The sequence below is a fragment of the Sciurus vulgaris genome (assembly GCF_902686455.1).
Source record: "Sciurus vulgaris genome assembly, chromosome: 7".
NCBI classification, from domain to species: Eukaryota; Metazoa; Chordata; class Mammalia; order Rodentia; family Sciuridae; genus Sciurus; species Sciurus vulgaris.
Window position 1 is genome coordinate 120,862,108 of NC_136467.1, and position 118,923 is coordinate 120,981,030.

At 39.7% G+C, this 118,923-nt stretch overlaps 2 protein-coding genes, 1 long non-coding RNA gene and 1 pseudogene across 11 annotated transcripts; 1 reads left to right on the plus strand and 3 right to left on the minus strand.

Moving 5' to 3' along the window:
* Window positions 1-20,610: 20,610 nt before the first annotated feature.
* Window positions 20,611-21,726, minus strand: LOC306666602 (activated RNA polymerase II transcriptional coactivator p15-like; annotated as a pseudogene). The gene has a single exon. The product of its transcript is annotated as an activated RNA polymerase II transcriptional coactivator p15-like (transcript).
* Window positions 21,727-25,910: 4,184 nt separating this feature from the next.
* On the minus strand, window positions 25,911-31,249 carry LOC306666603. Of its 3 annotated transcripts, XR_013765349.1 has the most exons (5): window positions 31,195-31,249; window positions 30,974-31,089; window positions 30,647-30,821; window positions 29,770-29,836; window positions 25,911-29,167 (listed from the first exon to the last, which is right to left on the minus strand). It is a non-coding gene; the product is annotated as an uncharacterized lncRNA (long non-coding RNA). The 3 variants fall into 3 exon arrangements; XR_013765350.1 differs by lacking the exon at window positions 31,195-31,249 and having other exon boundaries at window positions 30,974-31,179; XR_013765351.1 differs by lacking the exon at window positions 31,195-31,249 and having other exon boundaries at window positions 30,924-31,179.
* A 79-nt stretch (window positions 31,250-31,328) lies between these two features.
* STK38 (serine/threonine kinase 38) lies at window positions 31,329-80,812 on the plus strand. Of its 4 annotated transcripts, none has more exons than XM_079148774.1 (14): window positions 31,329-31,611; window positions 36,071-36,206; window positions 47,314-47,365; window positions 48,444-48,566; window positions 50,495-50,578; window positions 55,152-55,275; window positions 57,602-57,756; window positions 61,377-61,479; window positions 62,336-62,397; window positions 69,841-69,958; window positions 71,060-71,183; window positions 71,384-71,479; window positions 72,643-72,737; window positions 73,216-80,812. In XM_079148774.1, the coding sequence occupies exons 2-14, from the start codon at window positions 36,076-36,078 to the stop codon at window positions 73,344-73,346; spliced, it is 1,398 nt and encodes a 465-aa protein (XP_079004900.1). In that variant the 5' UTR covers window positions 31,329-31,611; window positions 36,071-36,075; the 3' UTR covers window positions 73,347-80,812. The 4 variants fall into 4 exon arrangements, with proteins under 4 accessions (XP_079004900.1, XP_079004901.1, XP_079004902.1 ...); XM_079148775.1 differs by having other exon boundaries at window positions 36,074-36,206; XM_079148776.1 differs by lacking the exon at window positions 31,329-31,611 and adding an exon at window positions 34,323-34,697.
* A 565-nt stretch (window positions 80,813-81,377) lies between these two features.
* Window positions 81,378-107,512, minus strand: KCTD20 (potassium channel tetramerization domain containing 20). 3 transcript variants are annotated; one of them, XM_079148779.1, is made up of 8 exons: window positions 107,358-107,512; window positions 94,316-94,521; window positions 90,361-90,565; window positions 87,489-87,591; window positions 86,860-86,980; window positions 85,269-85,466; window positions 83,550-83,660; window positions 81,378-82,309 (listed from the first exon to the last, which is right to left on the minus strand). In XM_079148779.1, the coding sequence occupies exons 2-8, from the start codon at window positions 94,473-94,475 to the stop codon at window positions 82,017-82,019; spliced, it is 1,191 nt and encodes a 396-aa protein (XP_079004905.1). In that variant the 5' UTR covers window positions 94,476-94,521; window positions 107,358-107,512; the 3' UTR covers window positions 81,378-82,016. The 3 variants fall into 3 exon arrangements, with proteins under 3 accessions (XP_079004905.1, XP_079004904.1, XP_079004906.1); XM_079148778.1 differs by having other exon boundaries at window positions 90,361-90,634; XM_079148780.1 differs by lacking the exons at window positions 90,361-90,565; window positions 107,358-107,512 and having other exon boundaries at window positions 94,316-94,455.
* Window positions 107,513-118,923: the final 11,411 nt, after the last annotated feature.

The window sequence follows — 118,923 nt, forward strand, 5'->3', positions numbered from 1 at the left end:
TATTAAAGTAAGGGTTACTTGGGCACAAGCACAGCTATAATCTTGACAGTCAATCTGATAACCTTAATGTCTGCTGAGTTATTAACAGGCCTGTGTGGTACACACGGTAGTATTTATGGACTGCAGTTGACCATGGTCAACGAAAACTGCAGAAAGTGAAAGTGTAGATAAGGGGGACTAATGTGCTGAATGAGCAAAACCTCTGCCATAGGCCCAGGTGCTCTGTGCTTATGACTTTTTTAGTGCATACGTGTGTGTGTGTGTGTGTGTTTGTGTGTGTGTGTGTTTAAATCACTATTTAAACCCCCATTATTTTTTTTTCAAGATATACTTTGCTATACTTACAGTGAAATGATATGATGATCTGGATTTGCTTCAAAATAATATAGTGTGGAATAAGTGGATTGAAGGTACAGATAAAACACAATTGATTGGCCTATTAATTGTTAATGCTGGAAAGCTGGGCACGACAGAACATGCCTGTAATCAGAGAAACTGAAGAAGCTGAGGCAGGAGGATCTTAAGTTCTAGGCCAGCCTCAGCAACTTAGTGAGGCCCTAAGCAACTTAGTGAGACCCTGTCTCAAATTAAAAATGCAAAGGGTTGGGAATATAGCTCAGTTTTAAAGCACCCCTGAGTTCAATCCCCAGTACCAAAAAGAAAAAATGTCTAGGCAGTGTAGCTCAGTAGTAAATTGCCCCTAGTTCAACCCCTAGTACAAAAGAAAATTGTTGAAGCTGGGTAATGGGTACATAAGGTAAATAATACTCTCTAGTCTACTTTTGCATATATTTGAAATTTTCAATAATGAAAAAGTTAAAAAAAAAAAAAAAAAAAAAACAGAAAGGAAAGAAAAAAAAGAGAAGCCAAAAGAGGACAGCAGAGAGAGATGGCAGGAAAGAATAATTTGTCACTGCTGATGCTGATGTCAGTTTGGCATTTGATAGATTGTTGAACATTTAATTCAGTGATTCAGAAGAGGGAGGCTCGGCTAGCTCCCAGCTTCTTCCCAAACTCCTTCCGTACCAGCCGTAAGATCCCCGCCTGCCTTGAGACCCCAGCCAGCCTGGCACATAGAGGACATTCAACCCATGTTCATCAAAAATGAGTAAATGAGGGCTGGGGATATAGCTCAGTTGGTAGAGTGCTTGAAGCACAGGCCCTGGGTTCAATCTCCAGCACCGAAAAAAAAAAAAAAAAAAAAAAAAAAGAGAGAGAGAGAGAGTAAATAAGCAGTGGTACACACCTGTACTCCCAGGGACCCAGGAGGCTGAGACAAGAGGATTGCAAGTTTTAGGCCAGCCTCAGCAATTAAGCCAGGCCGTAAGCAACTCGGTGAGACCCTGTCTCAAAATAAAAAACGAATACATAAAAAAGGCTAGGGACATGTCTCAGTGTTAAGGTAACTTTGGGTTTAACCACTAGTACAAAAAAAAAAAAAGAGTAAATGAAGCCAGACATGGGGGTGGGGGGGGCTCCCATAATCTCAACTACTCCAGAGGCTGAAGCAGGAGAATCATAAATTAGAGGCCAAGGCCAACTTGGGTAATTTAGCAAGACACTGTCTTAAATTAAAAATAAGAGGGCTGGGGAGATAGCTCAGTCGGTAGAGTGCTTGCCTTGCAAGCACAAGGCCCTGGGTTCGAACCCCAGCACCGCAAAAAAAAAAAAAAAAAAAAAAAGGTAAAAATAAGAAAGGGCTGGAGGTCTGGGGTTGTGGTTCAGTGGTAGAGCACTTGCCTAGCAATGTGAGACACTGGGTCTGATTCTCAGCACCACATATAAATAAATGAAAAAATAAAGGTCCATCAACATCTAAAAAAAAAAGAGCAGGGGTCCAGCTCAGTCATGGAGTGCTCACCTGCCCAGCTTACATGAAGCCTGGGGCTCGATCCCCAGTACAAATATATGCAATAAATAAATGAAAGCTACTCATAGCCCTCCCCCTGCCTTTCCTAGAGGCTCTGCCACAATCCTTTCAGCCTTCATTTTAGAGAAGAGACAGTGAGGCAGGGATTCCTACCAATGGAACCCTTGCCCTCCCCACTCTACCCAATCAGATTACTTCTAATTGCTTGCCCCATATTTTAGAATTTAAATTACAAATTTACCCAGATTCGCTTTATTCCCTAACCAAAAACCTATGCCTTGCTTCATGACTTTGTCTCCTGGTTTTATGTTTTGTTTTGACATTTAAGGGATAGGCCAGCAGATGAGGACTGTTCATTTCAGATTGTAGATGATGGTTCTATTCAAATTACACTTCCTCTCATTTACCATGTTGTGTCCTGGGAAGGCTTAGTCCTCTCAAAGAGTGTCATGTAATCAAAAGGTTTGGGACACACTGAATCAACAAAGAGGATTTCTGCATGTGAGGAACTGGCAAGGCTGGATCCACTGCTATTCTTACCATCGCCCCTACAAGGTTGCAAAAGATGCGGGCACGATCCATTTTCCAAATATGGGAAGTATTTCTAGTATATGTGGGTATGTATTTGTATATAGACGCAGAGAAAAAAGTAGGAGAGGTTATATTCTGAAATGATAACATTTACTTCGAGATGGAAGACAGTTGAAGATTCGTTTTAAATTGTTTCAGCTATTTGTCTCTCTGGTCTAATTTTTTTTTTTTAATTTATTTATTTATTTTTTTTTTGCAGTGCTGGGGATTAAACCCAGGGCCTTGTGCTTGCAAGACAAGCACTCTACCAACTGAGCCATATCCCCAGCTCCTCTCTGGTCTAATTTTCTATCATTCAACATTTCTATAATTTTTTAATTGTTTGGTTTGGTTTGGTTCTGGGGCTCAAACCCAGGGCCTCATGCATGCTAAGCACTTGTTTTACCACTGGGCCACACCCCAGCTCCTCTATCATTATATATATATATATATTTTTTTATCTATTATTAAATTTACATATGTGGATACATATATTTTTTGTGGGGGGAGGTGTACTGGGGATTGAACCCAGAGACATTTTACCACTGAGCTACATTCCCAGATCTTTGTAATTTTTTATTTAGAGACAGGGTCTCACTAAGTTTTGTAGGGCCTCCCTAAGTTACTGAAACTGACCTGGAATTTGCAATCCTCCTCCCTCAGCCTGCTAAGTCACTGGGACTACCGGTGTGTGCCACTGCACCCAGCTCTGTCATTATATTTTAATGAAAATTAGTGAGCTCTTTCTACTCAAGTAGAGAGTCAAAATATCTGAAATAAGAATTAACTTTAAATTGGTCCCCAGTTAGTCTTTAGTCATCTTTGGTTAATTATCCGATTTTTTTCTAATCCTACAATCACTGAGGTTTGTGAGTTTTTTTTAGGTTATTTGATCCCCTTAGTACATTTCTCCACATATGACAGCTCCCCTACCCTTACACACTAATTTTCACCCTGTTTTGCTTCTTTTTTCTGGAGTTTACCTGATTTATAAAACACAATTGTTTCATTTTGAAACAAATGGAAACTAGGATTGGAAAAAGTTAAGTAACGTGCCTAAGGTCATACTACTTATAAAGGATGAGGATGGGATTCAGAACCTGTCTGGGGCTAAGGCTGTAGCTCAGTGGTAGAGCGTTTGCCTACTGTGTGCGAAGCCCTGGGTTTGATCCTCAGTGCGGCAAAAAGAAGGGAAAAAAAAAAAAAAAAAAAGGCCCAAGTCTGGTCCCAAGCCAGCAATCACTTGAGGAGTAGAAAGCAGCAGTGTTTATAAATTGCCTGCCTTTGGACTCTGTGTGTGTGTGTGTGTGTGTTTTCAACATCCCTTCCAGCTCCCACTCCCCTTCCCTGGCCCCATTCTTCCAAGGAACCTGCAGGAACAAATCACGTGGACAGACGCCCTTCCTTGCTCCGCTTGGCACTCTGAGGCTGCTCAGTTCCGGAGCCTCCCAAGACTTTTGTCCCTTTTGATTTCAGCTCCACCTTCCATCCCCCCGGGGTGGCGCCTGATCTTCACTGCCAGCCTGGTGTGTAACCTTATTTGGTTTTCAGACCTTACAAAGCCGTCTGGAAAAGGATCCAAGAATAAGAGGATTGCTTCTGCAGCTGCATGATGAGGAATCTTTGTTTCAGTGACCCCTGCTTGTGCTCTGTGAATCACAAACACAGGGGAACGTTTGACCTCTAAAGCAACTACAAGAAACAACTGAAGAGGTCAGGGTGGAGATGTCACAGTATTCAGTGTGTGCTTAATTCTGTGTTTTGAAAGATATGTGCCTTTATTCCGTTCCAGTATGGCTGACCTTTTCTGAGCATCTTGCAATCTCTAGTTTATAGCCAGGGAAACTCAGACTCAGACAGTCAATAGCACATGCTTATTTATTAGCATATACAATGTTCTGTGGTGTTTTTTTTTTGGGGGGGGGGGGGCCGGTGCTGGGGATTGAACCCTGGGTCTTGTGCTTGTCAAGGCAAGCACTCTACCAACTGAGCTATTCCCCCAGCCCAGCATATACAATGTTTAAAACCTGGTTTAAGTCAGGCATACTGGCGGGTACTGTAGTTACTGTTACTCAGGAGACAGGAAAATCAAGATCACTTGAGGCCGGAGTTCAAGACCAGCCTGGGCAATATAGTGAGACCCTTTCTTAAAAACAAAAGTGATTCAGAGTATCTCTCTCTCTCTCTCTCTTTCTCCCTCTCTCTCTCTCTCTCTCTCTCTCTCTCTCCCTCTCTCTCTCTCTCCCCCCCCCTCCTCTTTCTCTACTGCTCCCCACTCCCCCACCCAGTTATTTAATGCCTGAAACTCTCTGAGGTAGATGTTCTTCTTATTTCCATTTCATGGATGAAAAATCTACGGCACAAATCAATCAAGGGCACAGAGCTCAGAATTACCAGAGCCAGGTTTGACCCCTGCAGTCAGATGCCTAACCACAGGCCCACACTGCCTCTGAGGTCTCTCGACTATAGCATCTCACACTGTAGGTCCCTTCCTCTTGCATGTTCGCATTCTCCCTCCCAGTTTTGCAGGTTAACTTCTGTCCTGCCCTCTTTCTCAGTGCTCTTTACTGCCCTTTGCCTCACTGCCCGTGATACAGGGAGCCCCTGGGGTTCCCTCCTGGGCCTCTTCCTGGCTCCTCCGAGGCCTCTGCTTTTCAGACCTCAGTTCTTTGCTTTATCTTTGGTGGCATGCTTTCCTCCGTGCCTGAGCCATGCATCCAAATACACACACTTGTTTGTTATGTCCCCAGAAGCTTCAGATCCCAAGTCAACATCTTTCTATTCTATGCCCCACATCTGCCTCACTACCTCCAGGCCACTTTTTTTTTAATGATTGTTTTTTGGGGGTTGGGTACCAGGGATTGAACTCAGGGGCACTCGACCACTGTGCCACATCCCTAGCCCTATATTGTATTTTATTTAGAGGCAGGATCTCCCTGAGTTGCTTAGTGCCTCTTTGCTGAGGCTGGCTTTGAACTGGCCATCCTCCTTCCTCAGCCTCCAGATTGGTTTCTTTCTTTTCTAAAAATGGGTCTCTCCATGTTGTTTCCCAGGTTGGCTTCAAATCTGTGGACCCAAGCCAGTCCTCCTGTCTCAGCCTCCCAAGTTGCTAGAACTGTAGGTGCACACCACTGTACCCAGCTTTATTTTCTTCTTTCCTTTGCAGTTTTTTTTTTTTTTAATTTTACATTTTTTAGGGGGTTCTGGGGCTTGAACTCGGGGGCACTCCACCACTGAGTCACATCCCCAGCCCTGCTTTTTTTTTTTTTTTTTTTTTTTAATTATTTATTTTTTTTGTGGTGCTGGGGATTGAACCCAGGGCCTTGTGCTTGTGAGGCAAGCACTCTACCAACTGAGCCATATCCCCAGTCCCCCAGCCCTGTTTTGTATTTTATTTGGAGACAGGGTCTCACTGAGTTGCTTAGTGCCTGGCTGTTGCTGAGGCTGGCTTTGAATTCAGGATCCTCCTGCCTCAACCGCTTGAGCCACTGGGATCACAGGTGTGCGCCACTGCGCCTGGCTAAGTGATTTCTTTTAAACTTTTATTCCATTTATTTGTTTTTCTGTGATGCTGAGGATCGAACCCAATCTCTCTGCCACTGGCCAAAACCTCAGCCCTCCAGGCCACTCTTGATGGCCAGGAGCCTCATGCCTTTCATATCGGGCCCCTGCCTACCTCCTAGTTACTTTGTCCTTTCCGGAAACAAACTGCATACCTCTGCATTCTGCCCAGTCTGCCTACAATGCTAGAGTCTAAGTTTTCAAACTTTTGACCCCAATAGTAAGAAATACGTGACATCATAACCCAGAACCTAAAAGTGTGCTATCTAGGGTGAGCAGAGTCCATGCTGTCTCTGTAGTCTCAGACAGTGGTTGGTTACACTGTATTCAAGTTAAGATAGGGTTACCAAGTCATGCTCGTCAGACTGTAATCCGGTTTGTGTTCATACCCAAAGGGATTAGTTACCATAGGTTAACTTGGACCCTAACTAATCAAAACAGGTATGGAAGGGTAGGGAGAGAAAGACTCCGGGCTGCAGGAGGAGAGGAGGGTGGAGTATAGGCACAGGGGCAGGGGAGCGGGGAGCGGAGGGTTCTCACAGAATAGCTGTCTACCAACAGATACAGAAGTATGACTATCCCCCCCGCCCCCCATAATACTGGGGATTGAACCAAGGGTTGCTATTGCTGAGCTATAACCCCAGTCTTTATTTATTTATTTTTATTTTTTATATTTTGGTACTGAGGATTAAACCCAGGGGTGCTTTACCACTGAGCCACATTCCCAGCTCTTTTTATTTTTTTATTTTTAAGTTTCTTTGGGCCTTGCTAAATTGCTGAGGTTGGTTTTGAACTTGTGATCCTCCTGCCGCAGCCTCCTGAGAGGCTGGGGTTACAGGCCTGCACCACGGTGCCCAGCAGTCCTTTTTATTTTATTTTGAAATGGTCTGGTTAAGTTGCCAAGGCTGGTCTGGAACTTGTGATCCTCCTGCCTCAACCTCCTGAGGCTCTGGGATTACTGGTGTGCTTGGTTCTGCCTGTCTGTATTTGACCATTTTAACTGTTACCTCTGTCCCAGGTCCTCTCAGCAGAACATCATCCCTGTCTTTGTCTTAGTTTCTGAGTTCTTGACTCCACCATCTAAAACTACTTTCAGATTCCTGGTTTTTCTGCCACATGCTACTTTCTTCTTCTGTTCTCACTTGGAAAAGAGCCCAGGAAGTTACCCTTAATTCTGATTTCTGAAAAAGAAGCAGTCAGAAGTCAATGAAGGGCGGGTTTGTGGTAAAGGCCTGTTGGGCCTCAGTGCTCAGTTTCCGCTTGGCACCAGTAGGTGCTGGGAGAGTGTAGCACAACAGCCTGAGAGACCCAGAACGGCCATGACCTTGCTGAGATCGAGACAGTGAGTGCAGCGGAGAGATGCCTCTCACTAGACTCTGACCTTGTTACTTAGAGGAGACACCTAGGAACAGGCGTTACTGTGGCAAATCTTCAAAGTACCTTGACAATGGAGGGCTTCTATTTTAGAAGTCAGCCCTGATCACGATTCTTTGTTGGCTGTTGGCTGGGATTGAGACCTTGAGCAACTTCCTTAAACTCTTTTGAGTCTCATCGTGTATGTTTCATATTGCAAAATGGGAAAGCAAGAGTGACCTACCTGAATCAAAAAGGTGTGTGAGGATTAAAAGAATTCTGTTTTGAAAATTGGCAATTAAGAAGGAATAATTAGCCTACCTTTCCAGTGGGAACTATATTCAGTGTAACTAATCTTCATTGGTGGAAGAAAACCATTTTATTGAAGAATGGCAGCTAATCATTGTAGAAGTAATTATAGAACTGGCATTTTGCAAGCTATAATGAAATTAATTCAAGCAAGGATGTTCAACCGGCATTAAAATCATTAGGTGATCCATCTATTAGAATAGATAAAATTTAAAGGCTGTACCATACTAAACATTGATGAGGATGTGGGGGCAATTGGAACCCTCATGCATTGCTTGTGGGAATGTAATTGATGCAACCTCTTTGGAAAATAGTTTGGCAGTTTCTTAAAAAGTTAAACATAATCTACCTTAGTCATTACACTCCTTGGTATTTGCCCAAGAGAAATGAAAGCATATCACTACACAAAGACTTGTACTTGAATGTTCATATTAGCTATCTTTATATGATAGCTCAAAACTGGAATCAACCCAGTTGATTTAGTCAATAGATAAACACATAATTCAGTATATTCAGACAATGCAATACGATTTAGCAATAAAAATGGGGCTCGGGTTGTGGCTCAGGGGTAGAACACTTGCCTAGCATGCATGAGACACTGGGTTCAATTTTCAGCACCGCATATAAATAAATAAAATAAAGGTCCATTGACAACTAAAAAAATATTTTAAAAAATAAATGAACAGAGCTGGGGTTGTGGCTCAGTGGTAGAGTGTTTGCTTAGCTCTGGGTTCGATTCTTAGCACCACATATAAATAAATGATTAAAATACGGGTCTATCAACATCTAAAAAATATATTTTTTTAAATGAATATATGCAACAACAAGGATGAATCTCAAAATAATTATGCTGAGTGAAAGGAGTCAGACAAAAATGTACATGATTCCATTTATATAAAACTCTAGGAATGCAAACAATCTATAGTGGTGATAGGAAGTAGATCAGGGTTGCCTGGGGTTGTGGAGTGGGGAGAGGCAGCAGCAGGGGATCATTAAGGGACTGAGATAACTATTGACAATGGTGGAATACATACCCACACCCCACACCCCGCCACACACAAGTCAAAACGTAACACTACTGGGAAGGCTGGGGCAGGAAGATTAAGAGTTCAAGGCCAAAACCAGGCGCCATGGCGCATGCCTGTAATCCTAACAGCTTGGGAAGCTGAGGCAAGAGGATCTCAAGTTCAAAGCCAGCCTCAGCAATTTAGTGAGGCCCTAAGCAACTCAGAAAGACCCTGTCTCCACATAAAATATAAAAAAGGGTTGAGGATGTGGCTCAGTGGTTGAGCACCCCTGGGTTCAATTCCCAGCACAAAAAAAAAAAAAAAAAAAAAAAATCCCAATGACTTGGGAGGCTCAGGCAGGAGAATCAAAAAAATTGAAGCTAGCCTCAGCAACCTAGTGAGATCCTCTCAAAATAAAGAATAAAAAGGGCTGGGGATGTAGCTCAAGGTAGAGGTCCACAGATTCAAATTCCTAGTACCACACCCACACACAAAAAAATTATCAAATTGCACCTATGATAGCCCCCACCCCACCCCCAGTACTAGGGATAGAACCCAGGGTCTCCTGCATGGTAGGCAAGTACTCTATCATGAAACTATATCCCTAGCCCTTTGTATTTTTGTGAGACCCAGGTCTTGCTAAATTGGTCTCCAACTTTTTTTTTTGTCTCTACCTTTTTTTTGGTCTCTCTTTTTTGGTCCTCCTACTTTAGCCTCCCTAGATACTGGGAAGATAGGTATGTGCCATTGCCATGTCAGGCATAATTTTTTTCTTTTTTAATGCAAGGATTGAACCCAGGGGCACTTTACTACTCAGCTACATCCTAGCCCTTTTTATTTTTTATTTTGAGACAAGGTCTCACTAAGTTGCCAAGGCTAACTTCAAACTCGGAATCCTCCTGCTTCCTCCTCCCATGTTGCTGTAATGTGTGTCACAGTGTCTGGCTCCTAGCATAAATTTTAATTTATAGTAAATGCAAGGTGCTAGATAACTGTTTGCACAAAGAAGCAGAAAAGCAAATCCAGATGGGGGAACACATCTGATCAGATCTCTTTGAAAGTTGATGTCATGCCTAGAGTGGTGGAGCATTCCTGTAATCCCAGCTATTCTGGAGACTGAGGCAGGAGGATCACAAATTCCAGACTGGCCTCCACAATTTTTTGAGACTGACCCTGTCTTAAAATAAAAAGGACTGGGGATGGAGCTCATTGGCAGAGCCCTTGTGTAGCATGGTGAAACCCTGGGTTCAATTCCCAACGCCTGGCTTTGGAGCTGGCTGCATGGGTTAGAACTGTGATTCTCCTACTTGGTCCTTAGCTGTGTATGCTTAGCCAAGTTATTTAACCTCTCTGTCTGAGAATTTCCTCTTCTGAAAAATGGGTACAATAATAGTCCTAACTCATATGGGTTTGTTTCTGTCTGTATTTTTCTTTTTTTAAAGAAAGTCAATGTTATGACAAAAGGATTAGAAAAGAAGGGGCTGGGGCTGTAGCCCAATGGTAGAGCGCTTGCCTAGCATGTATGAGGCCCTGGGTTCAGTCCTCAGCACTGCATAAAAATAAATACATAAAGGTATTGTGTCCATTCACAACTAAAAAAAATTAAAGAAGTCTTAGAGTCATAACAATCGGATCAATGCCTAGTCCTGCACCAATATTAATTTCAACAGATTTGCTCTCTGGGAATTTTTTTGAGACATTTGAATGTGGTATGAATATTAGATAAAATGAAAAAACTTTTTTTTTTTTTTTTGACACTGGGGATTAAACTCAGGGGCACTCATACCTTAGCCACATCCCCACCCTAGTTTGTATTTTATTTAGAGACAGGGTCTCACTGAGTTGCTTAGCGCCTTGCTTTTGCAGAGGCTGGCCTTCAACTCTTGTAACACCTCCTGCCTCAGCCTCCCAAGCCACTGGGATTACAGGTGTGTGCCACAATGCCCAGCACAAGCCAGTTTTTAAGTAAGGTTTTGAAATAAGAACATGATACAGAGAAAAAATTATTTTGTCAGTTAATTTAAGCCTCAGCTCTCCCTGGAGTCCAATTATTTTGGTTTCTCTGAAGCCATCTCTCCAGAAAGAAATCCGAGTGAGAAAAAGAAAGCAGAGCATCCAAAACTAAAGATAGATAGGGTGTCACCTGCAGGGACCTCCAACAACCAGATTTCCAATAGGGGATGACAATAAGAAGAGAAGCTTCTAAACCAGCCAAGGGCCGCAGATCTCAAGGCGAATCTTGGCAGCTGAATCAAGGCGCTGATGGCATCTGGGCAGTGTCAAATTCCTCATGACGTGCAGATAACTGTGCTTGTTCTGCCACCTCTCTGATATATATAAAAGCAAGAGGCCCTGGAGTGGGTCTCCTGCCCCTGGAGAACCAGCAGCGGCTATGGCATGAGTCACTTCACCTTCTGCTTGCATCTTACCTTCCCCACACTCCAGGGTTTGAGATTCTAAAAACGGAGGTATCTTAATATAGATTTACAAGAAAACATGATAGGAGTCTCTCTCAGATGCACAGCTTCCCGGGTTGTCTGTGGGCTTCTGTTTAGGGTGACTATGCTGCTTTATTTAGATAACAAATAGTAAACATGGATATAGATGGGATAGAAAGGTCAAATATGGTAGGAGGCAATTAGACTAATTAGGTGGTTCAGGGGAGATATGGGGGTGGTATTAAGTTCATTGCTAGCTACAGTTAGGCACAAACATATGCCTTCTTTTTGTTAATATTTACAAATGACTCATACCCTTTGCTCTTCAACTATCACAGAATCTTCCCATTTCCCCCAGACATCTCTCTAGGTGGTGCTGAAGATGGCAGTCCTTCTTTTTCTACTCTGACAAATGAGTTTTCCTTCTTCCTGTTATACCTGTTTGTCTGCCTCATAAGGACATCTGGTCATTTTGAATTTATTTATGATCTCCATACCTAGGTTCCCCTGGATCCTCAACATCCACAGGACTGAGTCAGGATGCTACTTTGGAATATTAACCAATGGTTTTTATCCCCAGGATTTTCTTTTCTCCATGACCCTTGCCTCATATTCAATGAACTAAATCTCTGCTATCTCAACTCAGGGAAAGGTAGACTCAGCTGAAAAGGGAGGGAGTTTCTTCCTGGCTCTGTGTGTGTGTGTGTGTGTGTGTGTGTGTGTGTGTGTGTGTGTGTCTGAGTGTGTGTCTATGTGTGTGTGAAATGAGATACTGGGAATTGACCTGGGTTATTCTACCACTGAGCTACATTCCATTCCCAGACCATTTTTTATAATGAGACAGGGTATCACTAAGTTGCTGGGTCTGTCCTCAAACTAGCCATCCTCCTGCCTCAGCCATCCAAGTAGCTGACTAGTTGGGATTATAGGCAGTGTGGCCAACTCTTTCTAGTTTTTGAGCTGTGACCCCATGAGAAGCAGAAAGGACTGGTGTAAAGACAGTACACAAGGCTTGACCGAATTTCCTTTCTCTCCAGATGAGACCAGGGTCCTCCTTCTGAGGGGAAAGTGAGTTGAGACTTCAGAAGCTTGTGTTTTCCAGGTTCTGTGCTTTGCCCCTTTGTGGGTGGGTTTTTTGTTTTGTTTTGTTTTGTTTTTTTTGTATCACATCACTAGCCCTTTGTATATTTTACTTTTGAGTCAGGGTCTCCCTCAGTTACTTAGGGCCTCACTACATTGCTGAGGCTGGTTTTGGATTCAGGATCCTCCTGCTTAAGCCTCCCAAGTCATTGGAATTACAGGTGTGTCCCACTGTGCCCAGCTTGTGCTGTGCCCCCTTAACAGGACCAAGGCTTCTGGAGTGGGAGTTAGGGACAGGGACAAAGGTATTCCCTGATAACTGTTTTAGTGTCTTCAGTGGTTGCCGAGTGAAATTTTATACAAATAACGTGGCCACTGTCAGGCTACTCTCAGGGGTTGCTGCATTTTGTTTTGCTTTTGAGTGCTGGGGTTTAAACCCAGCTCCTCGTTCATCCAAGTAAATACTCTACCACTGAGCTACGCTCCCACCTCAGGATTGCTGCCTTGATAATTTTCAGTGATCACATTGGGCATTATCTGGAAAGACATTAGGGAGAAGTACCACCCCTGTGGAGGGGAGCACTCGGATCACTTTAAGCCAGCATGACATAGTACATTCCATCCTTGTAGGCAGAACAGATGACATTCAGGAGTGGAAAGCCACCCTCCCTGTGTATTACCCTGTGTATGACAGAAGTCCCTAGGAATTAAGCACAAACCAGGGGGAAATCTGGAGGTGTAGAATGACCCCAGCACTTCTAATTGCGATCTGTGATAATTGCTACTTGGGTAACGCACAGGAAGCCATGCAGACTGGTCTTCAGGGACAGGGAATGGCTCCCTGAGATCAGTCCTGAAGGGTGAATTAGAGATAACTAGGTGTTTGTGAAGGTAGAAGGAAAATCTAGTCCCTGGGCTGGCAATTACCCAGTGAACCACCCTGAACTATTTACAAAATATTATCTTGAGCAAGGTGGCAAGGAAACAGAGTACCTCAAAGAAAAAGGACCAATGAGGGCAAATGCTGCAGAGAGGCCAAGCAAAATAAGACCGAGGTGAACTATTTGATTAAATAATATGGAGGATACTGACCCTGTCAAGAACAGTTGGGCAGGTTATGTGAAGAAAGCAGAATTATAGCAGGTGGAGACAATGGCGGTGTAGAACTAGAGACAGGAAATGGAGACGACTCTTTCAAGAACTTTGTCTGTGAAGAGAATGGGAAAGGGCCGTAGCCAAAGCTGGACACAGATCAAAAGAGAAGACTTTTAAGATGGGGATGTGTGTAAATGTTGGCTGGAAGCAGGGAGGAGAGGGAGTAGGTGAAAGAGAGAAGATGGGGCTCCCCGAAAAGCCAGGAAGTGACATTAGCCAAAGCCTGGCAGGAAATTGTCCTAAATGGGAGGAGAAAAGAATGAGAGGAGCAGATGTCTATGGACCTGGTGGCAGGCGAGAGAACTCTCTGTGGCCTGTTTTCTCTGTGAAGCAGGAGGTGACAAGATCAGCTAATTGGGTATGGGACAGAGCAATGTAGATGTCTGGGAAGGGCTGGCAAAATCAAATTAACTGAAGAAAGTGGAAACGACTTGAAATAGCCATTAGAGTGGGTATAAATTCCAGCTGTGCCAGAAAGCCTGTATCTGTACCATTATTTCTATCTTAAGCTCCCATTCCTGTAGGTGGCAAACGTTTCATCTCAACCTCTTCATGAAAAAATGTCAGGGAAGCAATTGGGGACAGGGTCTGAAGCTCAAAGCAATGGTCTAGGCTGAAAACGTCAGAGACTCTGGAGTCCTGGGAAGTACTGACTCGACTCAGGGAGACAAACGAAGCTGAAGAGCCAGACTTGAAAAAGCCCCAGCATTTAAAGTCCTGGTAGAAGAGGAGTCAGAACCTGGCGCGTGGTACCCACCTGTAATCCCAGTGGTTTGGGAGACTGAGGCAGGAGGATCACAGGTTCACAGCCAGGCTCAGCAATTTAGGGAGACTGTAAGCAACCCAGTGAGACCCTATCTCAAAATAAAAAATAAAAATAGAAGGGCTGGGGATGTGGCTCAGCGGTTGAGGGCCCTTCTGGGTTCAATTCCTAGTACCAAAAACCAGAACCAAAACCAAAATAAAACCTGCTAGTGGTCCTCAGCAGAGGGGCAAAAAGGGTACTTTGGAAAATAAGGCAGGTTTTAAAAGTTTGCTGCTTAATAAAAATAAAGACAAACAAGAAAACTGACATTAAACTGTTCAGCTTTCAGTAATGAGGAGAGAGGGAGAAAGAGAGAAGCTTATTCTAAGGATCAGGAAAGGGAAAAAAAGTTACTCTGAAAATTAGGATTATACTGAGGATCTTGAAGTAGCCTGAAATTCAACCCTGAAATTTAGGAGGTGAAAACGCACGTTTTACTTTGGCGCATGTTCATCTGTAGGTTCTGGTGGCTTCTCTCATAGAGTACTGCACAAAGGGACGCACCCTGAGAGAATCACATTTCTTACAGTAAAGAACGACTGTAAAGAGGACTGCAGGGATGAAATCAGATTGTCAAGGGATGAAATCAGATTGTCAAGGGAAGAATGAGTTCACTATGAAAAGAACCCCCTTTTAAGTCAGATTCATTTTATCATATCCATCAATGGAAAATTATGCAGCCCTTACAAAAACAGTGAGGCAACTCTATTAATTCTTATATGGAAGGCTTATCCAAGATATATCTTCCAGCAAAAGTAAAAGGTAGAAAACACTATATTTAGGGTGCTATTTTCAAAAAAGATTACAGAATGATGTGTCCCTATATGCAAAGAATATGGAAGGGTACACAAGAAACTGGCCACAGCTGGGCACAGTGGTGGATACCAGTAACCCCAGCAATTTGGGAGGTTGAGGCAGGAAGATCACAAGATAGAAGCCAACTTAACCAGACTGTGTCAAAATAAATAAATAAAAAGGACTGGGGATGTGGTCAATGGTGAAGCATCGCTGCGTTCAATTTCTAGGAAGGAGGACGGGAGGAGGAAGAAAGAAACTCGCAACCCAAGTGGCTCATGGGAGGGGAGCTCCAGGGCTGGGGAATAAGGCAAAGGTTTTCATTGTCTATTCTTTTGAATTTTGTACTGCATATAAGTACTATTTAATAAATAAATGTATGTAAATACATTTTAAAGGCTTTAAGTGAATCGGTTTTTTGCAAGGTTCATTTGTAATGCAAACAACCACTCCTTAATTTGCTTTGGAAATGTTGACATTTGTGTACTGGATTTTCTTAAAGCATGAAATACCAGTGTGCAGACTACACCCTGAGTGCTTGAATTTAAGGTCACCGACAAAACCAGCCAAGCAAGTGTGACTTTCAAAATTAAAAAAAAAAAAAGACCAAACCAAGAGAGGCCAAGCAAGCAGCAGGGGCCTGCAGGATTCCTAGCACCTGAGAACACCAGGGAGAAGGGATTGTGGAGGAGTTAGTGGTTGGTGTAATCTTTCTTTATAAATCAGGTGACTACAGCCAAAAGGGAAACTGTGGCTAATGAAGAGATCGTACTATTTTGTATTTAAAAGGGAGAAAACTAAGTCTCTATATTCATATTTGCTTCCATTTGCATGAAGAATTCCAAATGATACACAGAACAGTAACTCAATAGCTAATTATGTGGAGAGGAAAGCTAATTATATGGAAAGAATGGACAACAGAGGTAGAATGAGATTTTCACTTTGAATCTATTATAATCCTTGATCTATTCTTTAAACAATGCAAAAATTTAAAACAGAAAGATAGACCATGCCATCTACACGACCTACAATTTAGTTTCCAAGGGAGACATCACGGGACTGTGTGTTCACAGACAAGTTAAGAATCCAGTGCTGAAATCACAGATCAAATCTGCTGCTCGAAATGCCAATGACTCAACTATTTTATCATATTGAGATTTGAGATAAAATGGGCCATCAGCTAAGCTGAGATCTCATTTTTTATTATAAACACATGTGTCAAAATTGTGCAATAACAGCACTTTGCCGGTCCGTGGGTTTAGTCATATGGGGAGGTACCACAGGGCAGGAGAAAAATCAGAGGACAGGAAGGGAGGACACCTAATTCTAACTGAGTGCCACAATTTAATTATCTTGGTGACTTAGGCAACTTAATTCCTCTCTTTAGGCTAGTTTTTGCATCTGTGAAATGAAAGGATTAGCTGAAGTGGTCTCCAGGTTTTCCTCTTAATACTAGATTTTCAAGTATTTATTAGCAATTTAGAATGAAAGGGGAGAATTAAAACACAGCAAAATAGAATAAAAGGGAAACCGGGCACAAATAGCCCATGACTTATTTCCAGTTACTTGGGAGGTTAAGGTAGGAGAATCACAAGGTCAAGGCCAGCCTGAGCAACTAAGTGGAAACCTGTCTCAAAATAAAAAATAAAAAGGTCTGGGGATGTGGCTCAGTGGTAAAGCACTTGCCTGGCATGCACAAGGACCTGGGTTTAATTCCTAGTATTGCCAAAAAAAAAGCAAATTTATGAGATCATTTTTCAGAGGCAGGAAATGGTAATGGGCTCCCTTTTGTTCCTTTGATCTAAAACCACACAAGAACTAACAGGTGATGCTTTTGGCCCCATTCACCTAAGTCTACACCCCAAGGGTGACCATCTAGATCTGTTTGACCACCCAGAACATACGTTTAGGGAAACGTTAGTCAGTGTTCCACAAAACCTCCGAAGTGAATCTGAAAATCCTGTATAATAAATTATTCTTGATGGAGAGTCATAATGCTATTAAAGGCCCTGAGAAGTCCTATCATAAAGAAACTCACATAAATTAACCCAAGTTTTACTTAATTTATGCAAATAGAACATACTTTAAGGTGTGTGTGTGTTTGTATGTGTGTGTCATTACCTCTCTTGGGAACAAATGGAGTCCAAACATTTCTATTTTCAGGGAATTTATGAGATCATTTATCAGTTGGCAGTTAAGATAGTTCTAAGGCCTCTGCAAACATGGGAAGATTTAGCCCATTCCTGAGAGAGCCTGTGAGTCTTATGAGTCACTTAGCTTCCCACCCCTCCATTTGGAAGAAAACCTTTAAACGGTGGGAGCCGAGAAACTCCCTTGTTTTACAGGGAGGTTCCCATGTAAGAACAATAAGGTCAGTGGACATCTTATCCCATTCATTTCTGACTCTCAGATTTATTTTTGCTTTTGGGAACTTGTCTTCTTTCTTTTCCCTTTCTTCCTTCTCCTTTTTTAGATATTTTAAAAATTTTAAATTTTTGGTATTAAGAATTTAACCCAGGGGCCCTTTACCACTGAGCTACATTCTCAGCTCCCCCCCACCCCTCTTTTTTTTTTGAGACAGGGTCTAAGTTGCTGAGGCTGGCCTTGAATTTGCAATCCTCCTGTCTCAGCCTCCCAAGCCCCTGGGATTACAGGTGTGCCTCTGTGCCAAGGCTTTTTCTTTTTGGTTTTGCATTGAGGATTGAACCCAGGGCCACTTTTTTTTTTTTTTTTTGGTCCAGGGATTAAACCCAGAGGGGCTAAACCACTGAGCCACATCCCCAGCCTTTTAATATTTTATTTAGAGACAGGATCTTGCTGAGTTGCTTAGGGCCTCACTAAGTTGCTGAGGCTGACTTTGAACTTGTGATCCTCCTGCCTCAGGCTCTCAAGCCCCTGGGATTACAGGCATGCACTTTTTATTTTTTATTTTGGGATAGGAGCTCTCACTAAATTAATTGCCAAGATGCCCTCCAACTTTTGTGTGTGTGTGTGTGTGTGTGTGTGTGTGTGTATGTTGCTAGAGATTGAGCCCAGGGCCTTGTGCATGTGAGGCAAGCACTCTTCCAACTGAGTTACATCCCTAGCCTGCCCTCCAACTTTTGATCCTCCTGCCTCTCCTCTCTAGTAGTGGGGATTACAGGTGTGTGCATGCCACTGTGCCTGGCTGGGAACTTGTTTTATTACAGTATTTGTTCAGAAATTAGAGTTCTCATTCTCTTCTGCATCCGTAAGGCCTTCAGGCTACATATGCTTGCATACTTCCCTGCCTCCTAATATTTTCACTCCCAAATAGGTAGGTAGGAAAAGTTGACATGTCATTTGGATTGTGGCAGCTCTTACTTCACATCTTTCATTAGTTTTCGAGCGTTTTCACCCTTACTTCCCAAGAAATATTAACTCATCACAACACACACACATAGCCATTTGGAAAACATTGATTAATTAATTTTTTAAATTCTTTTTAAAAAGAAAAATTTAATTGTTCTATTCAATAATACATGATAGCAAAATGCATTTTGATTCATCATACACAAATGGGGTACAACTTTTCATTTCTCTGGATGTACACGATATAGTCACACCATTCGTGTAATCATGCATGTACCCAGGGTAATGACGTCTGTCTCATTCCACCATCTTTCCTCCCCACCCCTTCATTTCCCTCTACACAATTCAACATTCCTCCCTTCTTCACTTACGTACCCCACTTTCTGTTATGTATCTGATAAACGGTTGCTTATCAGAGAAAACATTCGGCCGTTGGTTTTTTGGGATTGGCCTATTTCACTTAGCATGATATTCTCCAACTCCCTCCATTCACCTGCAAATGCCAGGTAAATATTAATTAATGGAATATTAATTCCATTGGGTATATATACTACATTTTCTTTATCCAGTCATCTGTTGAAGGGCAACTAGGTTGGTTTCATACTTTTGCTATTTTGAATTGAGCTGCTATGAACATTGATGTGACTGCATCAATATAGTATACTGATTTTAAGTCCTTTGGGTATAATCTGAGGAGTGGGATACCTGGGTCAAATGGTGGGTACTGTTAGGTCGGGATTTAAGCGGCTGCATGGGAGGGAGCAGAACAACTAAGGCACCGGGCAGTGTGCCAAAGAGCGACCAATCAAACCCGACAGATAAACCCCACTCACCCTTACATCCCCCTATCACTCAGCAGGACCCCTGCCTATTCCAGCCTGTAAAGACCCTGCGTAGCCAGGGCCACAAGCGATTTTCTACGGCTCTCCACTCTGACCTGTACCCTGGTGGGCTGGGAATTTCCACCGAAAGCCAAATTCCAATAAAGCTTGCTTCCGTCATTTTTGTCCACTTTTGTTTGGCTACCAGCCCTGGTCCTTGAGTTTACAGGTCCATTCCAAGTTTTCTTAGGAATCTCCATATGGCTTAGAAAACATTAATTAAAAATCTGTATTTCTTAAGATTTCTCAATTATTTTGGCTTCACCATTAAGCATGTAGTTTGAAGAAAATTTTAAAATTTCTAGGGGCTGGAGTTGTGACTCAGTAGTACAGCACTTGCCTAGCACTTTGAGGCACTGGTTTCAATCAGCACCACATAAAAGTAAGTAAATAAATAAAGTTATTATGTCCATCTACAACTAGAAAAAAATATTTTAAAAAATTGTTTTAAAGTTCTAAGCTGAGCCAGGCATGGTGGTGCATGCTTGTAATCCCAGCGGCTTGGGAGGCAGAGGCAGGAGGATCAAGAGTTCAAAGCCAGCCTCAGCAAAAGCAAGGAGCTAAAGCAACTCAGTGAGACCCTGTCTCTGAATAAACTACAAAATAGGGCTAGGGATGTGGTTCAGTGGTTGAGTCCCCTGAGTTCAATCCCTGGTATCCACCCCCCCCCCAACCCCATAAAGTTCTAAACTGGCAGAAATATATGATCAAAGCTTATATGAAATACATGATCATGCATTTTGTTGGCATGTCTGTAAGTCTGAAACCAAGAAGTAGTGTGAAAAACTTTTTTTTTTTTTTTTTGCATTTAGTGCTTTAAAGAAAGCACTTTGAAGTTTTCAGGTTTGTAATCTAAACATTAGGCTAAAAATGACAAGTCAGACAGTTGTTGCAGGCCCAGCTAATTCTACTGATGCTTCCCAGAAGGACTGGCACTGCAGACAAGTTCTCCCTCCTGGCCAGGCTTGGTTACTGGCAGTTACCACGGAGTAATGGTGTCTCCCCTTCTCCTAAGGCAGTGGGAAAGAAACGGAGATGAGAAGGTCACTGGTACAGGAGATGCCCATTGACTCTCTCATCCACCCTGTAGTTTTTTTTTTTTTTTTTTTTTTTAATTTTTTAAAATTGTAGATGGACACAATACATTTGTTTATTTATTTTTATGTGGTGCTGAGGACTGAACCTAGTACCTCCTACATGGTAGGCAAGCACTCTACCACTGAGAACCACAACCCCAGCCCAACCCTGTAGGCTTTACTTTTACATTTTGTCTATTCTAGCACCCTTCCTGATTGATCGTTTTAATACATTGGGAAAATATTTATTGAAAATTGGGCTGAGGTTGTAACTCAGTGAGTGGTAGAGCGCTTGCCTAGCATGTGTGAGGCACTGGGTTCGATCCTCAGTACCACATAAAAATAAATAAATAAAATAAAGGTATTGTGTCCATCTACAACTAAAAAAAAAAAAAAAGCAATGGGCCTTTATATATATATATATCAACTATAACTTTCAGTCAACATTTTTTTAAATACCTTTATTTTACGTGGTGCTGAGGATCAAACCCAGTGCCTCACACATGCTAGGCAAGTGCTCAGCCACTGAGCTACAACCCCAGTCCTATAGTTGATATTTAAAGGGAAGACCACAAGATTTAGTAAGGGGGACACTAAGAAGCGGGGAAGGATTATTTAGGAAGATGAATTGTGTGATGGTTAACGTTGTTTTCAACTTGACTAGGCTATAGTGCCTGGTCAAACATTAGTCCAGATGTTGTTCTGTTATGAAGATAAATTTTTATTCATTTATTTACTTGCAATACTGGGTATTGAGCCCAGGGGTGCTATTCATTCAGCTATATCCACAGTCCTTTTTATTTTTTATCTTGAGACAGGGTCTCACTAAGTGGCCCAGGTTGGCCTCTAACTTGGGATCCTTCTGCCTCAGCCTCCTGCGTTGCTGCAACTACAGGTGTGCACATTTATTTATTTTTTGTAATTACTTGATTTAATTTTACACTAGGTGGTGGGCACAAAGCAATCCTCCTTAATAAAGTTGACCATTTGCTTCACTCAGAACATTTTTAATAATGCACATTAAAAATAGTATTCATCTTACAAATTGCTCTGCAATCCAAATATACAATAGCTTGGTAAACCACATTTAGAAAACAAAAGCCAATGTAAAAAGACAGATTAAAACGACCAGAACAGTACAGGTTTTATATGGCTCAAATTTTACAGTTTTCTTACTGCATCATCAATGTCAGAAATCTGTTCCTTCAGCTGGTTCCATTGCTCAGGATTTAAAGAAATGCCTTTTCTTGCCTTTACCTCTGGATCCATCCAATACTCTCTCCCTTTAGAATCCCAACACTGATGTACCTCAATCCCGATATGAAGCATGTTGTCACCTCTGCTGCTACTGCTCTGCTTGGAAGATGACAGTCTTTTGCTTCTTTACAGGTTTTTCTGGAGCGACTTGCTTTTTCCTCTTTAGCTTTTTCTCAACTTCACTGTCAGAATCACTGCCCGATGAGCTTGAGGAAAACAGGTTCCTTTGATTTAGGCATTGCTCTCGTTGACAGCCTTCTGCTTGCTGACTCCCAACTCCTCTATTTATTTATTTATTTTAAAATACATTTTTAGTTGTGGATGGATACATTTATTTATTTTCATGTGGTGCTGAGGATCAAACCTAGTGCCTCACATGTGCTAGGCTCTGCCACTGGGTTACAACCCCAGCCCCTCTATTTATTTTTGATTGGTACTTTCTACATAAAGGTGAAACTCCCTTTGGTATCCATTTATATACGTATAACATGATTTTATTAAATTTAATCATATTTCCTCTCTTTTTCCATCCTTCCTCTCTACCTCTCTACTCCACTGATCTTCCCCTACGTATTTATGATATCCAATCCCCCACTGCCTTCTGTCCTTCTTTTTGATCTAGTTTCCACATTTGAGCCAGGTGTGCTGGCACATACCTGTAATCCTAGGGTTTGGGAGGTGGAGGCAGGCTCGCAGGTTTGAAGCCAGCCTCAGCAACTGTAAGTAATCTAGTGAGACTGTGTCTCAAAAAAAAAAGGCGGGGGGGGGTGCTGGAGATATGGCTCAGTGGTCAAGCGCCCTTCAGTACAATCCCTGGTACTAAAAAAAAAAAAAATTGACCCTTGATTTTCTGAGTCTGGTTTATTTCTCTTAGCATGATGTTCTCCATTTCCATCCACTTCTGGGCAAATGCCATTATTTCACTGTTATTTAGGGCTGAACAAAATGCCTTTATATAAATTTACCACATTTTCCCGATCCATTCATCTGTTTTTTAAAATGTTTTTTAGTTCTAGATGGACATAATACCTTTTATTTATTTTTGTGGTGCTGAGGATCGAACCCGGTGCCTCACACGTGCTAGGCAAGAGCTCTATTACTGAGTCACAACCCTGGCCCCCATTCATCTATTGATGGACATCTGGGCTGATTCCATAATTTGGCTACTGTGAATTGTGCTGCTATAAATATTGAAGCATCTGTATTGCTATAGTCATGTTGATTTTAGTTCTTCTGGATAAGTACCAAGGAGTGGGATGGCTGGGCCACATGGTGGTTCCATTCCTAGTTTTTGGAGGAATCTCCACACTGCTTTCCAGAGTGGCTGTGCTAATCTGCAGTCCCACCAATGTATGAGTGCACCTTTTCCTCACATCCTCGCCAGTTTTTATTATTGTTTGTGTTCTCAATAACTGCCATTCTGACTGGAGATGAAATCTTAGTGCAGTGTAATTTGCATTTCCCTGATTGTGAGAGATGTTGAACATATTTTCATATATTTGTTGGCCATTTGTGTCTGAGAAGAGAGAACTGTACCTTAAGAGGGCAATGTAAGCCAGTCTTGGTAGAGGATACCTGTAATTCCAGTGACTCAAGAGGCGGAAGCAGGAGGATCACAAATTTGAGGACAGACTAGCAAAACCCTGTCTCAAGAAAAAAATAGGGCTGGGGAGATAGCTCAGTTGTAGAGTGCTTGCCTTGCAAGCACAATGCCCTGGGTTCAATCCCTAGCACTGCAAAAAAAATAAATAAATAAAAAATAAAAAGGACTGGATATGTAGCTCAGTGGCTCATTGGTAAATCAAAGTATCCCTGGGTTCAATCCCCAAAACCAAAAAAAAAAAAAAAAAGGCCAGGCCAACAGAAATCTGACTGAGTGTCCAGCTGACTGGCCTATCCTGTGGATTTCAGACTTCAAACTGCAAGTTCAACTCTTGTCTGCTTTTCCAGTCTGCCCTCCATATTTTTAAATATACTTTATATCATCTCTATATAGAAGTCCCCTTTTATCCTCCATTTCACTTTTGGTGGTTTCACTTATCCACAGTCAATGCCAGTTAGAAAATATTAAATTGAAAATTCCATATTCTGAGGGAAAAAGAACATAGTCACATTTTTTTTTTTCGGTGCTGGGGATTGAACCCAGGGCCTTGTGCTTGCAAGGCAAGCACTCTACTAACTGAGCTATATCCCCAGCTCATAATCACATATTTTTAATATATTATTATAATTATTCAATTTTATTATTTTTGTCAATCTCTCTGTGTGTCTGTGTGTGTGTGTCTGTGTGTGTGGACCAAGGGTCTCACACATGCTAGACGAGCACTCTATCTCTGAGCAACAGCCCCAGTCCCTTTTTGAAATATCATTTTGAGGCCAAGTCTCACTAAATCGCCCAAGCTAGCTTCAAACTCTCCATCCTCCTGTCTCAGCCTCTTGAGACAGGATTACAGGTGTGTACCGCCATGCCTGGCTTGTTGTTAGTCTCTTACTGTTCCTAATTTATAAATTAAACTGTCATAGGTATATATGTGTATGAAAAAACATTGAATGAAGCATTCCATACTATCCCTGGTTTGGGGCATCTGTGGGGGTTCTCTGGAGAATCCTAATACAAGGGGGTTCCTAGAAGGATGACCCTAGAGAGAAAAAATGGAGCTAACAGATTGTGAGTTTGACCATAATCTGAGACATTTCAGTTTTTGCAGAGAGCTTGCAGATTAATCAGTGATAGACATTCAGAAACAAAACTAGGGCCAGGCACAGTGGCACCCATCTATAATCCCAGAGATTTGGGAGGCTGAGGCAGGAGGATTACAAATTCAAGGCCATTCTCAGCAGTTCAGTGAGGCCCTAAGCAACTTAGTGAGACCCCTGTGTCAAAATAAAAAAGGACTAGGGATATAAACTTAGTAAAGCATTCCTGGGTTCAATCCCCAGTACTTAAATAAAAAATAAAAACAAACCTCAAAAAGCTAGGCAAGGGGGAAAAAATGAGGCAATTGTTAATTCCAGGAGAAACAAAAAATGGTACAAGATAGTAAGTTGGTTCCATTATAAAAACTGAACATCGATTTAAGGGGGATGGCAGTAGTGGAAGAAGTTGTATGGAACTTACGGTGTGAATTAAATCCTCAACTCCATCAAGGAAATTTAGAAAGATCTAAAATAAAAATTTAAGATATAGCTGTCTAGTGTTATTTAGAAACAAGGAGGTAAAAAGCAGAAGAAATAACTAAAAGCGTTGAAAACAGCAGAGTCTGCTGAGTAAATCTGATGGGAGCCAGTAGGGCAGGAAAGTGCTGTTCACCATAAGTTTTGAAGATCACTTGATTTCTTCAAGTCTGTACATGTGTTACTCTGATAAAAATAAAAACTAAATAAAAAGTTATATGGAACCAATGTGGAAAACCTAGAGAGTGCAGAAAAGTATAAGGAAGAATGTTATGGGGCGCAACTTAAGAACAGAGAAGTCCAAATTTGAGAGTCTTTATTAAGCTGGCCAGCTGACTGTCTCACATAATGCCCCAAAAAATGGCTATTAGGAGAACAGCCCCAACCACAGGGTTGTAGGGGTTCTTATACCAAAAATCACATCAATCATAAGTTCTGTTGCTATGATTTGAAATTATAAACTAACATCATGAGATCATCAACAGAGGGAGAAGTGGGTCAAAATGACCCTTACCTAGGTACAAACCAAAGAATGGTTACTAACATCCACACAATCACTGTTCACATGGTACATTGTTTAGGAGCAATAGGAATCGAGAGCAATTTTTCTTTACATAGGAATTATCATTCTGTATTGTTAAACATGTCACACTAAGTAACTGAAGATGGGTACAGAGGTGGGGTGTTCCCATGGGAGAAGCTTATTTCCTACATAACATCGAGTCTCAGAGCAACATGGAGCCTGTTTAGTCATTTCCCTTAGAGTCTGGGCTATGACATTCTCATGGAGTCAGATCTGTCAGCCCATCACAAAGAAAATAGTAACTTTTCATAATTTCTATACTCAGAGAAAGTGAATATGCATTATTTTTGAGGAACAGAATTATTAAAATAGTTTGTGTTATTAAATGATCAAAGTTTAAGGACTTAAAACATCACAATTACATGTAAGTGAACAAGTAAGAATAATATAGTACTGTAACCATACAGTCTGATCCCATGTGTGAAGTGTGTATTTGAAAGCAGTCTGGAGCCAAGCACAGTGCCGCCCGCCTCTACTCCCAGCTACTTTAGAGACTGAAGCAGGAGGTATGTAAATTTGAGGCCAGCATCAGCAATTTAGCAAGCCCCTGTCTTTTTTTTTTTTTTTTTTTTTTTTTTTTTTTTGGGGTGCTGGGGATCGAACCCAGGGCCTTGTGCTTACAAGGCAAGTACTCTACCAACTGAGCTATCTCCCCAGCCCCAAGCCCCTGCCTTAAAATAAAAAATAAAAAGGTCTGGGCAAGGATGTGGCTCAGTGGTAGAGTGCCCCTGGGTTCAATCCCCAGTACCAAAACGAACCAAACCAAACAAAAACACAGTAGTACTTGGAATGTAGTTCAGTGGGAAAGCATGTGCTTTGCAAGCATGAGGCCCTGAGTTCAATCCCCAGGACCAGTGGACAAACCCACCAAAATGTAACTACTTGATGGGTATGTTCCCAGGGTTGGGGTGAGGGTGAGGTGAATAAGGGTCCCAGGATGTTCAATGTAAGGATTCCCTCACTCTCAGGGCTGTATCTGAGTGCAGGGGTGGCCCTTACTAAGAGTGAATGTTTCCTTAAATGTGCCCTATCTATCTCATAGCATAACCCTACAGGATCATGGGCACCTTCCCCTTTCTATTTTTCACTGAAATGCATGTTCAAGTTCCTTGCTACTCCGAGCATGGAATGTGCGCCAGCAGCATTAGCATCACTTGGGGCCTTGTTTGGAAGGCAGAAACTTGGCTCTACCCCGGATCATGTGAACTCAAGTCTGCATTTGTTGTTGTGGTGGTGGTAGTGGTACTGGGGGATCAAACCCAAGACCTCCTGCTTGTGGGCTAAGCTGCACTCCTAGCCCTAGAATCTACATTTTAACCAAATTCCAGGGGACTGTGTGCACATCAAGTTTAAAAAGCACTGGGCTAGCGTGTATCAAGCCCATTTTCTGTCCTTCTACGGGAGGAACATTCATAGTCAATTGCTGCCATTTCCACCAGTGGGTGGGGCACACACCGCCATGGGGTAAAACAGCTTGTCCTTATGAGGGCTGTGGTTCTCGCCAAGAGGCTGAGTTATAGCTGGTGATGCACCCATAAGTGATTCCCTTAGGCAAAGAATGATTTGGACAAAGTTTAAAGAAAAAGGAAAGGCTAGTGGGTCAGAAACTGAGGAAAACAGCAAGATGAAAAATGCTAACTGAATAACTGAAGTCCCATATGTGAAGAATAATTTCGTATGCTAGAGCACTGTATTTTTTTCCCCCAAGAGTTTCTGAGAAACCTGTTATAAAACTGAGAAGACTGGCTGGGCGCGGTGGTGCAGGCCTGTAATCCCAGTCACTTGGGAGGCTGAGGCAGGAGGATGACAAGTTCAAATCCAGCCTCAGCAATTTAGTGAGACCCTGTCTCTAAATAAAATACAAAATAGGGCTAGGGATGTGGCTCAGTGGTTAAGCGCCCCTGGGTTCAATCCCCAGTACAAACAACAACAAAACAACAAAACAAAAAACAAAAATATATCCCCAAAACAAAACAAAAAATGAGAAGCCTGGATCAGGTGAATGATATTGAGGGCAGAGACAATATATAATAATAATATATAGGTATTGTCTCTGGTCAGTGTTCTCATTAACCAGAAGACAGTAAGGGTTCTGCTATATGTCAGTTCTTCAAATAAATAAGTTATATTAAAAGAGATGAGCAGGACCGGGGATATAGATATAGCTCAGTTGGTTGAGTGCTTGCCTTGCAAGCACAAGGCCCTGAGTTCAATCCCCAGCACCACAAAAAAAAAAAAAAGAGAGATGAGCAAAGTAATATATACTATCATAGCAGAAATTATTGGCCAGATAATTGAATATTTATTCCCAATCCCTGTCTTCCTGCCTGATTCCATTGCAGAGAACAAAAAACACTTTCTGTGAAGTTCTTACTCTCTTAGTTAAAGTGAAAGGTTCAATTGTAAAGATACAAGTTGTGTATCTTGAATGAAGACACGATGCCTGGAGCTGGGGCTGCCAACTTGTGTCAAGTAGGCAAAAAGCAAGAGAATTATAGAGAAGACAACCCGGACATCACTGAGCTATATACCTCCAGAATTCTTGTATGCACAACAAATGAAGCCTTATTTGTTTAAGCCACTGTAAATCCAGTTACCTGTTACTCACAAGGAGATGCATTTTAAAATGACAAAACTTCTGATGAGTACCAGTCCTTTTTGTTCAAATAATATCAAGGTTTTCTCTGGTATTTTGTGGCAATGGTTTTGCGGTACTGGGGATTGAACCCAGGGGGTACTCCATCACTGAGCTACATCCCTAACACTTTTTAAAATTTTTATTTTGAGACAGGGTCTCACCAAATTATCCAGGTTGGTCTCAAACTTGTGATCCTCCTGCCTCAGCCTCCTGAGTCACTGGTGTTACAGGCATGTGTGAATGCATCAGACTTTTGTTTTGTAGTACTGGGGATTCAATTCAGGGCCTTATACATGCTAGCCAGTGCTCTACCACTGAGCTACATCTTCACCTCTTTTGTGGCAATTATATTGATCGGTTGATTGTAATATTGGGGATTGGTCCAGGGGTGCTCTACCAGTGAGCTACATCTCCATTCCTTTTTATTTCTTATTTTAAGGCAGGGTCTTATTATGTTACCTAGACTGGCCTCAAACTTGCTATCCTCCTGCTTCAGCCTCCTGAGTTAAAGGTTTTGCCACTGTACCTGGCCTTTGCAGCAAATTTAAAGTGGTAAGATTCTATCCATAGTCTTTTGGGTCTATGGCTTTAACTCCTCGTGATTAAAATGATGTCATGAAGTGCCAGTGACTTTACCACATAACCTATACAATGAATAAAATTACAGCAATGTTATACATTTTTATATTCAGAAGCCCTTGGACAAGGATAACAAGAGACTATTGCACTGGTTAGAGTTATTAAGTGCAAATTATACAAACTAACTCTGACCAATTTATGCAGAAAAGGACTTTTAAACAAAGATATTGAAGCCAGGTGCATGCCTATAATCCCAGCTACTCAGGGGGCTGAGGCAGGACAACAAGTTAGTGGGCATGCTAGGCAACTTAGGGAGACCATCTAAAAAATAAAAAGGGGAGGGAATAGTTCAGTGGTGGAGTACCCCTTGTTTCCATTTCCAGTACTGATTTTTTTTTTAATAAAGGAAGAAATTGAAAAGAGAAAAAATAAAGGATACAGGGTTGTGTACCAAATTCCATGAGCAACCAGAGAGCCAGGCGCAGTGTTAAAAGGATGCAAGAACAAGGCCTAAAAATCACATTGATGATTTAGTCTGATGAAGAAACTGCTGTCCCCACTCCTGGGCCCAGATCTTGAAGGTGATGTGGCTGATAACACTGTTGACAACAGTTGACATGTTGAGTGCCATGGCCACATCAACTTTGAAATCTATACGAAGCATCCACCACCCTCACCAGAATGAACTGAGTGATCTTTCCAGGGCCTGGGCAGGGATGAGATGAACAGGTAAGCAAAACTAACTCTGTATCTTAGTTATAAGATTTAAGACAAGGGGGAGAAAAAAGCTCAGTGTAATCAAGATAAGTAATATTTCAATGCAAGATTTAAAAAAAATAAAAATGCAAAAATTTATGATGAACAAAACATCAAAATTTAAAATAAAGGCAAGATCTCACAATACCAGGATGAGAGTGAGACAAGCACAGGTTAGATCATCCAAGTTTCCAACTCACAGTCTAAGGTAGGTTAAGCGATGAGTAGCACCTAGATTTTGTGCCCTCTCCCTATCTGCCAGGAAGTCTAGGAGAGAGGATATATGTAATTTTCAGTTCTGATGATGAGAAGAGGGATATTCTACCATTGAGCTACACCCCAACTCCTTTGATAATAAGAAAGGGGTTCAGTTGCTTGGGTGGCAAAAAGAATAATGATTCCTAGCAACTTGGGAGGCTGAGAAGATTGCAAGTTCAGCTCTAGCCTCTGCAATTTATCTGAGACCCTATCTCAAAAAATGGCTGAGGATGTAGCTCAGTGGTTGAGTAACCCTGGATTTAATTCCCAGTACTGAAAACAATAACACCCCACTGTAATTTTTGGAGCCTTGACAAAATTTCATCTCTTGGGATCATGCAAGGAGATCAGCATATTCTTGCTATTTGGGGGAAAAATTAATATTTATTAGAGTTGGGGTACAGACAAATCGATATAAGATAATTGAGGACAGAAAGTGAAATTCCTCTTCTGAATCTGGGAAGGTTTCTAAGGAGAGGCAAGGTTTGAGCTGGGTTTTAGAGAAAGGAAAACAGGGGAAGAAGAGCATTGGATCTGCAGTAAAGAAATAGATTCCCTGCTTGGCTACTAGTCTTAACTAACAGTGAGAGTTCAAGCAGATAACTTAGTTGCTCTGAGTGTTAGTTTATCTGTAAAACCTAACCCTATGGGACCTGCTTAAGAATTGTGATGATCGGGTGAGATTGAATGAGTGGAAGCTGTTCCTAAACTGTAAAGCACTATGTAAACATTTTGACTGTTAAGTGGCTAAGGATGGATAAGATTTTGAAAGGTGGCTTTGAGGAAGAGATACTTCTGGGCAGAGAATGAAAGGTAAAGTGATTTTTTCCTGAGGCCACCCAAAAGGAAACTGGGTTTTGACAATGACAGCAATCAACTCAAGGTCTGTCTTTTTCACACCTTTAAGAAAAGGAAGCCTGGGATCCCTACATCCACGAAGGAGAAAACCAAGTCCTAGGGTCTCATCACAGTTATAGGACAGTGGGGCACTATAGCACCACAAAATGTGGGTGAATGACGGAGCAGATACTTCTATCACTCCCTAAATTGTCCCCTTAAGGTAGACAGGGAAGAGATCTAACTCATCTTTGCTTCCAGAAGCTGACACTTCCGAGTTAAGGACTCTGTGCTCAATCCACAAGGACTGCGGGCTGGTGAACTTTGGACTTACCTTGGTATAGACAAGCAGTCGGGTAAAATTGAAAAGCAGGTTCTTCTGTGCACAGTGGGACACTCTCGCAGCAGCCATTGCCCAAACCTACGAAGCTCACCTGATCCCAGGTACAGCACGTTAATTCTTATGTAAGGAAGAGTAGGTGGGGTCAAGAGTTCCGGCCAACTTACTGCTACAAAGATGGGAAATCATGGAGGGTGGGGAAAACTATATTATTATTAGTTTGATTATATTTCATAGAATTACATACACACACACCCGCACGCATACATACCAAACTGGCTATATACGAGTAAGGTTTGTCAAACAGTTAATTGTATTTACCAATGTCAATTTCCTGGTTTTGATAATGATGTATCTTATGTAAGATGTTGAGAGAGGATGGGTGGGTGATGGGTATACGGAACTTCTCTGTATTAATTTTGCAATTTCCTGTGCGCCTGCAATTATTTCAAAACAAAAAGCAAAAATCCAAAACAAAACCAGGGTAACTTCCCCAGTCCAGCCCAGCCCAGTCTAGCTCACCCCAGCCTAGCCCAGCCCACCTCGAGACCGCCCCAAGCCTCACACCCGAGCCTCGCCAGAGAGAACAACCTGGTAAAGGATGAGGAGCGATGGGCGGGGCGGAGCCGCGCACGCGCAGTTCGGCAACCCGGCCCCGTCGCCCGCGAATCGCGCACGCGCAGTCTCAGTCCCGAGCCGCCGCGGCAGCTCCTTTCAGCGGCCGGGGACCGGTTGCCTTGGCCCCTCTGTGCCGCCGTCTTTTCCGGCAGTTGGGGCGCTTCCTGTTGTCCTTCTCCCGAAACCGCTCCACGGCGCCTACCTCAGAGCCCCTCGCGCGTCCCCTCCCTTCCTCTGGCTGGCTGACTGCTGCCACTGAGGCTTCTGTTTGCGCGTCGAGACCGCTGACCGGGCGGGTGCCTGCGGCTGTCCGCCGCCAGCCCTGCCTCCCCGGGGCTCTGGTGAGTGTTGGCTGCCGCCGTCTCCACGCCATCCCGGGCTTTTCCTTCATCTCCCTTCTTCTTGACTCCTCTGGGCTCTCCCCTCCCTGCTGGCGCCCTCTTTACAGCCCTGTCCTTTTAGCCCCCCGGCCCCGCTCCTCAGCCCCTGTCTGTCTGCCGAGACTCCTGTGGTCCTCTCCACATTTTCCCAGCCTCAGGCTCCCCACCCTGGCCTTTCTCTTTCTTGTGTGCAGTTGGGGCGGGGAGCCAGGCTCTCCTTTCCATGTTGCCAGCTTTGTCTGCTCGCTGCCAACTATCAGTTCCCCCTGGGTTCTCGGTCATCACCACTTTTCATCTCCTTTTCCTTCTTCTGGGGTTTAAGAACCCAGGAACCGTTGTTCCAGGTCGAGAAGTCGAAAGCCCACTTTGGAGTGGTTTGGTTAGTTTTAGGATACTGCGATTCCGATAGTTTTAAAATCACTGAAAATGTAGGGAAAGCACTTAAGGAAGAGGTGGAAAAGGAACAGAGCCTAAGGAAAGGAAAAAGTCGATAAGAAGTTAGAGGAAATTCTGTGTCGGAAAATGTGCATAATGGCTAATAGACCAGATTTCCCATTGCATTCTGAGATACCTAAGACACGAGAAGAAACTGTTCTTTCTGTAAAACATACAAAGGAAGGTTGGAGTAAAGTAGACCTAATGCTGCCTCTTCCTTTCAACTCACTTGGCCCACTGATACATATTGTTTCCCTAAACACAAAACCACCACCACCACAAGAACAGGTTCCCCTCTGCACCCCAAACATTAGATAGCAGCTCCCTCACATGGGGACAACTCCAGCCTCCCAATTCTGCATACCAAACCAACTCTATCCCAACCCTCTCTCATCATACATACAAACTCTCATCTCCTAGGAATGGACATCAGAAATAAATATTTTTCCTAGTTAATATTTTTTAAAGGTGCTTATTAAGTGCACAGCATGTGTGTGAGATGGGGCAAGAATATTAAAACAAGTATAGGACATGGTGTTTGCTTTCCAATGGCTTAGGTTTCAAGAGAGATCAGACATATAAGTGACTTAAAGAAGTCTTAGCCTCAAGGTTGATTAGCCATTGAGAGATAATGTATTGTTAGTCACAAAGAAGTAAAGTATTGGTGAGAAGTAAAGTATTGACATTTATAGAGGTAATAGTATTGTAAAATCAGCCAGCCAAACTATCTAGATTGAATAAAATAAGGTGGTTTTTATTTGACCAACTTTTGAGTTTGCAGCCCTTGCTCCTGAATTTTATGAGGATCACATGCTTTCAAGGATTTTTAAAAACTGAAGGATTTCTCACCTACCTACTACTCACTAATTCTTCAGGGTTGAAGGAAAATGGAATAACTAGGGCAAGGACTCCAGTGGCTTGTGGCTATTGGGCAATATTAATTGATTTTATTACAAATTATTAAAATTAGGCTAAATCTGTTGTGTGGAAGAAGAGAAGAAAGAGGAGGATTTGAAGACAGGTGAAAGGGAAGTACAACTTTCACCTTTACATTAGAGACTTTATGTAAAGGTTTTCAACCTAAAGAATTTGTTGGCCTGATGTATGCGCATCTTTGAGTACACTTAATATCCTGTTGACCCTTTTGTTTTTCTTTTTCTTCTTCTTCTTTTTTTTTTAGTGGTCCTGGGGATTGACACCAGAGGTGCTTTACAACTGAGCTACATCCCCAGCCATTTTTGTTTTTTATTTTGGAAAGGGCCTTGCTAAATTGCTGAGACTGGCCTCAAACTTGCAGTCCTCCTGCTTCAGCCTCCAGAGTTGCTGGGATTGCAGGTGTGAGCCATCAAGCCTGACTCCTGTTGATCTTTTTAAAATGCCAGTAACTTAAGTGAGTCAAAACATTTTTTTTCCAGTTTTTTTTTAATACTCATTAAAGTAAATATACTCTTTTTTTTAGCTTTATTGTCAACTAAAAATAATTAACATGCTCATTTCACATTTATTAATTGCATTGTTTGTCTTAGACTTAAATACTCTGAGGATATCATATTTTTATGTTGAAATCATTTCAGTTGTTAAAATGTAACTACGTTTATGTGAGGTGTCTGCAGAAATTTTCGAACAAGGGAGAAGTACACAGCTCTCACTTGCTTTTGACTTAGTTTTTAGATCTGGTTTTAACTTTCTTTACCAAACACACTTTAGAGTGCATGTGGTTTTCATTGTGGGTGGAGGGGGCACAGACTGACAAATAAGGAACCACACCCAACCTTCATAAACCAGAGGTTTTAAAAAATTCCTCTACTGATACTCAAAAAGCATTTGAATTTGCTCTGGTATTAGTAGAAACTTTCTCATTTAAAAAAAAAAGGTAGCTCTGAATATTAAATCTTTTAAAAATATTAGTGCATTTTAAATATACAGAATAATGAGTTTCATTGTGGCATATTACACACAAATAACTTCCTTAGATCATATCCAACCTCCATTCCCTTCCTTACTCTTCCCTCTCTCTAATATGTGATTTTTTTTGTTTTGTTTTTAGTACTAGGGAATTGAACCCAGGGGCACTCTACCACTGAACTATACTCCTAGTCCTTTTTATTTTTAATTTTGAGATGGGGTTCTTCCTAAGTTACTGAGGGTTTCTTGCTGAGACTGGCCCCAAACATTGCTGTCTTCCTGATGCAGCCTCCCAAGTTGCTGGAATTAAAGGACTGCACCACCATGCCTGGCTTATTTATTGTTTTTGCACCTCAAAATGAATCAAAATGTTTGACACTGCCAGGCATGGTGGTCCACACCTGTAACCAGTGACTCCAGAGACTAAGGCAGGAGGATCACAAGTTCAAGGTTAGTCTCAGCAACTTAGCAAGACCCCATCTTAAAATAAAAATGAGACAACTGGGGATTTAGTTCAATGGTAAGGCACCCTGTGTTTAATCCCAGTACCAAGAAGAAGGGGGGAAAAAAAAAAAGACAAACTACATTCCTAGCCTACCCCCACTATTTATTTTTTAGTTTTTATTCGAGAGAAGGTCTTATTGAGTTACCTAGACTGGCCTTGGATTTGTGATCATCTTGCTTCAGTCTTCCAAGTTGCTTGAAAGGTATGTTTCACTGTGATTGGTGGGATTTTTAAAAAATACGATTTCGCCTTAGTATCTTGTTTAAGAACTGCTAATGTTAAGCCTTTTTTCTTAGCAATAGCAAGTGTTTGTACAGTCCTTATAATCCTTAATTTAATCCACGAAACAATTTAAAAATCCGCTAAGTGTTAAGGGGGGAAACCTTGAGTCCTTCTACTCATTGGCTCCTGCTTATAATCCCAGCTACTGGGGAGGCTGAGGCAGGAGGATGGACGTTCAAGGCCAGCCTTCTCAATTTAGAGAAAACCCTGTCTCAAAATAAGATTTAAGTGGGAAAAAAAAAGATGGGGTTTAGCTTAGAGGCAGAATTCTCCTGGATTCAATCCCTTGTACCACAAAATAGAATATATTTTAATAGTCTTATTATTTCATTTTAGGCTTTTTCATAGCTTTCAGTCAGTTCTGTTGTATATTCACATTATTTCTGGTTTTTCTTTGTCATTGTTATGCTGCATTGAACACCCTTGTTTCTGAATCTTTATGGGTCTATCTTAATTTCTTCAAGATTTTCAATTTCTACTGATAAAACTGTGACTAAAATACTGCTCTATAGGTATTTGTGTGCTCTGACACAGCCTTAAGGTATTTGATAAATGTTTGCTGATTATTTGAATTTACAAGTTAAATAAAGTTTTCCTATAAAGGAAACAATATTACAAAGAATATTGCAAGTATACTTTATGTTCTTTTTTTCTTTTGTGGTTCTAGGGATTAAACTCAGACCTTTTACCACTGAGCCACACCCCAACCCTTTTTATTTTATTTTGGGACAGAGTCTCACTAGGTTTCCCAGGTTAGTCGTGTCCTTTCCATCCTCCTACCTCAGCATCCTGAGAGAGTCACTGACATTACAGGAATGTGCCACCACACCTGGTTTACTCTATGTTCTTAATTTATGTACATGGTATTGTTATCTTCTCTTTCTGAAAATGTAATACTATGTTATAAAGATATATTCATGTGGTTTGTAAGTAAATAGAGTTGCTTCTGGGTTGCATATTTCCTAGTATGCATTCATTGCATTTTATTTACTTATTTCCTTACTGAATTGCTTCCAACCTCCCTTAACAAATGATGGCCTAATGAACACCCTATTTGGAAAGCACATCCTGTGCTTGTCCCCTCAAGAACCCGTGTGATCGTTTCTCTGGTTCTTATACCTAGAGGTGGAGTTTTTGGGTCATAGAATCTTAATATATACTTATTTTCATCAAATATTCTGTTTGTCTGACTTGTTACATGTTACCAGTTTGTCCTCTGGAAAACTTATACCATTTTACATTTTTGCCAGTGAGGTAGGAGAGTGAATTCTAAAACCTCTTCTTTGTTTCTAGAAGCCATGGCAATGACAGGCTCAACACCTTGCTCGTCCATGAGTAATCACACAAAGGAAAGGGTGACGATGACCAAGGTGACACTGGAAAATTTTTATAGCAACCTTATTGCGCAACATGAAGAACGAGAAATGAGGTAAAGAATTCAGTTTGAAAGAATTGTGTCATGGTTGTGGCATTCATGTCTAGTATCATAAAATACACTTGATATTGTTGAAAGGAGACCAGATGAGCACAGCCATGGTATAGCCTCTCTCACTATAGTGGAATGACAGTGTAAAGGATTTCCAGAGTATTTGCCATTAACCCATTTATTTCTACATGTCAATAGCATACTATTCTACTGCCTTATAAAAAAAATAACAATTAGGACAAATCATTGGAGTACATGTTAGGGTAGTGTGATATAATAGATAGAGCAGCCTCTTTGGAGTCAGACCCAAGCTAAGAGTCCTATCTATATCATTTAGTAGCTGTATGAGGCTGCAGCTAGTTCCTTAATCTTTATGTTAGTTCTCCCATCAGGAAATGGGAATAATACTGCTTGTCTTGTAGGATTGCTGTGGGGTTAGATAGAACTTATGAGTAACCACCATAGTAATCATTAGTGGTAACAGTTGCAACTAGTGTTGATTAATCTGGCGTACACTATCCATGTGATAACTCATAATTAAAAACATTTTCTGCAACTTTTTATTATGAAAGTATTCAGAAGTACAGAAAGATTGAAAGAGTTCTATAATGAATACATATATGCATATCAATCATCTGGAGTCCATAATCATCATTAATTATATTTACTTTATCACATATCCATCTTTCTATCCCTCTATCCATTCATTATCCATATTAAGTTTTTGCCAAACTTGAAAGTATGTGTAAATATCAATATTTTTTACTTCTGAATATTTCTGTTTCTATACCATTAACTAGAGTTTAATATTTACAGGTATATATGTGGGGGGTATAAAATTGACGTACAATGAAAGGCACAAGTTGAAGGGTACCACACCATAAGTTTTTACAACTGTATTCACCTGTAAAACTTAAAATCCCTACCAAGATATAGAATGTTACCATCCTCCCAGAAAGTTCTTTTGTGCTTTTTGCTCCTCAGGCAGCCACTGTTGTGATTTTGTTTCTACTGTATATTAGTTTTATTTATTCCATACAAATGAAACATGTAAATCGACTCATATAGAAAGTACTCATCTAAGTAAGGCATCTTTCATTCAGCATAATTTTTGTGTGTGTGTATGTGTAACTGGGGATTGAACCTGGGGGTGCTCTACTGAGCTGCATTCCCACCTCCTTTTTTTTTTTTTTTTTTAATATTTTTAGTTGTAGATGGACACATAATACCTTGATTTCATTTATTTATTTTTATGTGATGCTGAGAATTGAACCCATGCCTCATGCATGATAGGCAAGCACTTTACCACTGAGCCACAACCCCAGATCCCAACCCCTTTTTATTTTTTACTTTGAGACAGGATCTCACTAAGTTGCTGACACTGACCTTGAACTTGTGATCCTCCTGCCTCAACCTCTGTAGTTGCTGGAATTTATAGGCATGAGCCGCCACATCTGGCTTTCACTGTAATTTTAATTTGCATTTCCTTGATAATTAATGATGTTAAAAATTTTGTTTTTTTAATCATTTGTGTATCTTCCTTTGTGAAGTGTTTGTTGATTTTTTTTTTTTAACCATTTAAAAAATTGTTGGATGAATCGCCATGTGTGTTGGTGCATACCTGTAATCTCTGCAACTCAGGTGGCTGAGGCAGGAGGATTGATGTTCAAGGCCATCCTCAGCAATTTAGTGAGGCTAGTCTCCTGTCTCAGACTCCTGAGTTGCTGGGGTTATAGGCATGTACCACCATGCCTGACTATATTCAAACTTTCTTCTTTTTTTTTTTTTGGTAGTGGGGATTAAACTCAGGGGTACTCAAACACTGAGCCACATCCCTAACCCTGTTTTGTATTTTATTTAGAGACAGAGTCTCACTGAGTTGCTTAGTGTCTTGCCATTACTAAGACTAGTTTTGAACTTGTGATCCTCCTGTCTCAGCCTCCCAAGCTACTGGGATTATAGGCATGTGCCGTCGCAGCCGGCTACATTTAGACTTTTGATAAAATCAAATTTGGCTTTTTTTTTTTTTTTCTTTTTTCTTTTATGGTAATTGTATTCTGTGATCCTTTAAGAAACTTTTGCCTGTCCCCAAGTCATAAAGATGTTCTATGTTTTCTTCTGGAACTTTTGTAGGTTTAGGTTTTACATTTAGTTCTGTGATTCATCTTGAATGAATGTGTGTGGAGTTGAGGTTTAACTTTTTTCCTAATGTGTATCCTATTTAGCATGTTTGTAGAAAAACTTCTTCCCCTTAGATTACTTTGACACTTTTCTTGAAAATCAAATGACCATATATAAGGGTGAATCTCTTTCTTGGTTTCTCCATTGATCTTGTTTGTCCTTACACCAGTATCATACCATTTTGATTACGGTAGCTGATTTCCTTGGACATTCTAGGTTCTTCACATTTCCATGTATATTTTAGAATCAGCTTGTCAATTTATACAGAAAAGCTTAATGAAGGGCTGGGAATATAGCTCAGTTGGTAGAATGCTTGCCTTGCAAGCACAAGGTCCTGGGTTCAATCCCCAGCACCGTAAAAAAAAAAAAAAAAAAAAAAAAGCTTAATAGACTTGTGATTGGAGTTGTATAGAATCTGTAGATCATTTTGGAGAATTGACACAACAATATTGAGGCTCCTGATTCATGGACAAGGTATGTTTCCATTGTTTAGTTCTCCCTTAATTTTTCTCAGCAGTATTTTGTAATTTTAGTGTGTAGGTATTACATATTGCTTGTTTACCTATTCCTAGTATTTCTTTTTTTTTTTCAAAATTTTTTTAGTTGTTGGTAGACTTTTTAAAAATTTATTTATATGTGATGCTGAGAATTGAACCTAGTGCTAGGTAAGTGCTCTACCACTGAGCCACAACTCCAGCTCTAGTATTTCTTTTTTGTCTTTCTTTTTTTTTAATTTTTTTTAGTTGTAGATGTACACATATATTTTATTTATTTATTTTTAGGTGGTGCTGAGGATCAAACCCAGTGCCTCATGTGTACTAGGCAAGTGCTCTACCACTGAGGTGTAACCTCAGCACCCCCTAGTATTTCTTATGCTATTGTAAATAGATATTTGAAATTTCATTGTTCAGTTGTTTGCTGCTAGTATATAAAAATATGTTTTGTGTATTGACCATGTATCCAGCAGGTTGCTAATTTACTTATTCTAATTTTTATTTTTATTTTTTGAAGATTTCGTAGGATTTTGTATGTAAACAATCAAGTCATATTCAAGTGTAGCAGTTTTACTGTTTTCAATCTATTCACTTATTCTTGCCTTATTGTACTGGCTGGCACTTCCAGTGCAATCAGTCTTAAATAGAAACGGTGGGAGTGGACATCTCTGTTCTATCAGTTTAAGAAGTAATATACTGTTTTACTGTTAGTTATATTTGGCTGTGAGTGTTGGATTTTTGTCAAATGTCTTTTCTGTATCTTTGAAATGATCATACTGTTTTTCTCCTTTCTTCTTCTTTTTTTTTTTTTTTAAACAGGGTCTCACTAAATTGTAAGACTGTCCTCAAATTTGTAATCCTCCTCCCTTGGCCTCTTGAGTTGCTGGGATTACAGGCATGCATCATTGTGCCCAGAACTCTTATTCTTTTAATATGGAGAATTACATTTACATTGCTGATTACAGACAAATCAGCACAGTATGTCTTCAAGCATGTGAAAATTGTTGGAGATACTTGTTTTCAAATACAACACTTTTTTTTTCCGTTTGAGCGGCTGGGGATTTGAACTGCGGTCCTTGCGTATGCTAGGCGAGCGTTCTCCAAAAGGAGCTATTTCTTCAGCTCTTCAAATACAACACTCTTGAAACCAATTTTAGTGATTATAATTATAAAGCAAATGCTGATGAATTCTGATTTAGTTACTTGTTTATTTGATTATAGTCAGCTGGTTTTTAATCCTGTTGGCTTTACTTTAGCTATGGTTCATCTTGTATACATCTCATTCTCCTGGAACAAGATGATGTTTGGTTTTTTTACATTATTAATAAATGTTCTATTGTGATTTATACTAAGAATACTCCCCAAAATGTGCTGTCATTAGTGATTTAGTTTTTTTTTTTTTTCCTTCTTTTTGGGAGTCCTAAGATGAAAAGACTGGTCAAAAGCTTTGGTGGTTTTGCGTCTTTTTTTTTTTTTTCTTTAGACCAGATTAATCAAAAGGATGGTGGTGAGCTTTTGATGGTACATTCCTATAATCCCAGCTACTTGAGAGGCTGCAGCAAGAGAATTGTAAGTTTGAGGACAGCCTGGGCAAATTAGCAAGATCTTGTCTCAAAATTCAAAGTAAAAAAAGCTGGGGATGTAGCTCAGTAGTAGAGCACTCCTGAGTTTAATTCCTAGTATTAGGAAGTTCAATTCCTTGTAAGTAAAAAAAAAAAAAAAAAAAAAAGAGAGAGAAATGCTAAGAAAAAAATGTTAGCCATTTAAGAGAGTTAGAAAATGTAAAAATTTTTGTAGAAAAAGTTTTTTTCATTAAAAAAAAAAGCAAAGCAGTAAATGCTTTCTTTCTTTTTTGCTTGGCACTGCTAGGGATTGAACTCAGGGACTGGTACATGTTAGGCAGTTTTTTTTTTTTTTTTTTTAATTTAACCACTGAACCACATCCTCAGTCACCAATATTTTGAGTCTTTTTAAAAATCAATACTTTTCATTTGGTATGGTGACTCACACCTGTAATCACCACAGCTCAGGAGGCTGAGGCAGGAGGATCTCAAGTTCAGAGCCAGCCTTAGCAATGGCGAGGCACTAAGCAACTCAGTGAGATGCTGTCTCTAATAAAAATACAAAATAGGGCTGGGGATGTGGCTCAGTGGTTGAGTGCCCCTGATTTGAAAAAAAAAAAAGAGTATATGGCTGATATATGATGAAGGTTTAAAATTAGTATTGGGCTAGTAAATTCTAAAAACATATTTAGTTTTGGTAGAACTTTATTTCCAAAAAATGGAACTTAACTTGTATCTTCATTTTAAAAAAACTCAATGTAGAATTAACTGGGTTACAGCATTCAATGATAAACTCTAATAACAGAAAAAGATTTATATGTAACAATTCCTTTTCAAACAAAAGTTCACATACTACAAACAGAAGACATTGTGTGATTTTAACCCTAGTGAAGAGGAAGTCTTTTATATGGTAGGCACTCAATATTTGTTCAGCCAGACCTAAAATTTACATGATTTCTTGAATATTTAAATAAAGTAGAACTCATAATCTGAATAAAAAAAGGTTTGCAAATACTTTTATGTACTCAAAGTGCCATGTTTATAATCTGAGAACACTGAGATAAACCCACTCACCCAAATCCTTTTTCAAGAATACATCTAATATTTTTATTTTATCCATCAAAGAGCATGCATATCTAAGTGAGACTAGTTCACCTCTTTAAGTATACATGGCTATAAGCAAAGCTGTCGAGTTGAATTTTCACAAAACTTAACTTACTGAAGAAAGTTCCTTGCTGTGTTTTAGCAACAATGGGTAGGTATCCATGATCCAAACTCTTGTTTCATTTTTGGCAGTGGTGGGGATTGAACCCAGGGCTCAGACATGCTAATAAGCACCATAGCACTGAGCTATACCCAGCCCTTTTCCTCAATTTTATAAAGAATTCTGCTTAGATTTTAAGTGTATGCACAAAATAATTCATGGATAAATTAATAATTATACTTTTGGCAGTTTAAGTTCTCAGGTTTAGCTTAAAAATAATAATGTTCATGACTTTTTAAGAGATCTTTGTTAATATTTTAAAACAATTATAATTGATGTCCTAAAAAGGCACTCTTTTCACATTTCATCATGTAGCAAATTGGACCCATTTTTGAGAATTAGAATTTCTTCTGTCAAATCAGTTGTCCCCCCAAATAAAGCACACTTTATTGAAATATTCAACTCACCTGAATTTGGACATCTAACAATCCTGTTTTCAGAAATTTACCCTTTTGAGCATAATTCACACAATTGGGCTTGTACATTTTAAGATCAGGCTATAATACTAATTTTCTTGTGCCTTGTCTGGATGCTTTTTAGAACTCTTTAAGTTTTGCCAAAATGCTACCTTTGCACTGTTTCGTATTAGTAGAGCACTAGGTTATATTTTAAATAAATAACTTTTGCACGGGGTGATGTGCAAAGTCTAGAGATAGAAGAAAGAATAAAATTCATTTGGGAATTATTTCCTGTATATGAGTAAAATATGAGAACTTGGAGCAGTTTCACAGAAACACTGTGGCAAGTTAAACCCCCTGAATGTAGTGTCCTTCACACAGTGGTGTGGAATGCTGCTTGATATCCTGTTAATGCCATTGGTACACTGTAAACATTCAATAGTACAAGATTCACTCTATTTCTTCAGTTTGTGTTTTGCCTTTGACAGCAGCCTCTATTGTCATTTTCTCAAGTAACAGCTACTCTTCTTGCTGGTATGTGATCCTATGTGCCAAATGGGTGTTGATAATTGCCTAGTTTTTCATGAAAAATAATGACTTAGATATAATATATAGCAGTCTGTAATTGAAACTGAGGGAACAGGCATTTCTTCTGACAAAATATTCTGTATTATTTCTTCATGAAGACCCTTTTGGTGGATTAATTTAAAAATCACAAAAACATAAACCTAACTTAACAGACAATAATGGTATGCTTCCCCTACCCCCCAGTCAAATAAAGACTTTTGTGCATTTTACTCTCTGAGAACTCGCATAGTCTGTAACTTCTCTTAGATATTCTTACTCAGGGGTTGGGGATGTAGCTCGGTGATAGAGTGCCTGCCTAGCATGTACCAGGCTCTGGGTTCAGTCCCTAGCTCTGAAAAAGTAAAGAAAAGAAAAAAAGGTATTCTCACTCAAGTTTTCTTAACTATGCCTGTGTTTGGAATGATCTGATACTGAGTAGTAATATGTGATTAATATTAGTGAACCAGTATCAGTTTTATTAAGCCTCAAAGATGGGTAAATCCAGATCTTTTTTATTTTTTATTTATTTTTTGCAGTGCTGGGGATTGAAGTAGGGCCTCATATATGCTAGGCAAGTACCCTGTCACTGAGCTACATCCCCAATCTCAAATCCAGATCTTCTAATGATCTTCATGGACCAGATATCAGTAAAACCAGAGTTAAAGTGCTGTAACTTGTTGAGATTTTAAAAATCTGTATGGTTAGTTTGAAGTGTCTTATCAATAGAAATTAGAATAAATTAGGTTTAGAAAAGGGAGCTCATAAGTAGTAGTAGGAATGTTTCTACGCATTTTGACACATTCTGATCTTTATTTAAAACAAAACAAAACAAAACAAAAACCTTAGCTGGTTGCAGTGGCACATGCCTGTAATCCCAGCAATTTGAGAGGATGAGACAGAAAGGATGGCAAATTTGAGAACCGGCTGGGCAATTTAGGAGACCTCATCTCAAAATAAAAAGGGCTGGGACTATACCTCAGTGGTAGAGTCCTCCTGGGTTCAACTCCAGTACCACAAAAATCAATAAATCAGTAATAAAATAAAATAAAAAATAAAAATTAGCAACATATGTTTAAAAAAGTAGCTGTGTACAAAGCACTATTCATGTGGAAATCAGGGATTCAAATGTGGTCCTACCCTTCATATAAAACCTAACCATCTCATATGGAAAATGAGCACACATGCAAATAAATGGGGCACATAGAAGGCATAGCCTGGGTGAGGTTGGATGTGACTTCTCCCTGTGAAAGTGACCTGGGGTCTCTTCCAAGGTTCTGGTTTGGAATGTTGAAGATGAGTAGCCCAGTGGCTCCACCAAAGGCCAGAGTGTTAGCTAGCCAGTGCTGCCCCAGCCTGTAGAGGGGCCTACTTTTTTTTTTTTTTTTTTTTTCATTATGAACAATTTTAAAACAAACAGAAAGAATAATATAGTCAACTTTTTCCCAATATATTCACCCCTCAGGTTCAATAATTAATACTTTTCTATATTTGTGTCAGTTATCTCAGTTTTCCTTGCTAATTGTTTCTTTGTGGATTTTTTCTTTTTTTTTTTTGTGGTACTAGGGATTGAACCCAGGGCCTTGTGCTTGCAAGGCAGGCACTCTATCAACTGAGCTATATCTCTAGCCCTGTTTGTGTTTTGTTTTGCTACCAGGGATTGAACCCAGGGACACTTAACCACAAAGCCACATCTGCAGCCCTTTTTATTTTTTTATTTTCAAATAGGGTCTTTCTAAGTTGCTTAAGTCCTTGCTAAATTGCTGAGGCTGGCTTTGAACTTGGGATCCTCCTGCGCTGCAGTCTCCCAAGTCACTGGGAGTAGCATGTGCTACTGCGCCTGGCTCTTGCTAATTGTGTTTTATAGTAAATTCCAAATATCATTTCTCTTCAATGTATATCTTCAAAAAATATGTTCATTGTCTTACATAATCATGAATCTAACCATGTTAACAATAGTTCCTTAGTATCCTCCTACAGAAGATGCCATTTTTAAGTCTCATTTTAGAATGTGCTTGCTGTTTTTGGTGTTGTCAAGGTCTTTGTGGCTCAGGAACCAATGAATTGTTGTCATGATACTTTTTTTTTCCTGGATACTTTCGCTAATGAAATAATCTCATTGTGTTCAAGTAATGAGTTCTGATATATTAGAACACCCAGGCAGGTGTTCTATTGAAATCAGTTATACTTGAAGTAAAACTGTGGAAACCTCCAAAATTGTATTAATATTTTAAATATAGTCAAAAGGAACCAGTTCTGTGACATAGTGGATAATGCATGAGATTATGGTTCAACCTGGTTTGGTTATTTAACAAAAATGTAGTCAGGAGGAGGTATGACAGTGTTTGATATTCCAAGCACCAAAAGAACTGGCCATAATTAAGTTATTATTTAAGTTTGTGTCTTACACTTCCTTATTTTAACTATTTAGCCACAGAAATGGTATTAATTTATACTCCCAAAATTATTAGAATTATAGCCTTTTCCATTGAATACATATGCATACAGAGATGCATATCCCAAAATATTTTGGGATCTGTGTGAAGAAAGTGGTGAGACTGGGAGCCATATACTGGAATCTTTTTTTCCATCAGGATCAGAGTAGATCTTTTCACTTCTTGAGTTTGGTGACAAATTCTTACTCATTGTTTGAGCCCGTAGATTTGTAATATGAATTTTAATAAAATATTTTAATAAAATATTTAATAAAATATTAATAAAATATTTAATAAAATTTAAATAAAATATTTAAATACAATTGTCGTAATAAGTAGTCTTTGACCAAAATGAGACTCGTTTTCTTTCCATATTCTTCTCTCTTTTTCCTATTTTGGTTGGGGGCATCATTATCTCCCAGACAAGAGATTTTTAAGACTTTTCCTATGATTCCTACTGCAGTTGATCTTTATAATAGAACCTTTCACGTCATTCTAGTTTTCCAGCCCCAGTACCAGAACTTCAATGCATATTTGAATTAGTTAGCCTTACATCTTTCTCAATTGCTTGCTTTTCCTGCCTGCCAGTCCATCAGATCCTTATTACTGCTAATTAGTATTCGAAAATAGAAATCTTATCACATTTTGCATACAACCTGTTAACTCTTGTCTTCAGAGTAAGTGCCAACACTGACATGGTATTGGAAGTGCAGTGCGCATCAGCCACGCTAGGCTATATGCTTTTGTTTCACCTCCTCTACACTTTTGTTCGGCCCCACCCTCATATTGCCCATTTATCTGGGATGCTGATAAGTGGTGAGGAAAGATTCCAGCCGGTGTACTTTTTTTTTTTTTTAATTATGCTGAATAAATGAAGTTTGGATCTGTAGAATTGGTTGTAAGGAAGTTTTGTGTATGTGTGTGCATGTGCTTATTTAAGTTTTATCAAATCACTGTGAAACTGTAGATCAAAAATATTCTCAAGGGCTTGGAATGTAACTCAGTGGTAAACTCCTTGTGTAGTATGCACAAGGCCCTAGGTTCAATCCTCAGTACCACAAAGAAAAACAAAATTCTCATATGAGACTAGGGGTATATAAGAGACCCGGCATTCAATTTTTTGCACTCCCCCTCCACCCCCATCATTTAGGACTCCAAGAATTTGGAATCTTAAGTTTGGATAGTGGTGTCAATCACCATTTTTGATCAGTCCCCCCGCCCTTGTATCTTTAAAATTGACCTTTACATTTGTACATTTGTTATTTATTACGCTTTGCTCATGTCAGGAAGGGGGAAGAAGGTGTGAAATAAAGGAAGTAGATTTCAGTCACAGAGAGAGAAAAAGAAGCACCCTGATATAAGCAGTTATCAAATAACAGCTGTTTTGTGGTTTGGTAAGGAGGAAATAACTGGAGAGAAAAAAAAAAACAACAACATTTGGTTTCAAAAAAAAATTCTGTGTTTCATTAACATTATACTTTTTCCGTCAACCCAGTCCTGTTAAACTATATCTCCAGCCCTTTATTAATTAATTAATTAATTTATTTTTTGGTACTAGAGATTGAACCCAGGGATGCTTTACCCATGAGCTACATCCCCAGCCCTTTTTATTTTTAGTATTAAGATTGGGTCTTTCTAGGTTGCTGAGGCTGGCCTTGGACTTTCAATCTTCCTGCCTCATTCTCCCAAGTCACTGGAATTACAGGCATGAACCACTGAGCCTGGCCCTTTTTATTTCTTATTTTGAGACAGGGTCGAGTTAGTTTGTCAGACTGGCCTGGTACTTGACATGTTCCTGCCTTGACCTTCTGAGTAACTGGGGTTAAAGTCATGTACCACCGCACTTGGCTAAAGAATCTTTTTCAAAATATATATCTAACAAAAGATGGGTAGCTTTTCACTTGTCTTACTAATTATAATTTTTTTGTTTTTAATTTTTTAAATTCTTTTTAGTTATAGATGGACACAATGCCTTTATTTAATTAATTAATTTATTTTTATGTGGTGCTGAAGATGGAACCCAGTGCCTCACACGTGCTAGGCAAGTGCTCTACCACTGAGCTACATACCCAGCCCTCATGTTTTTGTTTTTAATAGGAATTTTAGGTTTACCTGATTTTGTCATTTTTCAAAAACCAGTTATTATTTTTGTATAGAATTTTCAGAAAGTATTCAAATGTTATTTTGTATATCTTGTTATTTTTTGTTTTAGACAAAAGAAGTTAGAAAAAGTGATGGAAGAGGAAGGCCTAAAAGATGAAGAGGTAATTAGTATTGGAAAAATCTTCCTTGAAATCCAGCACAGAAGGTTGTCTCATGTCCATCAAGTTAGCCTTGGTGCCAAGGGGAAGAAGGATTTGGGCTCAGTCACAAAGGAACTCGAGGGGTGGCATGCTTCTGGATTTGGGTATGCATAAAGAAGGAGAAGTTAATTATTAGATACCCAGGAAAGGAAGACTTCTGTAGGAATGTATGTGCCTAGATGAGAATTCCAAGAAAAAGGGTGGGGTCAATGAGATCAAATTAAAATTTAAAAGAGTAAGACATAGCAATCTTACGAGTTTAGTGAAACACTACTTGGAAGTGAAGCAAGTTACCTATCTCAAATTAGCCCTCTGCCCACTGCCTACAGATGTGGCAGGAAAAATACAGTTAATGAAGGATCATGCAAGTAACTAAATGGCAGTAGAAATGCCTTCAGAAATTTAGAATCCAGGATGGTGGTGAAAAATATGCATTATTTATAAGAATGATAGAAAGTTCAAGCACACAATGAACTATATGTAGCATGTATGAAGACCCAGAGGAGCTGGGCACAGTATCGCACACTTGTAATCCCAGCACCTCAGGAGGCTGAGGTAGGATTGAAAGTTCAAGGCCAGCCTCAGTGACTTAGTGGTGAGATCCTGTCTCAAAAAGGGCAGGAGTGGTACTTGGGAAGTCCCCCCTGGGTTCCATCCTCAGAACCATAAAACAACAACTGCAGCAAAACAAACAAATCAAACAATAGCAACAAAACCCAAGGAAAATAGAAAAATAATTTTATTCTATATAAAAAGGATTAAAAGAAAATGTTCATCCTCCTTCATTAGAAATGTTAGAGTAATGGATTGCTGAAGTAGATTAGTCAGAGCTCCCAGAGAAGGCACCTGCTTCTTGGGTCTGCAGGCCAGGGAAAGGACAAATGACCTCTTAAGAATCCTTTTGTTGTACTGTTGTGTGAGATTGTCTAGTTTAGCGTGGTCCTGTTCTCCACCTGGGCAAGACAAGACACACATAAGACTTAGTCGTACAGTTTCATAATTTCAACTCCTTACTTTTCCTCTTTTTTTTAAATACTAGAAAAGACTCAGGAGATCAGCACATGCTCGGAAGGAGACAGAGTTTCTTCGTTTGAAGAGAACAAGACTTGGTTTGGAAGATTTTGAGTCCTTAAAAGTCATAGGCAGAGGAGCATTTGGTGAGGTAAAAACTAAAGCTGCTTGTAAAGTACAAAAAACCCCGCAGTACTTCAAACTTTCCAACATACCATCATTGATATAAATGAAATATGTGGGGGTTGGTGGACAGGCACACAAGACCACATCCTAACTGCTCTATCTGGCTTCTTTCTCTCATTCTTCCCTTTTTCACTGTCCCAGATCTCTGTTCTTTTCTATTTTGCCAGGGATGAGGTTGGTACTTTAAATATTGATCTAGAGGGAGAGTTGAAAGGTAGAAGGAAATCAATATTTATTATTTACTCAGTGCTTTTCTCCTGTAATCATGACAAAAACCCATTTTATAGATGTTGAAGTTAATACTCTGAGGTTATATATAAAAACCCAGTGTCATATAGCATTTGTGCACCAGGACCAGACATCAGGTCCAAGTCTGACCCTAAGGCTTTTGTTTTTCCCAATACCACACTACTTCTCCAGGAGCAAACTAGTAGCTATCTCCACCCTTTATTCATATATCTCTGAAAAGATGACCTAGGAGAGAATTTACAGAAAGGAGTTACATAGGTAGGGGTAGAGAACTGGAAGCATTTGCAACTTTGGTGCATGTCCTTTTTTTTTTTTTTTTTTTATTTTTTTAAAACAGTCCTGGGGATTAAACCCAGGCCCTCATGGTAGGCAAATTTTCAGCCACTGAGTTATGTCCCCAGACCCTTGCCCAGATACTTTTTTTTTTTTGGTGGTGCTGGGAATTGAACTCAGGCCCTTACACGTTAGGCAAGTGCTTTACCACTGAGCTACATTTCTAGCCCCCTCGCCCAGCTATGCTTATAAGTGTATTCTGCTCAGTTACCAGAGCAAGCTGTTGGGGGTGTTTGAAGGAGTCCATGAAAGATAATTCTCATTAATGGAAAAACCCAAAGTGAATGACCTGCTCATATATTAGTTAAATTATATTTGTATAGAAGGAGTAGCATATTAATGAAAACCAGTACCCAGGGGAAATGTGATATTTCAAAGGCACAAGTGAAAGATAAAATTGATCCGTTGGTATACAGAATCACTGTTGATACCCTTTGAGAGAGGGAAAGCAATCTTAGACTGGTTTTCTGTTCAGGGAGAAAGGGACATGGGACACGGGAAAAACGTGAAGCAAGATGCAGAGAAAAATAACTTTATCTTGGAAGAGAAGGGAAGGATGTGCAGGAACGTGCCAAGAGGTTTTTCTTTGTTTTGTGGACTGTTAATTTTCTTTTCATCATAGAAGTATCTGTTCTCTCTCTCCTTGTTTAAATACGTTTGTAGTTGCCTTTGGGCCTTTATTTTATTTAGTTATTTATATGTAATGCTGAGAATCCAACCCAGTGCCTCATACATGCTTGGCAAGTGCTCTACCACTGAACCACACCCCCAGCCCCATCTGTTCTCTTTTGAAACCTTGGAAAATATACAAAAGAAAGTAAAACTGCATGAAACCTTAACATTTTACTTCCAGACATTTTTCCTGTGCATGAGTTTTTACTTTTATTGTAAATGTTGTTATAATCATTTGCTTAGGTTTCCAGAGATGATTAGATAACATATGCCAGGTATTTAACTCATCCTTAAGTTTGAAATTGAGGCTTTTAAATTAGATTGGTTTGTTCAACTGTGGAGCCAAAGCTGTTCAGATATAGAGATGTTTGAGAATGTTACCAGTAGTGACATTACTATGTGTAATGTATTCATTTTGAGACACTGAAAAGCATTTTCTTCTGCTTTGTTAACTACTAGTTGTTCATGTTCAAATTCTGACACTTTTTCAGTTTAACTTGTTAGGCCCTAGGTTCTATCCCCAAGTCTGCCAAAACCAAAAACCAACCAAACAAAAGACCTTTGTCTTTGTTATAACACATAAAAACATTAACTTGGTGACGTGGACTTTTGACTTGGCATTTCTTTTGACTTTTTAAGGTGCGGCTTGTTCAGAAGAAAGATACAGGGCACGTATATGCAATGAAAATCCTCCGTAAAGCAGATATGCTCGAAAAAGAGCAGGTAAAGCACAGTTGGAGCAGGGTTTTTGGTCAGCCTCTGAATTTTTTGTCTCGAAAACTATTTGCTTAGTTGCAATGTATATTTTATTATTGTTTTCTTTAGCTCTGTTATTTATGACTATAATATGATAACTACTTTTTACTCTTACAAAGAAGCAGTTACATATTTAAAAGTACAAATAATGCTTGTGGGTAGTCATTTTAACATTGAAAACCTGTTACAGAAGTAGCTGCTGTGTGAAGCTCCCACTCGATTACAAGATAGCCTTATCATGAGGACCTCTTTTTAAGGTCATACTTGGTATGGATGCTTACCAAATGCTGAGAATAGGAATTGTTTATATACCTTGGAACTGAGGACTAGGAGTTAGAATTTAGAACTGACATTGTAAGGTGTGTCTCAATATGCTTCATTCTGTAAGTTCATTCATTCACACCTAAACCAAAATTAGGTCTTCTGAATAGGTTCTGAATTACCTTAGAGAGGCTGATCTTCCAATATCTGAATTAATTTGAAAAATATAATGCAAATGGGAGAGCATTGCAGTTTCTTCTTTAATGATTAAGAATGCTTTCACAGGACTGGTGATGTAGCTCAGTGGTAGAGTGCTTACCTAACATGACTGAGGCCCTAGCATGTCATCCCGTCAAAGAACCTCAATGCTTTCTAAAACCTGAACCCACTTTGCAAATAGGTGTATGAGATATGTAAGTTCCTTATGCAAAATAAGTAAGGTACAAATATTGAAATGTATATTTTTAAAAAGTGAGAAGGCAGACTTTCTGTAAATCCAGTTTAATTTAGCTGGTTTCTTAATTGTTGTGAGTGATTACCACAAGTGTCCTGTAAAAGGTCCAGTGTTACAGGAGTGTAAAGAGAGACCTTTTGGCAGAGAGAGCTTCTCTAAAGAGCCCAAGGTTAAGGATGGAGACGGGCCCTACATCCAGTCCTGTCTACCTCTTGAGAGGAGTGTAATCATGGAGTCTTCTCTGCCTTCATTGAAGTGCCACCTCCAAAATTTGGAAGTTTTATTTTCTCTTTAATTTTCATTGTTACCCAGAAACTTTAGACTCTTAGGAATTTTGGTTGACAGTGTCAAATTCTCAGGCCGTAAATCTTCAGATGCTGTATTTTAAGCTGACAGGAATCTTATGCAAAAAGCAGTGTAAGCCAGGCACAGTGGCACATGCCTATAATCCCAGTGACTCAAAGGTTGAGACAGGATCACAAGTTCCAGGCTGACCTTGCCAACTTAGGCAGACTCTATCTCAAAAATAAAAAGGGCTAGAATATAGCTCAGTGGTAGAATGCCCCTGGGGTCAATTGTAGTACTGAAAAAAATAAAAATGAAACTGCAGTGTAGCCCTATTTATATATTACCTAGAAGTTAGTGTATGGTATGAATGTGTAGGTACTGAAAGTATGCAGTTAATCTTGAGAAGGAAAATATCATTTCTGTTATTGACTAGTCAGTATACTTGCATTTCATAAGTAAGATTTATTATTATAAGATTTATTTTTGGGCCTGGGGATGTGATTCAGTAGCAGAGTCCTTGCCTAGCATCTGTGAGGTGCTGGGTTCGATCCTCAGCACCACATTAAAAAAAAAAAAATTAAAAAGATTTATTTTTATAAGACATACTTTCTATAGTTTTAATGAAGGCTTGAAACTTTTATCAAATAATTAGCAGTCAGAAGAAAATTGTGAAATACAGTACATACTGTGACTTTCAGAATTTTATTAATTCCAAAAAGCATGTGCCAGGTGCCCAACAGGGTATCTAATATTTTATCAAATATTCTGCCTTTTTAAAAATCAATTTCTAAGATTTTTCTCCATGAAAATAAACATATCTATTAGAATTAGGATTTTAAACATTGCATTAATTTATGCATTAAATGGGACATTAACTTAATTGTTTAGCTCACCTTAAGTAATGTACCAGTTACCTAGGTTTGATCTTGGTATAGTCCAGGTAAAGTCTGTAACCATAGATTCTATCTGGGTCAAACATCTTGAAGGAGCATAAGTGAAAGTTAGTAGTCCAATGCAAATCCAGTCATCATTTTTGGGTAGAACTGACAAAGTCTAGATTCAGAGCCTAACTTTTTATAGTTACAGGTGCCTTATCTAGAGGAAAAAAAATTTTTTTTGTTGTTATTGGTGACTTTATTGAACTGAGCATGAATGAAGGCTACCACTGAAAGTTTGGCTTGTTATTTTGCTCTACATGGTGGAAATTTCTTCTACTTGGAAAAATTTTAAAGGATAAGACACCAGTATTTAGTTAGTGTCAGATATTTCTAGTGAAAAGGGCAATTTTACTTGTGATGCCAGTGTACTATTATGGTAGGACAAAGCCTAACTTTCATCTCTGCTTTCTTAGTGCCCCAGAGAGCAGTTAGCACCCCACCCTATTAAATATTTACAGAATGGAGGAAAGAGAACCTTTTGGCTCTTCCCTTTTCCATCTTCAACTGACTCCACCTGTAGATCTTGAGACTCCTTGCTGTCATATCAGCCTCAGGAGAGAAGGGCAAGGTGTGCTTGCAATGATTAGCTTTCCCCTGGACAAACAGATGCTGCAGTCACCATTTTGACCTCCGAGGTGAGTGTAGTAATAGTAGTGCCCCACTTTTTCTTGCTCCTTGCAGTAGATAGGGGCCTTAATGTAAGCAGGCACATGAAGGCCACCTTGAACAGTTTTTAATTTCTGAATGGGGTCATAGCTATGGCTGCAGGACTACAGGTCAGCAAGCAGCATTAGTTTTGCAAAAACTTTACTTTTATATTTAGGTTGAATAAAGGCAGATGCTTTACTTAACTTTTTTGTGGTTTTATAGCATTATTCCTTATCACCCTTACTGTACATTTTTTTCACCCACACCTTAAAAACAGAAAAATGTAGTTTTATGCACATTGAAGCTGTTGTCTCCCAAAGAACAATTTTAGTAGAGACTGAAAACTTAATATGTAATTAAAATGCTTCCATGGCCCTGAGAATTAACCTGGACAAATGAAGCAGGTTATATGTAAATCTAGGATATATGTAAGATAGGAGAGAGTGGGCTCTGTGTCCAAGTGGAAGAGTAGTGCAAAGAGTACCAATAAAGCAAGTGTGTAAAGCATCATATTAATCAAAACAACCACCATTGGGCTGAATTTGCCAACAAAAGTATCAGTTTATGATTCTTGGTAAATCTTTTACTTTGGAACATATTATAAAAACTTAAGACTAGTAACAAGCTGGTTGCAGCCTCTCAGGAAGCTGAGGCAGGAGGATGGCAAGTTCAAAATCAGGCTTAGCAGCAACTTCTTGAGGCCCTAAACAACTTAGAGAGGGCCTCTCTCAAAAAATTACATAAAAAGGGCTAAGGATGTGGCTCAGTGGTTAAGTGTCCCTGGGTTCAATTCCTGGTACCAAAAAAAAAAAAAAAAAGAAGAAGACTGATAGCATAAATTAAGACCAGAATCTCTATTAAAGGCTTGGACTGGGTCTAAATAAAACTTAAACTTGATGCAACCCAACTTTGGATCTTCTGACACTTTTAAAGAGAGGAGGCTGAGGCAGAAGAATTTCAAGCTTGAGGCCAGGCTCCACAATATAGCAAGACCCTAGCACAAAAAAAAAAAAAAAGGAAAAGAAAAAAGGAAGGATGGGATTTCATAATAGGTAGCAATGTTTTGATTGCTCTTATATATTTAAAGTAAATATGACAAATTTGATATTATAAAGCATTATTTTAGCAAAATAATTCTACCAGTTTGCCTTATCCTTTTGCAACTTGCTCTCCTTTAGTTAGCTATTTTAGTAAAATAAGAAAACTGAAAATGTCATTAATTTTAATCTATAACTTTTCTTAGTTGGTCTCTCTGTCTCTTTTTTTTCTTACAGTATTGGGCATTAAATGCAGGGGCACTCTACCACTGAGCTTTTGTTTTTACCCAACCCTTTTTTAACTTTTTAATTTTGAGACAGGGTCTCACTAAGTTGTCCAGGCTGACCTCAAACTTTCCTTCTTTCTGCCTTAGCCTCTAGAGAAGCTGGGATTACAGATGTGTGCCACCGTGCCCAGCAGATGTTCTCATATTTTAATGCAGTGAGAAATGACTGAGCACATATTCTTTGCTCCACAGTGAACTAAATACTGTGGCATCATAGTATTCTAGAATTGTCACTGTCATTTTATATGTCATTGTAGACTTGAGGGAGGACTTGTTTGGAGAGTCTTATTTTAGGGACTTATTTTTATCATAAGGGATTATTAGAACAGAAATATGTACAAAAGAGTGGTAATTTTAACTGATCAGAGGTTTAATTTATAGCATGTTGAAGTTGCCATTTGTATTATAGCTATTCATTTTGCCATTTTTAAAGCCTTTTATCACTCAAGTTTTCATCACCAAGTATTTTCAAATCAAATGTCAATTTTGAGTTAGTAGGTTTGTGTAAGTAGATCTTTTGCATCATCACAGTTAAATACTCAAAACAATATTTAAATTGTTTAAGCAAATATGCAGTCTAATAAAGTAGAGCAAGGCTTGTCATTAATCAAATGCGTATACCTCCAGGTTGGCCACATTCGTGCGGAGCGTGACATTCTAGTGGAGGCAGACAGTTTGTGGGTTGTGAAAATGTTCTATAGTTTTCAGGATAAGCTAAACCTCTACCTAATCATGGAGTTCCTGCCTGGAGGTAATTACTTAACGATGAAAGGTCATTTTTCCTTTTTGTTCTGTGGTTTCTCTTTCTCACATCAACAATTAACCCTCCTTTCTACTTTAATTGTGCTCACAAAGTTCTTTCTTTATCTTCTTTTAGGTCTATATAGGAGGTCAGTAGCCTGTCTTGTGCTGGGGTGCCTTTCTATAATCTTAGTAACCTTTTCATTCATTCTTATAATTTCAGATGGACAGTTCTTTTTCCTTTTCCTTTTAAAATGTGTAGGAATAAATTAGGCAGTTCTGCTTGCTTTCCTCCTGTCAATGGGAATCATGTATAAGGTATCCAAGTGACAAAATTGAAGCTATAACATTCTTTGCTTCAACTTTTTAAATTTCATTTTCTTTTACTTATTATAAGGAGTGACTTTCTCATAACCTATATTAGTAGCCAGAATCAGTTTCTCATTTCTGAGATTTCCAGTTTGACATACCTCGGCATGTGCCTCTTCTAAGGCCTCTCAAAGTAAATTCAGAACAGAACACACCATCTGTTTTGGGGAACACAATCTGTTTCTCAGTGATTAGATGAATTCTGAGCAAACTGGTGGAGAAAAACCAAAGATAACTGTTTGCTTTTTGGTTCTTGGCAAAGCAAATACAGTTGTGGCATAATAATGATCTTGTGACAACCCTTAGTTTAGATCCAGGGTCATCAATACTTTTTATTAACAATTGGTCAAGGTTACAAAAGAGTCTGTCCAGCAGAATGAGGAGAAACTTTAAAATATTTACGTGCTAGTACTTAAATAGAACTGAGACCCAGCTTAGTCACCAACTCCTCTTTTTTTTTTTTTTTTGCAGTGCTGGGGATTGAACCCAGGGCTTTGTGCTTGTAAGGCAAGCACTCTACCAACTGAGCTATCTCCCCAGCCCAGTCACCAATTCCTTGATGTATATCTCCTCAGACCTTACTGCACCATCTTCCATAGCTTCTCATGTCTCCTGCACTTGGTGAAGCTGGCCTTCAGCAGCATAGACTATCTGGCCTGAGCTCTCTGGTCATCTGGGCAGGCTCACAAAGGTGCTGTGTGAAGCCATTGACTGCTGTCCTGTGCCGAGAGTGGAGGCCTCTTAATGTTGGTCTGAGTGCACACCCCCAGTCTTTGGTGTGCCTCCTGATTGAATGCTTCCAAGAGTAATTAGGAGTATATTTTTAAAGTCTTGGGCCAAAAAGAGGATTTAATTTTTGCCTGAGTGAAAAATATCTACTTTTCTCCCAAGAATACAAACAGTAAAATTTATGATTGAAATGAAATTTTAAAAGCATGATGCTATATTAAAATAGAGGCTTCTCTCTCTTTTCCTTGTTTTTCTAACATATATAGCTTTATATAAGGTTTAAACTGAACCTTTCCTATTTTTCTTAACTTTAAACTACTTATACATATTTTCTTTGTTTTTGTCTGTTGAATTTTAGGATCTGAATCTTTTTTCTGCTATTTTATGTTGCTCATATTAAGCAGAAATAATTAAATTTTGACTTTGCAGAAAACTAAGGAGGTTGCCATTTAACTGCTAAAACTGATACTGTGTTTTAAAAGTGATGGATATTGGTATACATTTGTTATGTAACAAAACACAAGGAAAAAACCACTGATCTTGAGAGGTGTTCAGTGTGCACTTCTGGGAGGCAGTTATTATGCATCCAGGTATGGCATTTTCAGCTTTTGTTGACTGATGCTTGGCTGCATAAGTTCTGCCTTTTTTTGGTTTATCTTCCAGTGTTTTGTGAATAGAAGTTGGAAAGCTTGTTTTTAGCCTTCCCAGATATTTACATTTTTGTTTGACATTTCAGTTTCTCTAACAGCAGCAGTACAACCTATGTGAAGTGCCATTTGCTTCTAGAGTTAGAGAGGTTTTCAGATTTTTGTGCAAAAAGAAAAGTAAAGTAGGTTTTCCCCATAGTCCAAATAATTATACTAAGCAAAAGTGTTTTTTTTAAAGTTAAGTTTGGGAGAAATTTCCTTTTCCTCTCAAAAGCAAAATAGAAATCACAGCAAAATGGTCAGTATTACATAACTTAGGTATGAAAATGTTTTGCTCTCTGTGGCTGTGATTTTTTTTTTTTTTTTAAACCCCTTAAGTATTATAAACTACTCCTTGTCATTCCTGCACAATCATAGTGGCAGTGCGGGTCAGTCTCTGGTGTATAGCAAGGTTCTGTTTATGTGCCTCATGTTGGCAGATAGAGAAGATCTGAAAACCAGTACTTACTTACGTGTTGCTTGTGTGTATGTCTGTGTGTCTGTGTCTGTATGTGATTGTGTGGTGGTGGCTTTGTATCTTTTTATCTACAGGGGACATGATGACCTTGTTGATGAAAAAAGATACCCTGACAGAAGAGGAAACTCAGTTTTATATAGCAGAAACAGTATTAGCCATAGACTCTATTCACCAACTTGGATTCATCCACAGAGACATCAAACCAGACAACCTTCTCTTGGACAGCAAGGTATGTGTGGAGGTATCAGCAGGTGGTGTCCGCTGCTCTGAGCAACCTTTGCGGTAACACCTACACCACTTGTAGTAATGACATGGGGGAGATGTGATTGACCTTGTGTGTTTTTCCTCTCTTTTTTAAAATTGTTGTTTGGTATCACTTCCTCTCTCTGAAAGACTCATGATTCTGTAGTTTGCTTGAATATTCCTCTTAAAAGACATTCTTGAAAATGTTCAAGAACACAATTAATTTAGAGTGTTATTTTGAAATAAAGCCAAAGATAGTACTTTTCTCTTAGCATATAATTACCTATATTGCTAATACTTTACCTATCCAAACCTCTGTGTAGGGAACTTCATCAGTTAATGAGGAACTGGTCCAAGAACCAGGAAGCAAGGCAACAACGAAAAACCTGGTGCAAAGTCCAGGTGTTTAATCACATTCCCTCTGTTTAAAGAAGACTGCTCAGCCTCTGTTGTACTGGCCTGTTTATATTTATTTTGAGATATGCAAATAAGCTTAGTTGCTTAGTTTCTAAACTCAGTAAATTAGAAGAGAATCTCTGTACTGCTAACTGAGTTTGGAGAAGCTTGGCAAATCTCTTACCATTTGGACCTTAGTGTTCTTATCTAGATAGTGAACATACTGATCTAGAGAAGCTCTAAAGTCCTTTAGCTCTAAAATTCTAGAATGTTGTGTTCTATTATGCAGAATTTTTTTCTAAGTATAAAAGTAAATTTAATGCCTAGTGTATTTTTCTTCCTTGCTGTCTTTTTTGTAACTTTCTTATCTTTGAAAGTCCTGAAGATTTCTATCTTTCTTTGAAAACCTTTGTTTTTCTGTTTTAAGAGAGCAGGAGACTTGTCAAATAATTTCTTCTGGTTAGTAGTTTTTTTCTTCATTTTGAAAGTAATATAAATGAAAATTTGAACAATGTAAAGAAGAAATAACCTATAATCTCACCACTGAAAGATTACCACTGTTTTAATAACTTTGATACCTTTCTCTCTGTGTCAGTAACTTATATAAAGTTAGCATCTTAAAAGTAAATAGCTTGGATTTCTGCTTTTAAAACATTAATGCTATGGAGATATTTTCTGATGCCATCAAGTTCAGATATATGTGTATGGGTGTGTATGGTTTGTTTGTTTTTTTGTTTGTTTTTTTGGTACTGGGGATTGAACTCAGGATCACTCAATCACTGAGCGACATCCCCAACCCTATTTTATATTTTATTTAGAGACAGAGTCTCACTGAGTTGCTTAGCACCTCATCATTGCTGAGGCTGGCTTTGAACTTGTGATCCTCCTGTCTCAGCCTCCCAAACCGCTAGGATTACAGGCATACACTACCTTTCCCAGCTTATTTTTAAAAATTTTTTTTAGTTGTCAGTGGACCTTTATTTATTTGTATGTGGTGCTGAGGATTGAATCCAGGGCCTCACACATGCCAGACAAGCATTCTACCACTGAGCCAAAAATCTAGCCCCCACATGTATTTTTAATAAAGCACTGGCATACCTTGTGTGGTTTTGAGTTCACATGCCCTGGCCCTGTACCTGAGGCACATTAATGCTGACTTAGTCCACGTTCTGGTCCAGCAAACATGTTGAAGGCCAAGAACTTGGAGATTTCATTTAGCTGAAGAGAAGTGGGGATTCTGGGAGGTATCGATTTGCCCTCTGTAGTATGCTAGCTCAGACTTGTCATAAAATTTTCTCACAAGCAAGTTCATTTATGTGTTCAGCTACATAGATTATAGGAATGAATGCAGAAGTACTGAGTTTCTGCTGTGTGCTCACAATAGCTATAGCATTTTTTGAAAGTCTAGACTTGAATCGTATTTGGTGCACGTACTGATTTTTTGTTAGACATCTCCTTTCCTAGAGGTGTACAGGCAAAACATAATCTTGAGATCCTGTTCCTTGGCTAATTGTTTGCAGTTCTGTAAAAAGAAATATATCAAGTTAGCAGGCTCAAAGCTGTCCTTGTTTAGCAGTTTACCTTCTCCCCCCCGCCCACACACACGGAATTTGTTTAAAAATAAAACAATAAAAGCTGACCTATCTGAACAGGGCTCTTATGGCCTTGTCCCTTGAGAAATTTGTATGTTAAAACCCGAGAATGTACTCAAAGAAGGCCATGTCATGGAAAATCCAACGACATTGAAGTCACAGGGGCTCAAATCTTGGCCACACTATTTCTGATTTTGTGACCTTGAGCAGGGATCTCCCTGAGCATCAGGATTCTTTTATCTGTGTTTGGTTTCACCTCCTGATTTACTTAAAATTTTAACAGTTTGCTTGATGGTGCATATCTGTAATCCCAGCTACGCAGGAGGCTAAGGCAAGAAGATTTCAAGTTCAAGGACAGCTGGGGCAACTTAGTGAGACCCTGTCTGAAAATGAAAAATAAAAGGACTGGGGATATACCTCAGTGGTTGAGTGCTTGCATAGCATGTGCAAGGCTCTGAGTTCAATCCCCAGTAATGGGGAAGAAAAACTCACCACCTCAGGAGTACCTACTTCTTTCTTAGGGCTAATTATGTGCCAGGAATTGTGTTTTGAACCCTATGTGCATCAATTCTCATTCCTGCTGGAAAGATATCATTATCCCTGTTTTCCAGATGAGATAAGGTGTTTTGGGAGAGGTAAAGTAATCCTGGTCTGGCAGGAAAGAGTACCAGCTAATTTCTGACTTTGGTTTTGCTGTTGTGCCAGCAAGATATTTAATAACTGTGTCAGTGATGTGTGACTAAAGAGTTATAAATAAGACAATACAATTAAAGTACTGATCATGTTATCTGACTCATAGGAGGTGTGAGTTTCCTTGATAAGCATTATAAAGTCAGAGACTTCTGATTAGAATATGGTGTGGCAACATTTATTAAGAACTGTGCAATAATATTCCCTTTGTCTTTTGAGTAGTTTACTTCTTAGAATTTATCCCAGTGAATGGGCTGGGGAGATAGCTCAGTTGGTAGAGTGCTTGCCTCACATGCACAAGGCCCTGGGTTCAATCCCCAGCACTGCAAAAAAAGAAAAAAAAAAGAATTTATCCCAGTGAAATAATTTAAGAGGAGAAAAAGCTGTATGAACAAACATTTGTTTGTTTACTCATCATTTAACAACATTTGTTAAGGTTGTCTTCTGTGTTATTCATGTTTAGGGCTGGGGATACAACCTCTCTTGTCACAGTGTACTTAAAATCCATGTTACCTAGGCGCAAAGAATTGAAAATGGAGTTAGAATCCAGTATTGGGATGGTTAGGTAATAATGAGGTACTGTGTCAGTTGACTAAATTATGTAGACATTAATAATAGTCCCTGCATTCATTAAAGAAGTAGTAAAAATGTCTCCAGATGCTATGGAGCATTCAACTAATTTTAAAAACCTATATTTGAACAAAACCAAAGATAATATGCAAAAATGAAAATTTTTTATTTGTATGGTAGATTCAAGGTATTCTTTTAGAAGTGTTATCACATAGTTTTCTTTGTAACAGAAAAGGAAAAAAGCAGTATACTTTATCCGTAGGGATGTAATGAATAGTGGGGGGTGCAGAAGATAATGTTGTGTTCTGTCTCTAGGAAGTGTTCATCCACCCATCAACTTGTTTCTTCTTTACCGTAGGGCCATGTGAAGCTTTCGGACTTTGGCCTTTGCACAGGACTGAAAAAAGCACATAGGACTGAATTTTATAGGAATCTGAACCATAGCCTCCCCAGTGATTTTAGTAAGTGTTAACAATGATGTTAGTCTTTTTATTTCTTATGAAATTGCTATTTTCCCTGGCAACCAAATTTATCAGGAAAAGAGAGTCTTATAACCTGAGTTTGTAGAGAAGAAAATTACTTTCTCAGGTTTGCCTGTGATATGTATTTTCTGGTGAGGCAAGATGAGTGCTACCAGATATGTTAAGACAGGTGTTGAAAGAGCTTTCTTTAGAGCTCTACTGGGAAGGTTCTGGGGATAACTGTGGAGCAGGTAAGCAAAGGTAGTAAAGGAAAAGGTCCTGGGAATAGCTCCAGACTTTATTTATCCTAGGTTCTTCTTTCTGTCATGACAGGAAAAAAAATTATCTTAATGAGGGTTACTTCTACTTGAGCATTATTTGATTGCTATCAAATCATTGAAGATTACATAGTAAAATTATAATTCACCCTAGAAAAGCTTATGTCAAATAATGTATCCTAAATTCAGAAATTTCTGAATATATAACAATTGCTCCTCTTGGGAATTTGATAATTTTGAGAATTAGTTAACATTTTAGGTATACTTCAGGACCTTTGTTTCTGAGGCTAAGTTCCCTGTAAGTCTGAGTAAGACCTTAATGTGTTCCCTCTGACTACATGATCCACATACAAGTGCTGTTTACAACTTTCATTGTATGATTCTTTGAGTTAATAATACTTGAGAACCTCTGATTTGGGCTTACAAACCTACTGGGAAATGTGTCATCTGAAGTTTTTGTGTACAGGTGGAAAAAACAAAACTTATGGTCTCATGTGACATGAACCAGAGGGCCCCTCCAAAAAATAGTAATTATTTCTGTATAAACTTTGATTAGAGCTGTTTTCTTCTACTTTTAGCTTTCCAGAACATGAACTCCAAAAGGAAAGCAGAAACCTGGAAAAGAAACAGACGTCAGCTAGTAAGTAATAGCTGTGGCTTTTGAAATGCTACAGACCAAGTATGAATAAATTTAAAAAATATACACATGAATTTGCATTTGATAAATATTTGTAGAACATCCCTTGCTTTTAAGATTATCTCAATAGAGTGTTGTCATTATGTTGGTAGTACCAAAAGGAATCTTTTGAAGGAGAACAGATAATATTGGGTGGTTTAGATGGTGACATTTTCAGTGGGTAATCTTGTTCTGACCTTTTAGGTTGGTGACAGTACTTTTCCTTCCTATCCCACTTTTCCCTAGTTAAAGGGGTTATATTTAATGCTGGAGATCTCTCATTGAAAGTTAAGTGTAAATACCTGCCTTGAGTTTTTAGGCTTTGGTTCTCAACTTGTTAAAATTTTAATTCACCTAGGCAAGTTACAACTCCTCAATTCATAGGCCTTACATTTTCTTACTTTTCTTTCTTTTTTTTTAATATGTATATTCTTGGGCTGGGGCTAGGGCTGGGGCTCAGTGGTAGAGTGCCTGCCTTGCGTGGGTGGACTGGGTTCGATCCTCAGCACCACATAAATAAATAAAATAAAGACACTATGTCCATCTACAACTAAAAAAAATTTAAAAAATATATATATATATTCTTTAGTTGTAGGTGGACACAATACCTTTATTTTTATGTGGTGCAGAGAATCAAACCCATGGCCTCACGCTTGCTAGGTGAGCATGTTACCACTGAGCCACAACCCCAAACCCTAAGCCTCACATTTTCTTTGTGTTGGAAAAAAAGTACTTAATAATCAAAATTGGAGAGAAATGGAAGGGAAATTTTTATTATTTCATTCGAGTATATACACATATAAAATTATGCCCCACAAGCTTAAAAATAAGTAACCTTATTGCATTTACCTTGATAGTATGTTGGAAATTATTTAAATAGTTTAATTTTACCAGTGAAATGTTGTCTAGGCAAAATTTATTATTAACAATACCTAATTAATTGGTTCATGTTTGAAATACAACATACATGTACTTTGGAACGATGACCAAATGTGTATATTATCTAATAGAGTAGTACTTCTGCTTGTCTGCATATATATAGTAACTTAGCAGGTTTGCCAAATACTTTACATTTCAGCCAGACTTAGTAAAATGCTGACTTGGATTCCTTTGTAGTACTTTTATTAACTTACTTAGTGGGTCACTTAGTAAGTAGATTTCAGTCACCTGTGAAAATGGAAGCCTAGAGAATTAAGAAACATGCACGCCTGTAATCCCACCAACTCAAGAGTCTGAGGCAGGAAGATCTTGAGTTCAAAGCCAGCCTCAGCAACAGTGAGGCACTAAGCAACTCAATGAGACCCTGTCTCTAAATAAAATATGAATAGGACTGGGGATGTGGCTCAGTGGTTGAGTGCCCCTACGTTCAATTCCTGCCAAAAAAAAAAAAAAAGAAAAAAAAGAAAGGAAGAAAGAATGAATCAGAGGAAAGGCTTGCATTTATTTTGATTTATTTGAAGCTTATCAATGGGACTTCAGACCATGACGATTTTGTTACTCTTTTGGAGCTAGAGTATACTACTTAGATGGATCCTATCATTCTTTCATTTTCTGTTTTTTGTTTTTGTCTTTTCCTGGGAATCAAATCTTGAGGCACTTTACCACTAAGTACATCCCTAGCCCTTTTTACATTTTTGAGGTAGGGTCTTACTAAGTTGTGGATGCTGGTCTTGAACAAAGATCCTCCTGCCACAGCTTCCTGAAGAGCTGGAATTACAGGCATGTGCCACCACCCAACTTGAAATGAAACTTTGATGTCTTTTTCTAAAATTAACTTGGGGATACTTTAGTTTAGTACAATTAGTTCTAATACTGTCCCCTTTCCTTAGAAGCTAGACTTCTAAATTCTATTTGTGGTTGAAAAACTGTTTACATAGTTGATCGAGGATTAGGGAGTATCTGAAACAGATTGGTCAAATGCTTCCTTTATGTCTGTATAAAACAGTGGTTCCCCCTCCTCCCCAACACCACCGCCACTGGTTTGGGGATTGAACCAGGGGCTCTCTACCACTGAGTGACATCCCCACCCCTTTTTATTTTTTGAGACAGGGTCTCTGAGTTGCTGACAGTCTTGCTAAGATGCTGAGACTGGCCTCAAACTTGTGATCCTTCTGCCTCAACTTCTAAATTACCAGGATTACAGTGTGTGCCAGTGAGCCCTTCAAAGCAATGGTTCTTAACGTTGGCTATACATAGGAATCACTTGGGAAGCTTCAGAACATATTGATGTCTTTGCCCTACCCACAGAGATCCTGACTCATTTGGTCTGTGGTATATAACCCTGTGTGATTCTGCTGTGCAGTTAATGTTGAGATCCTCCACTGAAAAGATAGTCTGAAATGATAGCTTCTGCCTTGCTGGGGAAAACTGATATTTATATTTTAGAAACTAACAAAAAGTAAGGAATCTTTCATGATTTTTTTTTTTTTCTTTCTTTCTTTCTGGATAGTGCTGGGTGTCTAACCTGGGGCCTCAACCCTGTTAGGCAAGTGCTTTACTACTGAGCTATATTCCTAGCCCTTTTTTCTTAAAGCAGGTTAGGATTTAACTTTTGTTTACTGTGCTCACATTTTTATTGGGGGTAACTAAGTTTCAGTACCTTAACTGTCCTTATACTCCAAGACAAGCTTTATGCTCCTTGACAGACACCAAAGGGTCATATCAGATTCAGCAGGAACCACTTAAAGTCTGTAAAAAAGAGATTTCACAATTTCTATATTTGGAGTTAAATTTCATTTTTAAAAGATTTTTGAAAGTCTGAACTTCTGATTTTTACTCTATTCACAACAGAAGTGAGAAAGTATAAGTTAAGGTAATCTTCATATAACCTCTTTGCATAACGTAAAGAAAATAAAGCCTCTCCAAGTTTTCCAGATGTTAATTAATGATATTTAACTTTTTTGTAAATGATCCTATTCAGCTGGTACCAAGCTGAAGGTTGATATTAACTAATGCTTAATATAAATTCGCCTGGCACAATGGCACATGCCTATAATCCCAGTGGCTCAGGAGGCTGAGGAAGGAGGATCACAACTTCAAAGCCAGCCTCAGTAACTTAGTGAGGCCCTAAGCAATTTAGTGAGACCCTGTCTCAAAAAAATAAAAAATTAAAAAGACTGAGTATGTAGCTCAGTATTTAAGCACCCCTGGGTTCAATCTCTGGTATCAAAACAAACAAACATATAGCTCCAGGTTGAGCCTAATATGTGTAATTGTTTCCCCAGCCTGTTGCTTTTCAGTCCATTAGAAATCACTGAAAAAAGTAGAGGCTTGTCCCTGTAATCCTGGTAATAACTCAGGAGGCTGAGGCAGGAGGATCACAAGTTGGAGGCCAGCTTCAGCAATTTAGAGAGGCCCTGAGTAAATTGGTGAGATCCTATCTCAAAATAAAAAATTAAAAGGGCTTTGGGATGTAGCCAAGTGTTACAGCGCTCCTGGGTTCAATCCCCAGTACCAAATTAATAAATAAATTGTAGAGGCTTTAGCTTCACTCCTTGGCTGCTTACATCATACTGTAGTGTTTTAAATTGTGACATGGTTCTGAGTAACCTTGGGCCTCAGTAACTGATTAGGTAACAGGTATGAATCAGCTTGAAGTTATTAAACCACCAAAGTAAGAGGTGATGTACGTATAGGTATTTAATCCTTGTCAGTTTATTTTGGGTGTGGAATTTACAGAAGTTATTGAGAAAGAAATGAAGTTGCTTTGTTACGATTGAAATGACTATTAACAAGCAGTAGTGCTCTTCTAGATTACAGCTCTCATTGACATTATAAATACTCGGACAACAAAAGGAAAAGGTACAGTTTTAAGAGGTTGGAGCTGGACGGATACCCCCTTGTGGAAAACAGACAAAGGTTTGGGAAGGGAATGATTCCCAGATTGGAAAGGCTCCACCTGGCCCAAAGAGTACAGGAAATAAGTGTAGGAAATGAGACTGAGTTCCTGTGGCATTATTCTTCCTTTCACAGGTTTGAGCCATCAGTTGGCTATATTTTATAATTCTAAGAGTTGTTTTTAATACCTTAGTATCTTGAAGGAATTCTTTTCTTGTGGCAGTAGACTCTGGTTTTATAATCTTTGATATGATTTATTTATATTCATCTTTGCTAGAATAAATCTAGTCTTTAATTGAGTATCTATAGTTTCTTACCTTTATAATTAGAATGAAAATACTTTGGTTCTTGGGGAGACCCAAGAACCAGACTTTAAAAGCTAAAAACAAACACAACAAAACCCCCTAAATTTGTTATTAATGTTTGTATTTTTTAAAAATAATGTGTGATTGGGGCTGGGGATATAGCTCAGTTGGTAAAGTACTTGCCTCGCAAGTACAAGGCCCTGGGTTCAATCCCCAGCATCACCAAAAAAATAAAAAATAAAATAAAAAATAAAAATAATGTGTGATTATCTAAATGGATCCCTACTTTGTAGTATACACAAAAATTAATTTTATAAGGACAATAAAATTTAGAAGAAAATACAAGATAATATCTATATGTTCCCAGAGCAAGGCAAGATTTTTGAATTGATATAAGCAATACAAATCATATAGGAAAATTTCGATTGATTTTTACTGTTTTAAAGGAAAAAAATGTTTATGTTGAAAGATAAACAAATTCAAAGACAGGCCAGTCATTGAGAAGTGCTGCAGTTAGTTCTACCACTGGTCACATGCCCTGCAAATGGTGCACGTGTATACCAGGGGACACACTGAAAAATGGTTATTGCATTTTCTCTAATATCAGAACACTGAAAATAACCCAGTGAAATGGTTACATCTGGAATAGAATATTTTACAGAATAGTGAAATTACTTGAACTACAGTTACATGTGACAGCATGGGTCAATTTTAAAAATGACGAGTCAGGCATGTGATGCATGCCTGTAATCTCAGCTACTTAGGAGACTGAGGTAGGAGAACAGCAAGTACAAGATCAGTCTGGGCAATTTAGCAAGACCCTGTCTCAAAATAAAACATAATATTGGCTGAGGATATAGCTTAGTGGTAGAGTGCCCCTGAGTTCAATCCCCAGTACCAAAACAAACACAGAGAGAGAGAGAACATTAAGAGGAGAAATCAAATAGCAGAAGCCTACATATACAATGATACCATTTTATAAAACTCAAAACCAAAACTAAGGAAGATCTCATTTAGAGAGACATGTAACAAAGTTCAGAGGAAGAATAAACATTAACTCAGGTGGGTAGTAGGTGAGAAGGGATGGAATGGGATTGAAGGTTTAACTTTAATGATACTGGCATTTGGTTTATTAGTTGAACTCATGGGTGTACATTTCATTGTTGTGCCTCATAATTCAATAATTACACATGTATGTATGTGACATAATGTTTACTTTTCCTATGTAGCAAACATTACTCCATTTGTAAAACCATTATAAAAATAATAAGCTTCATAGTGGGAGATGATATTAAGGATTAGTGTCCTGAATTCATAAATATTCCTATGAGTCAAGAAGAACACAACTTAAAAACAAAAACAAAAAACAAACAAAAAAAATGAATGGGCAAAAGATCTGAAAAGAAATTCACAGGAAAAAAAAAAAAAGACTAAAAGACTAAAATGGTTAATTCTGATAAATATGTGCTTAGCCTTACTAGAAATAAGGGAAATACAGAGTAAAACATCTTATTTCATATTCATTAAGTGGGTAGACTTCTAACAATCTGCCCAAGTCCAGTGTTGGTAAGGTACATATCACCAACTTATCCCCTTGCCTGAGTTTCAATAGGAATAACCACTTTTGGTGAACAATTTTGGTTAACTCATTAAGTTGAAATGTTTATAACCCAAGACCCAGCAATACTACTACAATATTCAGTCTCTAGTATATGACTCAGAAATTCTTGCACAGCACTCAAGGAGATACTGAGACTGCTTATTCAGGTGTTGTCATAGTGAAACATTAGAAACAATGTAAGTGCCCATTTTTAGTCAAATGGATAAAAACAATGGTGATTTGTTTCTGTAACAGAAAATAATATCCATAGAAAAGAGTGAACTAGAGCTACATGAATAAGTCTCAAAACCATAATGTTGAGTAAAAAAGGCAAGTGGTAACACTGAAGAATAATGCAATATATTAGGAAACCACGTATTAAATATTTATATAAAGAAATAATCTAATTTATGAGCACATCCACAGAACAGCACATAAGAACATACATAAGTACAACACATCAACTTCTGGGTAGTTTCTGCCTCATTGGGGAGAGAGGGATGGGGTTTTTAAGGCAGAGCTTTAATTGTTTCTGTAGTTTCCTTTTCTCTAAAAAAGATAAGTGATTGCAACAAATAGAGTAGATTATTAATCTCTACTATGGGTTGTATTGCATTGTCTGTTTTTTTCTGTACGTTTGTAAGATTTCATAATAAATATTTTAAAAAGACAACACAGCTGTTATTTTTTATTTTAAAGATTATGTAGTGTTTAAAGCACCTGGATTAGAGCCTTACTCATGGTAAACCCTCACATGCTAAGCACATCAGAAGACTTTGACTGTACTTCCTCCTAGTATTTTGCATTCCTGGTATAGAGCAAAAACACTGGACTCTAGAAAATATTCCTCTAGTCAGGTATGGTGGTCCATGCCTGTAATCTTGCGGTCTTGGGAGGCTGAGGCAGGAGAATCACAAGTTCAAGGCCAGCCTTAGCAACTTAGTGAGACCCTCAACAACTTAGTGAGACCCTGTCTCAAAAAGGTGTATAGCTCAGTGATAAAATGTCCCTAGTTTCGATCCCAAGTACCGCCCCCTCCCCCCAAAAAAAGAAATAAAGAAAATGAAATGTTTCTCTAATAATTATTTCCAGAAATGATTAAGTTTGGTAAGGAGACGTAGACTTTGATCTATAGTGTGTAATGTTAGCTTTTGATAATCAAGCTTTCCTTTATGATTTTTTCCAAATCAAACAATATGTATGTAGAAAGAGGGATAATTGGAATTGGAGCAAGATATTTAATTTCCAAACTGGACTCTGCCACATAACTAGTTTTGAGGCCTTAGGCAAATGTATCTTGAATGTCAAATGTTCATATCCGCAATGTTGGGCTATTAAGGTCCTCCTTGTAGAGGTTTTGTCAGGATTAAAGAGATGCATATGCATATTAAGTACAGCCTGTGCTTAATCTTAGTCAATTATGGTACTAATTGTTAAGAAAGAGATACTTTTGACCTAGGAAGGGTCTTTTGCCTCCGAAGCTTTATTATTCATTGTGGGAAGTATGCTAGCAAATCAAGCTTGCTTTAAGCTACTGGACTCTCCGGCTTAGTTAGTTTCAGGGTAGCTCCTGTTGGTGCTTTTGTAACCTTTGGTCTCTAGAACAGAGCTCTGCATACCCGCTTGCCTGGCTCGGCCTCCCTGATGTTGTGGTACATGTTTCAGGCCTTCTCCACAGTAGGCACTCCTGACTACATTGCTCCTGAGGTGTTCATGCAGACCGGGTACAACAAGCTCTGTGATTGGTGGTCACTCGGGGTGATCATGTATGAGATGCTCATTGGTAAGTTGTATGCTTCCAGAGAACTTTTTCTCTGAATCCAGGAAAGACTTCTAGATTGATATTAGATCTCTTTCAACTGGGGGTAATCTAGGTGCTCCCTTCCAACCCTGCTTTTCTTTCAAAGTGAAGTTTCCTAGATAGACAACTCTCAAATCAAATGTATCCCACTATATTCTTAGAATTCCTGTAGTCCTGTGATTGCTTTACTGATCATGTATTATGTTTTTCTTCTGTGCTTTCATCCTCTCCATCTAGGAACTCTAGCACTGTATTTATTAAATACCTATTGTATGCAGAGTTTTAACTAGGTACTGCCTCACTCTTCACTTATAATTTGCTGTGTCACCTTTCTCTCTCAAAGCCTTCTAATCAGGGAACCCTGTGACCTCTCTATTCTTTGGCTATATCTCTGCAGAGGGGACACATCTGTGGGGATGGCCATGTGCCATTGAGCCTCACTTTCATAGGAAAGTGAGTCTGTGTGGATAGCTGGGTGTGGAGTCATTGGGCTGCATTGTCTTCAGGAACACTGGAGGGATACTTGTCAGGTGAATGTACCCCGAACATCATGAAAGGCCAGTGGGGGGTAATATGGTACATCAGTGTTTATCTTCTTGCCTGTGCTTCTCAAAAAAGAGGCATGGTGGTCACTTTTAAAGCCCATATATTTTCTTACTCATCTGGTTTGGTTCTTTACCCAAACAAATATATTCCTAGAATGGAGACATTTTTTAAATTGTGATATTTCATCCTTTCATTTCTTCTTTGGGCATGGCAATTCCCACATCTGCATCTCTATTTATACCTTTCTTTCTTTTCCCAGCAACTATTTAGCTGGCTTCCTAGTGGTACCAGAGGCATAACTTCACTTCAGGGTTAGTGAAGGTTTTTTTTTTTGGCGGGGGGGTGATTGGGGGGGATGAAAAATTGGTCTAGATGTTCTCTGGGATAAGTGGAAATCCTGCCTGTGTTATGGAGGAATGGACATACAGAGGTATCAGGTAGTCATTAACAATATGTAGAACTGTGTTAAGGAGGATAATTTCAGTCAGATTCAAAGTTCTGGGCTGTAAAAACTCCGAAGTTCCTTTTTTGTTACAGGCTACCCACCTTTCTGTTCTGAGACCCCTCAAGAGACATATAAGAAGGTGATGAACTGGAAAGAAACTTTGACTTTTCCTCCAGAAGTCCCCATCTCTGAGAAAGCCAAGGATCTGATTCTGAGGTATCAGAGAATGTTGCCCCACCTCCTGCTGCTGAGACTTTTTTTTCATTATCTTTCGGTCTGACCCCTGCTTCCTCTCATTCTTCTCTCGAAAACAAAACAAAACAAAACAAAAACAAAGAAGAAAAGACAAAAGCTGATTCCTTTCTTTGTCTGAAGAAGCTACTTGAGGTATGCTGAAAGGCCTCTGTCTTTTCCAGATTCTGCTGTGAATGGGAACATAGAATTGGAGCCCCTGGAGTAGAGGAAATCAAAAGTAATTCTTTTTTTGAAGGTGTTGACTGGGAACATATCAGGTATACCCATATAAACATTTTCAGGATTATTTCTGAAAGTCTGTAATTTACTTAGCACTGATTTGAAAGAATCATCTTTGGCCAGCTAAGTAAAGGAAGACAGCTTCTTAGAAATGTAGTCTTTTCTGGATTTTTATTCTTGGTGAAGATTGGGAATTGGACCTTATCAGCCGTGTGCTGTGGGCTATGTTGAATCCAGAATTATTTTATAAAGCCCAGTGGACTTTGGGTCCCTTGGTGAAGGGAGCCCTTAGGAAGTGTGTTGTCTTTGCTCTTCTGTAAACTCTCTGATGTTAAGGCCACCAGCAAGACAGACTCTGCTCACAGGGTAGTGGCTAATACTGGGAGAGAGAGAAGGGAAATAGGAGCAAAAGCAGATTGGGGGTGTGTGCCGAGGGGAAGGGAGAGGGGAGGTGGTGGAGGGTTAGGGTGCTCCCAATGGCCATGAGAACCTGGACCGCCTGCTGTAGCCCCACACCTTCTCAGCATTTGTTGGTTGCTAAACAGAAGGTGAGGAAGTTGTCATTTTATAATTGTGTTCTAGTTTACATTCTTGTGATTTTCAGCTTTGCCTTCCTTTTGCCACCCACTGGTTGGCACCTTTAGTGGAAGAAGGATATAACCGAACATAAGGGGACATTTGGAAGTTCATTTTCCCTTTTAGTAGACAGGGCAGGTGATCTAGGAGTGCATTAACTTGAAATTTTAGTTTCACAGTATTCCTGTCTTTCTTCATAGCTATGAATGATTGAGTTACTTATTTCTTATTTTTATTAAAATTTATTTTGTTGCTGGCTCTAGTGGTACATGCCTGTAATCCCAGCAGCTCAGGAGGCTGAGGCAGGAGGATCACAAGTTCAAAACCAGCCTCTGCAATTTTAAGCAACTCAGTGAAACCTTGTCTCGAAAACAAACAAACAAAAAGGACTGGGGATGTGGCTCAGTGGTTAAGTGCTGCTGGGTTCAATCCCTGGTACTAAAATAATAATTTTTGTTTGATGCATTCATTTGGTCAGCATTCATGAGCTTTTCAGAGAAAAGAAATGCTTCCTGACAGTGAGTAGTCTTCCCATGTCAGACCATGAGTCTTTTTGGAGAAAGGCTTGATCAATATCCATGTGAATACTAACTATAGTAATTTTTGGCATGTCTGTTCTTGGCAGGGAGAGACCTGCTGCAATATCTATTGAAATCAAAAGCATTGATGATACCTCAAACTTTGATGAGTTTCCAGAGTCTGATATTCTTAAGCCAACAGGTAATTCCACCAGCATTACCTCTGCTGCCTTATAATCACATTATCCTCCCTGTCCTTAATTTTGGGGCAATGTTTATAAATCAGGGTAGAGAACATGGACAGGAACTTCAGTTCTCCAGGTCCTTTGTAAGTATTTTTCCAATACTAGTAGTGACTTGTTAAATGGAAAATGAATACAAAATTCCCACGTCTAGACTGCTCAGGTGGGTAGGCAAGTCATACAAATCCATTCTTTTGTTATTTATTAAAGATTTAGTAGATCGAAATGACAGGAGTGGGAAAATAAAACTTTAAAAATACTCGTGCAGAAATAAGAGGTTCAAAGAATATATAAGCAAATGTAGAACATTTGCAGAGTGAAAAATAACATTTTCCAAATACAAATTGTGGTGCGTTCTTCAGAATGTCACATTTTCAGTACTGAGTAGTTCTTTGGGGTGAGGCTGTGATTCAACTCTCACATCTATTTCTTTCCCAGTGGCCACAAGTACCCACCCTGAGACTGACTACAAGAACAAAGACTGGGTCTTCATCAACTACACATACAAGCGCTTCGAGGGCCTGACTGCAAGGGGGGCAATACCTTCCTACATGAAAGCAGCAAAATAGGACCATAGTCACGGAATCCTGAGTGGAGCAGAGTTCTTCGTACAACATTAGAATTTTCCTCTTACGCTTTTTTGAAAGAGCTTCCAAGAAGTTTGTGGAAGACATCAATATGTCATAGTAAAGTTTCCTGAAATGTGATAGTAAGTGGATTTTCTTCCATAATACATCTGAAAAGTGAAAGAACAGTAACAGCCATTTCTACTACGTTGGCCATAAACAGCTGTCTTGCTTCTTTAGAAGCATCATGAGCCAATTTAATAGGTGTTTTAAAAAAGAATTTTGTATTTTCCTGAATTCATCAGAATGAAGGGGAAAAACAGCCATCATCCAACATTATTGAGATTCTAATGGACATTCACTAAATATCAGCCAACTCCAGTGATACGGTGACACACTATCTGCCAAGCCCACCAAGTATTTTGTTTTTCTGTACAGTGAAAGTTCTGTAGAACTAAGAAAACAAAGCAATAATGACAGTCTCAGCAGCCAACATTCTGGCTGAAGGAAATGACCCACCATCTCACTGGACAGTGATGGTAGTTTCTCCCCATACCTCGGCCTCGGACAAGTGGCTTTTCATAGCCACCATTCATGGTGCACTTTATGGTACTAGGATAAAGACCCTCAGACCACTGATTATCTCCCTTCTCCCCCATCTAAGACTCGTGCTGTTCCTCTGAGTGTCGATGGGGAACACCAGCTTGATCCGTCATTGCTCTTAGAGGCCCCAAAAGCCATTGGGTGTTGCCAAGGAGTTCTGGATCAGGTGGAAACCCTCACATTCTCTTCAGGATGTGTCAGAAAATTCCTAGGATGGATGTTGCCATGAACCAGCAATGCCTGCAAGTGCTGCCAGCAGGAACTCAGTGTATTCTGGGAGGACAGCAAGGAGAGTGCTTAGCTCTCGGCTGTCTCTGCTCCTGCGAAGTCTGCAGCAGCTCCCTGGAACCTCCTTGGAAGTGGTGAAGATACCAGCTCAATGGAGAGCGCACAGCCAGCTGACAAGTCCTTGTAAGGTTCACTCCTCAATCCCCGGTGCAATTTTTTTGTCTTCTCTCTTGGTATTTCCCTCTCCCAACTTTTAGTAGCCATTTTGCCTTGGAATCATGATTACAAAATTTTCCTTTGCAGATGCCTTTCTGGGGGATGCCCCCCACCCTAAAGGGTTGCCTGCAGCTTGGGCCGACTGGGCCACTGCTGTGGCATTCTCTCACAAGAGACCCTCTGAATTTTAGCACAAAGTGCCTTCTCTGTCACAGCTCTGCCACCTTCAGAGGACTTTTGCTGCGTCAGAAAAATGTGGAGGTTCCATATTAATGCATTACTCGTTTTTGGTTTTAAGTTTTGATAATTAAAGCATCATTTGCACCTGTGTGGTAACTGCCTGTTGTAGAGCATCACGGCCAAGCTCCAGCTGGGAGACTGCTTGCTTCAGTCTCCAGGTTGAGAAGGTCAGCTTTGAAGGGGAAGTTGTCCCAGCGTAGACATTCAGAAGAGAAGAGGATCAGAGTTACAGTTGTAAGCGAAACTGCTTGGGTTTTAACATCTTAGATGAAGAAAAACAGAATGTTAGGGAAGTCTAAACTCTGGATGAAGGTAGTGTGTTTATCCATTAATCTTTCATTCATAGCCTGTTAGTGAAAAGAAGTAAATGAAATTCTTTTGTGTAACTTTGTAGTTCCTTTGTATTACCAAATAGCTGGGGTCCTGACCCACGTGTGTTTTCCAAGAGTGTGTAGGAAGCAGGGTAAGGAGAAGTAGCAGGAGTAGCATAGCTGTGTGTGCTGGGGAGTGGCAGGGGGTGGTTTGTTTTAGGGGACAATGTCTCCATTTTAATTTTTAAACTTCTGAATAAACTGTGTGAAAACAGTAGTGGAAATCTGTGATGTGTTCTAAAGCAAAAATTGCTTATACTTCAGAAAAACAGTACTGTTGACTTCTTTGAAGCCCTTAGTCTTTGAACATCATAACAATATTTCGTGGTCCACTATGCAAAGTGCCATTCTGTCTCAGGGAAGCTGGGGCCAGCTTTGGTTTCCAGGGAGCCAGCCCTCTGAATTGGTGTCCGCATGAAGACTTCTGTTGGCCCCTGCTTGTGTTCTTTCTGCCTCATTCAGGATTACAGGGATTGGGTTTTCCCTTGCAGCAAGACCAGAGACATCTGCCGGCAGAAGTGCTATCACCTATACAGAAGAGGGCCCTTTGCACAGCTGTTTACCACCTGACCCTCTTTTCTTACAAGGTGACAGGATGAGTCTTCTCAGCCCTCCATTTCCAGCAGAGCAGGGTCTGCCTCTGAAACATTGTGTACTGTAGGCGTGCTCGTCTGTCTCACTTCTTAGTTCCTTTTCTGGGGAAAAGAACCTCAACTAGGCAAGAAGGGAGGGTCAGAGACTACCTAGAGTAGAAGCTGCAGGCAGAGGGAGGCCAAATACAGGCAGAATTAGTATTTTTTCCAAGGCTCTTGGGTCCCAAGAAACATCTTAGGAAACACTGATTCAGCGTTGATCTTGTTCACAGCTAATTCTCTTACTCTCATTGGGAAAGTTGGAAAATAAAACTTTGTTACACTAGTAGAGCTTTATGAAACAATACTGACTCAAAAGTTTTAGTACCTGTTTCTTTTTAGAATTACTTTCAAAAAATAAGATTCAGATGAATTTGTTCAGGATTAACATCCAGGTTCTAAACAGCAGAGTGCTGATTTCAAAACTCATCTGTGTGGTCTAATAGGAGACCTGCCATTGATCACTGATGCCTTTTTTTAGAATCATTTTCTTGAAAGGCACATTTCCTGGATCACCTTGTCCCTTTCTCTCTGGGGCTTGTGTGTGTAATCCACATAGTATTTTTAAATTTGAACTCAAAAGGATTCAGAGAATGGTACTTTTCACTTCCTACTTAGCATTCGTTTCCCTGGAATGATCTATCAAAACCAACACTGACTTAAAAAAACAGGCTCCTTAGCCAGCAAGGTGGGGCATGCCTGTAATCCCAGTGACCTGGGAAGCTGTAGCAGGAGGATTGCGTGTTTGAGAACAGCCTCAGCAACCTAACAAAACCCTTGACAACTTAGCAAGAGCCTGTCTCTAAATAAATAAATAATAATAAAAAACACCCAGACTCCTTGATCCTTTTTTACTTCTATTTCCAGAGAGAAACAGCTTGCTCAAACAGTGTTTAAGATCCATAGTGATAGATGCTCAATAGGGGCACCTTGGGGATATAATAGCGAGCTCATCATTTTGGAACTGCAGATGTGTTGGAGGGGAGAATGCCCGCACTCAGGGACTTGGCCAACTGTAGCATCAACAGTGAAGTTTTTACATCGGTGTCAAGGTGAGAGGGCTGACAAGCCAATTCAGCTGTGAGTGGCTCAGGGAAGCTTCCCAAAGATGATTCTTCAGGTAGTCGTGATTTGACAGGGGAAAGTGAGCAGTCCAGGAATGGGGCCTGGGCAGTGTGGTCCTGTGTGGTAGAGGCACTTGGGTTAACTTACTCATTCCCTCTCCCACTTCAGCTCGCTCCAGTCTGATTTGAGACAGGGAAAGTCTTGCTAAATTGCTCAGGATGGCCTCAAACTCATGAACTGCCTGCCTCAGTTTCCAGGTAGCTGGGATTACAGGCATGTGCTACCATGCCCAGCTTCCAGTCTGTTTTCTGTCCCATGTGTGAAACATGTTAATCATCCATATAAAAAACAAGTGAGCATTAAATGTTGTAATTCCTCTGGTCCCCGGTGTTCATCTTCCTCTTATTTACCAACCTGCTGCACTTGCACTGTTGAGCTTTTTAAAGCTCTCCTCCCACCTCTCACTTCCTCCTCAGTAGTCCCTTTGCCCACCTCTTAAATGTGTGATTTCTTCTTGCTGTGGCTTTAGCTACCACTTCTGAACTGAGGTCTTACCTTTTGACCCACCCTACCTAGGTCCCATCCCAGAACTCTACCATAAATGGTCGTCTGAAAGGCCTCAGATAGACTCAAACAAAAGCTCTCTGAACAGAACTTCTTTGGCTCCCACACACACTTCTAGTTTAGTCTACCACGATGTCCAAGTCAGAATGTTCCAAGGCGCTCTCCAGTGAACATTTGAGCTAGGGGTGTGGCCATCCATTCTATCCATGCTGCCTCCTCATTCCTGACCGTCCATTACAGCGGTCTCTGAGCTGGCCTCCTTGTGTCAGATCCTCCCCTCTCAAATGACTCTCCCTGCTGCCAAAGAAAATCCTAAATTCCAAGTCTGGTTCATCATTTTACATAAAAACCCTTTAGGGCTCCTATTAATGGAGTCCAAACATCTTTGAGCCAGAGTCCTTCCTTATTCTGCCCACCTCTGCATCATCCTGTCCTTTTCCCTGATGATGCAATTATTCCACCTTTGCACATGTACCTGAGTTGGCCTGGAATACCTCCTCCCCTCATGCAGTTCATGATTGGGTTCACGTGTGACTTCTAGACGCTTTTTGTGAATTCCTCTAAGTAAAAACTGATTCCTTCATTGAGGAGGACCTGAACTACTTATAGGTCTGCTCCACATGGATGGAACTGTGTCCCAGTCAGTGTATGGCTGTGATCAGGCACAAAACACACCCACCAGTTGTCTTCAAGGTGTGTTCTTTCGTGTGTGACTACTGGGAATTGAACCCAGGGGCTCTCCTCCAGCCCTTTTGTATTTTTTTTTTTTTTGGGATAGGGCCTTGCTTTGCCCAGGCTGACCTTGCACTTGGCAATCATCCTGCCTCAGCTTCCTGTGTAGCTGGGGTCACAGGTGTGAACCACTGAGCCCAGGAGGGTATGTTCTTAACTCCTGGGCTTTCGGGTAAAATGGTAGCCTGCTACAGGGTGCACAGCTTGCTTTATCAACCTGTAAGTTATTAGCAGCACCAGTAAGCTCCATGACAAGGAAGGCTGGGCAGGCACTTTGACTAGAGTGGGGCCAAATCACAGCAAAAGAGGGGTTGGGATTTGAGTGCCCCGAGGTCTTGAGAGCAAATTAACCAGAACTCAAGAGAGGCAGAGCATTAAGGCGGTGAACCTGTAAGATAGGACAGCCCGAGGGGAGAGCATGCAGATGCTCCAGGGAGGCCTGGGTCTGAGGAAAGGAAGCTCCCCTGCCAGTGCCATCCTTTCCTGTCTTCTTGGTGTCTTGCAATTTAATTTTCTGCTAAAAAAAGGGGGGAAAAAAACAGGCACACAAATGATAATATTTTATTATAGAAAAAGCATCCCAAATATAGGATTTTGTAAACACTGGTAAGTGAACAAGTGCAACTTTAAAAGTAAATACAAAGTAAAGAGGCAAAACCTACAAGCATTTTGCCTTTAGGAGAAAGTGTAATTCTCCCACAGAGGTGATCCCATCCGGAACACAAATGGGGCTCCATCTCCCACGAAAGCATCAGGTTTGCTCCGAGCTCACTATGCCCATTTTAAGAGTTTCAAAATGATGGCAAGAAGTGGCATTTAATGAACGTATTACTTAAAAATCCTTGATTTTCAACTTGATTTTTAAGGACTTCATATCACACTTTATGAGAGTTTGAGTTAAAGCCTGTGCTCTGAATATTTGTTTTAATGACAAACACTTCATAACACTATTTGAAAATAGATCTGTTTCTCCCTGGGCCTATTCCACAGTATTTTCATAGATATCACACTGTCCTCAAGACTTAATCTTAGATAATTCTAGCCATTGGACACTGCAGTAAACCCAGCTGCTCTGTCTTCCTTACCCCTTTTTCTGTCACTCCAACACTTACTCCACTTTGGAGAAACCATGAAATCCTCGGACAGGACACATCGTAACGTCGCCTCCTTGCTCCCACTCCAGTGGCTAATGCTTTCTCACAGCTACACAAGGTATGATGCAGGCGCGAACCCCAGAGTCTAAACCTAGGTCCAGGCTCATCTCGGCTTGCTGCGATGCTCTGATAACTGTGGGTCAAACTATTTTTCTTACGAAAATGTTCCTGTATAAACAGCCTGGCTTACTTATTGAGGCACTTAGAAAGGACACTAAACCTAAGTTCCACCTTTTTTATTACAGAGAAAACCTCCTGCCTGACTGGCCAGTAAGTGACTCAAGGGGATGATAGCAACCTAGTCCTTGTTCCTGTGAGGACTGAGAAGTCCTGCCACTGCGGAATGTCCCAACCCTGGGAATACAGCAGGCACAGCTAAGAGGAACCACCAAATTACAGTGATGCTGAGGTCCAGGTTGGGATTGGGAGGGATGCAGGAAAAAACCTCCCCCTCCACCAGAAGGGAGCTACAGTCCCAGTTTTTCCCTTAATCACCACCACTGGGGACACTAGTAGGTTAATCTTCACAGATTTCCACTTCCTCAAACCCCACTGCTTGGGGCCAAATGCATGTTAACCTACAATGCTGGAAGTGGAGCAATCCAACTCCTGAAACCTTGAGGGAATTAACACAGAACAAAGCATCAAGTACATACCATACTTTGATGACCTTTTTTACCTAAGCACGGACTAAGTAGATGGCACATTTACACTCAAAAGACATAAGCTGTAAGAGGAGAAGCTGTATCACAAATACATGAACGTCAGGAAATTCCGATTTCCTTTGCGATGGCATGTAAGTCTGCTGGGAAGCACCGTTCAATGCTATCTTAGCTCCTCAGCTACTAGTGGATATGAATGTAGTGCTGGTAAAGTGACTTCAAATATGAGCCAATTAGTTTCACAGAAATACTAATTTCTGACTACAAATAACCCTAACCTTACCTCATCCCTGATGGTTGGTCTTGCAAAAATGGACACCATTGGTTATTAGAACTCTAGGTGAGAGAGGGCTCAGCTTAACCCCTCTTTTTCCAAGTGAGAAACAGCATTGGTTCCCACTGTGAAGCTGTCACTTAAGAACATTCTTGTTCTTCAATCCCAGAAAGAGGCAAGTTCAACACCCGACTTGGTGTGTGGGGGACTGTGACTCGGGCAGTCAAAATGGAATCGAGGAGCCTGCTCTATGGTGCCCGGTGGGAATGGAATTTAAGAAAATGAGTCATGTTCTTACCTTAAAGGACCTGAAGGAAACTGCCTGTTCACAATGTTTTTTGTTTTTTGTTTTTTTTGGACAGTACTGGGGATCGAACTCAGGGCCTTGGGTTTGTGAGGCAAGCACTCTACCAGCTGAGCTTTCTCCCCAGCCCCTGTTCACAATGTAATGGGTAAATGTCCAGGGTGGGAAACTCCAGTCAATTTCTATCAGAAAGCGTAAGATAATCCCAAAGCACTTCCATCTGGTGCTGGACTCTTGAATTTAGCCCTGCTGTTACTAGCCATAGAAGCATTGGAAGCAGGTGGGGAATGGGGACAGCAATCTGTATTATCATCCACCATGCACTGTTAACAGAGCTGAGAAATCCAACAAAGCAGCCAGGCCTGGACCTGACTTACCTTCTACTGGGAAGTATCATTTTCTTACCCAGTGTGTGAGCGGATAATGGGCTATTTAAAAAACTGAACTATTGTATAAAAACAAATTTAGAACAATCCTGCCCATGAGTTTTCCCACTCAGCTTTATCACAAATGCCTTCTCTCTGGAGCGCTTATAAATCTTTCTATTATGATACTGAGCACTTCGGGAGAAGTGACACATGCTTATAATCCCAGCGACTCAGGAGCTGAGGCAGGATTCCCAAGTTCAAAGCCAGTTTCAGCAATTTAGTGAGACTTTGTCTCAAAGTAAAACTTAAAAAAGGACTGGAGATTCAAGCTCAGTGGTAGTGCCTCTAGGTTCCTAGTCCCAAACACATATAAAAAGATACTGAGCACTTAAGAGAAACTTCTGGCCTCATCTTGAAGGCCTTTATGCCATATCTCAGGTAGCAAAGGGCTGCCCTAGGGTGTCCAGACCTGTGACTTCACACCAGAATCCAATCCAGGATAATCTGATTGGCCTGATTTGGAGAGGTGCTATTTGACTTATGTGTTTCATTCCAAATGAATCATCTATTTGTCTAGGTTCATAAGCTAAAAAGGTTTTTTACACACTGTTGTCATTGCTCTTCTTTCTGCCAAAGAACCTCTCTGTGTGGCTTTGGATTGTTCATTGCATTAGTAAGAATCGAAACTGAACTTCAGCTCTTAAGAATTTCCTTTTGGACATTCTGAGTGAGCCTAGTTCTTCCTAGATGCAATCTGGGTGTAAATGGCCCAGGAATGGCATTTCATTAACCTTGAGTGAGCGTCTCACTAGTGCCTGCTTTTACAATGTAAGAGATTGTCTCCTTTTAAGTTTGGTCCCTTTGTTGCTAAGCAGTTTACCTAATATAAGACAGAACAAACAAAAACCACAGAGCACAAAGGACAGGGCTGCTTTGCTTAATATGAGGCAACAGGTCTTGACTTCCTTTTCTCCTTTTGCAGTTATGCAGAAATTCAGTGAACAGCACCAAACCAAAAATTTTCAAGTTACCAGGGCTGCTGCAAAACTGGTGGCCTAATTACCAAAGCGTGCTTCTTCATTCCTTGCCAGAGGCACAGACTTACTGAAAAGGACATGTTAATTATGGGGCCAATGAAATAATGGGGGAGAAGCATGTCTCCTATTCAGGGTGAGAAAGACAATGGGGAGGACAGGAAGGCCTAGCTGAGGGCATCCCAGACAGAGAAGAGCAGTGATGAGGGGTGGACTCACAGCAGGCCTAATCTTGAAAGTCATTAGAAGCCATCTGAGAAAGTGGGGCATTTAACCGGTCAAGTTCATCCACTTGGGGTGGGTGGTGCATTAATATCTCCTGGTCCTCCAAGACATCCTCCCCAGCAGCTACCAGATTAGTGAGGGATTTGCTTCGAACACACTGGAAATCCACATGACGACTCTTTCCTTCTTCCTTTTCCCATGACATCTGGATAAAAGGACGCTGCACATAATTATAGATAACTTCAGACCGGCCGCCGGGTCTTCTCTTAATTTTTTCTTTACAGGTAGGGTAACCTGAAACAGAAAAAGGCTCTTCTCATGATTCTGGCAAATTGTGCTTAGCCTGTGTCCGTTTTTCCTCCTTCCTCCCAAATCCAGACAGCAAGAAAAACTACATGGGAAGTGACCAGTCCCTGCCTCATTCCCTCCTAGTCCTTTGGTTAGTAGGACTTGTTCCTAGAAAGGGACTAATTTAAGAGAAGTAACAAGAATTCAATCTCTTCTGATGAAAGGGGAAGAGAAACCTCTTTTAATTTCAGGAGACTTGTTTTGTGGCAACAATACCACAAAACCAAATCCTACGAGGGCCTGCATACTTCTGTCCTCTTAATTCTGTTGCTTAGAGTGCAAACTATATGAGGAATAGTTAAGGAAATGTGGATGTTTAGTCTAATGAACAAACAGGAATGCTGCTTAAAATACTGAAAGGCTTTCATATGGAAACGGGAAAAATCTTAATCCAAGCAACTTCAGAGGCCAGAAGTAGCGGGCAGGCAGGAAAGGGAGGCAGTATCTCTTAAAACGCCTAGAAGAATGTTCTCATGGTGTGATGGGCTGCTCTGGGAAACGGGGTGTTCCTATCCTTTTCCTAGGGTCTCTCTAGACACATGGGGAAGGCAATGTGAAGAATTTAATAGATGATCTCAAAATTTTTTCCAATTTAAAACTCCAAACTCAGATATAATGAAAGCTTGATGGGTTCTTAGGGCAAAAGTGAGGCAGGAAGAACAGCAAAGCACACGAGTCAAAGAGCCATGGTGGGGGACCCGGATGGCTTCAGCCACTCCAAGAATCAGCCTCCGAGCCATTCCACAAGGGCAGAGGATGGGAGCCAGGTCATTTAAAGTAGCTCTGCCAATAAAGCCAGATGTTCCGCGAAGTCTTGAATTCTGAGTGCCCAAGCTGTGTTTTTCAGGACTTTCCAGGTCCCACAAACATCTTCACCAGGACTATTGCTGAACAATCCCCCCACAGTGAGCCACAGCCCTGCTGCAAGCCCTGTCACTGTCCTCGGCCCTTGCTGCGCTTCAGACCTATTCCTGTGACTGTTCTAAGGCATGTTCAATGGAGAAAAAAATGAAAAGAAAACATACAAACAAAACCCAGGAGGCCTTTACACTTAAGTACAAAGGTGGCTTCGCCACGTGCCTCCCGCACCCTCCCCAAACTCAGTTTTGCAGTGATGAGCTGTGGCCACAGATCCCAGCTACTCCCTAAGTAACAAGGTGATGCTAACTGGGACTTTTCTTTTTACCTTCAATTCCAATGCGAATGTTTTTCAGTCCCCGTTCCTTTAACACTGTCTTAGCAACATCTCGATTTTCAATATATTTGAAGAATCTGTAGAGCTTGGAACTATATAGAACTATATAGAAACACAACAAAAAAACCCTGGGGTTAATCATGGAATGAAGTCCTCTATAAGAGAAAGAGATGAGGTAACAACCAAACTATGAACTTGTACTTGACCACTGGTACCAAAAGAAACCAAAGAGGTCAAAGGTTAAATGTTAAATAATACATAAATCATAAGATAAATTTTTAGATTTTCAGGGTAGAGAGAAGGTCTGAGTGACATAAAACCTAGAAGCCATAAAAGAAAAAATACAGCATTTCTGCATAGCCAAAATGACCATTAACAAAACTCAACTTACAACCAAATGGGGAAAATATTTGTAATTCATATCACGACCAACTTCCTTAATGCATAACTTCCACATATAGACAGCATTCACAAACCACTAATTGAAAGACTAAATCCATTCGTGTAGTGGGCAAAGGAATGAATGCTGCTAACTGAAAGGAAATTAGAATGACTCTTAAAAAAGATATTAAAAAGCCTCACTCATGAAATAAGAAACACAAATTAAAACTCACACTGATCATGAGATGCCTTTTCGTAAAAAACCTTATTAAGAAAGTGGCAAAGAGCTGGGGAGATAGCTCAGCTGGTAGAGTGCCTGGCTCGCAAGCACAAGGCCCTGAGTTCGATCCCCAGTACTGCAAAAAAAAAAAAAAAGAAAGTGGCAAAGATACAAGTTTTAAAAATAGTATTTTGTTTGGTAAGGCTGTGGGAAACAAATCTATGTTTTGTAAGCGTAAATTGGTACTATCATTTTATGGGGGATAATTTGGCAACATCTACTAAGATTATAAAAATACAAAACGTTTGACTTTCCATTTCTGGAAGTATTCTATGGTGAAATAAATACATGAAAAGACTATTTAAAAGGATATTCACTGCCCATAATTTATCATTTATAGCCTAGTCGATCATGGTACATTCATGTAATGAAATACTATGCACCCATAAAAAAGCATGCGAAGTTTTTTATCATAGACATGGTAGAAAACTGTGTGTAAGAAAGAGGAAAAGAGGCTGGGGCATGGCTCAGTGGTAGAGCACCTGCCTGGCACATGTGAGGCACTCGGTTCAATATTTATTTATTTATTTTATGTGAGGCACCACATAAAAATAAATGCATAAAATAAAGGTACTGTGTCCATCTACAACTAAAAAATGTTTAAAAAAAAAAAAGAAAAAGGAAAAGAAATAAAGGGGAAAACAAGTATATAATCCTTTATGTGTGCTGAATATACTTGGACAAATATAAAAGAAACAGGAGGAAACTGGGTAGATGGGGCAGGAATGGAACAAGACTTAAATGTAGATCTTTTTATACTTGTTTTAAATTATTACCAATTCAAAAGGACTTAATGAAATGAAAGAACAATGACACCACTATTCAATCTGTGGCCTCAGATCTGACACAGTACCAGACAGCAAGAGTAGGAGTAAGAGAAATGACATCCCGCATTCCAGCACCAGGTCAGACCTGTGGCACTAGAGGGTCACCGTGCAGGTGAGCACACATCATCGTCTCAGCAGTGAGGTCTACACTGGTGCTGGGATCTGGCTGTCTGAACAGTATTTTTCTTGCTGAAATCATCTACACCCTGCAGGGGCTCCTACTTTGGGAATATTCTTCCCCCATGGGTGGAGGGTGGTCTTCATCCCAGTCCACAGAATCTTCATCTGTCAGCACGACAATGTGGCACTCTCGCTCCCCTTTCTTGGCACAGCCCACCATGATAGGCAGAATCAATTCTTCGAGGTAGTGATCAAACTGCTTGTGAGCACCATCATTAGACAGTTCATGCAGCAAAGCACCTGGGGAGAGAGAACACAGCTGAACATGCTTTCTGTCTAGATGCACTAATGTCTGGAATGAAAAAGACTACGCGGTCACAGCTGTTAGCACCGGTAAGGTGCAGAGGAGTCATATATTTCAAGGTAAAGAGACTGTTTCCTGCTTCAAAGTGATCAGTAAGCTGACTTTGTTAGATGTGTTTCATATTCTGTCAGCCTTCAATTTACTCATGTTTAATAATCCCTGAGCATTCTGAACAAGTGAGGTTTTGCTGAACACAGTGTCGCCAGGAACATTAATTCTATAAGAAAAGGAACCATCAGGTTCGGATGACTCTGTGTAGTACTCCTTCTGAAGATGCTCTGGACCCTGACTTCATGGAGTTGGAGTACTAGAGTACAGTGATAATCTGATGTTTGGTAACACTGACTCTAAATGTATATTACACTTAGCAGAGAAACTACAAGTCTAAAGCCCTTCATGCAAACGGCAGGGCAATGTATTATGAACTTCAAACAATGATTCTTTAAATAATTCAGGCAGCACAGGTAGTAAGAGCAATGTGAGTTCTAATCCTAGATTTAATGATTAGAGCTTTGAACAAGCAGGTTTTTCACTCTCCTTATTTGTTACAATTCAGTCAGCAACCATCTTTTAGAGCTGTTGTAAGATGTTAGCAAATCTATATTTACAAACAGTAGGTTAATAATGATTAAAATAATGGTAAAAAGAACATAGCCAATTTTTGCTTTTTGACTTTATTAGTGAGCCTTTCCTCGTGGACAATCAGTATCTTTGTTACTGGAGACTATCATGCTAAGTGAAATGAGCCAATCCCAAAAAACCAAAGGCCAAATGTTCTCTCTTACATGCAGATGCTAATTCACAATTAGGGGGTGTGGGTAGGGAAGATCAAAAGTTCACTGGATTAGATAAAGGGAGGATGGAAATAAGAAAAAAAAGAACGACTCAGACATTACTGTCCTACATGCATATATGATTACACGACCAATGAAATTCTACATCATGTACAACCAGAAGAATAAGAAGTTGTGCTCCAATACGTATAATGTCAAAACACTTTCCACTGTCATATATAACTAATAAGAATAAATAAATAAACAACAAAAAAAGAGTTGATACCAAGATCCTTCCCAAGAGGGAAGCAATTAGCTTGGTGACTCCCGAGTCAAGCTAGATCTGAACCCCCTGCATGATTCCCTTTGTTTACTCTACATTCTCAAAATACTTTGAAGAGGGAGAGGGAAGGGGTTAGTAGGACATCTCTGCCTCTACAGATGACTCTCGCCTACAATGGAAACTCCTCCAGTTTAGTAACAAAAAGTATCATTTGCTTCTAAGCAAACAAAGTAAGGCTGTTCAAATGCAAGTGGCAGGTATTCCTGTACTTACTCAGATCTTGACATCGGATGGTGTTGAAGTCAAAGTTAATGCAGAGATAATCGCATGTATCTCTAAGGTCTGGAATAGAGATGCCATCAGGACAATTGATGATACCAGTTTTGTAATAATCCTGTAAATACATTAGGTAGAAGAAATGTGGCAAAAAACAACATGAAAAATGACTTCTGCAACCCTATTTACTCCTGCTTTTGTTAAAGTGATGGGTTCTTGGAATTATCATTAGATGACAAAGTGGCTCCTGGCTATCCTGACATGTTTAATCAGAACTTGATAACTGAGCTCACATAATCAAGATAGACAAGAATAGAAGTTACAAGAATAAAAAATAAGGAAAGGCAACAACTGGGAAACAAACCCTAAAGTCAGGAACATGGCTAATGGAACTCTTTCTTTTTTTTCTTGTGGATTAAACCCAGGGTCTTGCTGATACTAGGCTAGCACTCTGTCACTGAGCTACATCCTTGGCCCTTTTAAAAATTTATTTTGAGACAGGGTCTCACTAAGTTGCCCAGGCTGGCCTCAAACTCGTGATCCTCCTGAGTAATTGATGGAATCCTTAAGGGCACATGCATGTTCCTAGGGAGAAGGATATTTTAAAAAAGGAAGTTACCACATACCAGCACTGTGCGAAATACAGTTGCACTGATTCCTTCAGCAATCTCATACTCTCCCTTCTCATTGGGCCGAGTGAAGTTGTACTCTCTTCCTGGTCCAAACATCCTGCAAGACACCCAGGCAACGTTACCTTCTCCAGCAGGACTCTTCAGATGAGACTTCTCCCTTCTTTACCTCATTTTGTAAGACTACTGCAGTGTAAGCTAAAAACATAGCCCTGGGTCCCAAGGCCTAGAAGAACTCATGTCTTAGGAAACTCCCTTCAGACAGGAAAAGAGGAGAGCAACTGCTTTACGAATGGATGTGCAAGACAGAATGAAGCACCAAATCCTCAAGGTTCATTTGTAGTGAGCTTCTTTGGCAGCAAATGCAATAAAATATCAACGGCAGACATGGCCCTTAGAAAATCTCTAACCTGTGTGCTGGTTGCCTTTCATGTCTTCCCCAGGGTCCAAGAACCTGCCTGTATCTGCTGATGGCTTTGGAAGAGAGCTTCTCTGCTCCCAACCCTTCCTCCTTTGCCTTCCTGTCAGCACTACCTATCGGGCAGGCGCTCCTCAATACTTCTAGGTGTTGCTTTCTTCTAGGTGTTTACCATCTGAACTGATGGTAGGTGTTGGTAGGCGTGTTAGCAGGTGCAGCTATGTTACGCTAATGCTCTCCCTTTCCTGGCACATCTTAAGAGTGGAGCTCTGTGAAAAGAGCCCTTACAATCCAAGGAGCTGCTCTACTGAAGAACTCTGAGGTGAAGAACAAAAGGAGGGCAGGGATCAGGCATAGTTCAGAGGCATCTCAGCATCTCAGAAGTCATGAGGGCAGAGAGAGGAAGCTCGCTGATCTTACCCACCTTCCCCATCCTGCCTTCCTCCTCTCAGGTCCCTCCAGCTTTGGACCCCTGACTTCTCCAGCTGCAGCCTATGTCTGAGGGAAAAGGGAAGGCGGCGCAAGGGCCTGGGCAGCCAGTCTGCAGATCCAGCCAGCCCGATTTGATTTCCCCGTCGGGACTCACTGCCATTTCCTTCCTCAGCCTATGGGCAAGAGCTGCAGTGAACTAACAGTTCACAACTGTTCTAACCTGAATTGGCTGCTTTTCAAAGGTCTGAGAATGATTCCGCATTACACACTTTCCAAACCATGCTCCATGAATAAGAACTCTATCCTGATAAAAGTCATTTCCAAAGAATGCTGGTGTTTGCCTGGCACGCTCTGGTTAAGTCTAGCTGAGAGAGCTATGAATCAAAATAGTGAACAACATGCTATAACGACAGTCCCTGCCATCTGGCCTCAGTAGGACTGAAGCTTGGGGTTTTCATCTAGTACTGCTGGCAGGGATTTACTTTAGTCCATTCTTATTCTTGCAGCTCTTCCCCTTGTGACTAGTGGCCCACATCTGTAAGCTAGCTGGCTAGGTACAAGTATGTACACAGCCAAAGGACAGAGAGCTCTAAGAATGAACCTGGGTAAATCACAGAACTTGTGACCCTAGACTACTCAGCTGAATGAACCACCTAGGTAAAGAACCAAACTCTCCTGTCCATGGGGAAATCCACCCATCCCCAGATTTGAAGAACCAAGAATCTGTTACCCAGAAAATGCTTGCCTTTTTTCTCGTAATCACTACTTTCAGAGGCAATATATCTAAAACAGTCAGCCTGCACTGAGGAACACTTTCTTGAGGGAGAGGGACAATAGTAGTGATACTAAAACTGAAAAGAAGAAGTCAAATCTGCTTAACTTATATGGCCAATTTGGAAAAGTTTTAATGTTTTACTCTCATCTTAATTCAGATATCTGAGAAATACAGAAACAGGTTTGGTTCTAGTTTAAAGTAGTAGTTCATTGTGAATTTTTATGTTCAAAGATACACATATTTGAATAACTGAATTCTGATTCCCAGTTCAGCTCAAATTAGTTCAAAGTCTGGAGTGAGGCCATACCTTTAAACAAAATAAAATCTACTTCTGAGTAGATGAAAATCACCCAAAGTCAAATCTATGCACATACTACCATAGTACTTTCATTTTTTATCCAAATTTGCTCTTCCTGATAATATCTTCGGTTAGTCAGAGAGGCTGTCCTGCCCCTGGCCATGCTCCTGGAAGTACTTCTTTCATTCCCTACACTGCAGCCCTGAAGAGCCGAGGGCAGGGGACGGTGAAAGGAGGATTCGACAAAGTCTGAATGAAGCAGCACAGGGAGTGGAACATGGAGAATAAAGACAGCGATCACGAAAGAACAAAACAATTGGGTATAAAGATCCCATTTCAAAACGTGTGACTAGTAATGAAGGTCTGAGAACATGACAGCACGGAGTGTGTAACAACAAACAAAACTCCAGAAATGGTGAGTCAAATGTTTTCAGTAAAATAGCTTGTTCTTGTGTCAATGTGTTTTTTCTGATTTTTCTTAGGGGGAAAAAAAACACAGCTCAGGCTTCAACTTACCAAACATCTTTGACCTATGTAACTCGGAGAACCTAACTTTAGGGTGAGCTTACAGAGAAGTAGGGAATGAGATTCACCAGGTGACTTTCCACGGTTCCAACTAGGTTCTCCTCCCTTTTGTGGAGCTTCCCCACTGGATCTGGGTGCTGGCAGTCCTGGGAGTGGAACCGGCCGGGGCCCTGTTGGTGCGCGGCGGGAGCTCCACAGAGCACCGCCCTCGGCCCTCCTGCACTGGCTGAAAATGAACTACGTCACCCTTCACATCACCAACACACAGTTTGTACCAGCTTGTCCTCCTTTTTCACAAAAGTAAGAATGTAGAAACTTAAGTAATGCAATGCTTTTCAGTCTCACATTGGATGCAAGATAAACAGCATGTATTTCTATTTCTAAAGAAGAGTGAATCTGGAAGGAAATGATCATCAGTTACCTTCCCAACATGGTATCCGGATGAGCAGTGAAAATTTGTGGATTCACAACAAAACGTGTGCCATCTACAAGAAGGGTCACTTTCTCTGGTGCCTGGGAATGAGAGTTACTGCCAAAGCTCATACTGCTGTTTCCAAATCTTTCTGGAGCAATAAAGGGTTCATGGTTCCGTTTATTCCCACTTTGGAAGCAAGAGCCTTTAATGTCTTCGGGAAGCGGCATTATGTGAGGAAAAGGAAGATTTGCTGGCTGAGAGGCATAATCAAGTGAAAGGTCTAAAAGATCATACAAACAAACCAAATAACTTGAGAACAAAAGCCTTGGGAGAAAAATAAAACCTGTCTTCTTTAAAACAACAACAGTTAAATGAACAAAACCCAAACTTTTAGGTGATCACAGGCAAAAACTAGACTAGGGTTAAAAACAAAACTAGAGACCATATCAGATCTCCCTGAACTTATTTTCCAATATATAGGTGGGGTGGGGATTGGCAGGGAATGAATGCAGAAATACTCACATTGGAAAATATAATGATTTTTAAAATGTAAACTGTGTATATGGTTAAAAAAGCAAAGAGTAGAGAAGAATTTACGTGGAGACCCAGGAGTTCCCTGCCATTTCCCCTGATTTCCCCAGAGATTGGTTCTCAAGGCAACAGCTCTTCTGTTTTCTTTTCTATCTCAAAATAATACTCTTATATTTCCCATGTTTTATTTAGGAAACCCCCTATAGCTATATGCTAAAACAATTTCACTCTTCAACTTTTTTTTTAATTTTATTTTCCAGTTGGGCATGGTGGCACATGCCTGTAATCCCTACTACTCAGGAGGCTGAGGCAGGAGGTTCACAAGTTCAAGGCCAGGCTTGGCAACTTAGCAAGACCATGCCTCAAAATAAAATTTTAAAAAGGCAGGGGGTATTGCTCAGTGGTAGAGTGCTTCTTAGCATGCATGAGGCCTTGGGTTCAATCTCTAGTATGGCCAAAAAAAAAAAAAAAAAAAAAAACTTTTTTTTTTCCAGAAAGAAGGATTCGCTATCTAATTTATCACTTTTCCTAAAAATTCATAGAAAAATGCATTTCACTATATACAGGAGATTCCTAACATCATCTACACCATTTATTGAACAGGCAGGTCTTGCTCTCCATGGAATAGTTCCAGGGCAAATGGTACTAGAATTCATTCATGGAACTTTGGTGTTTTGTCCTACTATTATAAAAAAGCCATTTTAAAAAAGCTATTTAAATTTTCTAAATGTGGTCTTATCTGTAAAATAAGGATAATAATATTCACTCTCCCTACCTCACAGGGTTGTTTTGATTATGAACTGACAGTATGAGAATACTTAAAAATGTACAATACCACATAATACACACAGGCTTAAAAATAAATATATGAAATATGGATGTATATAGAAGAGAATCAGAAGCATATACAAACACATTACTAAGACAATTTTTTAAATAGGCAATCTCCTCATATATTTTATTCTAATGTAAAAGAAATATTTTTTAAAGAAAAATTTCAAATACACAGAAGCACAAACTTTAAAAAACACATGTATTCAATCACCTACTTGACAAGTTTAGTTATTAACATTTTCCTACCTTTTTACAAACTTTTTTTTGAAAACAAGAAATAAAATGTTTTAGATACAAGTGAACTGTCTCACTTCCACCCCCTCATATATTGTAAATGTATATATAATTATTCATGAACACGATTACTGCCCATTGGGTCATTTAGTCTGATTTCCTGCACTGATAACCAAATACATTATTAACTACTTGTTTGAAGACAAAAAGAAATCAATATATAGACCAAAAAATAAAGTTCACATCCTACAGCTTTTGACATTATGGTCCCATGTTTGCATACCAAGAGCTAAGGACCCACACAATGCATACGCTAGCTTGTAGCAAGAAACACTTGGGTTACCAAGATAGACTTTCACACTTGAAGTGCTGTTCTTAAAACTGAAATAGGTGGGGGGCTGGGGTTATGGCTCAGTGGTAGAGCACTTGCCTGGCATATGTGAGGCACTGGGTTTGATCCTCAGCACTGCAGATAACTAAATAAATAAATAAAATAAAAGCCTCATCAACAACTTAAAAAAAAAAAAATGAAATAGGTACCTGAGTTACTGACTCAGTTCTTTAGAATGCTGATTTCACGATGATAAAGCAATTAAATTGGGTTGATTCCTGAACCCAAGGAAGAAGCCTCAGCTTCTGCCTTGCTTAAATGGCAAGGTAGGAAGAGACTTGGTGCACAAATTCTCCTAATGGCCTTCTCTAGGGTGCAATCACACACTTTACTGTCAGCTGATACATATAGCACAACCTGATCAGAACGACAGAATCAAATCTTGGTTCCCCACCTCCCAGTAATGTGAACCTGGGAAAGTTACTTAAGCTTTCTAAGGCTCAGTTTTTTCATCTGTAAAACAAGGATAATAATTATATTTATCTAGAATAGGTGTGGGCAAATTTTCTATAAAGTGCAGAAGTATTCTAGGCTGTGCAGGTCACAGTCTCTGCCACTGTGGCAGGAAAGCAGCCATAGATGATATGTAAACAAATGGTCTTCAGGGTTGTGTATCAAAATTTTATTTACAAAAACAAGCAGCAGCCAGATTTAACCATAGTTTGCCACCTCTAATCTAGAGAATGTACTATGTGTACAATTCCTAGTACAGTGTGTGCTCAATAAATGGCAGTTGCTATTATTGTTGCTATTTTTATTGCAAGTTGAAAAGTATGATTAGAAAATACAGCTAGTAAATTAGCCAATATATAAATACCTTTTTGTTATAAATGATAAAAATGATGCATCTTGGGCATGAAATTGTTAAACCACCTTTGAACAGTATATATCAGAACTTGTTCATTAGGTTGGCAACAGAGAGAAAGAAGAAAGCTTAAAGGAAGAGTTTATGCAGATGTGTTCACACTAACATCTGATAATAGTCATTGACACGCATGCATCTTTTTGCTGTACCACAGGAATACATTAAGTAGTTCAATGGAAACAAATCTTCTTGCTAATATTTTAACAATAGAGATCTGACGATAAATTCTCTTGGAAATATTATACTTAGGGTGCTCTGTCACCTTATGTCTCATTTAAAATTATGCATTAAGGGAATGCAGCATTTTAATCATAATTCTGCTAATACTTCTACACACACAGAAACCTATTGCCATTTTTATCTTCTATAAAATTTCTGTCACCAAGAAAGACAAGATCAGATTTTTTTCTAAAACATCATTTGTGTAGTATATCCTTAGTTATCAAAATACTCATATAGCTTTGGGATTCTGAATTGGTAAATATTCACAATGAGTGAAAAAGCACAACATACACCATATGATCTCAATCACATAAAATGAGATGTTGCATATACACATGCAGGACCTAGGAGGGCACGTTTAACCAGATTCTTGTGATTGTGAATGATTTTGCCTGACTTCTTGTATTCTACTTCCTATAATGCACATATTATTATTTTTTTTAAATTAAGATCATTTTAAAAACTTGTTAAAATTAGTAAAGAACCTAACAGGTTATCAAGAGCTTTCACATCATTAACATTAATCCACCAGACTTGTGAGGAAGGAGGAACTGCAATATCCCTGTTTTCTAGATTAAGAAAGCAGGACTCAGAAAGATTAAGGATCTCATCTGTGGTTATAGCTAATGCACTGCAGAGCTAGAATTTTAATCCGTCTTCTGACTCCAAACTTACAGCGTTTGTCTTACACCATTATCACCAAGTTAGATGTGCTAGGCTAATTAAATAAGTGGATATTTTCTGTGACAGCTTAATAGAATTATAATAGGCAAGCTAAGTCAATTAAGTAGATAATATATTCATGCCTTCTTGGCAGAATAAGATGCTCAAGGGTCAGAAAACTCCCCCACCCCTCAAACTAAGTCAAGAACTAATCAATGTACCTTCATTCCTGGGACCTAGGGGATAGGTAAGATTATGAAGACCAGGTGAAGCCAGACTATTTGTTTCTTTTTCTTGAGCTGCAGCTAAGGTATCATCCACTAGGCAGCTGGCCTCTGGCCGCAACAACCTGTCACCGTCACTGCCACGATGAACGTTCATTCTCAGACCCTGTGTCCTCGACTGTCTGCTTAATCAGAGATGAGTCCTGGAAGACAACAATATACATAATTTAGAACTCACAAAACAGGTTTCCAAGGACTTCCATGGTGTGAAAGCCAAACTAAAGGACAGATAGCTCTAATTCTTGTTCTTAGGAGACAAGGGCATCTTAAGAATGTTTATGATTTTATGTTAATAGGACTCAAACTAATCTAAATGTTTTGTTTTGTTTTTTACCAAATCACTATGAACAATGATAAATTTGTTACCAGGAAATAATTTTAAGCTTTATCCATAAATAGACATCCAGTCAACTGACTTTGGTACACACATGATCAATTCTACATATTAAATCATAAAACAATAATTTGGTATTGCTTATAACACAAACACAAGCAATAAGGAGAAGGGTCCAATTGTTTAATTAAAGAAAACCTCTGTTTTTAAAAAATGACATATATACTCTTGTAAAAATTAAGCACCAGGAAATTAACAATCAAAACCATACTGAGGTAGAAAAGCTGGAGTGAGAAGTCACCAGAGCTAAAAAAAAAAAAAAAGAAAGAAATTTTGATTTGTAGTACTCAAATTCTCCTTTTCATTTTCTTTTTGTAAATTCCATACATTATGCTCAACCCCAAATGCCACCTCAAAATCACTGGCTATAAAGTAACCACACCACCTCTCCCCTGGCAGCCCACAATTCCAATGAAGGACACACTGAGTGATAGTCACATGCAAGACCCTCACTACCAGGGCAGAAGAGAGGAGCCACAGGAGCCACACCGGGGTGTCAGGCCTTTCGGCTGGTTAACTGTGCCCTACAACACTCCGAGCTCGGTGGCTGCCCAACTACTGAAACTATCCTGCCTCGCACTTTCACACTTAATACTGCATCCATTTCCACTTGGCTTTCTGCTGGCACTGGGTTCAGTTCTTAGCACCGCATATAAATAAATTAAATAAAGGTCTATTGACAACTAAAAAATATTTTTAAAAAAAATTCTTATTAGAAAATCACATACGCTAGTGTAGTTGGAAAAAGGAAGTCTTCATAAAAGAGATAAAATCTGACCTGGGTTCTGAAGTACAGGTAAGATTTTCTCCCCAACTTTTAATCTTGAAACTTTTCAAATCCATTGGAAAATTATAGCCTTACTCAGATTGACCAGTGATCACCCTGACTCGTTAGCATGGTACTCACACTATTTATATATTTTTTCCAAATTTCTTGAAAATTATAGACATCAATGCACTTCATCCTTCATATTTTAGCATAAGTATCTTAATTAGAAAATTCTACAAAACACAAAAGTACTATTTTCACACTGAAAAAATGAATAATTCCATGTTATCAATAAATAATCCATAATCAGATCTATCCAACTGGTCTCATATTTCATTTATAAGGCTTTTTGGGAAGCTATTTTAGCACTAGGTATCCTCACTGGGGTATCATTACCTCTAGGTCATGTCAATAATAGAGATTTTCTTTAAAAAACAAACAAACATAATTTATACTGGTATTTGTAATTTAAACCCAATAATACATTTCTTTATATTAGTACATCTTTTCTCTCACATTAAAAATCTTGGTTCATGGGGCTGGCATTGTGGCTCAGTGGTAGAGCATTCATCCAGCACATGTGAGGCACTGGGTTTGATTCTCAGCACCACATGTAAACAAATGTATAAAATAAAGGTCAATCAACATCTAAAAAAATCTTTTTTTAAAATCTTGGTTCATAAACCAGTTTCATAATAATAATGTCAATAACAGCCCTAACAATAAACTAAGTAGGTTTAAGAGTTTTGTAGGTAAGTTCTTTAAAAAAAAAAAATGTATACTTTTTATTTGTAGGGGGACACAATACCTTCATTTTAATGTGGTGCTGAGGATCAAACCCAGCCTCACACGTGCTAGGTGAGCGTTCTACCACTGAGCCACAACCCCAGCCTGGGTACAGTCTTTTTGTCCTTAAAGTACAACCCACTAAGGATGCACAGTCAATGTACTATGTTCAAAATTTTTTTTTTTCTATGTATGCTCTATAAGTTAGATTCATTTGTTTCTCTTTACATTCAATTATAGTATATATTCATTAGTTTTTAAATTTATTTTTGAATATATAAAACATTTACATGCTTTTAAAAACTAATAAAATTAAAAGTTATCAAAAAGACCAACAAACTGGGTGCGGTGGGACACGTCTGTAATCCCAGCGGCTTTGGAGGCTGAGGCAAGAGGATTCCAAGTTCAAAGCCAGCCTCAACAACTTAGCGAGGCCCTAGGCAACTCAGCAAGACTCTGCCACTGAAAAAAATATAAAAAAGGGCTGAGGATGTGGTTCAGTGGTTGCGTGCCCCTGGGTTCAATCCCCGGCAGCCCCTCCCCCCACAAAAAAGAACAACAAAAATTAAAGTCACAAAAAAAAGGAAGCCTCAGGAGCCTCTCTCCTTCTGATTTCCTTCCAATCTGTTCCCACTTATTCCGTACAGATAACCAGGTATCTTAGTCCACATGTATTGCTATAACAAAATACCTAAGGCTGGGTAATTTACAAAGAACCAGAAATTTATTTTCTCATAGTTTTGGAGTCTCAGAAGTTCAAGATGAAGGCATATCTGGGTATCTGGTGAGGGCCTGTCCCTCACAGATGGTGCCATCTGTATGTTCTCATACAGTACAGAAAAACTACCTGGTTCCCTTCCATTCCATTTTATAAGGTACAAGAGTAGTGCCCTTATTGCCTAATTGCCCCCCCCAAAGGCCCACCTCTTAACACCATCACCCTGAGGGTTTAAATTTCAACATATGAATTTTGGAAGACACACAATCAAACCACAGCATTGGATGACTAGTTTCTCTTTATCTTTCATGGTTCTCTTTGCTGTAATAAGCAAATACATGTGCATGTTTTGTTTTACTTTGCAGTACTGAGGATTGAACTTGGGTGCTCTACCACTGAGTTATATGCCCAGTCCTTTTTTATCTTTAAAAAAAGTTATTATTATTAGAGACATGCAAATTAAAATCACCCTAAGATTTCATCTAACTCCAATTAGAATGGCTATTATCAAGAACACAAGCAATAATAAGGGTTGGTGTGGATGTGGGGAAAGAGGCACACTCATACATTGCTGGTGGGATTGCAAATTGGTGCAGCCACTCTGGAAGGCAGTGTGGAGAATCCTCAGAAAACTTGGAATGGATCCACCATTTGATCCAGCTATCCCACTCCTCGGTTTATAACCAAAGGACTTAAAATCAGCATACTACAGTGATGCAGCCATATCGATGTTCATAGCAGCTCAATTCACAATAGCTGGATTGTGGAACCAACCGAGATGCCCTTCAATTGATGAATGGATAAAGAAACTGCGGTATATACACACAATGGAATATTACTCAGCCATAAAGAATAAAATTATGGCATTTACTGATAAATCGATGAAGTTGGAAAATATGCTAAGTGAAATAGGCCAAGCCCAAAAAAATCAAAGGCCGAATGTTTCCTGTGATAAGTGATGACACACAATGAAGGGGGGAGCGGGGAAGAGAAGAATGAAGGAACTTTGGATGGTGTAGAGAACAATGGGGCAGGAGGGGATAGGGGAAGGAAAGATAGTAGAATGAGACAGACAGTATTACCCTATGTATGTGTATGATTCCATGAATGGTGTGAATCTACACTGTGTACAAACATAGAAATGAAAAGTTGTACCCCATTTGTGTACAATGAATCAAAATGCAGTCTGTAAAAAAAAAATTTAAATTAAAAAAATGTTATTATTAGTGCATATAGTTATACACAGCAGTGAGGTTCATTCTGACATAATCACACTTGCATGGAATATACTTTGTTCCATTTCAGTCCCCAGTACTTCTTCCCCCCCATTCTCCCTGCTCTATCTCACTGACACCCCACCCCCCTGCATCTATTCTTTTTATAGTTCTTCAATTGCCTATCTCTTTTTTTTCCCCCTGCGGTACTGGGGATTGAACCTAAGGCCCTGTGCATGTTGGGCAAGAGCTCTACCACTGAGATAAACTACCAGCTGAGAAATTTATTTAGATCACAATTCTGAAGATTCAAGAAAGAGGAGAGGGCTGGGGTTGTGGCTGAGTGGTAGAGCACTCACCTAGCACATGTGAGGCACTGGGTTCGATCCTGAGCACTGCATATAAAAAGTAAAATAAGTAAAATAAAGGTATTGTGTCCATGCACAACTGAAAAAAAAAAAAAAAAAAAAAAAAAGAACGATGCTGGTGAAGACCTCATGGCAGATGGAAGGAGTGCAAGAGGGAGACATCGCACTGCCAAAGAGGAAGCCAGAGGCTATGGTCCCGCAGTTCCTTCTGAGGGCATGCCCCCAATGACCTAAGGACCTCCCCTCGTTCTCCTCTTAAAGATCCCACTTGAAGCATCTCCACACTGTGAACAAGTTCCCAACATGCGAACCTTCCGGGGCCACGCTTAAACCTTATGGGAACCACAGCCTGTGCCTCCTGCCTCTGTAATGCAACTGCCACAAAGCACAAAAGAGACAGCAGGGGAGGCTGCAGGGAGCCGAGCCCTTGGAGGTTCTCAGAGGGTGGCACCAGGGAAGCACAGCCACTCCTCAACTCTCCCCCACACCTCGCTCCATGCGTCTCTTCATCTGCAGCCTCTGAACATCCTTTACTACACATCAGTCAGTGTGTTTGCTGGAGTTCTGTGAACCACTCTAGCAAACTCATCATCCAAGGAGGGGCTGCTGGAACCCTGACATAGCCAGCTAGTCAGAAGCACAGGTAGAACCACCTGTAATCAGTCTCTTACCTGGGGGAGTGTGTGAGACAGCCCTCGACCTGTGGGCTGGTCACTATGTCCAGGCAGGCTGCATCAGAACTGAATGCATGAGAGGGCACCTAGTTGGGTCCTCTGCTGGAGAACTGTGGCTGGTGTGTGGGAACAACCCCCACACATTTTGCTCACAGAAGACTGTGTATGGTAAGTAGAGAACAGGAAAAACACTTTGGGGTTTTTTTTTCTCTATGGCTCTCCAAGGGGGGAAATGGAAAAAAAAAAAAAAAAAAAAACTAAATTATAAAGCCCAATTGTTGCATTTCTACGCAACTATTAAAAATGTTTTAGAACATTTTTATAAAACATTGGGACTTACATTTCTTCTTAATGACAAGTTCCTATCAGACTATCTGCTAAGAGCAATCACAAAATCTAGCAAAATGGAAAAAAACATGTTTAAAGGCATTAGAAAACTAGTAAGGTGGTCAGTTCCTGGAGAGGAGGAGTGGTGGGCAGTTTTATGTGTTACCTTGCTAGGCTACAGCTCCCAGTTACTCAAACTAGGTACTAGGTTAGTACCTAGGTGTCTGTAATCACTTTAAGTAAGGAAGATTATTCTAGATAATCTAAGTGGGCCTGAAGCAATCAGTGGAAGGGTTTGAAGGACAGAGATGAAATTTCTCTGAGGTATGAGAAATTCCACTTGTGGATGGTGGGTTCTGCTCCTCCCTGAGTTCTAGCCTGCCCCTCGTGATGGAAACCTGCCCAAGAGATTTCAGACCAGCCAGTTTCTGAGCCTGAGTCAGTCAACTGCTTGCAACATCTCAATATATATGGATGGACGTGTACGTACACACACACACACACACACGTACACACACACACGTTCTATTTCTGTGGACCCCTGACTGGTAGAGAAGGGAAATAAACTAAGGTAAGCCTGAAACTTTCCGCCCTCCACAGATTTGTCAATTTGGAAGCAACTGCCAAGAGGCTACAAAGCTGAGCAGCTTAAACAGCAGTTAAAGTTGAGTTAAGCAGTGCTTCTGTCAGCCCAATGGTGTTGAGGCAAAAACCAGAACAAGCTTACCACCAAGCAGGAGGAGCGAACAAAAGACCTTTGGCTGGGAGCCTGGCAGTTAGAATTTAGAACAACAGCAGCCAACTTTTCTGGTTAAAAAAAAAAAAAAAAAAAAAAGTCGACAGTAAATATTTTAAGTGTTGTAGGTTACACTATTATAGTGTAAAAGCAGTCATAGTCTTAGTCTTAGTCATAAATAAGTGTGGCTGTGTTCTAATAAAACTATAAAAACAGGCAGTTGGCAACTCCTGATCTATAACACCATTTATAAATTTGACCTAATTTGCAACCCACCATTGCAGGATATCATTCTTTTTCAAGTGTACCTGAAAAATGAGTCAGAAATGACCATACTCTGGCAATGCAATCTCAATATCTTTAAAAAGATTGAAATTATACAGTGCTGTTCTCTGAACATAATGGAATAAAGTTAGAAATCAATAACAAAATAAGAATATCCCTGAGAGTTGGCAAATTGAGTAACACACTTTTGAAAACTTTTTGAAAAAAAGAAATCATGCCAGGTGTGGTGGTACACACCTGTAATCCCAGCAACTCGGAGGCTGAGTCAGGAATATTCCAAGTTCAAGGCCAGCCTCAGCAACTTAGTGAGTCCCTGACACAAAACAAAAAATAAAAAGGGCTGAGGATGTGGCTCTGTGGTAAAGTACCCTTCGTACTTTAAAACCCCCGGAAGGGTGTGGGGAGAAGACAGTGGAATGTAGAAAATATTTTTAACTGAATAATTAAAATACAATATATCAGAACCTGCTGAGTCAAGCTGAGGGAAATCTATAGCTTTAAAGAACATATTAGAAAAGAACGAAAAACAATGACCTTTTCAACAACATACTGCTGCACTGGGGACACATGAGCCTTTGAGGACATTCCTTATCCAATCCACAGCAAGGACATTACCAAGAAGGACTATAGGCCACTCTCATAAACATAAACGCACAACTCCTAAATGGGCTGGGGATATGGCTTGGGTTTGATTCCCAGTACCACCTTAAAAAAATAAATAATCAGAAAATCAAATCTGATACATAAAAAAAGGATAATACATAATGACAAAGGTTAGTTTAACATTTGAAAATCAACAGAGATGCCAGGTGCAGTGCTGCACACCTGTAATCCCTGCAGCTCAGGAGGTTGAGGCAGGAGGACTGTGATTTCAAAGCCAGCCTCAGCAAAAGCAAGGCATTAAGCAGTTCGGTGAGACCCTGTCTCTAAACAAAACACAAAATAGGGCTGGGGATAAGGCTCAGTGGTTGAGTGCCCCTGAGTTCAATCCCAGTACCAAAAAAAAAAATAATAATAATCAATATAAATCACCAATTAAAAAATTAAATGTTTTATAATAATATCTAAAAACATGCAAATGGTGTTGATATGTTAGGGTTTTCAAGCAGGTTGAAATTATAATGTATTTATAGAAAAACAATGAAATATTATTCTCCCTTAATGATAGGGTCATATGATTTTTAAAATTTTTTAGTTGTAGGTAGACACAATACTTTTATTTATTTATTTTATGGAGTGCTGAGGATGGAACCCAGACATGCTCACACATGCTAGGCAAGCGCTCAGCCACTGAGCTATAACCACAGCCCAGGAACTTTTTAAAATTACTGTTTCACACAGTATCCCCAAATTTCTGAAATGAAAATTCTTACTTTTTAAATGAGGAAAAAGGAAAATGTATCTCTAAAACCAGAGAACTCCCTAAGAAAATGATGGAATCACTGTAATAGTTTTTTTTTTAAGTGCTTAATAGAAGAGTTTAAGAGAAAATTTTATCAGATGAAATAGAAAACAATACATTATCATATAAGGGAGTCTGACATTTTTCTATCTGAAGAAGAAATATGCTTAAGAGATGAATTAGGAATTTCGATTATATATTTGAAACTGATTCTAAAGCAGATTATTCAGTAGGATAACAGGATAATTGTGATACCTTTAAATATAACAGTGATTTATGCAGAGGCACGATATGCTTCTTAGGATACTCAATAGCAAGGAGGTTCCAAATAACAGGTAAAGGTAGGATAGCTGACAGGCACATGAAAAAGGATGCTTGCTGCCCAGGGACCAGCGCAGAGGGCACTTCCTGATAAGGGAATGGAGTATTCAGATTACCCAGCATGCAAATTCCTAACAGACTGGTAAGGAGTGTTGTGAGACTGAGCCCTCAACCTGTGGGGCAGGATACTATGCCCAGGTAGAGAGCATCAAAATGGAATGCAATGTCCCCTGAAGAACTTATTTATCTAGGCTGGAGTTGTAGCTCAGTGGTGGAGCGCTTGCCTAGCATGTATGAGGCACAGGGTTCAATTCTCAGCACTGCATATACATACATACATACATACATACATACATACATAAATAAAATAAAGGTCTATCAACATCTAAAAAGAAAAAAGAAGAATTTATTTGTTGAAGTCCTCACCCCCAGGATCTCAGAATGTGACTGTATTTGCAGACAGTCCTTTAAAGAGACAATTAAGGTAAAATGAAGTCATTAAGGCAGGCCCTAATTCACTAAGATTAGTGTCCTTTTAAGAAAAGGTAAGGACAAAGATACACAGAGGGGCAACCATGTGAAGACACAGGGAGGGCAACCATGTGAAGTCAAGAACAGGCCTCAGAAGAAAACAACCCTGCTGACACCTTGGTCTTAGACTTCTCTCCAGGACCGTAAGGAAATAAATTTCCTATGTTTGAGTCACATCTGTGGTCCTTGTTTTGGCAGCGTGAGCAAACTCACACAAAGACATAACTGCAAAAATCAAATTTTTCAGGCTGGGGATATAGCTCAGTTGGTACAATGCTTGCCTCACAAGTACAAGGCCCTGGGTTATGGAAAGTGTCTTAGTTTTATGGTATAGACTGTGATCTTCATATATAGGTGTAAATCACTAGTAGTTTTTATTTTAAGAAAGTTGAACTTTCACCCAACAATAATTCATTATAACATCCCTCCATAATTTTTTTTTTTTTTTCATACTGCAGATTGAACTCCGGGGTGTTTTATCACTGAGCCATACCCCAAGTCCTTTTTGTTTTTTATTTAGGTCTAAGTTGCTTAGGGCCTTGCTAAGTTACTAAGGATGGCTTTGAACGTGTGATCCTCCTGCTTCAGTATCCCAAATCACTGGAATTATAGGTGTGCATCACCATGCCCTGTCCTCCCAATTTTAATAACTGAATTTTATATTTGTATAGCATTCCAAATTCAAATTTCATTCATATTTGCTAGTTCATCTGATCCCCAAATCTTTTCTATAAAAGGCAGAGACAACTAGAAGCAAATCCTGTGGCCTGGGTCTTAGAGCTTTCCATTAAATCCCAATACTTTCTAAAATTTTAGTAGGACTCCCCATTTCAGTAAAAACAGAAATAAAATTTATTTTATATCTATACTTATAAAATCCTAGTATTTCAAATAATGGAAAGAACATGCTTTCTAAATAGAATAGTATCTTGAAATAAATTATTTTTTTTGATATCCTAAAATGTGACTTTATTTTTTTATTTATAAATTAATTTTTAAAAAACAATTATAGACATTATTTTCTGAGAACTTACAATCTGTCAGGCACAGTTCTAAGGCACTTTACATGAGTTAATTCAATCCCCCAAACCTTGAGGTAGGTACTAATTCTATTTCAGAGACACAGAAACTGATGAGTACTTTATTCAAGCTAGTAAACGAAGGAGCCAGGAGTTGAACCTAGACAAGACTATCTCCAGAGCCCACATTCTTAACTACACCACAAAATGAACCAGGACACTATCAAGCATAAGTTTTCATAGCTTTGAAATCAGATGGGTTTAAATTTGAACACAGGCTCAGCCACTTCCTAAGTGTGTGCCTGGGTAAGCCTCATCTCTTTGTGTCCTAGATTTCTCATTTATAAAATAGAGATAATTAAATGGAACAATGATGTAAAAGCATTAGGAAACTGTCTGGTACCTAAGGTATACTAATTAAGCCCTTACTGTTACTATTTCTATTACTTTGATGGATATACAAGAACAATACAATAATGTTTAATTTGAGTATTCCATGTAAAAAAATGCCAAAAGGTCCTCTTCTTTTATCCAATTTCTTTCCTTCTTACTATTCTAGAAGTGCATGTATGATTCTAATAATCTCATTTCCCATAGGAGTTAGGAAACATTGAATCAGATTCAAAGTTAGATAAGTCTTAATTAACAGAGAGATACCTAGTAACTTTGGTAAGGACAATAGCATATTTAAGACTTCAAAAGATTCTGGGCATAGCTCAAGCATCTAACATAAAAATCACCAAAATATTTAAAACTTTCATTGACTCTTTTAAAACACTGAATTTACAACCTCTCTTGGGTTTTATGAGATGGCCATCTTCTTGTTTATCTATCATTTTACTCCTTATTTCAAGTTTTAAAGATGTCTTTTATTACTCTCATTCCTCATGATTTCTGATTTGATCATATTCTCCTTCAAATTCCATTTTCCAGATAAGAATATACTGCTTTTGTAATTATAAGGAAGTCAGTCACCTCTATTTTCCTTCTACTTCTAATTTCTCTGGACCTTTTTCACTTTTGAAGCATTTTACTTGAGATGATTTGGGGAAGAACTCGTAGGAGCCAAGAGTCCTCACTCTACCATCTCATCTTTTAGATTCTTCACCTGAAAGATGAGAGTACTGCACTAGATAAATTTGTAATAGGGTCCCTTTTATCTCTAAGCCTCATATTTCCATGATCTTCCAACTAGAAATCACTCAGCAATCCTGCCACACATGGTGGTACATGAGTATAATCCCAGGAACTCAGGAGTTTGAGGCAGGAAGATCCCAAATTCAAGGCCAGGATTAGCAACTTCTTGAGACTGTCTCAAATTTAAAAAAAAAAAAAAAATTATAAAGGGCTGGGGATAATATTAGCTCAATGGAAAAGTGTTTCTGGGTCCAATTCCAGTACTGAGGAAATAAAATAAAATAAGTAAATAAAAGAAATGAATCACTCAGTAGACCAACAATTCCCCTAAACTTTTTATTCCAATTAGCTAAAGAAGAGGTCATAATGTGAGATTGGGGGCTCAAGACCAAAATTATCAGGAAGACCAAGGCAATCAAAGAAAAAGCATGACATTTTGTGAATCACCAGGAAAAAAGATGGATTAGTAAGAAAAATCAAACACCAATCTCCTTACAAAAATTCAAAAGGGCAATAAGAAACAGAAAAAGCTCTTAGCAGAGTACAGATCAGCCAGGTCTTAATTCTGATTTAACAGAGGGATGCAACTCTGGGCTACATAAGCAACACTGTTGATAAAATGACCTATTACAGTACTTTGGGCAAAATAGGCATTACTGGGATATTTGGTGATTGAATTAATGTCCAGCTGTACTGAAAGACTTCAAAACTGCTACTGGTATTCATATATACCAGAGAATATAAGTACTCAAGGCTATGGGAAATACACAGCATTGGTTGCCCTGTTCTATAGGGAGGAAGACTGAGCAAGCTGGGAGGGGGAAGATTTGGCCCTCCAGTATAGCTTAAACTCTGATGATACTGCAAACAGCCCCCAGAAGGAAATGGACAGATTAAGTAGGCACAGCAAATGTTTATGACACCAAAGCATAAGAGAATGTGTAAAAGTCATTTCCTGTCCTGACATCAGGGTTCAAAAAAGCACTATCTTTTTTCACACTGCCTTCCAGAGAGTCAGGGCAGTTGGCCTAGGACTTGTTAGAGTTGGAAGAGGAATAAGTCAACAAAAAGATAAGGTTTTTAATATGCCCAACCCAATGGTGGTTTTTCAAGGTGTGGTCCCTAGATCACTAGTAACAGACCAGGGGAGGGTGTTTGCTTAAAATGCAGACTCAGAGACCTGTAACATCTCTAAAAACAGACTTTGAGTGGTGCTAGGGTACCTTAACCTTATTAGAGAAAAACCTTGTTTTGAGAACTATTGCCTGGATTGGAGAGTAGTGGGGCGTTGAAGGTGAAGTTCTGCTTCATGATTCATCACATCTGATTGATATTGCAACACTGTTTGGGGGGCAATTAAAAACTCAACTTCCCAGGTAACAGATGCACCTACTGGTTAAACTGAACAAGGACACAGTTAAAGGACTTGGAAATGCATTTTCAGAAGCTCTACAGTTCCTTCAAAGGTTTATCTTGTTAGTTTGTTCACTGGATTCTTATTTAAAAATAATCGGTTCAACCCAAGAATTTTCACAAAGAATCACAAATTTCAAGACAGAAGAGGTTTTCTGATAAGGCAGAACTAGGCTCACAAACCTGAAAACGCTGTGTGCTATACAAAGTGGGGTTTAGGGCTGGGGGAATAGCTCAGTTGGTAGAGTGCTTGCCTCGCAAACACAAGGCCCGGGGTTCATTCCCCAGCACTTAAAAAAAAAAAAAAAAAATAGTGGGGTTTTACTCAAAAGAAAATTACAGGTTAAAGCTCTCCTCGGTTCTTTTGCACTCAGAGTCACGGAAGAAAGCTAGTCACTTGTGTGTGGCAGGAAAAGAGTCTTCGAAGCAGGGGTGAAAGGACCGAGCAAAATGCAATTTATTCCAGGCAGAGTTTAGGAGGAAGTCCGATCAGCTACATTCTCTTTAATGGTTCGGTTAACTGCCAAGACAAAAAGTGCCCGCAAACGTGCTGTCAGCGAACGCTCCAGGGCTCTGTCTTTTCCGCTCTGGCGGGATACACCACCCGAGGCCTGCGAGGCAGACAAGGGACACTCCGGCGGCCCCCTGGACGGGGTGCCACCCGGACCGACGCGACCCCCGACGACGCCCGCATCGGACTTCACCCTGCGACCCGCGGCAGCGCCCGTCACCCATCCGCCGACCCTTCCCGACGCCCACCGAGAGCGCGGCCTTGCGGTTCTGGTCCGGGCCGCCGCCGGGGTCTGCCCGCGCGGCGCCAGGAGGAGAAGGCCCCGACACAAAGGCAACCCTGGGCCACGCCCGACCCGTCCCGGCCGCACTTACTCTTCGCTCCCCGTCGCGCTCCCGCGCTTGGGGCCGGAATCCGCCCGGGAGGCGCGCGCAGGCCGCGCCGCCACCAGCCGCCGCCGGGACCGGCAGTGCCGCAGCGGCGCGCGCTCCCCGCCCTGGCCGGCGCGGCCACGCGGCTGAGTCACCGGGCGCTTCACGTTAAGAGTCCCCACCGCGCGGGGCACGCCGGGAAGGCCGCCCTGCGGAGGGTGTCCCTGGCGCTCTCCTCCACTCCATGCCGGGCCGCAGGAGGACGCGGGCGCGCCTGCCCCGCAGGGTTGGAGTCGGCGTCGGCGCCGCGGACACCCTCCGCCAGTTATTAAAGGCTAAGAGGAAAGTTCGTAGTGTTCTGAACTGTGAAACGAGCTCTCGCAGCCCTCGGACTGCTAATGCCGTAGGACGATGCGGAGCCGCAACCTCCCCATACCTTCGCGGGGCGGGGGTGCAGTCGTAGTAAAATTATTTGAGTTCCTTAAACACATTTTGCTCGGAAGCACCTATTTTGGATATGTATTCTGGTCGAAAGAAAAAAAAATTCTTTTTTTTCGTCAGACACCGAGTTTCATGAAACTACCAGCGATGGCAAAGTAGTTGCTAGATTTCAGATCAACTGAAAGCAAATGAAAAACTGGTTGTTATATGTGAAATATTTCAACTCACAAAACATCGATGTGTGGTCCATGTCCTATAAAAAGAATGGGGAAAACCTACAAGGAAAGAAAATAGCATCAGTTCTTACTGATGTCATTTGTACTTTTTAAAAGTGACTTTTGTACTTTTAAAAATGATCATAATAGGGCTGGGGTGTAATGTCAGTGTAACAGCGCTTGCCTAGCATGCATGACACCTGGGCTCATCCAGGGCACCTCAGAAGAAAATAAGACAGGAAGCTAAAGAATTGTACTGATTATGAAAAGTACTCTTGATTTTAAACGTATTGGAAAACATATAAACAAATAGAGCATGATCCGTTAATTTTTTCTTTTTTCTTACAAAAGTCTCTTCAAAAGTGGTTGGAGATAAGGATTAGGACTGGAGTTGAAAAGGATGGAACATGAGAAAATAGTTTGACTAAATTCTTTTGATATTCCTACAAGACAATCCTTTTTTAAAAAATTTTTTTAGATGTTGATAGACCTTTATTTTATTCATTTATTTATATGCGGTGCTGAGAATCAAACCCAGTGCTTCATACATACTAGGCAAGCGCTCTACCACTGAGCCACAACCAGAGTCCCTGCAAGACAATTCTTGAAACAATTTCTTCCGTTTTGGAAAGATTTGTCTCTACAGATTTGTGATATACAAAAATCTGACCCAACCCAGCAGCGTGGCTTAATCCAGCCACCAGGGAGGGCAATCTAGTGAGACCCTGTCTCAAGTTTAAAAAAAAAAAAAAAAGAAAAAGAAAAAGAAAAAAGAGGTGGGGATGTAGTTTAGCGGCAAAGCATCCTGGGTTCAGTCTCCAGAAGGGAGGGGGTGGGAATCTGACCCAAAGATTGATGAATGAATTAAAAAGTCCTCTGCTTTTCAAGACAAATTGTAAAGTAAACAAGTAAATAAAATTAAAAAATCTTGCCAGGCATGATGGTGCACGCCTCTAATCCCAGCAGTTTGGGAGACTGAGGCAGGAAGATCACAAGTTCCAGACCAGCCTCAGCAACTTATCCAGACCCTGTCTCAAAATAGAAAATAATAATGACTGGGAGAGGGGGCTGGGGTTGTGGCTCATTGGTAGAGTACTCACCTAACATGAGTGAGGCCCTGGGTCCGAGGCCCTGCGTTTGATCCTCAGCACCACATAAAAATAAAATAAAGGTATTGTATTCACCTACACTAAAAAAAATATTTTTTTTTTTCGAAAAGGACTGGGGATGCAGCTCAGTGGTAGAGGGCCCCTGGGTTCAATCCTCAGCACCAAAAAAAAAAAAAAAAAAAAAAGAAAGAAAGAAAGAAAGAAAAAAAAATCAAATTTTTAAAAAAGTGTGTGTGATGAGGAAGACCCTTCTGCCTAGGGGCGGGCATATGGGTGATACACATTAAGGAAAAAGGAAGTGAAAGGGAGTGCTACAAAAGGTGGGACAATGCTTACTTGCTAGATAGGGGGGCCTGGCTACGATTCAGAAGAGACAGGGAAGGGTCTTCTAGGATGGGGAGAAAAGCTGTGGGCTTGACTGAAGTTCCGTTCAGGGTTGCCTTGGATTAACTCATGAAGTCAAACATGTCCATTGTGTGGCTTTCTTTTTCTGTGCTTTATTTTATAACAAATAGATTTTAAAGAAAAGATCTGGAGGAAGAGGTTAGTCCTATCCAAGAGCTTAAATATATTTTCTCTATACCAAGCTGTTTGTAAATGCATCCATTAAAAGTTAAATTACTTAAAGAATGAAAGCTTTTTAAAAAAGGAAAGCTTTGAGAGTATTCCACATTTTAATACAGTTTTGGAACTTTATTTAGATATCTGTTTTTTGAAAAGGGAATGGACAAGCAGGTGAAGTGTGAGTGTTAGAAAAATGGTACAATGAACAACCTAGGACAAGACTAATCTCCAGTAAGGGCTTTTATAATGTTGGTGAGGACAGGAGCTCCCTCCCTTTCCTGCCCATATGCCAAGACAATCTCAAAACTGACTTTTTAAACTACACAGAATGCTCAGTTTGAGATTCCAGAATCAAATTAAATTCTGTAAATCGAAGTCCTGTAGGGAGCCGGAATGGGGAAGCCAGGAAATGTAGAAGCCTATTCCCCGGGCTCCAGCTCGGAGCAGGCTGGGTGTAAGCTGATAACATGTTTATCTCTCATTACTCCCCTTACTGGTTTGCAGATAGACTCTGACGGTCCTATCCCACGTGCCAGCCCTGATGGCTCACGTTGCCTCTTGTTTGTGAACATACAGTCTCATTCTTGAACCCTATTCTGAGAATGCTGGGAAGGTTTCTGTAACCTTACATGCGTTTTAAATCAACTTTGTTTGAAAAGGAAAACAAATACACAAGTCCCAAAGTACACATTTGTCATACTAGGACTTGAACCAGTGAACCTTAGGCTTACAAAGATTTGGGATGCCCACCAGCTACCACAGAAAACCACAAAACTAACTAACCAAGCTTCCTTGCTTCTTTCTTTCTCTTTTTCCCTCCCTCCCTCCCTTCCTTCCTCTTTCTTGTTCCCCTCTTTTCCTTCCTTTCTTCTTTTTTTGAGGTGCTGGGAGTAGAACTTAGGGCCCCATGCTAGGCGAGTTCTCTACCCTGAGCTTCACATCCCCAGTCCCATGAAATTCTTTTACCTTGATCATAGCCTTCCTTTCCCCAAACTCTCCATAACTGAAAATATGCAAAGTCTGTTTCAAAGCATGTGTCCTGGTTTCTAACCCTCACTAATAAACTTCACAATGAAAAACAAACAAAAAGATAACTAGGTAAGTTCAGAAAGCTTCCTCTGCTTCTTAACCAGGAACCTAAATAAAGCTTTCTCCTTGTTTACACAGGATTGTGATGCTTACCTGGAAATAGTGTTTCTGAATGTACAGATGAAACAAACAAAAAAACTTGAAGTGATATTTATATTTATAAGGCAGTATTAATAGAGTGAATAAAATATTGGCAAAAAGAGTCAGATGACCTCAATTTGGGGCCATTCCATCTGACTGACTGGAAGCTTAGGTTTCCTAATCTGTAAGATGATAACTGACCTACATTTGCCATCAGGTTGTTAAGAAGGAAAAAAAATCAAAATGTATGCAAAAGTATTTTATTACCTCAAAACACTAGAGAAAATAAGGTACTATTAGTATCAATGCTATACACACATTCCATTCAAACTAATTTTACCTCTGAAAGGAACACCCAAGAACTCTTTTCTCAGGTAAAGTAGTCTTCCCTCATGCCAACATTAAATTGTTTTTATGTCAAAATATACTGGTTTCATGCCTGGCGCCGTGGTGCACACCTGTAATGCCAGCAACTCATGAGGCTGAGGCAGGAGGATTTCGAGTTCAAAGCCAGCCCCACCAATTTAATGAGGGCCTAAGTAACAATCCTGTCTCAAAATAAAAATAAAAAGTGCTGAGGATGTGGCTTAGTGGTTGCACACCCCTGGGTTCAATCCCTAGTACCAAAATATTATTTTTATTATTATTAAAAAAAATATATATATGTATATATGTAGGCTTCCTTAACGATTGTCATGACATTTGAATGAAAATAAAAATGTTATGCTGACAAAACATTTTCAATAGTTTCTCATTTTATCCACAATCACTGATAACAATAGAATTAATATTTTTAAGAGAATTAAACATCACCTAAGAGGATATTTGGTTTTCTACCAAATGTGTTTCTCTGTAGTGAATTTTTTTTATAGTACACTAAATACTGCACTCATGGTTTTGTGTGTGTGTGTGTGTGTGTGTGTGTGTTGTTGTTGTTGCTATTTGTAGTACTAGGGGTCAAATGTAGGGCTTTACACATACTAGACAAGTACTCTACCACTGAACTGTATACCCAGCCCAGTTCTTATTTAAAAGGTTGCCGATACACACCCAACTATCAATGTCCTCTGCTGAACCTAGAAGGACTTGTTAGGAATTGCTAGTTCATTCCTTCCTTAGTTGCTCTTTGATTTCTAATAAACCACATTTTAGCAACAAATGAACAGGAACAATTTCAGAAAGCTCTCTTTTTGCTTTGAAATGCTGCAGCACTCGATACAAGTTAGCCAGTAGTTTAGATTGGGTGTCTCTTGTTTTTTGTTTTTATTTTTGTTTTGTAAATTATTGTAAATGAATGTAGGCCTCTAAGATGCTGAAAATTAGTAGATACTCAACTCAGGTTGGAACCATATGCTTAGAAATTGGCTTTGAGAAACAGTGATGAACAGGTTGAATAGGAATTAAGGAACTCTGGGATCTGGCACTAGCTGGTCTCCTTTGAGTTATTCATTACCTCACTGGTCCCATTTATTTTTATCTAAAAGTGAGGAATCTTAGACCAAATGAGAGCTACCATCTTCCAAGCACCGTCCATGTGGCAGCTCTAATTCTCCCACTGAGAATTAGAGACCCTTAAGTGTCTATTGATGCTATTACACACACCAGCTTCTGGCAGCCTGTCAAGACAGGCATGATGAGTCCCCTGTCACAGGTGCAGAAATCAAGGCTCAAAGAGATGAAGTCATCATTTTAGATTACAGTAGGTCAACTCCATGGAACCATTTCAGCTTTGAAATTCTAATAGTCCTTAGAGAGAAAGTCCACCCTTTGGGTTTCTTGTTCCTCTATTAAAAATTCCAAAAAAAAAAAAAAAAAAAAAATTCCATTGTTTGGGTTCAATCACGAAATGCCAAATGTGGAAAGGGTCTTATAAATCATCTGTGTGAGGTTGTTCACTTATTAAGAAAGTATCTGAGGCTCAGGGATCAGTAACTAGTTAGTCCATGGTTGCCTTGGACTAACCATAATGCCTTGGTAACCTGATTCTATTTGTACAGAAGGATAGGGAAGGAGGGTCAGGAAGCCGAATTTGACCTGGGCTCCAAAAGCTTCCTAGAGATGATCTCAGTCATGTGTGTAAATTTTGTCAGTTCAAGTAAGCAGAATTTCCAAGATTTGAAGATTCCCGGCAGGTATTCTTCTTACTCGAAAAATCAGGCTGGGAAAACTTTTCCAGTTAGACCCAATGAACCACTGAAAAAATCAGTCACACATAATTTAAAAGCACCTTGATTTAAAATCTCCTATGGTGCTCTTATAATAGTTCTTAAAATTAAGAACACATCATGTTTTAAAATTATTTTATTTCCTTTTTAAATACTTTTTTAGTTGTAGATGGACACAATACCTTAATTTTATTTAACTATTTTTATGTGGTGCTGAAGATCGAACCCAGTGTCTCTCATGTGCCAGGCAAGTGCTCTACCACTGAGCCACAGCCCCAACCCCTATTTCCTTTTTTAATGCCTTTATTTTGAGACACGATACAAAAGTTTTACAGGTTTTTTTTTTCTTTCTTTACTTTGAGATTAATTATTCTAAGCACCAAAAACAGAAAATAAAATTTCTGTAAATTAAAAACTTTCACTAAATATGATGAATAATTTTTTTAGCATGTCTGAAATCCCATGAGGGGAGAAGGAGGCAGGAAAAAAGAAAGAAAAAGGGTCAGGGGAAGCAATATCAAATTAAAGAGAAAAAGAAGGCCAAAAGAAGGAGGACGAGGAAAGAAAAGAAGAGAAACAGGAAGAAAAATTGGGATTGGTTAACAGCCAAACGCGCTAACCGATTGCGCCACAGAGACTGCGATAAAAAATTGGGATTGGAAAGAAGGAAAAGAAGAGGGTCACCAAGAAGAGAGTTAGGGAAGAAGGAGAAATCAAAGCAAAAGAGAGAACGTGGGAGTGGATTAGAATGGGAGAAAGCTAATCTTACAAGGGAAACAACCACTAAAACATGTGGAGTGTTTTTCCTCAGAGTGTACCTATTTTTGTTTCATGGATACAATATTTTTTCTGATGACACTATAATTTCTTTAAAGTATTTTTATGCTCCCTACATTTTCTGTTTTCTGTCATTCCTTTTTTTTTTTTCCTTTGATTTTCCTATGTTGGAGATTTAAAAATTTTTTCCATGTTGAAGGTTTTCCTCTGGTATCTAATGGTTCTTGTCCATTTGCATCTAATTCCTGTGTGTGTGTGTGTGTGTGTGTGTGTGTGTGTGTGTGTGTGTGTGTGTTACTGAGGATTGAACCCAGAGGTGCTTTACTACTGAGCTATGCCCCTTTCTGGTTTTTGTTTTGTTTTGTTTTGAGACCTTTGACAAGGTCTCACTGTATTGCTTCAGCTTCCTGAGTTGCTGGGATTACAGGTGTGTGCCAACACTCCTGGCTCCATTCATATTTTAAGAGTGAAGTCGTAAAAGCTGATCAGAGGTTTTGAAGGTGTGTGTGTATATGTTTATGTATATTTTTTTTCCCCAAAAAAGCCCACAGTGAATTCCACCAACTCACAAGTTCTTTATCTAAGTAGGAAAGGAGGCCCTGGTGTCTTGTTTTCAATTCTAGTTAATTCCTACTTTTCCATAAGTCAGATGTTCACTGTGATCTGTGCCAGGTGTCCCTCCAAGTAGAACTTCTTTAGCTTACTTTCTCCAGAAATGACATTTACTGTAAAAATAGTAGCTTGATTGCATGAGATGGGGTGGGGACCTGGGAATTTGATTATTTCTTAAGCAGATTTTCAAACAAATCTCCCTTTTGAAGCACTACATTTCTGCCCCTCTCTATTCCTTTTGCTTCCCTCTGAACTTCACCTGCTTTTGCTACCCAGATCTTTACAGGATTTCACAGGGTGACTCTCCTTACTTCTCCTGCAACCACTTAGGTTTGACCTTCCTGGGATCTACCAAGTTCTTTCCCATCCTTGATCCATTTTCCTTTTCCATGCACTGTGGTTTGGGGTGACTTGCAGTTTAGTAAAGATGAAATGTGTGCTCCTGGTTGTACATTTTCCTCTCATTATTGTTGAGATGGTGGTACTGTGATAAATTGGAAAGTCTACTGTTTTTATTTCCAGTTCTTCAAATGACTTGATTTCTTTACTGCCTTTGGGCTTTTTTGCTCTTGACATTTTCAACTCTCTGAGACATTCTTTTTCTCAACTTCCTTCCTGGTCAATTCCAAGTCATTTTTTAGGTCCAGCTTAAACATCGTTGCTAGATGCATCTTTGCTGACACCCGTACTAGGTTAGGTCCACTTGCCATGATACACTCTTCTATACCTAACTTAAGTCTAATGACAAGTGATGACTGTTTCCCCTGCTAGAATATTAGCTGCACAAGGGAGAGAACTGTTCATCTTGTTCACAGTTGTGCCCCCAATGTCTCACACGGTGACTGGCATTCAGTAGGGGATCAATGGTTATTTTTCATTGTCAATTAACATCTATTTGCTTGCTATAAAAATCTGAAGCTTAATTTGCATTAAGTATTTTAAGTGCAGCATTCCTTGTTCTTATGACTATCTATTTATTATTATGGACAACAGCCATGTTATGGTACAGTGAGTGTGTCTCCATAACTCTCTCTCCAAATTTATTTTATGATGAACATTTTAAAAACTATAATGTACTGACAATTATACGCACACAGACTAATGCAGTATATAAATGTGCTGTTGCTGCTATAACAAATTACAAAAAATGAGCAATTTAAGGTAACACAAATTTATTATCTTATGGTTCAAGAGGTCAGAAAATCTACAATGATTTGTCGGGACTGCATATCTCCTGGAGGCTCTAGGAAGGAATCTGTTTCCTTGCCCTTTTTAGCTCCTTCAGACAGCCTCCCTGCCTTGGCTCATGAGCATTTTTCACACATTATCCTGACTTCTGCTTCCATTATCACACTTCCTTCTCTGACTCACTCTCTTGCTTCCCTCTATAAAGACCAACATGATCCTGGGTGTGGTAGCACTTGCCTGTAATCCCAGCAGCTCCTGGAGGCTGAGGCCCGAGGATCACAAATTCAAAGACAGCCTCAACAACTTAATGAGGCCCCCCCCTGGGGTTCAATTCCCAGTATCTATGTGATTTTATTAGATCCAGATGATCCAGGATAATCTCCTCATCTCAAGAGGTTTAATTTATTTATATTTGTTAAGTCCATTTTGCCAGGGAAGGTACATATTCACAGGTCCCCAGGATTAGTATGTGGCAATCTTGGTGGGAAGGGCATTATTCAGCCTTCTACACATAGCAAAATGTGAATCCACAAATGGATGAATTGTACAAGAAATGATAAATACTTCACTGATAGGCATTTTAAACTTTATAGCAGAACAACCCAAGAAATAGATAAAATAATTTTATTAAGTGAAAAATTTTATAAATATATTTTTAAATAATAAGACTAGATACCTAGCCTAACCAATGATTATGAAATAGACAACATGCATCAATTAATGGTTGTCTAGTCTTCCAAGGGTGAAGTCAGTCTCATGTTCATGAATCCTGGGGTTTCCTGATGTTTTCAGGTAGACACAATTTCCTAAAGGTAATTAACCCAGTTATATTAATGACTACATAAAAGAGCATGGTGTATTTCTTACATATATTAAAAATGATTTTTAGATGACAAATGTAATCAGCATTGATTATTTTTAATACAGAGCTATTATTTGGGAAATGTTATAACAAAATATAAGTGATTTGGGGAAAATCAAGTCCAACATTCTTTTTTAAAAAAATTTTTTTTGTAGTTGTAAATGGACAGCATGCCTTTCTTGTATTCGCTTATTTTTATGTGGTGCTGAGGATCGAACCCAGTGCCTCACACATACTAGGGAAGAGCTTTACCACTGAGCCACAACCCCAGTCCCAAGTCCAACATTCTTGATAGTTTAGGTACTTTATTTTCAGTTATTTAGCAATGTCACATGAATAACTAGAACGAAAAGTTATTTCCACATCAGGCTAAAGGGCAAGGCTATAGCCGACTCTTTTAGGTAAGTACTTCATTGTATCTGCGTATTGACTACCAACTTTGCTCTTCTAGGAATTTTAATACTTATATTAAGTATTAAATATATAAAGTCTTTTTCCCAGTAGGAGGTTTATTGAGAAGTCTGATTAAGGACAGAAAGTTGCCTGATAAAGTATAGATGAAATGAAACATACCCAAGGCAACAAAATACCCAGATACCTACAACCTCTTATCCTCAGTTCCTCCTCAGTTTGGCCTGAATTATAAACTTATTCAATATATTGAAGAAGCATTTTACCCTGGAGAATGTGGTACATTTGAAAAATGATGAGTGGGAATTCTACTTGCTGACCTTCCTCCCCTTGGCTCTCTGAGGCCGAGAAAGCTACCGTCTTTCTCTCAGTCACTTTGTCTCAATCCTTGCTTGCTCTTCTGAAGCTGTGCTGTTGAGCCCTGAACTGTGGCTCAGCTGAGATGTGCTAGAAGTGTTATCCTCTAGAGGTGCAGGGTTCCCTGTCTCTGTTCAACAAAGAATTGAAGACTAGGACACAGAGATAGCAAGCAGGAAGTAGGTTTATTGCAAAAGTGACAGAGATACAGAGATAGACTTCTCCAAACAGAAGGGGTCCCAGAGCTGGGAATCCGGTGGGGGTTCTTTCTATGGCCTCTAGAATTTCCTTGTTCCTCGTCTCCTCCGCTGTCAACATGCTCCTTGCTATTATTGATTGGTGCCCCCTCTGTCCAAGCGTCTGAGTTTTTCTATTGCGCCCCCCTCACCCCCAGCCTAGGAGCACGGGTACGGAACTGGCTGTCTAACTGGAGCACTTTCCTCAACCAGGAAGTTGACCTCATCAGAGACCCTCTCCTTTGTTCTGGCCTGCCCAGAGCTCCTCACTGCCATCTTGCCCTGGCTGCCTGAGTCCATCTACATCTCCCTCAAGTGCTAAATACATACCAGATTTCCAAGACTTACATTTATGAGAATGTAAAATATTCCATTTAAAAATATTGATTACATGTTGAAACACTAGCATTTAGACTTATTTTGGGATGTACTAAGTGAAATAAAATACGTCATTAACATTAATTTCACTTTTTTTTTATTGTAAACAAATGGGATACATGTTGTTTCTGTTTGTACATGGAGTAACGGCATACCATTTGCGTAATCATACATTTACATAGGGTAATGGTATTTGATTCATTCTGTTATTTTTTCCTTCCCCCCCACCCCTCCCACCCCTCTTTTCCCTCTATACAGTCCCTTGTTCCTACATTCTTGCCCCCTTCCCACCCCCCATTATGTGTCATCATCCGCTTATCAGCAAGATGATTCGTCCTTTGTTTTTTTGAGATTGGCTTATCTCACTTAGCATGATATTCTCCAATTACATCCATTTGCCTGCAAATGCCATAATTTTATTATTCTTTATGGCTGAGTAATATTCCATTGTGTGTGTATATATATATATATATATGTGGTATATATATATACCACCACATATATATGGTATATATATATACCACCACATATATATATTATTGACAATGCAGAAGGTAGGGACCATGGTAAATTAGGCTTCCTGAGAAAGGCTGAGAGAGGGGAGGGGAACTGACCCTTCCCCAGGCACTGGACTCTTCCCATAATGATTTTGTAATTTCGTTTCACAACCAGGTCTGGTTTTACCATCACAGTACAATAGAAATTTGAACTCTATGACCAATCTTTAAGTCAAGGGAATAAACAAAGAAAGATAATAAAAGTCTTAATTCGATTTTTCAGTTCATTGGATTGGTGCGACAATATTATCAGGTAAAAGGAGGGGCGTAGGAGAGAGGCTTTATTAATAGCTATAAAGGGATTAAGGAGAGAATATAAGAATCGTTCTGGAGAGGAAACTCACACATGAAGAAGCAGGACAAATAGCTGGATTGTCACCAGTTAGAGATCCAAGGAGGTCCCCCAGAAGGGAGAAGGGGGACCCTGGCAGGTTCCTGACATATGCCACAGAAAGGAATTTCAGGATGCATGGAAAGAGGCTCAAATAAAACTTTATTTAGGAAAGGAAGGAGATTTATTCAGGAAA

Coding starts and splice junctions, on each gene's coding strand:
- STK38 (XM_079148774.1), top strand. CDS start 36,076: ATGGCAATGACAGGCTCAACACCTTGCTCGTCCATGAGTAATCACACA. Junction 47,366..48,443: donor AAGGCCTAAAAGATGAAGAG/GTAATTAGTATT, acceptor TTTAAATACTAG/AAAAGACTCAGGAGATCAGC. Junction 61,480..62,335: donor TAGCCTCCCCAGTGATTTTA/GTAAGTGTTAAC, acceptor TTCTACTTTTAG/CTTTCCAGAACATGAACTCC.
- KCTD20 (XM_079148778.1), bottom strand. CDS start 94,475: ATGAACGTTCATCGTGGCAGTGACGGTGACAGGTTGTTGCGGCCAGAG. Junction 85,467..86,859: donor CATCCGATGTCAAGATCTGA/GTAAGTACAGGA, acceptor CTCTCTCCCCAG/GTGCTTTGCTGCATGAACTG. Junction 82,310..83,549: donor CATTCGCATTGGAATTGAAG/GTAAAAAGAAAA, acceptor TTTCTGTTTCAG/GTTACCCTACCTGTAAAGAA.